General features: G+C 40.1%; 9 protein-coding genes and 2 long non-coding RNA genes across 13 annotated transcripts in view; 7 read left to right on the forward strand and 4 right to left on the reverse strand.

Annotated features, from left to right (window-relative positions):
* Positions 1-242: 242 nt before the first annotated feature.
* LOC6031955 (ATP-sensitive inward rectifier potassium channel 11) lies at positions 243-9,838 on the reverse strand. 2 transcript variants are annotated; one of them, XM_038257373.1, is made up of 7 exons: positions 9,461-9,838; positions 9,188-9,397; positions 8,949-9,109; positions 8,666-8,889; positions 1,333-1,548; positions 541-1,251; positions 243-474 (listed from the first exon to the last, which is right to left on the reverse strand). In XM_038257373.1, the coding sequence occupies exons 1-7, from the start codon at positions 9,469-9,471 to the stop codon at positions 313-315; spliced, it is 1,695 nt and encodes a 564-aa protein (XP_038113301.1). In that variant the 5' UTR covers positions 9,472-9,838; the 3' UTR covers positions 243-312. The 2 variants fall into 2 exon arrangements, with proteins under 2 accessions (XP_038113301.1, XP_038113300.1); XM_038257372.1 differs by having other exon boundaries at positions 244-474; positions 1,309-1,548; positions 9,461-9,836.
* A 4,019-nt stretch (positions 9,839-13,857) lies between these two features.
* Positions 13,858-22,946, forward strand: LOC6031954 (ATP-sensitive inward rectifier potassium channel 8). Its single transcript, XM_038252811.1, has 3 exons — positions 13,858-14,219; positions 14,284-15,252; positions 22,689-22,946. Exons 1-3 carry the CDS (start codon positions 14,100-14,102, stop codon positions 22,782-22,784), a joined length of 1,185 nt encoding a protein of 394 aa, XP_038108739.1. The 5' UTR covers positions 13,858-14,099; the 3' UTR covers positions 22,785-22,946.
* On the reverse strand, positions 22,831-35,120 carry LOC6031952. The gene is made up of 3 exons (XM_038252810.1): positions 34,775-35,120; positions 34,421-34,715; positions 22,831-24,450 (listed from the first exon to the last, which is right to left on the reverse strand). Exons 1-3 carry the CDS (start codon positions 34,965-34,967, stop codon positions 22,956-22,958), a joined length of 1,983 nt encoding a protein of 660 aa, XP_038108738.1. The 5' UTR covers positions 34,968-35,120; the 3' UTR covers positions 22,831-22,955.
* A 4,814-nt stretch (positions 35,121-39,934) lies between these two features.
* Positions 39,935-40,940, forward strand: LOC119766824. The gene is made up of 3 exons (XM_038252812.1): positions 39,935-40,559; positions 40,614-40,792; positions 40,851-40,940. Exons 1-3 carry the CDS (start codon positions 40,466-40,468, stop codon positions 40,869-40,871), a joined length of 294 nt encoding a protein of 97 aa, XP_038108740.1. The 5' UTR covers positions 39,935-40,465; the 3' UTR covers positions 40,872-40,940.
* Positions 40,941-49,793: 8,853 nt separating this feature from the next.
* On the forward strand, positions 49,794-51,856 carry LOC119767871 (uncharacterized protein C19orf47 homolog). Its single transcript, XM_038257622.1, is given in 5 exon segments — positions 49,794-49,872; positions 50,048-50,118; positions 51,303-51,357; positions 51,359-51,689; positions 51,745-51,856. Coding segments are annotated over 3 exon segments (360 nt in total). The 5' UTR covers positions 49,794-49,872; positions 50,048-50,105; the 3' UTR covers positions 51,651-51,689; positions 51,745-51,856.
* Positions 51,857-52,627: 771 nt separating this feature from the next.
* Positions 52,628-53,713, forward strand: LOC119767873. Its single transcript, XR_005277756.1, has 3 exons — positions 52,628-52,805; positions 52,868-53,219; positions 53,284-53,713. It is a non-coding gene; the product is annotated as an uncharacterized LOC119767873 (long non-coding RNA).
* A 533-nt stretch (positions 53,714-54,246) lies between these two features.
* LOC119767872 lies at positions 54,247-56,199 on the reverse strand. Of its 2 annotated transcripts, none has more exons than XR_005277755.1 (5): positions 55,743-56,199; positions 55,541-55,660; positions 55,169-55,477; positions 54,751-55,102; positions 54,247-54,688 (listed from the first exon to the last, which is right to left on the reverse strand). It is a non-coding gene; the product is annotated as an uncharacterized LOC119767872 (long non-coding RNA). The 2 variants fall into 2 exon arrangements; XR_005277754.1 differs by having other exon boundaries at positions 55,165-55,477.
* Positions 56,200-56,320: 121 nt separating this feature from the next.
* Positions 56,321-58,304, reverse strand: LOC6039423 (uncharacterized protein C19orf47 homolog). Its single transcript, XM_038250802.1, is given in 4 exon segments — positions 56,321-56,612; positions 56,614-56,668; positions 57,855-57,925; positions 58,103-58,304. Coding segments are annotated over 3 exon segments (360 nt in total). The 5' UTR covers positions 57,868-57,925; positions 58,103-58,304.
* An 816-nt stretch (positions 58,305-59,120) lies between these two features.
* Positions 59,121-72,583, forward strand: LOC6031951. The gene is made up of 10 exons (XM_001842576.2): positions 59,121-59,996; positions 64,580-65,143; positions 65,205-65,380; positions 65,444-65,690; positions 65,751-66,292; positions 66,349-67,092; positions 67,154-67,334; positions 69,118-69,246; positions 69,439-70,138; positions 71,958-72,583. Exons 1-10 carry the CDS (start codon positions 59,789-59,791, stop codon positions 72,043-72,045), a joined length of 3,579 nt encoding a protein of 1,192 aa, XP_001842628.2. The 5' UTR covers positions 59,121-59,788; the 3' UTR covers positions 72,046-72,583.
* Positions 72,584-82,056: 9,473 nt separating this feature from the next.
* Positions 82,057-88,031, forward strand: LOC119766322. Its single transcript, XM_038250803.1, has 4 exons — positions 82,057-84,342; positions 84,410-85,856; positions 85,955-87,745; positions 87,811-88,031. Exons 1-4 carry the CDS (start codon positions 82,552-82,554, stop codon positions 88,029-88,031), a joined length of 5,250 nt encoding a protein of 1,749 aa, XP_038106731.1. The 5' UTR covers positions 82,057-82,551.
* An 11,966-nt stretch (positions 88,032-99,997) lies between these two features.
* Positions 99,998-144,179, forward strand: part of LOC6031948 (U8-agatoxin-Ao1a) — a 50,602-nt gene continuing 6,420 nt past the window's right edge. Inside the window, exon 1 of the mRNA XM_038254733.1 lies at positions 99,998-100,525. Coding sequence (XP_038110661.1) covers positions 100,393-100,525 — 133 coding nt within the window. The 5' untranslated portion in view covers positions 99,998-100,392. The remainder of the gene's footprint in view (positions 100,526-144,179) is intronic.

The following is a 144,179-nucleotide window of genomic DNA, read 5'->3' on the forward strand; positions in this document are numbered from 1 at the left end:
TGAACGAATTTGTAAGCTTTCAGTTGCAGATTTTACCTACCACACGATGCATTTTGCTTAAAAAATTAACAAGCGCATCGTCTCATGTTTACCCGACACCATCATGCGTTAGGTACGTTTTCTTAACATTTCCACTCAAAATACACCGGGAGATTTGTTCAGGTGTACTGTAATTTAAATATATAAAACATGTTTTTAAAGTAGAATTTCACTGTACCCTGCAATCCAACAGTTAATCAAAAAATCAAAATGGTCAAAACGGAAAATTTCACAATTTTAATCTCCTAGGTTATTAAATTTGACAGTAAAACATCAAGTTTTATTACAATTTTCGAGTTCCTTTTCTTCGTTAATATCATTGGATGATTCATCCAACACCGCCTTTCCCAAAGACTGATTCGAGCTTTTAAATTCCTTCTCCAACGCGATACGCAATTCTTTAATTTGCAAACCATGATCTGAGTCACTCGCGGCCTAAAATTGTTTTTTTTAAATGTTTAAAACTTTTAAAAGGATCATGAAGTATTTAGTCATACTCACATCATCGTCCATCCCGTCAAACTCCCGCACACGATCGTTCTCCATAAAGTGCTGCACTTCTTCCAGGACCTCCTCCAACCGTCGGGCGCTACACAGCGGCGTATCAACCGGCTCGGTAGCATCCAGATGCTGGCCGGACACGACAAAGTGTTCATTGGCTCCGTCGTAGTGAATCATGTTCTGGAACCGGTGCCCCCAGTAGATCTCCCCCGGCAGATAGGACGTGCTGGCTTCACTAACCTGGCCCGTAGTTTTGTTCCCACCGCTGATTGTCACCACGATTTCGAACCGTTTTTCGAGCAAATCTTTCGCCGAAATGTCAAACAGCGGACTGTCGCAGTCGATCACGTGGCACACCGTCAACGGCCAGAACAGCAGAATGCGTCCCTTGTTTTCGAGCTTCATGGACGATTCGTACTTTTCGATGAGTTCGCCCTCGAGCGATCGGCGCTGCTCGAGCATTACGGCGGTAACTTTTGTTCCGATGGCGTGATGAAACTTGAGATCGCACACCCGAAAGATGAAGCACAGTTTGCCGTCCCGTTGGCAAACGACGGCCACCCTGCTGAACCGTTTGTCCCGTGGGTGTGGTTTCGGTGGACGGATCAGTTTCGCGTACACGATTCCCACCATGCCACCTTCGATGACGAGACCCACGATAATCTGGACAATCAGCAGGAAAATCGCCTCGGGACATTCTTCCGTTGGTACCTGCCAACAGCGGGGAGAAGATTAATAGAACTTGGCTCGTCCGAACCGCGGATGTACCTTGTCGCCGAAACCGGTCGTCACCTGAGTTTCGATGCTGAACAGCAGAAATCCGGCGAAGCTTTTGGCGTTCAGCACGCACGGCTGGTCTCCGTCGCCCAACCGTTCACCCGTTTCCGGATCAAAGTCCAGGTCACCGTGGGCGTACGCAATCAGGAACCACAGCGTGGCAAACAGAATCCAGCTGCCGAAAAAGCTTAGCCCGAACGCCAGGAGCAAATACCGCCACCGGACGTCTACCTGGGGAGAAATTCACGCATGTGAGCTACAGTCAAATTCCTATAATTTTAAATTCAAATTTCACTTTTTGCCCGAAAAAAAAAAACATAAATTATTCTCTCCATATTTTATTCGTTTTCTTGTTTTGGGTAGCTGAGCTCAAATACCGCCCCAAAAATGCTAATGACCGATTCTTAGCGAAGCTACACCAAAATGTCACATTTTTCAATTTTCGATATGATTTTCAATATGAAAAAAATCATTTTTATTATGATGCAATAATTGCAATATGCTTTAAATGCGTTTTCTTACCTTAAAAGCCAAGAACATTGACCAAAATTGGTCTGCAAGCCATTGTACGGGAGAGGAGTTTTTTCATAAATCTGCTCCTTTCGTTGTCCCGTCACGAAAAGAAATGGCTGGCAAAAACTCAAATTTCATCCAATTCTTTCAGTTCAAGGAGCAAAAGATTCGTTTTTTAATTTGTGATAATGTGTAGAAGAGCAAAAGTTTTTAAAAATCAAACTGACAAAACTGTATTGATTTTTGGAGTGTGCCTTTTAAAATTCCAGTTTTACGATGTTGTCCCGTCACGCTACATTTTTATTTCAGGGGAAGCACAGGTACTATATGGTTCATTCTGCATGGTATTTCTTTGTAGGAAAATCAATTATCTTTCCAAATATGTAATAACATTGCGGGGTTTCTTCTTTTATTTTGCCACTACAGCCAAAACGCTGAAAAAAACTTGAAATTTTTTTGAAAAGGAGCCGAAGAATCGGTCTAATTGGAAATTATATGTCTAAGATCGCGGTGATTAAATGCATTTCTGGAGGTTTTTTAAGGTTCAACAAACACAATTCTATTTATTTATTTTTTTGCTTTTTGCAACACAATTTTCTTTTTTTTTGCAGTTGAGGGAAAAAATCCAAAAAGCCAAAAAAACTTTGTTTATTAGACCTTTTCGAAAAAAACCTCTTGATTTGTTTACAGAACTTGAATTTGACGTCCATCCATAAACCACGTGGACACTAAAGGGGGGGGGGTGCCGATTGTCGACGGTGCATATAAAAAAGATCTTTTTTGTATGGGTAATTGTTCACGAACGGGGGAGGGGGGTTTTAGATTTCCAAAAAAAAGTGTCTACTCGGTTGCCTGAAATTTATTGTTTTCTAACTTTCAACTGACTGTTCAACTTCAAAAACGACGAGTTATGTTCTAAAGTTCCTAACAAACCTTCGGGTAATCGAAAGATTAGACAATCGCGTCGTGACTGTATTTCTTAAAAATATATTTTTGTAAATTTGGTTGAAGCTTGGTGTGTACTTTCTCTATGGAGCCTCTACGAAATCGGTCTTTTTTCTTAAATTTTAATTTTTGTATTTTTTAATCCGGCTGACATTCTTTGGTGCCTTCGGTATGCCCAAAGAAGCCATTTTGCATCATTAGTTTGTCCATATAAGTTTCCATACAAATTTGGCAGCTGTCCAAACAAAAGTGATGCATTAAAATTCAAAAATCTGTATCTTTTGATAGAATTTTTTGACCGATTTGGTGTCTTGGGCTACACTGAAAAAAATGATACACGGTAAAAAAAATTGGTGATTTTTAATTTAACTTTTTGTCACTTAAACTTGAAATGCAACAAAACACAATTTTTATTCTTTTTTATTTTCTTGATATGTTTTAGAGGACATCAAATGCCAACTTTTCAGAAATTTCCAGGTTGTGCAAAAAATCTTTGAGTGAGTTATGAATTTTATCAATACTGTTTTTTTCAAAAAATCGATGTAAAATCAATTTTACAATCAAAAAATACTTTAGTGAAATTTTGATAAACTGCACCGATTTCAAGTTAAATCCATTTTTAGGTGACTTTTTTGAAAATAGTCGTATTTTTTATTTTTTTTTTTAAATAAGTGCCCATGTTTGCCACCTTTGAAAAAAATATTTTTGAAAAGCTGAGAAAATTCTCTATATTTTGCTTTTTTGAACTTTGTTGATACAACCCTTAGTTGCTGAGATATTGCCATGCAAAGGTTAAAAAACAGAAAAATTGATGTTTTCTAAGTCCCACTCATAAAATCCATCATTTTCTAATGTCGGTATCTCAGCAACTAATGGTCCGATATTCAATGTTAAAATATAAAATATGAGCAATTCTCGCTGAAACCGTCCCACTAGATGCACATGTTCTCAAATCGTTACGGCAATGTTCTCATTCGATTCAGCGCACCAAAAAACCATTAAAACAACCTTCGAACCATTGAAAATGTCAGCCGTTAGCCACCTGTAAATAAAAACTTGTATTGAACTATGGATTTTTTCGAAAAAATGCCTAATTTGGATAAATGATATCTCCCAAAATACATTACCAAACATCAAAAGTTATATATCGTTGGAAAGGTAATCGCGAGGGCTTTTATCGCACTTTGAAAAACATTTCAAAAAATATTTTTTCAAGGGTAATTTTAAGGGTTTTTGAGAAACTTACTCTTAATTTTGAATTTTGACCGTGTTCGCAACCTCTTATCATTACGCAACCATTTTCATTCGAAAGATTGGAAGATTTTGCATAAAATCAACTTGAGAAAAGTAGTGTAATGAAACAGTTTTCGTATAGTTATTAACGGATGAAAGAAATTGGTAAAATTTCAGTTAAAAATAACCAAAGCTCAGACTTCACAAATGAGCCTAATTTACAGTCAAAACAAAGCAGGATTGTATTTGAGCCGAATGTACAGTCATATGAGGCAAATCTGGACATATAGGATGAATAGGGACAGCTATTTCAACTATACTTTCACTCATCAGATCATATTTTTAAATTGTTTATGTAAAAACATACATAAACAAACAAGTTTCTAAACTTTATGCAATTAAGTACTCTGAAAACTAATGTCCTTACTTAGACTGTAGTCTCGATTCGCCACATTTAACTGAAGTAATATTTTATGTACAGAATTTGTTTTGAGAAGATCTGCTTTATTTGTATAACCTCAATCGTGCACAAAAAAGTGCAAAGTTGAAATCAATATTTTTTGATCAAGTTAAAATTGTATGGGGCTGTTGATACCATAAAAACGAGCAAAAAACTCGATTTTCGTCCAAATCGGACTAGGTCCTTTTATTTGACACCACTCCAAAGTTTCACTTTTCTGCAAACAATGTTAAAAACCTTCATTGACAAACTGCGATATCTCTGAAACCGCAAGCCGTACAATGTCGAGTCAGAACTCACTAGAAAGATTATTAGACGTGGAATTAATAAGTGTAGTCTGTTTTTCAATTAAAACTTTTTTCAATGTATTTATGTTGGACAAATGAAAATTTTAAATTTGGTTTTTATATAGAGAGTAATTGAAAATTGAAGTTAAATAAATCCCAATTTTTTGACATAGAATAGAGAAGAGCGGTGCAACGGTACGCACCTAGTGACAATCATTCTGTCACCGATGACCATAAAATATTTTTGATTCGTTGTATATACCAAATGGTACCCTTATCACTTGCTTTCAAAACGTAGTACTAGAATTCACCTCAAATTGCTTTTATGTCGAGAACCAGGCAATTACTCTAAAAAATAAGTGCGTAGCTTTGCCCCGTGTGTGGGGTAAAGGGATTTTTAACTTTTTTTTTGTTTTAATTTTAGTTAATTTTTCATTCAGTTTTCCATTGGGGGTAGTTTTTAATCTCAAATTAAGGTAAATTTATCGTAAATTGACTTGTGTCAAATGAAAGGGCGTAGTCCAACTGAGACGAAAATCGAGTTTGTTGGTTGTTTTTATGGTATCAACAGCCCCATACAATTTTAACTTGATCAAAAAATATTGATTTCAACTTTGCACTTTTTTGTGCACGATTGAGGTTATACAAATAAAGCAGACCTTCCCAAAACAAATTCTGTACATAAAATATTACTTCAGTTAAATGTGGCGAATCGAGACTACAGTCTAAGTAAGGACATTAGTTTTCAGAGTACTTAATTGCATAAAGTTTAGAAACTTGTTTGTTTATGTATGTTTTTACATAAACAATTTAAAAATATGATCTGATGAGTGAAAGTATAGTTGAAATAGCTGTCCCTATTCATCCTATATGTCCAGATTTGCCTCATATGACTGTACATTCAGCTCAAATACAATCCAGCTTTGTTTTGACTGTAAATTAGGCTCATTTCTGAAGTCTGAGCTTTGGTTATTTTTAACTGAAATTTTACCAATTTCTTTCATCCGTTAATAACTATACGAAAACTATTTCATTACACTACTTTTCTCAAGTTGATTTTATGCAAAATCTTCCAATCTTTCGAATGAAAATGGTTGCGTAATGATAAGTGGTTGCGAACACGGTCAAAATTCAAAATTAAGAGTAAGTTTCTCAAAAACCCTTAAAATTACCCTTGAAAAAATATTTTTTGAAATGTTTTTCAAAGTGCGATAAAAAGCCCTCGCGATTACCTTACCAACGATATATAACTTTTTGATGTTTGGTAATGTATTTTGGGAGATATCATTTCTCCAAATCAGGGCATTTTTTCGAAAAAATCCATAGTTCAAAACAAGTTTTTATTTACAGGTGACTAACGGCTGACATTTTCAATGGTTCGAAGGTTGTTTTAATGGTTTTTTGGTGCGCTGAATCGAATGAGAACATTGCCGTAACGATTTGAGAACATGTGCATCTAGTGGGACGGTTTCAGCGAGAATTGCTCATATTTGTGAAATTTTCCGATCTTTTCGAAAACAATATTAAAAAAAATCAAGTCAAACATTTGATATTACGCCCTTTTAAAATGTAAGTCTTGGTTGAAACATTTTGAAAATATTTTTTTCGAAAAGATATAGATATGACACTAAAAATTTTTGGGTTGTTTGGGTGAGACTTAAAAAACATCAATTTTCCTGTTTTTAAACCTTTGCATTGCAATATTTCAGCAACTAAGGGTCGTATCAACAAAGATCAAAAACGCAAAATATAGAGAATTTTCTCAGACTTTCAAATTTTTTTTTTTTTCAAAAGTGGGCAAACATGTGCACTAATTTTAAAAAAATGAATAACTGCGACTATTTTCAAAAAAGTTACCTACATATGGATTTAACTTGAAAACGGTACACTTTATCAAAATTTCAATAAAGTACTTTTTGATTGCAAATTTGATTTGACATCGAAAAATGAAGTTGAAAAAATTTTGCGACCAGTATTTCGATTTTTTTAAAAGTCAGTATTGATTCAAACATTCATAACTCGCTCAAAGATTTTTTGCACAACCTTGAAATTTCTGAAAAGTTGGCATTTGATGTCCTCTAAAACATAAAAAATAAAAGATTTTTGAATTTTCATACATTATTTTTGTATGGACAGCTGCCAAATTTGTATGGAAAATTATATGGACAAACTAATGATGCAAAATGGCTTCATTGGGCAATCCGAAGGCACCAAAAAAGTTTCAGTCTGATTAAAAAATACAAAAAAAAAAATCGAATGACCGAAATCTGAGAGAACTGCTTCCCCTATACATGGATGTGATTTTTGAACGAACCCTAAAATCTATTAACTACTCCGGACTCGTGGTGAAGGGGTAAGCGTGATTGCCACTCACCCAGTCGGGTTTGGATTCGATTCCAGAAGGTCCCGGTAGCATTTTTTGGGACAAGATTTGTCTGATCACGTCTTCCGTCGAACGGGGAAGTAAATATTGGCCCTGGTCTAACCTAGAGGTTAGGTCGTTAACTCAGCCCAGGTGTAGGAGTCGTATCCCTGGGTCCAGCCTCGGTAGAGTCGCTTGTAGGCAGTTGGACTAACAATCCTAAGGTCGTCAGTTCGAATCCCGGGGGGATGGAAGCTTAGGTGTAAAAACAGGTTTGCAATTGACCCAACAATCAAGCCTTCGGCCACCTAGTTTCGAGTAGGAATCTCGCAATCGAGAACGCCAAGGCAATGCTGTAGAGCACTGATTTCCAAACTTTTTTTGCCCAGGCCCCACTTCCCATACTGGAATTGTGGGGCCCACCCCACGGGGAACTTATCATGTCCCACTAGTTGGGCCCAGTACCCACTTTGGGAAACACTACTGTAGAGCGAATAATTTGAATTTGAATTTTTGAAACTACTCTGGAATGATATCCAGGTTTTTAAGCGAGGATGGCGTTCGAATGTTGAACGTCCGAAATGTCAAAATCGCGCAGTAGCACCAACATTAGAAAAAAATGTGGCTGTCATGTCATTGCACACTTTTCCCGTAATGTTTGTACCACTGAGTGATTTTGACATTTCTGGCGTTCATCAGTCGAACGCCATTTTCGCTTAAAAAGCTGGATAGAATTTTTAGATCCAAGATGGCTGCCAAAATCAGGGATGCCACATGGTTTTCGAAAATGTCTGTCAAAAAGTCTGTGCAATTGTCTAAAAATCAAGTACACCAATTTACAGTCATGAAAATCCATCAGAAATTGCGTTTTTAAGCATTTCAAGACTAACGAAATATGTTTAGGCTGATATTTTTACAACGAATTGTTTTAATGAAGTTTTGCCTTTCTTTTTTAAAAGTTTGTGCACCTCAAAAAATGTCTGGCACAAGCTCAAATGTCTGTGAAACACAGAAATATGAAATATTGATAAAATGCAATTGGTAATTTTCTAGGCAATCAATCGTTCAATTTTAAATAAACTGTGGTTGAGAATTAGAATTTGATGTTAGAAGCAAGAATATAAAAAACACGACTTTTTTTGTTCATGATTCGATTATTCGAGTTCCCTACAACCAAAGCTACGGAAAATCGAGTCTGGATTGTATTCGTATTTTATACAACTGCCCATAGAATTTCGGCAGCTATCCATACAAAAATGCCATCAATATACGGTCCGAACCCACGATTATCAGAAGATTCTATTATGTGAAGGTTAATTTGGATAACCGATCGATTGGCTGTAGCGATATTACAAAATATATAAAATTGTTCAGAGTGGACAAATCACTTTGCATTCTTCGGTAAAATTGTTTTTGAAATACGAAATATAAGCTTAAGAGGTCAGACATCGAAACACCGATTTGCGAGTATAATCACATTTGAAATTGTTTTGAGATTTTGTAGTGTTCTTTTTTCTAAATTTAATTTAGTTTCAATTGATCACTTACCAATGTGGTCACAAGATCCTTCACAAATCGCAGCGATTTCTGGGGCAAGTTAACCAGCAGCACATTCAGGTTGCCTTTTTTGTTGATTACACGTTTCGACTTTGACTTGAAACCGCGCGTTCGGTGGAGCTCCGAATTTCTCCTCTGTCGAATTTGGTTTAGGTTTCGAGTGCTCTGATATACTATCGGGAACTGGACCTGCTCCTCCTGAGGATGGTAGATTGCTACGAAGAGATGATTAAAATTTATTTTAAGTTAAAATTGTTGATAATGTTGTATGTACCACCATCACCAACTCTCCTCTCACTCTGGTCAATATTGCGCCGTCGAGCTTTATTGGACGCGTTGTCCTCTCCACGATCATGTTTTTGCTCAAAATTCAGTTCTGACTCCTGGCTGCTATCCCACTCTTCGTCAGTGTTGTGCCTCTGCTGCTGTTCGACCCTACAAATGATTTTTGTTTTGTTATTTCATTATCTTTATTTTCTAAAAAAATAACTGATTCAAACAATTCTCACTCACCACAAGGCAACCGGTTTTCTTATTTGATAAGGAGATCCAGGCGAGGTGTGCATTTCTCCCGATTCTTGGCGGTTGTAGTTTACAATGTTGATTGGACGAGAGTAGCGATTTTCCAGATTGAAACCGTCGTCTTCTTCTTCTCCTCGTTTATTTCTCCGACGCCAATGCTTTCCGTGAGAATATGGACTACCCGATTTCGAATCGAGAGAGCTACAGAAAATTTAATGTAAGAAATTAACAAATTTAGTGCAATTCACATGTCGGTTTACTCACTCTAAACTCATTTCCGTCTAGTCAATTGTAAAAAACTTCACTCAGGTCCACACAAATCTTAAACATTCAACTAAAGTGTCACACCTTTGATGAAGGTCCAGGGCACAATTTCGTACATTCCACACAATTCAGTTCCCAAAACCATCACTCGCGTTCGTCTTGCTCGAAAGATATTGCCAAATTGAAATGCGCGAACTTGGCAATGGTATTTTGGGCCCATCCATATCGCGAAAGTGATACATTACGGGTTTTCTTTCTTTTCCTTTTTGTTTTGATAGTCGTTATCTCCTGAAAGCTCCGATAGCCGATAAGATTATTGAGTCAGTCATGTGTCATACGCGCGTCGAACGCGATCTCCGTTGATATTACACGGAGAAACTGGGAAAGGTAATTTCAACAAACGGTTATCCGGATTTTTGAAGCATTTTGGCCACTAAAGCGATTATATTTAGAGCTCAAAACAACAAGGTTAATAATAGGGGCAGGAGGGGCAGTATTGCCCGCCTAAGTAAAATGTGTCAAAAACCATAGAAAAATAAACAAATTTATGAATTCAGTGTAGTAGACTTATGCTTTGGAATGTTCCCTTTAATGTTGTATGCTCGGCTAATGATATTTTTTTACTTAAAACTATTTTTGATGTACTTAAAAAAATGTGTTTTTCTTGAATTTTGACCAACTGTAAGGTAAGGGCAGAGGGCCTCGTGGCGCGGTGGTTAGCGGCTTCGGCTGCCGATCCCTAAGTTGCTATGGGGCGCGCCTTATCCTTCTGGCCTTCTATCGGATGGGGAAATAAAACGTCGGTCCATTTGCGTAAAAGAGGTTTTGGGTGACTCACCAGCATCAGCACCACACATAACCTTCGGACGCCTAGAAATGAGCAGAAACTTTTAACAGAGCCCACAAAAGACCCGGGGGTCATTAAAGTGGATTGCTTTGCTTTTTGTAAGGCAAGGGTCTTAAAAAGGACGTCAAATAACATCACCACACCGAAAACGACGTTTGAATTTATTGTATTTTTCGGTTTATGAGCAAAAATGTAAATTTATTGACAAAACCACGCAAATGTTGTTAATTTCGAGGTTCTTAAATAAGCTTTTTCGAAAGTTTGATTGTTTGAAAAAAAAATTTCAATGTTTATAATGTTACCAGGAGCTATTACGAAGGTAATCAAGCAACAACGGAACCTCATATCAGATTAGAGGCTTGGTGGTGGAAGTGTTAAATTAAAATCCACTTGGGGGCAGAATGGACCACCCTTTTCCTGCCTTATAAAAACAATCAAAATTTATGAAATTTTGGTTAAATGGATTATGTCGCTCCTGATAGGTTCACAAATCACGTTTAATGCAACATTAGTTGATTATTTAGTTGTTTTGATGCTTATTTGTAAAAATAGTGTCTTATTTCAACATATTAAAACTATTTTCATAAATGTTTGTTTTGGTAAGTGACTATTTTCATTAAAGTATACTTCATGGAAACAATGTTAGAAAGGTCCCTTATATCATTTATTATCTCCCTTCAACGTTTTATTAGACAAAATGGCTTGTTTTCTAAGGTTGCACATTATGCCCCGCAGAGTGGTCCATTCTTCCCCGCACCTTGGAAAAGCAGCCGAAAAACTTTTTTTTTAAATTGCATGAAAAATAGATTTAAGCTAAGAATGTTCATCAACCAAGTATACAACATTGAAAGGAACATTTCAAAGCATAAGCCTACTATACTGAATTCATAAATATGTATGTTTTTCTATGGTTTTTGGCGCATTTTACTTAGGCGGGCCATTCTGCCATTCAGATGCGTCTACCCTAAGTTACCATGAAAAAGGCATTTCCAACTTTTTTTTCCAAGGGTTCAAAGAGCCGGTGTTTTTGCATTTCCAACTTTTTTTACCCCATTGAGGCTACAAGTGTTAAAAAGCCTATAACTTAGGCAAAATTCAATTATATTTCCAAGTTCAAAATGCATTTGAAACGGCTTGCAACAAAATGCAGGGAGAAGCATCCCAATTGGTTAATTCTAAAGGGAGTTATAGCCATTAGGGACTACCATTTGAGACTATGAACGCAGTTTAACTTTTAAATAGACAGTTTAACTTTTAGTGAATTTTTTGGTTGTAAATTTTTGCTCGGGGGACCCCTTAGATCCCATTTTTTAGTGATAATATTATCATATTCGTGTTTCTGAGACAATTTCATAATAGAAACATACACGAAAATGTCTATTTTCTAGAGGTGGGCAAAACCGCTTTTTTTCAGGAGCCGCTCATTTTCGTTCGCTCATTAAAAAGAACCGCTCTTTTGAACGGCTCTTTCGCTCTTTTTCAAAAATTGGATAGAAAGGTTTTTTTTATGAATCGTGTGATTTTAAAGGTTTTTTAACATTGAAATTTTATAAATTATTTGATAAAACAAATTAAAACTGAAAACGAGAAGACAGACATGCATCGGCACTATGAGCTCATTTTAACGGCACTCAGCTTGTTATAGATGGCATTTTCGTTTAAAGCAATGTTATGCTTGTTGCTAGGTAAAAATCTCTTGATTTTGGCTTGAATAATGTGTAGAAAACATTGGTTCATTGGAAAACCCGATTTTAGCTATATGTTCATGTAAATGTTCTCTTAAGCTCTCAAGAAGAACTTCTTAAAAGCTCTTTGAGTGCAATTAAGAGTTCTTAACCTATATCTCGGTTGGGTTTCAAAATAATCTCTCAGGGTCTTCGGGAGCCTAAAAGACAAGCGTAATTAGCGTATTCTAATCACTGGCACAACATGTGTCGTCTAGTTTCCTTGGAAACGAACTTGATTTTCAATAAATGTGAATTGCAGAATTTTTAACTTTCATTTTTTAAATGGTTAAAATTGATGCTTTTGAGCTTTTAAGAAGTTCTTCTCGAGAGCTTAAGAGAACATTTACATGAACATATAGCTAAAATCGGGTTTTCCAATGAACCAATGTTTTCTACACATTATTCAAGCCAAAATCAAGAGATTTTTACCTAGCAACAAGCATAACATTGCTTTAAACGAAAATGCCATCTATAACAAGCTGAGTGCCGTTAAAAAGCAGCTTCTTATTATCTCTTATTTCTTAGACTAGGGGAAATATACCCATTTTAATCACTCTAAGCCTTTCGACCAATTCTAATCACTTTTGCCATTTTCCGCTATTAAATCAACATTTTCAGATGTTTCAACAATGGAGAGTTGTTTGCTCACTTTTATTTGTGCTAATTAATACTTTGGAACAGTCGAAAACACTTTATAAAAGCTGTAATTCATGATCAAAGTGCTGATAGGCCGATAATAGAAATAGGCTGAAAAAGGGTATGGTCCCCCTACTTGCAACGCGTCTTTACTTTCTAGCTGTTTCATTTTTCAAATAGAACTGAAACAGTCCACCCGCAACGCGGAGTTGCAGTTTTATTTTTCGAGCAGTGTTTTGAAACCGAAATTAAACTGCTCGACGAGTTTGTTTCAAACGTGAGACGATTTGGAACTGGAATAGAACTCAGTTTCAAAACAAAATCAGTGTTGCAAGCATCGTGTTCTAGTTTCATTTCCGCCAGTTCTAAAACTGCTCGCAATTTGAAACAATTATAAAACTTCACGTTGCAAGTAGTCTTACGGAGCGAACTGTCAAAAACTGCTCGACTGCGGGTGCTCCATTGAGAAGAATCCACTCAAATTTGGCAATGAGACGCAGAACTCGAATGTTATGTAAAAAGAATGATTTTTTTTTTCGATTATCCGAAGTCTTATACAAACCATGGATAATCGGATTCGGATAATCGAGTCTGGATAGTTTGACAAAAAGACTTCAAAAATCGATTTATTTGTTAACAACAAACTTGTACGGGTGAATATCATTTAAAGTTCGCCAACTCCTGTTACGTCCAACCAATCTTATATTTTAAATTTGGGCCAGATTGCGCACCGGAACAAGCTTGTCGTATATCCGGAAACAAAGTATTTTTTGTTACATTCTATTTCTAATCTAAACCATAAACTGCAATAAACAATAAAACAGAAAATTGTAATTGAAGTCAAATTCCTAAACCCTAATTCAATCGACCTCAGTGTAATTCATCATTGCTCTCGACGAGAAAACGCGACGTCACGATTCTAGATGCCTAAATCATAAAGATGAATGACGTCAAACACAGCTGGACAGACGACACTTCTTCCTCCTTTTGGATTGAACTCCCACACAAAGCGAAATCCGGTCAGAACCAAACTTAGAACACTCCGGTTATGCTAATCTCGCACTAATTGTACGCTCGATGCAGTTTAGTTCTCGTTGTTTGCTTCTGAATTAGGGCTTTGCTTTGCGTGTCGTGATTAAAATAAACATTCACTTATCACGATAATTCAGCAAATCTTTTAAGATTCGCCAGATTTCAGTTATCAGTCTCTTGAGGACCAAACAATTCATCTTCCTTGAAGCAACTCTTCAAGACAAGATCCACCGTTACTCGACTGATAACAACTCAGGCAAGAGCAATTCGAGAGATTAGTAGATAAAACAGTGAGATAATCGAATTAAACGTTGTGTGTCGGCTCACGACGTTCTCATCAGTACCATCGTGCAGTTGAAGATCAGCCGCGATCCGACGAGGATCTACCGTACAGACCATGGAGACACGTGCTGTGTCGTGGAAACGGACCATTGACAAACTGGGCGAAAGGAACGTGCAGTTTCTCAATTTACCTCAACGATCGTTGAAGTTCCTGAAGGATCTCGTGAACACGTTGGTAGGTTGGATCAAGATTATCTTGTAAAGAGAGGATTAAGACAGTTTAATTTGTGTGATCACAGGTCGAGGTACAATGGCGCTACACGTTGGCTGCGTTCGTGCTCAGCTTCGCTGTCAGCTGGTTCTTTTTTGCGATTCTCTGGTATTTGGTGGCGTACGCCCATGGTGATCTGAACTTTGATCCCGAAACGGGCAAGCGGATGGGCGATGGCGAACAACCGTGTGTTGCAGGTGCTACCACCTTTATGGAGTTCCTACTGTTCAGCATCGAGTCCCAAGTTAGTACCGGATACGGAACGTGGACTCCGACGGAGGAATGTGCCGAAGCGTTGGGGCTATTGACGATACAGTTGATCGTCGGCCTGGTGATCGATGCCGCCATGGTTGGGATTGTCTACGCCAAGATGGTGCGACCTCCCAAGAAGATCTCCAACATGAAGTTCAGCAAACATGCGGTCATATGCCGCCGCGACGGTCGGCTGTGCTTCGTCTTCCGGATTTGTGACAGTAAGCATCAACACGCGATCGAGACCAAGATCAACGTCGTAATGCTGCAGTCCCATCGATCGCTCGAAGGAGAAATCATCGAAAAGTACGAACGACACATGAGCCTGGAGAACAACGGCCGTGTCCTACTGTTCTGGCCGGTGACCGTTTGCCACGTGATCGACGCCCAAAGTCCGCTGTACGACCTCACGCCGAAAGATCTGCTCGAGAGCAAATTTGAAATTGTGGTCACGCTCAGTGGTGGAACCAACATTACCGGGCAGGTGAACGAAGCCAGAACATCGTACATGCCGGGTGAAATTTTGTGGGGTCATCGGTTCAAGAATATTGTGCACTACGACAAAGAGCACGGACGGTACGTTGCAACGAACAGGGATATGAACGCGACCGAACTGGTCAACGCTCCGAGCTGCAGTGCCCGGAAGCTGGATGAGGTTGCGGTGAATGTGAAGCACTTTTTGAGCGATGATCAGCACAAAGAGTTCGAGAAAATGGAATCGTTGGCAGAATACCACGGTCAAGAGGTAGGGATAGAATCCATTCAGGCGTAAATCATTGGCACAACATTTCAAGTTTGCAATGTTTCTTGTGTGTTTGTGTGTGTGACCGAGTAAGCGAGCGAGACAGAGGGTAAGTAAGTGAATAGGTAAGTGAGTTAGTGATGAAGTAGTGAGTAAGTGAGACAATGAGCAGCTGAGTGAATGAGTGAATAATAGCCTATCTACAATCACTTAACTTAAAATATTGCTGTTTGTTAGAATTGAGCGCGCTTGCAGTGGGGACGCATAGTCTGGGGTTTTCATGTTTATTCTCATAGCTTTGTGTCGCTATTTGTGTGCATGGAATTCAAGCAAAACATTGTAATAGGGCCGAAGCCGAAGTGTAAACAAAGAGCCTATCCTGCTCGTTCCTAATATAATGTAATGGATAGACTCTTTGTTTACACTTCGGCTCCGACCCTATTACAATGTTTTGCTTGAATTGAATAATGGCATCATTAGTGCGCTGGCAGTGGGGACGCGCAGTCAGGTATGTTCATGTTTTATTTGAATTATTTTGTGTGATTCAATAATGTTCCTACAGTGCAAGCGCATGGTTGTGTTTATCCACATAGACATGTTTTCTTGATTATGCATGATTTAAAGGTGAGTGGATGGGAATGCTGTATAAGTAACAAAGCCCCGTGGTATTTTTTGTATTCTTTTTTGTATTTATTTTTCGTGTTCCCGTCATGCATGTATGTGGTGGTCATTGTGCTCATTAAAATTTTGTTTTATTCGTTCTTTTCTCTATTATTGAGTTCTTTTAGTATTTTTTCGAGTTCCCTTCTTGCGTGCATTTGAGTCGATAGCGAGCAGCGAAGCCACGCGGCTAGCCTGCTGAATTAATTAAGTTTTTTGGCGTCTTTTTTCGAGTCATTAGTACCAATCTCGAGCATTAATGACGCGGTTGCTTTCCATGTTTAATCGTAATTTCGGGCGTCTATTTTGTTTTAGTTGCCCGGCATCGTTAGTTGATCGCGAGCAGCGTTTATTAGGGTGGTCCAAATCTGAGCTAACTCAGGGCTAATCCCTGAAATCAAAGATTGACTCATCACCAGGTTAAATTCCAAATTTGAGCTCATTTTGACCACGGGAACCCCTCCCTCTCAGTCGGTATCTGATCGAGGTACAAGCAAGACGTGTTTGTTTTCGCTAGAGCACCGAAGCTTCTAATCGTTCAACGGATCAAGGGATCCACCGCCGACTTCTCGAAGGTTGACCTTACGAGTGCGTACGTGACACGCGTGACAGTTCGTGAACGTGAATAGTGCGTGTAAGCCAATTATCGCCGGTCAAGTTCACCATCAGCAGCCGAACCACAAAGGCAACCCTCCAAACCGCGAAGCGTGTTTTGGAGTTTTCGAAAACGTTTACACAAGGCATTGTCTAACCGCGAGAGCTAGACAAAGGAGCACCACCGAATACAATAGCAAACGGACGGTTTGTTTCATCCTCATCAACTCGGCGTGGCAAAATCTAGAGTTAAGTAGAAAATCATCTCCCCCCTCCCCCCATGTCTGGGGGCGAAGGCGGCATGGAAAGCGATGGCGAAGATGACGAGGCTTCCAATGTGCGCACAAAGATCTACCCTAATGGCTCAACAGGGCCGTTTATTGTCTTCTTTCGGCCCAAATTGAAACCCCTAAACCTGATCAGCATCACCCGAGATCTAACGAGAAAGTTTTCTGGCGTATCCGAAATAAAACGTGTCCATGCTAACAAGATCCGCGTAGTTGTGAATAACATCTCTCACGCCAATGAAATTGTCACCTGCGAGCTTTTCACGCTCGAATATCGAGTTTACATCCCTTCACGCATCGTTGAGTGTGATGGTGTTGTCACAGAAGAGGGCTTAACCCTAGATGAGCTGTATGAGTGCCGTGGTTACTTCAGAAACCCTGCCGTGAACCCCGTGAAGATCATTGAGGTTAAACAACTGTTCTCCTCCTCCACACAGGATGGCAAAACGGTTTACTCCCTTCGAACTCTTTCCGAGTGACCTTTGAAGGATCCGCTCTGCCAAAATACATTGAGATAGACAAGGCTCGTCTACCTGTTCGACTTTTTGTCCCCAAGGTAATGAACTGCCAAAAATGCAAACAACTCGGCCATACCACAGCTTACTGTTGCAACAAGGCTAGATGCATCAAATGCGGTGAAGAGCACGATGATAGTAGCTGTACGCAAGCTGCTACCAAGTGCCTCTACTGCGACGAGGACGCCCTTCACAAACTCTCGGATTGTCCGACGTATAAGCAGCGTCAGGAGAAACTTAAGCTTTCTCTGAAGCAACGATCGAATCGTACTTTTGCGGAAATGCTCAAACAAGCCACCGAACCACTCAATTCTGGAAACATCTACAATATACTGCCTTCCGACGAGACGGTCGCCGACTCGATCAATGCGGGCGCGTCAACGTCCGGGACGGGTAACTCGAGGAAAAGGAACAATGGATCACCAAGCATCCGCCGAAAAGAAATAAAGCTATCCCCACAACAAGACAGGATCCCTAATTTTCAGCCAACTCCCCCCTGGAATCAACCCCCCCGGTTTCCCCCCCATTGCCAAGGCCCCCACCTCTGACCCCCAAACCAAATCCTAACAAACCTAAGCAAGGATTAATCGGTTTCACAGTGTTGATTAACCAAATTCTCGATGCGCTCCAGATTTCCACCGGTGTTCGAACCGTGGTAATCACTCTGATCCCTTTCGTTCGGACATTTTTGATCAAATTATCTGAACAATGGCCCCTTATTTCAACAATCATATCCTTCGATGGATAATTCAACGTCGAAGATGAATGAAGAAATTTCTGTTCTCCAGTGGAACTGCAGGAGCATTGTTCCAAAATTAGATTCTCTTAAAATATTAGCTCACGAAACTAAATGTGAAGTATTTGCTCTCTGTGAGACATGGCTTCCACCCAACGATGATGGTCTGAATTTTCCCAATTTTAATATCATTACCAAAAATAGAGACGACTCCTACGGAGGGGTTTTGTTAGGCATAAGACACGGTTTAACATTCCAAAGATTGAATCTTCCTTCTCAGCCTGGAATTGAAGTAGTTGCGATTCAGGTTCAAATTAAGAATAAATGTTTTTCAATAGCTTCTGTATATATCCCGCCCAAAACAAGTGTTAATCGTCAACAGTTAAAAAACATCGTTGAAATGATGCCTGAGCCAAGACTTATTCTCGGCGACTTCAATTCTCATGGGACAGGATGGGGTGAATTGTACGACGACAATCGAGCAAATCTTATATATGACTTATGCGATGAATTTAATCTAACTGTTAAGAACAGTGGTGAAATAACTCGAATTGCTAGACCTCCTGCAAGGGAAAGTAGATTGGATTTGTCAATTTGCTCAAGAACACTCTCAATAGATTGCACCTGGAACGTAATTCAAGATCCCCATGGTAGCGATCACCTTCCTATTTTGATTTCAATTGCGACAGGAAATCAACCTGTAGAACCAGTCAGCTATACATACGATCTTACGAAAAATATAGATTGGAAAAGATATGCTCTCATTATCACCGAGGCGATTGAATCAATAGATCCTCTTACCCCCCAAGAAGAATACACCTTCCTTGCAAATCTCATCCACAGTAGCGCGATCCAAGCTCAAACAAAACCAATACCATCAGCTTCTTCCCGAATGCGACCTCCATCTTTATGGTGGGACAAGGAGTGCTCGGAAGTGTACTCTGAGAAATCAAATTCTTTCAAAATTTACAGACGAACGGGTCAAATTGAGTCTTACGAACAGTACCTCCTTTTGGAGATTAAGTTCCAAAATTTAGTAAAATGTAAAAAACGAAACTATTGGCGAACGTTTGTTGATGGGCTTTCACGCGAAACCTCCATGCGTACTCTTTGGACTACAGCAAGAAGAATGAGAAACCGAGCTCCTAAAAACGCTAGTGAAGAGTATTCTGATCGGTGGTTGCATAATTTTGCCAGAAAAGTGTGCCCCGACTCCACGATTCCCAAACAGAAAAGGTATTCGAATGATCTTGTATTCCCGGAACTATCATCCGCGTTCTCGATGATAGAATTCTCGGTCGCTCTCCTTTCATGCAATAACACTGCCTCTGGAATGGATGGAATTAAATTTAATCTCCTGAAAAATTTGCCTTCCGTTGCAAAATGTCGACTATTTAACTTATTCAATATTTTCCTTGAACAAAACATCGTCCCAGAAGTCTGGAGACAAGTCAGAGTTATAGCTATTCAAAAACCGGGTAAGCCGGCCACCGATCACCATTCATATAGGCCCATTTGTATGCTATCGTGCGTGCGAAAGTTATTGGAAAAATGATACTTTTCAGATTGGATAAATGGATGGAATCAAACGGATTATTATCAGATACTCAGTTTGGATTTCGTAGGGGCAAGGGAACGCAGGATTGTTTAGCGCTGCTTTCAACCGAAATTCAACTAGCTTTCGCTAAAAAGAACAAATGGCTTCAATTTTCTTAGATGTAAAGGGAGCATTTGATTCAGTGTGCATCGAGGTGCTAGCAGATAAACTCCACAAAAGTGGACTCCCACCTTTATTGAACAATTTTTGTATAACTTACTCTCGGAAAAACACATGAATTTCATTCATGGTAACGTGACAATCACAAGATCTAGCTTTATGGGCCTTCCTCAAGGATCATGTTTAAGCCCTCTCTTGTACAATTTCTATGTAAATGCAATTGACTCTTGCCTCGATAACGGGTGCACAATAAGACAATTGGCAGATGATTGCGTTGTATCAGTTACTGGTCAGTCGGCCAACCATCTTTCTGAACCTCTGCAGAACACTTTAAACAATTTATCTCGCTGGGCTATGGAATTAGGAATCGAGTTCTCAACTGAGAAAACGGAAATGGTCGTCTTCTCCAGAAAGCACAACCCCCCCTCACTGAAGCTGTACCTACTGGGAAAACTTATAATACAGTCCCTGGTTTTCAAATATCTCGGTATTTGGTTTGACTCGAAAGGTACTTGGGCTTGTCAAATAAGATACCTGAAACAGAAATGCCAACAGAGAATAAACTTCCTCCGAACAATCACGGGTACGTGGTGGGGCGCACATCCCACGGACCTCATTAGGCTATACCAAACGACGATACGTTCAGTATTGGAATATGGATGTTTTTGCTTTCAATCCGCCGCGAAAATCCACATGATCAAACTTGAAAGAATACAGTATCGTTGTCTGCGCATTGCCTTAGGATGCATGCACTCAACTCATACGCTGAGCCTAGAGGTACTTGCAGGCGTTCTTCCGCTGAAAACCAGATTGTATCAGCTCGCTCACAGAACGTTGATTCGTTGTGAGATTAGGAATCCATTAGTGATCCAGAACTTCGATCTTCTTCTCGACAAAAATCCTCAGACTAGGTTTATGACTATCTATCACAACCACATAACCAAGGAAATCTCACCTTCAAACTTTACTCCCAACCGCAGCACAATAAGCAGCACGCATAACCCATCAGTTTTATTTGATTTATCTATGCAACAAGAAATCAAGATGATACCAGCAAGTCAACTTTCGCAATTAGTACCGCATATTTTTTGTCTAAATATAACCATATTAAGGCGGAAAACATGTTCTACACAGACGGATCGCTAATCGAAGGGTCCACAGGCTTCGGGGTATTTAATACGAAAGTAAGTGCCTTCCACAAACTTCAAAATCCTGCTACAGTATACGTAGCAGAACAAGCTACAATTCATTATGCACTAGGGATCATTAACCTGCAGCCACAAGATCACTACTACATATTTTCTGACAGCCTTAGTACAATTGAGGCTCTCCGGTCGTTGAAATCACCCAATTCCTCGTCGTTCTTTTTTCATAAAATTAAAGAAATCATGAGTTTACTGGTAGAGAAAAAATACAAAATTACTCTTGTTTGGATCCCTTCTCATTGTTCTGTATTAGGAAATGAGAAAGCGGACTCGTTGGCAAAGCAAGGTGCCTTGGAAGGATCCACTTACGATCGTATTATCACTTATGACGAATATTTTACAATCCCTCGTCAAGAATCTCTTGTAAGCTGGCAAACCAAATGGGACAAAAGCGAAATGGGTCGATGGCTTTACTCTATCAGGCCAAAAGTTTCTACAACTTCGTGGTTCAAACACATGAATGTTGAAAGGGATTTCATACGCGTAATATCAAGATTAATGTCAAACCACTACCTACTCAACGCTCACTTATATCGGATTAACTTAAAAGATGACAATCTCTGCGGTTGTGGAGAGGGTTATCACGATATCGAACATATTGTTTGGAACTGTCCAGAGAACCTTCACGCTAGATCTCAACTCTTAGACTCCCTTAGGGCCCAAGGAAGACAATCAGACTTCCCTGTTCGTGACATTTTGGCAAGTCAAGATGTGCCATATCTTCTCTGCTTGTACCGCTTTCTAAAGTCAATTAAAGTGCACCTGTAACAGCATCAATCTCGCAAGCATCGCCACCCTGCAACCTAGCAATAGTAACATCTGATAAAAACTAGAACCTTAGCCCGCACAGAAGCAAAAGTCCGTCCTTAAACATAATGTATTATTAACCTCGAAACAGCCGCGAGTATTCGGCTTTCCCCCTTTACTAACCCTAGCTTTAAGTAATTATGTAAAAATGATATCCGGCTCCGTAAAACTTTGGTAGATGAGCCTAAATAAATAAAGACAGTTATAAAAAAAAAAAAAACCCCTCCCTCTAAGCCCTTGAAGTTTGTATGGGAAAAATCGTCAAAATGTATGATGAAAAGCAGCTGTTTCAGTTTTTTACCTGTGGAGGGCGCAATAGTTATCCGATTCTTACAATTTCTCGGAACTAAGATCTTCTTTAAATTTGGGCAAACTTTACCGAAGACACCGTAATTTTAGTTTTTTTTCTCGTTAAAGAGGATCAGATTTATTACTATGAGTTCAAATTCCTACACCACGTACAACGTTCTATGTAAGGGACCATCCATGGGTAAAGTTATTGTAGACATGCCATAAGTGAGAAAATGAGCAACTGAGTGAGTAGTAAGTGATAAATAATTGAGTGAGTGAGGTTGTGGTTGAACGATTGAGTATGTGAGTGAGTAATTAAGTAAGTAACTGCGTGAGTTGCTCAGTTACTGAGTATGTGCGTGGGAAGGTAAGTAAGTGGCTGGGTAATTTAGTGAGTGATTGAGTGAGTAAGAAAGTGAGTGAGCGAGGAAGTGAGTAGGTGATTGATAAAGTTAGTGAGACAGTAAGCAACTGAGTCAATACAGTCATTGAGTCGGTGAAGATTTTATATTGAGTTGTATTCGATGAGGTTTCGAAATTATCGAAACCAATAGAATGTTTCTGGCTTTTTTTACTCGAGTGAACCTTAAACTTTTCAAGTTATTCGAACATTTTTTTCCTTTGCAGGACGACAGTGATTCCGATGATGGCATTTTAATGAAAAACATGTCGGGTGATGCGTTCCCGTTTATTGACAGCTCAGCGAACAAAAGCCAATCTTGAAGTTCATGAAATTTCTCAAATTTTCAACTGAATCAAACATTTTGGCTTACAAAAATCAATCTTCTCCGTGTATTATCTCATAAAACAAATGCAGTAATAAAAATATGAATCTCGCCCGCCACTCGGTGGCTTTCGCGACAATAAATAAAACCCAAAATTTCACATCCCTCTCTACTTACTTTTTCTTCCTCCTACTCCTCCCCCGGCCATCGTCGTCGATCCCTTCTCCAGCTCGGCCAGCCGCCGCTTCAGCGCCTCGTTCTCCTTCTGCAGGGCCATAAAGCGCTGCGTAAACTCATCGTTTGTCAGCAGTAGACCGAACCCGGACTGGGTCACCTCGTCGATGCGCTCGAGCTTCTTTTGCGTCTCCTGCCACAGGTTGAACGAACCCATCCAGACGTTGCTGCGCGTGGCCTGGGCCGTGTATTTGCGGTCGATTTTGTTCTGGAAGAAGTGCTCCTTCATCTCTTCGCGCAGTTCGCTGCGAAGGTTCGCGATTTCCAGCTTGAGCTCGGCGAATCCGGCCTGAACCGAGGCGGACATGGGAGCGTCGGAAGTGGGTACGGTGGTTGCTGGTTGGGGGGCTTTTGGGGTGTCCCAGTTGAAGGTGGGGTTCGCATCCGGTTGTGGGGTGGAGCTTTTGTCCATTGTAGTGCCGTGTTGGTTTTCCTTGTTCTCTAGATCGGTTGAGCGCCGAAGGGAATTCCTTTTGGAGGATCCATTGGTGGCTTGTTTGAGAGATTCAATGTTGGGGTCGGATGGGATTTCAACCAGGGCGCGACTGCTGTCAACGTCGGACTCTTCTCGGATGTTTTCGAGGTTGACCGTCGAACGATGGGTTCGATCCACGGAGGGTTGCTTTTTAATCGTGGTTCTTTTGAGCAGCCGATTGACATTGATGTTGCTTTCTTCCAGACTCGTTTGAGCTGCCTCCAGTTGATCGAGGTCCAAGTTGCCATCGGACAAGTCATCCAAGTAACCCATCAAATTATTACCACCTCCCATGTTGATGCTGCTTCGAGAATCCGAGCTCAACCGTGAAGAAGTGCTCAGCCGAGACATGTAATCCATCGAGTCACGCCGTTGCAAGAACTGATCAATCTCTCCCATGAAGCTGTCGTGTTCGGTTTTGACCTGAACCGGAACCGGCGAAGCGACAGTCTTAATCGGGACAACCTCAGCAGCCGTGAGCGATGCCCGTGAGGGCTCGAAGCTCACCCGACGACTGTTCCCTTCCCGGGCTTCGGCCGGTTTCGGCACAAACACAATGCTGTTCACGATACTATCGTGCACCTTGCAGGTATTAATGGGTTCCGCCAGATTCCGCATATCGTACCCGTAAATGAAGCCCTTCAAATTTCCTGCGCAAAAATAGCCCCCACATTCGGAGATCGCCAGCGATTCGAACGGATAGTTGGAGCGGATTTGCGACGCCGTAATTTTCTTACGCGTGTCGAAAATGTTTATCACGTTGTCGTAACCCGCGGAGTAGATTACATCCGGAGTAGTGGCGGTCATGGCTATGTCCCGGCAGGGAGCGCCGTGAGCGTCCTGCTGGTTGAACGCGATCTTCTTGGTTTGCGTGTCGTATAGCATGACGGAACCGTTGTACGAGGCTACCGACAGCAGGAACCGTTTGGTGGGGTGAAAACGCACCTTGGTGGTTCTGAAAAGGGAAATTGACAAAAGGATGGTCAGTTGGGTTGAATATGCACTAGTTTACTTTGTTGACTCAACGTGGAGTCAATCCGCGGGTATAAACGATTTTAGTTTCTGATGTTTCCCGAGCATAGTAACGGTATGGTAAGAAACATGAACTTCTTAACTTGTAAGATACCTAGATACGTTATCCATTAGTGGACCCCTTTCCTATAGTGGATCCTCTGAAGGGTTTTTGATGAAAAATTCAATAAAATCACAATTTCAAGCATGTTGTTGTCTACAAATCTTTTATTTGGCATGTTCAGCATCATTTAAAACAATGTTGACTGGCATTGAATTGTCTTTTTCACCAAAATAAGTGTTTTGAGTTCGACATCTGAAATCAGTGATGGCCACTAGCATTTTCACAACAAAACTGCATTTATAATTTATCATTGAATTAACCATCCAATCATTTTTTGACTGATTATATAACTTCAGCAAGTTGAAATAATGTAACATTAAGGAACTTTACTAAAATAAAGCGAAGAACTGCTCATTTTCGAGCAAAAATTAGGGGGGTCCAATATAGGACAACGAAAATCCAAACTTTTCCAAAAGTGGACCCCTGTTAATTTAACCTTCAAAACTGAAGAAAACTGTGTATTTAAGCAAAAGTTTCTCTTAAACATACAATACATGCTTATTGTTATCAACCTAAACGCATATTTTTTCAATTATGAGTATAAATATAGTTGTTTTCATGTTAAAAGTATTAAAAATGCTGAAGCCGTATGAATTTATAATTAATCAAAACTATAGTTAATTGTACTTAACTGAAGCATCATAATTGCAGTTTGAAATGATATTTTATAATAATAAATAAAAAACAAAACATTTTTTCTAAATGAACATGCGAGGTTTTATGAGCAACTTTATAAACAAATCCATTGTTCAGTTTCGGTCAACCATTTATGTAATTAATATGGAAAAATTTGCATCAAAATTACTTTTTTTTAAATATTTTTATTTTTTTGAAACGTTTTTTCTCTGATCTGTTTCGGAAAAAAATGTGTTTAAATGTCTGTTAGGTTTTTTTGCTGTTTAAAGCCAAATTTGTTAACAAAACATATTTGTTTATGATGAAAAGTGAGCAAAATCCATCTTTTATTCATTATATCTATCATTAGACCTACACCATGCATCAAAGCATCAAATATCGGTTAAATTTTGTATAAAAATAACAGTTTGCCTATAGTGGACCCGGGTCCATAATCGGATTATGGACCCGGGTCCACTATAGGAAAAGGGGCCATAAAAGGCAAAAAGTTTTTTTTTTCAAATGGCTATGTTTCTGCTCAAAAACAAAAAACTGATCAAACAAATAGTCTAAATTGTTCAAAAGACTTCAGATTTCATTGTTTTGTACAAAGGGGTTATGAAAACGTGCTTAAAATATTGAAAATTTGTTAAAAATGTGCTTCGGCTCTACTAGGGGGTCCACTAATGGTTAAAATACCCTACTCTTTCAGCTACAGAATATAAATTTAGCAATTCAGAGATTCACCGATAGTAACATGGCATAAGTTTGCAAACAACCTTTGCAAAAAAAACTTAAAACATAAAAATAAAACATAAAAACTAAAAATAATACAGCAATTCTTCACGAAAGCCGAACGATTTGAAGATAATTTGTCCAATCGGATCCAAAATTGAACGGAGGTTTTTGGGCCTAAGTATTTAGACCAACGCCGTGTCGTCGATTTTTGCAAAATATATATATATATAATTTTGCGCCGTTTCAACTGATTTGAACGCTTTAGGTTGCATTCCATAGCTGAGTAATTCTCGCCAAATTCCGTAAATGGATTTTATTCTTATTCTTTAATTTGTTTTTTAGGGCCCCGATGATGGCCTGATATTCGCTATTGAACAACATTGACAATATTTATGTTGTTCGGTCCGATCGTCCAGTCCCCTACGTTGTGCATTACTGCGGGGACGTCCGGAACAAGAAACGAAACGAATATTACGACGGCGGACGAAGACACCACTGGGAGGACGGTACAATAAAATAACACACGACGACTTTCTTGGTCCCGATGAGACGACCAGTCTCAACGGGTGTCAAAACACAACAGAACGTATATTTTCACAAATATTACAAACAACATCCAAAACAATAACAGGTCAAGCAGACGTCAGTTGCCACCACTGACCAGGGATGTCACATTTGAAGATTTTCGAGCACAGGCTCAATGCTCAAACGTATTGTTTTGCCATGTTATTCGATGATTTGTAATTAAATGAATTACTCACGAAAAAGATAACAATGTTTTGCTTCTTTTGCCAGAAACAGATTTGTAAAATATTATTTTGCCATCAAGTTAAACTCATTTGCGTTTTTGTGATGTGCCCGAAAATCTTCAAAATCTGGCATGCCTGCCACTGACGTCTTTTTCGTACTCACCTCCCCGTGCGACGGGGGGTATTAAAAAATCGCCGATAATACGGTCCGCGACCCAACATATCTGGAGTTTTTTTTGAAAAGGTCCAATAAACCAAATTTTCAGTTTTTGCTTTTTGGGTGTTTTTGAACACCCCTGACTCAAGGCGGTTTCGAAAACACCCAAAAAGCAAAAACTGGAAATTTGGTTTATTCGTTTTCGTTTTCGTTTTACGGAGCAAGGTGGGGGACGCGGCCTCAAGTCAGTCCAAGTCCGGTTTCTTGTGGAAAAAAGGGTAGTGGCCGAACTAGTATTGCATACCAAATGAACACCACCGGCAGATATAGGGGATCGGGAGGGGGAAGGTGAAAGAAAATTAGTGTAGGTGTGAGTAGTAAGAATTTGGATGACTTGAGCAGTTACGTTAATCTAACTTTAAAACTGAATATAGGAAATCTGAAATTATGATTCAATCAAAAACTCAATTGAGATTTATACAAAGGGAACCTATGATGTATTTCAAATCTAAAGGTAATCAAATAAATTAACTGGAAAATGAAAGATGAAAACTAACTTGTCAGGGGCATTTTTTCTGGACCCCGTCCTGTCGCGTCCGTCAGTAGTCTTGTCGTACACTGCAACTAACTTTAATTTAACTAATCATTTATGTCCAATTATTCATTTCAGAAAAACTAACTAACTTGAAACAACAACCTCAACTAAACTGTCTGAAAGTAACTTGAATCTCAAATCCCCGAAATTTTAATTACAAAGCCAAACATTTCTTTGCCTATTTTTAAAACCTGTCTTGCTGCTTCCAAAAACAATAAACATTAATGAAACGTTCATATTTTACAAGTTGAACACTCGTTGTTAAGACGAATATTTCGTGCCTTCCATTTCATTAGGGCACACAAGCTCTGCAAACAAGAGTGTATCCCTATCATATATCTTATGTAATTTGAGTGAAAGAGACACAATCCTGTTCACACCTGTGTGTCCTTTTGAAATGTTAGGCTCTATTTGATCGTCAAAACTCCAGTAGATCCTCGATTCGCAACAATGATCGATACAACCATAATCCGAAAATCGTTAGTTCAACAGATTAACGAATTTTGTCCGATATCATTTCATTATTGATTGATCGAGACTCTATGGATTTTTTGACAATTCAAAATGGTTAGTATACCACTTCAATTGAAATCAGAAATTCTGATAGCATTACTAAACTGGCTTACACATAACTGAAGTCTGGAATTATTAAACAACCTAGAAAAAGTTACAAAAAAACTAACTATTCCTCCCCATTATCAAACAGTTTTAAACCTGTTTCTAACAGATTTTACGAACAAGAATATTGAGACTCGAATAAAAAATTTCAATATCTTGTAATTTTACATATTATAAAAGCTGTGATTTCTATCAACACAAGTATATAAATATAAAATAAATGTGTGATATATATCAACATCGGAAACCATCTTGGCAAATAGCCCTGAAACGACGGCAACGTGTGGTTCCATCTCCAGGGAAAAACTGGAAATTTGGTTTATTGGACCTTTAAAAAAAAAAACTCCAGATTTGTTGTCTTAATCAACATTAGATAATTTGTGGTCAAATTAAAAAAAAAACTTTTTTGTAAAAAATCTTCCATTAAGGTGAAGCCGTTGATCATTTTCGAAGAAAATTGATCATCACTATAAAATATTCTGTATTAAATTCAATTTAACGAATTTCAGCACCAAAAGGAATCAGCATGTGCCGGTTGTTGCCTTCTTGAAACCACTGAAAGAATTTTTGATCTAAATCAATTGTGCTTCAAAATTTATATAATTTTGTGGCACAGTCATTGACATTGGCAATCATTGATTAATGACGATTTCCATAACTTCACAAGGAATGGGATAATCGTTACCAAAAGGAATCAGCATGTGTAAGGCACTATTCTAAACAACTTGTTGAAGGAATTTTGTCAAAATATTGAATGCGACGCAAAATGTATATCTTTGAACGAAAAATTATGACAATGATGGAAGTCTTCACGTTAATTGTGTTCTAATTTTAACGTCCGTTTCTAAACTTATGCTTAAAATATGGAAATTAGCATGCAATCAAAATTAGCTTCCCATTGATTCCCTTGGGGACCACCAATCAGTGAGATACTCCTCTATATTAGATCCTGAAAGGTGGTAAAAAGTGAAAAAATGCCTAACGGCAAGAAAAAGAGACGGTCGTCCTCACTAGCAAGATCGTTAGATTTGAAGAAGTTAAAGAATGTCGACAGTCAAAGACAGACAGTTTGAGCAAAGACGCTCACATATCGTCTAAAAACCAGTTCACTACCCTTCCTGTGGACGTGAGCGAGAAGGATAAATTTGAACGACGGGAAAAGTTGCCACCCATTTTTGTGAAAACATCGTAATCTGATTCGGTGCGAAAGTTGCTGGCCGGGTTTATCAAATCTGGTGCTTTACGAGCTTTCATTTCCTTTTTTGCTGATTGACTCAAAATTCTGCTACCGAGCAGAAAGGATTACAACTACGTACGTAAAGATTGAAAACTATAGCCATGACGATCCAGGTAAACGCCCCATGAAACAGGTCCTCCGTGGTCTGTACGACATGGATGTGAGTGTGCTGAAAGAAGAGCAACAAGGACATCAAGTATCGTGATCAACTGTACCTGGTTCATCTCGAGAAAGGATCAACAACGCCGTCTGAGCTGAAAGCAGTTCGGGCAATTTTCAACATCATCGTGACTTGGGAACGTTATCGTCCAGTGCACCGTGACGTGACACAGTGTTCGAACTGTTTGCAGTTTGGACATGGTGGAAGGAACTGTTTCATCAAGAGTCGTTGTGCAACCTGCAGAGGTGAGCACAAAACTCAAGCTTGCGAAACAATCAACGAGAACATCGAAGCGAAATGCTTCAACTGCGGTGGCGAGGATTCGACCAAGAATCGGAGCTGCCCAAAACGTGCTGAGTTTGTGAAAATTCGGCAGCAAGCGACGACGAGGCACCAACCAAATCGTCGCAAAACACCACCAGCATTCACGGACGTTGATTTTCCTGCTTTGGCGTCACCAGGAGCGGGATCTGTTCGAGTGGTTCCAAATCTGCAGCCATTGCCGTTGAATCAGCGGCAAAAAGTTGCAGAGAGCACAACACCTCCTGGCTTCAGTCAGCAACCGAGGGAAAACCAACCAGCGTCAACGGATGAAGGCAGTAGTGACCTGTTTTCACCACAAAAACTTCTGAAAAATTTTCATCGACATGACAACAACACTGCGTGGTTGCAAAACTCGTGCGGAACAAGTAAGAACACTTGGAGGATTCATCTTAAAATACAGTTCTTAGTTTACTCGTTCTAATGATTTTGAATATTTCAATGATTTTTTTTAGTTTTAAAATAGGATAAGTTGTCAAAGTGTTTTTTTTTTCTCTTTTTTTGCCCATATGTATTCTATTCATTCCCTGTTTGAAAAATGTCGCACGTCGTACGAGTTGTCGCACGATTTTGATTTTACCGTTTCGATATCGATTGGTCGAAAGGACGACAAACGTACGACAAACACTCGACATGCCCGACGTTGTTTTTCCATCGATTTACCTTCAATTCGACGTCGATTATCGTCGACGCAAACAGTTTGACAGTTCTCTTCAGTTGAACTTGTTCGGACTTGATTGCAACCGAGTCGAACAAATTGTTGTTGGTTTTAGGCTTTGGGAGGATTTTGGCCAGTTTAAAGGTAAGTTGTGTTCTAGATTGAATTACTTTCAAAAGGAAAGTTCCGGCCGGAGTGGGCGACAACCGAATCCAATTGTCTTGTATTCCAGCTTGCGGTCTTCGTGGCGGTATAGGAGGACGGGAAATATGGATTACTCGGCGAGCCATTCCGGAAGACGGGACGGTAAGGAACCAGTTTGCGATCAAGGAAGCCGTTAGTGTTTGGTGTTTTACTTTCCGCGGGAGGTTGCCTCCATATCTAATGGAACTGGTGAGTCATGTTTTAGAAACGATGGAGGAGGTGTGCTGGGAGTGCGATTGGACGATCGAAATTAAAAATTAGATGAACATCACAAATTCTTAACTTTTTAATCCAATAATGCTTAAAAAAAACTTCAACGCTGATTTGATTTGATAATTGTAAAATTCAATTATAAAGTTTTTCATTCTTAATTTAAAATTCTAGCATTCCAGAACTTAAGAATGCAAGAAATTGAAAATTCTAAATTCATTTAATTTCTTGATATTGTGCAAATTGTTAATATTCTTAAATTATACAATTCATTTATTTAAAATTCTCAAAGTCTTCAAATATTAAAAAAAATAAACTCTAAAATATGAAAATTTTAAAATTGACAATAATTTAAATATTAAAATTCCCTAATTCTTAAATACAAAATTTTTCAATTCATAGATACTAAAAATCTAACATTATCTAACATTTTGGTCTAATGAAAAATAGGAGTTAAAAATATCACGAATTGAAGTAAATGATTTTGGTATTGAGGTACTCTCCAATTTTAATATTCAGAAAATTAGAATTTTAGAATTTTAGAATTTTAGAATTTGATGATGAGATGATGATGCTGAAATTTGTAAACGTTTGATCATTAAATATTTTTAGAATTCTCAAATTTGGTACAATTTTTAAATAATAATAATATTGTCGGATTTTTTAATTATTTGCAGTAATTTGAGTTTTATACGTATTTAAATTTAAATTTTTAAAATGTCTTCAATTAGAATTCTTTTTAAAAAACCAATGCGCCATGGGTTTTCTGTGTACATAGGACATTTTGTAAAAGTAAGCGAGAATAAATAAATTTAGTTTTTCTTTTATAGTTACAAAATATTTGAATACTACATATTTGAAATTGTATTGTTTTGAAATTTTATTATTATTATTATTATTGAATTCTGAATTTAATTTAGAAAATTCTTGCCAATTGTTGATTGATGTTATATTTTTTCAGGCAACAAACATATTCTGATCTGATCCTGCCGGAAACCATGCGTCCCCGTGTGGTCCCGCGTGGCTTCCGTAGAACCCAAGGAAGCAGCCTCTCGTACTCCGGTAAACATCAATCCGTCGGAGGTTCAAGATCGTCGCCAAGGTGTCGCATCCGGGTTTTGATCAGCGCGTCGAGGAGCAAAAGTCCAACACGGCCAAGATGCTGCCACGGCCACCTCCAACATCCAAGCCGGAAGCTGCGGTCAAGGCAAATCCCGAAGGAAGCAAAGTTGGAGAAGAATCGGCGATCCGCAAGTGAAATTAAGTGAACAAGTAAATATTTTTTTGAAATTTTGACAGTTGAAATAAAAAAAACAATAAAAACAAAACAACAGTTTTTTCAACTGCAACATAACCTAAAAATCCGAAATGACAGCACACGACAATAGCACGACATTCTAAATAACAAAACCGTGCGACGTCGGTCGAATGTCGTACGACAATGTCGTACAATTTCGATCATCGATCGCACGACAAATACGACATTTTGGTGCAAAAACGTACACAGAAAAAAATATGTAAATTTACACAGCACGTAATTACCGTTTCTTATGTAAACTCACTCAATGTAATGTTGAAATATGATGTAAAGAGTAAAAAGTCATGGAAATTACTCCAATGTAAATCTAAATCTAATGTAAATCATGAATCTAATGGAAACGTTGAGCATGGAAACACAAATCTGATGGATTTCTACCCGTGTTTGGCTTCCTGTAAATGCCTATTTAATGTAAATCATATATCCAATGTATTTCTGCCAAACGTTGACTTCAAAACTACCCGAACTAAAAATAGTTATATTTGGTTCTCTTTCTATCGCTCTCATACTTTGCTGGCCCACTGCCTGAGCCTCGACCTGAACAAGTTGATGCTTTAGCCGCTCGTTTATAAAATGCGAAGATGGCTCAGTCGGCAGCGGGTAGCAGCAGTAACACCGAACATTCTACCCGTCGTCCGTTCGATTCCAGTCCAGCGTCATTCCACTTGGCCGTCGACGAGAAAGCGTCCCCTACCTGTGAAACAACTTTTTAAAATCATAATTTCCTTTTGCTGCCCGCTTCACTCATTTTAAAATAGAACATAGGCCACACCCTTTTCCTACTGCAATCCAAGTCGAGCTTCTCATTCCCATTGGCCAATCAGAATTAATTGATTTGAACTAATGTAAATTTCAAAACTAATGTAAATTCCAAAACTAATGTAAATTTTCAAAACTAATGTAAATTTCCAATAAATCTAATGTAAATTTCCAATGAACCTAATGTAAATATACATCATTTATCATGATACCTTTTGGTACATGATAAATAATGTAAATTTACAGAAATATTTTTTTCTGTGTATGACATTCGCGCGAAAGTCGCACGACATTGTCGAGCGACGTCGTACAATTGCACGGACGACAAACGACAGACGTCTGACGGACTTTTCAGTCAGGGTTGGCGGATGTTGATGTGCACGTCTAAACCAAGCGGGTAGTTTTTTTTCGATTCCTTTGAAGTACACGCTTCCATGCGCGATGGCGATCAACGGCGGTTGGTTTTTTTTTACTAAACTTTGAAAAATATTTGCAACGGCCAATGGCCAACCCAAAAACTACGGGGAATTTGATATAAGCACTAATTTGAGAAAAAGTGATACAATTAGTCGATTTGGAATGAATACTTTCATGATTGCAACCAAATCGGAGCTCAACGATACGTAAAATCGAGAAAGCATTCCTACAAGTAAATTTAATCTAAAACCAAGAAATAATTCAATCATTTTATTTTCAATGGAGTTGCATACTGTCGCACTACGTGACTACAGAAATTTGTTCGAGATGTTTCCGAATGGTGGCAAATCACCAAGAAAAAATCACCTGTTCAAACACTTGCTAAAAGATGCTCGCAGGCATGACGCGACGATTTGATTTTTTTAAAGAGAGGATTATTTAGCTTCACTAACCAAGGAAAAAAAATAAAAATAAAATAAGCGATGAAAAATTGTTTAATTATTGGCGTACTTTTAAACCGATACTCAATAAAATGAAAAGCATTTTAGAAATACTTTTGATATATAAGACCATGCATAAGTGTTGGTTACACAAACTTTTTTCAAATTTAATTCAATAATGACGCGACAAAATTTGCAAACCATCTGTCGACCTCGAACCGCTCAGATTTATAAAATCTCAGTACGACCCGTGCATCGACAGCAGTTTGTGCGAAGAGATCCTCTGAGGTAAAACCATTCCACCCAGAATGAAGCTCCTGTTTGTGCTTGCCGCGTTGGCGCTGGTGGCCGTTGCGTTCGCCGCACAGCCAGCCCAAAAACAGATTGGCGACATCAACCGTGTGCAGGCAGCCGTGGACAATGCCCTGAAGGGCAAACAGGGACCCGTATCGAAGGATAACAAAGCGTGGCTTACGGATCTGCAGTCGTTTTTCAAGCAGAATAAAGACAAGCTGATCAAGAATGTTGGTTGAAGTAATCATGTTTGAAAATAAAAGATTTGATAAAATCTCAAGTTGAAAAAATAAGACTCACTGTTTATCGAAGCTCATCGTGGCCACCCGGCTGCTTGTTTTCATACCGTACAAGCTAACTGTTCCACTCTCGTAAACGGCCGCCAGGAAGTCATCGGTTGCGCTAAAGTCCAGAAACGTAACCCCGTTGGCGATCTTGTCCGCCTCAAACCGCTTCGTGTAGGTTGACTTTTTGTAGTTCATCAACCGGATCGCGCCGGACGTAAGCCCCATCGCAAACTCCTCCCGGTCCGTCTTCGGGCAGGCCGCGCAGTACAGGTTGTCCATCGAGATCTTCTTGACGCAGGCCAAGGTCGCTGGAAGAGTTCAATCGTTTAAAAGGTTCTAATTAATTTCAGAAAATCTCGCTCCATACGTTTTCCGTCCACGTCCTTGATGCGCATCATCTCAACGCCCCAGTTCTTGTTGGCCCGCAGGAACAGTTTGGTCGAGAAAAAGTGGCAATCGCTTCCATTGCTGTTTACGTGCGGACTTGAACCGAGCTGCTCCAACCCCGGAAATGTATGCAGCTGGGTGTCCCGGGCGCACGAGATTATTTCGTACACCATGTTGGCTGGGTTGGTGAACGATTGCTCAACGTTTAACAAAAACAATACTTAAATAACACGAACGTAAAACAAAGATAATTTTCCAAAGAAATTTCTCAAGAAACCGGTCAAGTTTCGAAACGATCGCGGTTCGCGGCAGTTTGGTTTGATTTTGACGTTTCCCGCTCACTCTCTCTCTTCCTGCGATCCGCGCGAGAGGATATTTTGTTGTTTACAAACGTAAACCCATGCGGCAGATCTCAGCGATAACGCGAGCAACTAGCAGCGTTGCCAGATTATTTGTGGTCTGCCCCAGTCACGAAATATTCTAGCAGAGCTGGTTCTGTCAGAATCCTGCTAGAACGGTGGAACATTTCTGCTAGAATGCTGTAAGAATATCCAGCTCTGTAAGAACTCTGTTAGAATCCTGCTAGAACGTCGTGACTGGGGCTTTTTCCAAAGAAAAAGTCTGTATGTGGATTGGTATATAAAAGAAACATTAAAAGTTTGAACTTTACCCAGTCAACTCAATCTGAATTAGGTCCTAAAATTAAGCTAAAATTTGTAATATTAATGCTCACATCGACGAAGTTAGTTTTTTTGAGTATTGTGGCTATCAGGATTAATTATCATTCTGCTGCGATCGTATCCCGCCGTTGCGGATATCGCAGAGGTCCCTTAGTAGGCTCAATTGGGTACTAATGCCCTATGCAGACTTACCTTTTGACACCACCAGATCTTGGTGTTCAGTGAAGCCTGGCCCTATGTCAATTTTTATGTACAACGGTAAAAGACACGATCAAAACCCATTTCTGATCACCTTTTTTAATTTTAATGCAAAAAAAAATTATAATGACGAGACAAATTTTTTTGATAGATCAACTATGGTCCCCTTGGAACGAGCTGTCAAGTAGGAACTTTTGTGTCAGGTAGAACCGCGAGGTCAATTTATTAAAATTGATTTAAAAATCCATTTTAAACTCTTTGTGGTCGTACAAAGAATCATTGTACTCAGAAAAATAAGCTTTATCGCTGTAAACAATAACAGTATTATCAGCAATCTACACACAAAGAAAAAATCTAGAGTACTTTTTCAAAAGGTCCTATGCGCCAAAAGTAAACAAACTGAGTTAGTTATTGCATTATATTCGGTGTACTAAAAACTATACTATCCGCTAACCCGATTTCTTGAAACTCTTATATTTTTAAATATATTATTTATCTACAAAACAACCTACAACTATTCTCAATAAATTTTAAACAAAATGGTTATAGGTCATTTTACCAACTGGTTGTTCTATGTGCATTCTAGTCGAACGTGTACATAGAACGGTAGCAAATCGACCTATGAGCAATTATAAATATATTTTAATCATCATGCACATACGCTCACATCAAAATGACCTACTACTTTACTTTACTTTACTTTTACTGCTCAGACAACCCCCGGGTCATGAGCTGTCTCCAGATGCGCTGCCACTGAACTCGGTCTTGGGCTGCTACTCTCCAATTCCGACTCGGGACTCCCACACTTCGAAGATCTTCCTCCACTTGGTCTAACCACCTTGCACGTTGCGCCCCCCTCCGCCGCGTTCCAGACGGCTCCGAATTAAACACCAACTTCACCGGATTGATAGTCTGGTTCGGTTGGCGCGCATCCAGCGCGTCCGGCATTCTCGCGACGTGTCCGGCCCACCTGATTCGGCCAGCTTTGGCGACTTTCCGAATGTTTGGCTTGCCGTAGAGTTGCGCCAGCTCGTGGTTCATCCTTCTCCTCCATACCGTGTTCTCACGCACGCCGCCAAAGATCGTCCTAAGCACTCGCCGTTCGAAAACTTCAAGCGCTTGCAGGTCCTCCTCGAGCATCGTCCACGTCTCGTGCCCGTAGAGAACGACCGGTCTTATCAGCGTTTCGTACATGGTGCACTTTGTACGCCGGGAAAGATGACCAGACCGTAGGGTCTTGTGGAGTCCATAGTAGGCACGACTACCGGTGATGATGCGCCTCCGAATTTCTCTGCTGCAGTTGTTGTCCGACGTAACCAACGATCCGAGGTACACAAACTCCTCCACGACCTCGAACTCGTCGCCGTCGATCGTCACGTTCGGTCCTATGCGAGCCCTAAGGGACTCGGTTCCTCCTGCCAGCAGATATTTCGTCTTCGCCACATTCACCTTCAATCCAACCTTCTCTGCTTCCCGCTTCAATTCCGTGTACCGCCTGGCCACCTCCTCGAACGTCCTGCCGACAATGTCCATGTCGTCGGCGTAGCAGATGAACTGGCTGGATCGGTTGATAATCGTGCCCCGCATGTTGAAGCCCGCCCGCCTCATTACACCTTCAAGCCCAATGTTGAAACAGAGGCCGGAGATACCGTCGCCTTGTCGCAGTCCCTTGCGCGATTCGATCGGGTCGGACATCGCCCCGAAATCTTCACGCTGCACCGTGCCCCGTCCATCGTTGATTTCACCAGTCTGATCAGCTTCCCGGGAAAGCCGTTCTCGTACATGATCTTCCATAGCTCTTCGCGATCGACCGAGTCGTACGCGGCTTTGAAATCGATGAACAGGTGGTGCGTCGGGATCTGGTACTCGCGACATTTTTGGAGGATTTGGCGTAGCAAAAAGATTTGGTCCGTCGTCGATTTCCCCTCCACAAAACCGGCTTGGTACGGCCCAACGAAATCCTTTGCTCGCTCCGACAGACGACAGAAGATGATCTGAGACAGCACTTTGTAGGCCGCGTTGAGAATAGTGATGGCTCGATAGTTCTCACATTCCAACTTGTCCCCCTTCTTGTAGATCGGGCATATTACTCCCTCTTTCCACTCCTCCGGTAGCTGTTCTGTGTCCCAGACCTTGACAATCAGCCGGTGTAGACAGGCCGCCAGCTTGTCCGGGCCCATCTTGATGAGTTCAGCACCGATACCATCCTTACCCGCTGCTTTGTTGTTCTTCAGCTTCTTGATGGCATCCTTAACTTCCCTCATCGTGGGTGCTGGCTCGTCCTCGCCGTCCACCATACCGCTGACGTCGTTTCTCCCGTCGCCCTGGTACTCCGCCTCTGGGCCGTTCAGGTGCTCGTCGAAGTGCTGCTTCCACCTTTCGATCACCTCACGCTCGTCCGTCAAGATTCCTCCGTCCTTATCCCGGCACATTTCGGCTCGCGGCATGAAGCCAGTCCGGGATTGACTGAGTTTCTTGTAGAACTTACGCGTTTCGTTGGAGCGATACAGCTGCTCCATATCCTGGAACTCCAACTCTTCCAGGCGGCGCTTCTTGTCCCGAAAGAGATGGGTTTGCTGTCTTCGCAACTGTTTGTACGACTCCTTGTTCCCACGGGTGTTGCGCAGCAGCCACTTGTCCCGCGCTGCTTTCTTCTCGTCCCAAATCGCCTGACATTCCTCGTCAAACCAGCCGTTCCGTCGAACTCGGTCCACGTACCCGATGGCGCTCGATGCCGCTGCGTTGATGGCTGCTTCCATATGGCTCCAGCAGGCCTCCAGAGGGGCTTCGGCAAGCTCACCCTCGTCAGGCAACGCAGCTTCGAGTTCCCGCGCGTACTGGGTAGCGACCTCAGGATCCTTGAGCCGCTCCAGATTATACCGCTGCGGGCGACGGTACCGGATCTTGTTGACCTCAGACAGGCGTTGGCGCAGCTTGGCCACCACCAGGTAGTGGTCCGAGTCGATGTCCGCGCCACGGTAGGTTCTGACGTCGATTATGTCCGAGAAGTGCCGACCATCGATGAGAACATGGTCGATTTGCGTCTCCGTGTCGTTTGGTGATCTCCAGGTGTACTTGTATAGGAGGTGTGCTGGAAGAAGGTACTACGTATGGCCATGTTTCGGGAGGTAGCGAAATCGATGAGTCGTAGGCCGTTCTCGTTCGTCTGCTGGTGAGCGCTGAACCTCCCAATAACCGGTCTAAACTCCTCCTCCTGGCCAACTTGAGCGTTCAAGTCGCCGATGACAATCTTGACATCGTGTTTTGGACACTTCCTGTACTCGCGGTCAAGAAGCTCGTAGAAAGCGTCCTTGTCATCGGCGTCGCTTCCCATGTGCGGGCTGTGCACGTTGATGATGCTCAGGTTGAAGAATCGGCCCTTGATTCTCAACCGGCACATTCTGTCGTTGACTGGCCACCACCCAATCACGCGCTTCGCCATTTCACCCAGCACGATAAAAGCTGTCCCCAGCTCGTGTGTATCGCCGCCGCTCCAATACATAGTATACCCACCGAATTCTCGGTGGTCCTTCCCGTCCAGCACACCTCCTGCAGCGCCACGACTTCGAGACCGCGGACCCGCAATTCATTGTGAAGAATGCGGTCGCTCCCATCGAAGTTGAGAGACCTGCAGTTCCACGTCCCGAGTTTCCAATCCCTGGATCCCCGAAAATCGGGTCGGCGATTGGATCGGCTCGCATTTGGAGCTCTCTGCACTTGAGTTTTACGGCGGGTGCGTGTAGCCATCACCAACCCCCTGTCTCGCCGGAGGACCGTCGTACCAGGACTGTTTAGAGTCCCACCCTGGCACTGGGACTGTTAGTCAGCCGCCCCTAACCTGGGGTACAGACGCTGATTCGAGCCGCCCCTAACCTGGGGAACAGACGCTCGGGGGGTCCTAACTCTACCTGCAGTAAGCCGCCCCTAACATGGAGAACAGACGCTTACCTCGACGATGGAGCAGGACACCGGTTTCTTTGAGCCGCCCCTAACCTGGAGAACAGACGCTCAAAGAGGGGGTCAACCTCTTCTTTGGAGCCGCCCTAACGTGGGGAACAGCCGCTCACAAGTAGAAGGAATCGAACACCAGGTTGTTTTGGGCCGCCCCTAACCTGGGGTACAGCCGCCCAAAAACGGGTGATGGAGGGAGGGGTGGGGGGGGGGCGCACGCACGATTTGGGTTTTGACCTATGTTAAAGATATAATTGATAATTAAAAAAATAAATTATACGTCGTTCTTGTATGAAACTAATTTATTTTACAATCTTCAATTTATGTACAATGAACAATATATCCGAATCTCGCGCAGAGTGTAGTCATCAGCTGGGAGAGAGCATGAAATTTTTCAATGTTGCCAAAGCCGAAAGGAATAGTGCAAAACGACCTACCCGCCCTCTCTCGAATTTGACAGATAGGATTGATTGAATGCGAGCCAAAGGCGAGCATAAATTGGATTGAACAAAAAAACATATTTTTTGTTTTGACACTAGTGAGAATTGCTCGGTGTTTTGCACACGCTCCGGTACTTCTCGGTTGTCATTTATCGCCGAAAGATCATTTACGGAAGTCTCCCGGTCCTCTACAAGCAGCGGGAGATCCGGTTGTCCAGAAATGGAATTTCGATTCCGGTAAAGTTGCTTTGCTTTAGTTCCGACTCAGGGCCTCCGTTTACAGTTGTGAAAAGTTCAAACAAAATTCGCCCACCTGCTCCAACTCATCGAAAGCCCCTGGTTGAGCTGAACGGGCCGAGGTGTAATCCGCAAGATATCGATGCCAAGACAGGTGATCATCGGATGCCATCCGAACGGCCAGCTTTGGTACTGTCGTATTTGGAATACCCAGAGAAGGAAGCGACACCCACATCAAGTCCATTGAAGGAACGGACCGGTATGTAAATTGAACTGTTTAAACCGAAAGATGCAAGTTACATAAATCATTTAGTTGCAGAGATGAAACATCAGAAACAAAAAGAAGATTCCGGGAATTTGACCGTTCTTGACATTACGTTCGGCGATTTCAACGCGCCCACATCTACGCCTGAATCAAGAATACCTCATTTGCTGCGGGACTCGATAGTCAAAGAGAAGAGGTTGAGAATTTTCCAGCAGTTTCCGTTGATGGTTTGTATTTGTTTATTTTTTATGATGAAATAGTACCTAACGTGAATTATTCTCGCAGAAATGGATGACAGCTCGCTGAAACCTTCTATCGCAGATAAATGGTTATTTGCAGGATGGGCAGGCCACGCCCCGAGACCAGATGTCCAATCCCTTAGGGCATCTCCAGCGCTGGGGTGCAAATCAAATTTGCACCCGGCTCATGAATACCGAGATCAAATTTGCCACCTTGAAAAAACTCCGTCATCCCCACCGCTAGGGTAGCAAATTTGCCACCGAAACAAGCCCACCGCGGGGGGTAAATATGGGTTTTTATCATTTTTTGCTCTCGTTTACCTTCAAAATCAATAATTATGTGTTGATTCATGCCTAGAAATGCTAAAAGTTTATTAAACTTTTTAATCCTATTGAAAATTTCAAAGAATTTCATTTTTCGAAAATGTCGAAAGTTTAATTATTTGCTACCCGATTTGATTCCCACCAAATTTGCTCTCGAGTTTGCCCCCGAGTCTCCCACCGCGCGTAGCAAAGCAGGTATCAAATTTGATCTCAAGTTCATCTGTAGAAGAAAAATATGTGTCGGTACCTGTCGGGTACTCATTTTCTGATACCCGACAAGTACCGGCAAGCCGGGGGGCAAAGTTTTGAATGCTTTTTATATGTCTGCTCTCTTTATGATATGTACAGTCATCCCACATATTCGGAACACCCACAAATTCGGAACACTTTGTGGTAATTTGTCAATAACATGCCAAATGCAGCTTTTCTGTCAACCCTACTATTTGTAGGACCTTCATTTGGACGTTCTCTTGCTATTTCACTGGTAAAAGTAGTACTTTTTAAACAAAAACCTCATTTCAAGATAATTTTATCCAGAGCATCAAAACATTGCCTCCAAATTGCCTGTTTCATAATTGTGGGATGTTATTGTGCCTCCCACAATTGTGGAACACCTGAATTTAACTGATATTTTTACAAAAAAAGTTATCAGACCATTCATAAAACATAACTAAGAATGAGTTTCGTTGGTTTCAGTGCCTGAAGTCATTATTTTTTAAAAATTATGTACTCATGGAGAGAACCAAAGTTTGTTTACATCCGTAAGAAAAAACTGTTCCGAATTTGTGGATTTCAAGGGTCAAAGTTTTTCTTCAAAACTTGATATAAAAGTTAAAATTTGCAGTTGTTCGATACAGCATTCGAAAGATCGCAAGAAAAGCTTTCAAATGAAGGTAAATGCGAATCATTAAGTTCAATCATTGATTTTCTATGATTTTTTGATCATTGGCCGATCTGTAAACTGTTCCGAATATGAGGGATGACTGTATGATGTATGATTCAAAAATTCAAAAATTCAAAAAAATTCAAAAAAATTCAAAAAAATTCAAAAAAAAAACAAAAATTCAAAAATTCAAAACAAATCAAAAATTCAAAAATTCAAAAATTCGAAAATTCAAAACTTCAAAAATTCAAAAATTCAAAAATTCAAAAATTCAAAAATGTAACGTTCCGTTCTGTTCCTCAAGTAAAACGGCTTAAGCGCCACCTCTCCAAGTGAAAGGACCGTTAACTCCGATTAAATTTACCCGGTTCGACTTAAGCTAGCAAGCTACTCTAGGTATTAATCTTGGTGTTTTTTCAGGGGAACAGGGGCGTTTATATAATGCAAAAAGATAGATCTGACCTTAGTAGTTGTTCGTCGGTCCTACCGGATGTCCCACGGCGATCCCACGTAGCTGCGCATTAATTTTTGAATTTTTGAGTTTTTGAATTTTTGAATTTTTGAATTTTTAAATTTTAGAATTTTTGAATTTTTGAATTTTTGAATTTTTGAATTTTTGGATTTTTGAATTTTCGAATTTTTGAATTTTAGAATTTTTAAATTTTTGAATTTTTGAATTTTTAAATGTTTGAATTTTTGAATTTTTGAATTTTTAAATTTTTGAATTTTTGAATTTTTGAATTTTTGAATTTTTAAATTTTAGAATTTTTGAATTTTTGAATGTTTGAATTTTTGAATTTTCGAATTTTTGAATTTTAGAATTTTTAAATTTTTGAATTTTTGAATTTTTGAATTTTTGAATGTTTGAATTTTTGAATTTTTGAATTTTTGAATTTTTAAATTTTTGAATTTTAGAATTTTTTGAATTTTGAATTTTGAATTTTTGAATTTTGAATTTTGAATTTTAAATTTTGAATTTTGAATTTTGAATTTTGAATTTTTGAATTTTGAATTTTGAATTTTGAATTTTGAATTTTGAATTTTGAATTTTGAATTTTGAATTTTGAATTTTGAATTTTGAATTTTTGAATTTTGAATTTTGAATTTTTGAATTTTTGAATTTTTGAATTTTTGAATTTTTAAATTTTAGAATTTTTGAATTTTTGAATTTTTGAATTTTTGAATTTTTGAATTTTTGAATTTTTCAATTTTTGAATTTTTGAATTTTTGAATTTTTCAATTTTTGAATTTTTGAAATTTTGAATTTTTGAAATTTAAAATTTTTCGAAATTTTTCGAAATTTTTTGAATTTTATGAAATTTTTTGAAATTTTTTAAAATTTTTTGATTTTTTTTGAAATTGTGTGTGGGTATGTGTGTGTGTATGTGTGTGTGTATGTGACCAATAATGTCACGCAGTTTTCTCAGCACTGGCTGAACCGATTTTGACCAAACCAGTCGCATTCGACTTGGTTTAGGGTCCCATACGGTGCTATTGAATTGTTTGAAGTTTCGATAAGTAGTTCAAAAGTTATGTATAAAAATGTGTTTTCGCATATTTTCGGAAGATGAATAAATGGCAGTAAACTGAACCAAACATCATCATGTTATACATCGTTATTTAGGTAATTGAAAGACCTTTCCAACGAGTCCACAACTTTGAAGATCTGGCAACCCTGTCTCGAGTTATAACCACTTAAGTGATATTTATGTACTTTTTTGTAGCCGGATCTCATTTAAATGTATGTAAACAATGTCCGGATCCATCATCCGACACATCGTTGGTTAGATAATTGAAAGACCTTTCCAACGAATCTACAACATTGAAGATCTGGCAACCCTGTCTCGAGTTATAACCACTTAAGTGATATTTATGTACTTTTTTGTAGCCGGATCTCATTTAAATGTATGTAAACAATGTCCGGATCCATCATCCGACACATCGTTGGTTAGGTAATTGAAAGACCTTTCCAACGAATCTACAACATTGAAGATCTGGCAACCCTGTCTCGAGTTATAACCACTTAAGTGATATTTATGTACTTTTTTGTAGCCGGATCTCATTTAAATGTATGTAAACAATGTCCGGATCCATCATCCGACCCATCGTTGGTTAGGTAATTGAAAGACCTTTCCAACAAATCTACATCATTGAAGATCTTGCAACCCTGTCTCGAGTTATAACCACTTATGTGATATTTATGTACTTTTTTGAAGCCTTATCTCACTTAAATGTATGTAAACGATGTTCGGATCCATCATCCGACCCATCGTTGGTTAGGTAATTGAAAGATCTTTCCAACGAATCTACAACATTGAAGATCTGGCAACCCTGTCTCGAGTTATAACCACTTAAGTGATATTTATGTACTTTTTTTGTAGCCGGATCTCATTTAAATGTATGTAAACAATGTCCGGATCCACCATCCGATCCATCGTTGGTTATGTAATTGAAAGACCTTTCCAACGAATTCACAACATTGAAGATCTGGCAACCCTGTCTCGAGTTCTGACCACTTAAGTAATATTTATGTACTTTTTTGAAGCCGGATCTCACTTAAATGTATGTAAACGATGTCCGGATCCATCATCCGACCCATCGTTGGTTAGGTAATTGAAATACCTTTCCAACGAATCTACAACATTGAAGATCTGGCAACCCTGTCTCGAGTTATAACAACTTAAGTGATATTTATGTACTTTTTTTGTAGCCGGATCTCATTTAAATGTATGTAAACAATGTCCGGATCCACCATCCGACCCATCGTTGGTTAGGTAATTGAAAGACCTTTCCAACAAATCTACAACATTGAAGATCTGGCAACCCTGTCTCGAGTTATAACCGCTTAAGTGATATTTATGTACTTTTTTGAAGCCGGATCTCACTTAAATGTATGTAAACGATGTCCGGATCCATCATCCGATGCATCGTTGGTTAGGTAATTGAAAGACCTTTCCAACGAATCTACAACATTGAAGATCTGGCAACCCTGTCTCGAATTATAACCACTTAAGTGATATTTATGTACTTTTTTTGTAGCCCGATCTCATTTAAAAGTATGTAAACAATGTCCGGATCCATCATCCGACCCATCGTTGGTTAGGTAATTGAAAGACCTTTCCAACAAATCTACAACATTGAAGATCTGGCAACCCTGTCTCGAGTTCTGACCACTTAAGTGATATTTGTATACTTTTTTGAAGCCGGATCTCACTTAAATGTATGTAAACAATGTCCGGATCCATCATCCGACCCAACGTTGGTTATGTAATCGAAAGACCTTTCCAACGAGTCCAAAACATTAAAGATCTGGCAACCCTGCCTCGAGTTCTGACCACTTAAGTGATATTTATGTACTTTTTTGTAGCCGGATCTCACTTAAATGTATGTAAACAATGTCCGGACCTTTCCAACGAGTCCAAAACATTGAAGATCTCGCAACCCTGTCTCGAGATATCCCGTCTTAAATGATATTTATGTACTTTTTTGTAGCCGGATCTCATTTAAATGTATGTAAACCATGTCCGGATCCATCATCCGACCCATCGTTGATTAGGTAATCGAAAGACCTTTCCAACGAGTCCACAACATTGAAGATCTGGCAACCCTGTCTCGAGTTCTTTTTTTGTAGCTGGATCTCATTTAAATGTATGTAAACATTGTCCGGATCCATCATCCGACCCATCGTTGGTTAGGTAATTGAAAGACCTTTCCAACGAGTCCAAAACATTAAAGATCTGGCAACCCTGTCTCGAGTTCTGACCACTTATAATGCCACTTATGAGCCCTTGAGTGATATGTGTGTTTTTTGGATCAAATTTGTGTCCAAACCCATCATATTACATATCACCCATTGTTGGAAAAGAGTGAGGAAGGCACCAACCACATAGGTGGATTAAGTTAGTTTTTTTTGAAATTTTTTGATTTTTTTTTTATTTTTTTTATTTTTTTCCGTGCTTGATTCGATTTTTCCGTGCATAATTCCATTTGAAGCGGTAGCAAACAGACTGAATACCGGGTAGCAAAGTGAAATCCCGAAGAACTGAGAGCAAATTTGCTACCGCGACAGGTACCGCGATGGGGTTGACGTCGGGTGCAAATTAGCTTTGCTCCGATGTTTGCACCCAGCGCTGGAGATGCACTTACAGTTTGCATCCCGATGACAGGTCCAGCATTCCCCGCCGCAATCGATCTTTCGGTCCAAACACGATCTGGAAAGGAATTGTTGGATCGTCCAGTTTCGGCATCGGCCGGTATGCTAATCTAACATTTTTGCTTATTGTTGGTTACAATCTAAGCTTTTTCTTTACAGTTTTGCGTTCCACTGAGGATAAACCGCAGCCGAAGTCGACGGAAACGTCGACAAGCCCCACTTCGCCTCGGGAAACACCGGCTAATCGAAGTGATCAGGTGACGTTGCCGAATCTTGAAGTCAACGATTCACCATGTGATGGAGGTGATCAAAGTTTGGACGAGAGTGACGCAGTTCACCTTGCTCCATACGACCTTCGTCTCCAAGCAGATCGTCACGGCCGGAAACGGAATCGCCCAAACTGGGGTGACCTCGTCAAACGTTACAATCACGGGATTTTCATCCCACTTTCGGTACATCCCGTCGATCAGCTTTCCACAGTCGTACATCGACAGAGCAGAACTTTTTACAGAACTTCTCAAAAAGCATTCGATGCCGCGATCCAATGCGGCTGATGCCGTGGATCGTGTTGTGTCGGCAAAACTCCATAAACAGATCTTTCAGTCCGGATGAAGAGGAAGAATATGGTACTTAGATGTAGGTTGTAGGAGTATGAAGACAAAGAATACGATGTGAATGTGTTGTATAAACTGTGAAAATACAAAAAAATGTTTAAAATTAATTGGGCTATCTTTTTTGTTCAAGGGATAGAATTCAAATAATAGGAAGGTGATTTGTTTCAATTTGGAAACAGGTTTTGTTTTTTCTTCTCTATAAAAAAAAAGTCTTTATATCCGTCCATCAGCGGGGACACAACCATGCCCATTTGTTTGATTAAACCAGCTCTAATTCAACTCGATTGCGAGATGAATTACTCGAAACTAGGTGTCCGAAGGTTTGATTGTTGAGGCAATTGCAAACCTCTTTTTAAACCTTAGCTTTCATCCACCCCGGGATTCGAACTGACGACCTTTGATTTGTGAGTCCAACTGCCTACCAGCGACTCCACCGAGGTAAGAGACCCAGGGAGACGACTCCTACACCTGGACTGAGCAAACGACCTTACCTCTAGGTTAGACAGGGCCAACATTTACTTTCCCGTCCGACGGAAGGCGTGATTAAACAAATCTCATCTCACAAAATGTCACCGAGACCTTCTGGGATCAAACCCAGACCGACTTGGTAAGAGCACGTCAGTGGAGTTTACATTAGGTTTCTTTACAAACCCATGTTGGCCCAATTACATTGTTTTGTTTGAATTCTGCTCATAATCACCTTCCTGAAGTTGTACACAAATTCTCGTTTGCGCAGGTTGGCGGAGTTGTTTCTGAGCCGATTGTCCTTTGTTTGTAGCTTTGATACCAGCCGTGATACCAGCACGCAATGTCAACGTCGTGATGCACGAGAACAGAGTCATTGAGGGCCGACCAGAGAGGACCACGTCGATGTAGAGGACATCCTCGTCGTCCAGGTACCAGATTCGACCGCCCTTGGCCGTCCCCTTTCCCGCCAAGCGCAGCGCAAGATCGAACGGTGGTCCTATTTAATTTTTGACGCAATGAAGCTAAAAGCTTTGCAGTTGCTGAAATTATTTTATTCGATGTACAATCTCACCTTATTATTTATCCATAAAAAATGCACCTGTATTCGACCGTACATTGATTGCTATTGCTTTAAAAAATTAAACACAACAGTAGTATGTGCGCTCACAGCATGATAGGCGGATAGGACAATTTTCCATGTCAAAATATCCAATGCGCCAAGGTAAACAATAATCATTGTTTACATTGGCGCATTAGTTAATTTAACATCGTAAATTATCCTACCCGCCACCCATCTGACAGAAGTCTGATTGGTTATAACGGTTTCTCTCTCCTCTCACGCGCTGGAAGCATTGAAATATTTCATGCTCTTCATCAGCTGTTGCCTACACGTTGCGAGAGGGTTGGACATACACTGTTATCAAAAAGTATTGTTTTTTTAAATCGAGATTTAAATTTTATTTCATAAAGTTTTATGTGAAATGCCACATGAATATAGTCCAATGCGTTAAGTCTTATGTGCAAAATTTGTCCTATGAACGTGTCCTATGTGCACTCATAGGTTGTATGAACCAAATTGCTTCAGAACTAAGTGTAATATTAACTTTTATATGATCCCGAGTTGCACACTTGAAAAGCATAACTCTAGACCCATTTGGGCGTTTTCAGAATCGAAAAATACCCAAGCGTGTTGAAATGAGATTTAAAAATGTGCACCAAAACTTTGTCATCAAATTTCTCAGATTGAGGTTTTTGCACATAGGACCTTTTGAAAAAGTACTCTAGAATACTCTAAATTTAAAAAGATCCTCGCAATCGTGCAACTTGTGGAAAGCTGTATACAAAGGTGCACACCTCAAACTACAGCAGAAAAAAAACTGTCTAAGACACACACCCGAGCACACACCTTAGTTTGAAACTGTTCTAAAGTGTTCGAAAGCAGCAAAGCTCCGTCAAGACACGCACCACTCTAGGCGAGGGGGGGGGGGGGGCAAAGTGTGCAATATATGCGAGAAACTATAGATTTTTGCAGTGTGCTTTTTTTCATAAAATGTATATGCAATGTTCACAACATTTATGAATGTGTGCCAAAATGTGTATTAAATTATTTACGCGTGTGTGTCAGCCAGCAGCAACAGCCGCGGTCGAGGCCGCGTTTCATTTAGTATTTTGTGAAAAAGCGCGTGTGCCTCAAAGTTGATTCTCCGCGGACCGAGATGGCAGACGGTTCCGGCACAAAGGCCACAACGGTAAAATTAACGAGATTCGGATGTATCCGACGATCCGGGGCGTGTACTGCTCGTCAATTACTTTGAGAGCGGCAGATGGAGATGGCCGTCAACGAGACGCTGGTTCCGGGACTGCAGAACAACGGTGACCCACAGACAAACAGACGGGACACTCGAGTGGCGAACCATCTTCCTCCTAAAACGGTTATTTCAGATTTTGTTAAAATGATTTAATTTAAAAAATTTTACAATATAGTAATTGAATTATGCTTTAATATGATTAAAAAGCTGAAATCTGCTGTTAAAAATTCAAAAAATGTTCTGAGGCTTCGAATTTGACATGATACAGATAAAATACAGATTTATTTTTAAGAAAATACAGATCTCCCATAAAATAATCTGGCATCGTTGCTCATGAGGTTCTGCCCGAAGCAGAATAATACACGGAGAATCAGCATTACACTTTTTGCAGTTCGATGTTACACCACCGACTAGTTTCAACCCTCGAACTGAAAAAGGTGTAAAATGCGAACTGCAAAAAGTGTAAAAGTTACACCTTTGCCAGTTCAGGGGTCCGAACTGAAAAAGGTGTAACTTTTGGACTTAGAAAAATTTTGAGGAATCTGCGGAATCGTTTCACTCGCTGTCAAATCGGGACTTAGTGCAATTTGGATTTCGGTGGTCAGAGGAGTTGAAATGGTGAGTTTTGCCTCAGTTTGGGAACAGTGGCCGGAAAAGGCACCATTCCGGTTCCCCCAGACCGGATAACCAAGAATTACGTAACAGTGAATGTTTTTGTGGCCGGATTCGGTTGAATTCTTGGTTCTTCGGTCTGGAGGAAGTGAAATTCTACCTTCCGGCAGGAGTTGACACAAAGCTGTCGGATGCGGTCAGAAAAAGTAAGATTCCGGTTCCCCAGACCGGATAACTAAGAATTTCGGACCAATGAATATTTTGTGGCCGGGTTCGCGTGAATTCATGGTTTTTAGGTCGGAGGGAAGTGGAATTCTTGGTTTTTTGACTGGAGGATTATCAGACTCAAAACTAACCCAACTTTTTTTTACTTGTTTCCAGGTGTGGTGCTACTCGGTCAACTAGAAACGCGCCACGGAACACGGTCCGACCCGAAAAGATGTCCTCGGCCTGTAAGTGTTGCGGGAGTTTTGTTGTGATGCCACTCAAAAAGTGGAGCTAAATTTTTGACTGCCCTTTTTCGGGGGAACCGTTTTGCCTTCCTCACTGAGGTAAGGCTATAATCCTGCTCTAAAAATGAACTTTTCATTAAAAGCTCAAAGACCCACCTTCATGTATACATATCGACTCAGAATCGAAAACTGAACAAATGTCTGTGTGTATGTGTGTGTGTATGTGTATGTGTGTGTGTATGTATGTATGTGACCAAAATTCTCACTGAGTTTTCTCAGCACTGGCTGAACCAATTTTGACCAAACCAGTTGCATTCGACTTGGTTAAGGGTCCCATACATCGCTATTGAATTGTTTGAAGTTTCGATAAGTAGTTCAAAAGTTATGTATAAAAATGTGTTTTCACATATATCCGGATCTCATTTATATGCATGTAAATGAAGTCCGGATTCATCATCCGACCCATCGTTGGTTAGGTAATCAAAAGACCTTTCCAACAAGTCCACAACATTAAAGATCTGGCAACCCTGTCTCGAGTTATGACCACTTAAGTGATATCTATGTGCTTTTTTGAAGCCGGATCTCACTCAAATGTATGTAAACGATGTCCGGATCCATCATCCGACCCATCGTTGGTTAGGTAATCAAAAGACCTTTCCAACAAGTCCACAACATTGAAGATCTGGCAACCCTGTCTCGAGTTATGACCACTTAAGTGATATTTATGTGCTTTTTTGAAGCCGGATCTCACTTAAATGTATGTAAACGATGTCCGGATCCATCATCCGACCCATCGTTAGATAGGTAATCAAAAGACCTTTCCAACAAGTCCAAAATATTGAAGATCTGGCAACCCTGTCTCGAGTTATGACCACTTTAGTGATATTTATGTGCTTTTTTGAAGCCGGATCTCACTTAAATGTATGTAAACGATGTCCGGATCCTTCATCCGACCCATCGTTGGTTAGGTAATCAAGAGACCTTTCCAACGAGTCCACAACATTGAAGATCTGGCAACCCTGTCCCGAATTATGACCACTTAAGTTATATATGTGTACTTATTTTTCTGATCTAAACAAATAGCTGAAATATGTGTCCAATGTTACCCATTGTTGGTAAAAGTGAGGAAGGCATCAACCACATAGGTGGATTTAGTTAGTTTTTTTTATCTCTTCCTGCGTCAGGGATGAAGTTATTCACCAATGCCAGCATTCCGTTGCAGGCGGCCACCGGGTACGCCAGTGTTTGTTGGGAACCGGATCCAGAAGGACATGCTGATGGATTTGAACAAGGAGTACCTGCCGGAGATGGGCATCACGACGATGGGAGACATTATTGCCATCCAGCGCCACTCGAAGACGGTGTGCGACCAGAGTGCCCGCGACCGGGTGCTGTCCTCGCAGTCGGCAGTCGTCGAGAAGCCAGAACTGCCGGAACACTTAACCAATCTGGTTCCGGTGGCGGCGGTTTCCGCCACGCTGAGCAACCCACCCAAATGTTCGGACAAGAAAGCATCGCTGGTCGGTAGCTAAGGCAAACGGAGTGCCGTCTTCAAACTGAAGAAGTCGCCGGTAAGTGTTGAGGATTTGGTCAAAGTCAGCCTCACTAACGTTTAAACTCTTTCAGCAACAACCCACCCGCAAACTCCCTCTCAAAACCCAGAACGTCACTCTGTTGAAGAAGATCCCTGCCAAGACGGTCACGGCAGGTGACGACCAGTCGCTCTCCTCGCGACGGCGCAGTTTTGACTGCATGAACTCGGACAGCGAGCCGGCCAAATCCGTATCCTTCTCGAAGAGGGACGAAGTGCTCGAAATCGAATCCCATCCCATGCGCTTGCAGGATCGGGAACTCCCGTTTTGGGCACGCATAGGCGGCGGTGGCGCTAACTCCACAGCCGGGAAACGTTAATCGCCCTTCCCAAACCAACAGCTAACGGAAGCGTTGATCTCCGGGTTGTTCCCGATCTGAGGAAAAGACGGTCCGGCTACAGTGCGCCCACTTCGCGAGCAAAGTCCCAACCTGAGCCCTTATAGTTCGTTGACAAGACCCTCGGCCGATGTTCCTGAAGACTTCCGGTCACCGATCTACGTTGGGAGGTCGATCAAAAGGTACAATGTACAAACATCGCTTTCCCCCCATTTCATCGCTTTCTTTTTATGCTTACTTTATTGTTTGTTTCTTTCTTTGTAGAGCGACGGTGACAGCTTGAACGGAAACCGGAAGCAAGAAGCACGAGGTATCATCGGAACTCCTCTGGCTGTCCGTGACCGGAAGCACGAAAATATTCAAACCGAAAAGTACATCGAGAAGGTAAAAAACAAAGTTGAGTTGCTGAGATTTGTGTTTACTGAAAACTTGCGATTAATTTCCAGCTCTTTGTCCAGCTCCAGGAGATTTAACCAGGCAGACTTATACAGCTTTAACCTCCATAGCCCCAATCCGTGACTCAGATGCAGTCCGCAAGTAGGATACTGTAGGACAAGATTACCCAAGATTTGGTGGGAAATGCTGGATCTCATTACGGCGTCCAAACTGCTGCAGGACAGAACACCAAGGATGAAAGGATCATCGAGGACAAAAGGAATTTTAGAGCCAAATTGCACCTTGGTTGACCGAGTTGCTGAACCAAGACATTGGCTAGATGATTGGCAACCTCTGAGCCGGTGATTACAGTTTCCCAGTAGGTAAACCATTCACAAACTAATTAGATTATTAAAAATGTAAACCTTTTCACAATTCTTTGCAGGGTTAGGCTCCAAGTGAGGACAAGACAGAGCTTGGTGACGATGGTAGCGCCGAATTACCGCGACATCCGCCAAGACCGGTAGAGCCGGATAGCTATTGCGACAAGCTGAGGAAAGATAATTCGGTCAACTGGACTAGGACCAGGCCTAGGTTTTGCCGGCCGAATCCATAATGAGACACGCCAGATCGGGAGGAGTCGGTCCAGCTGCATAACTGGGTCACTGGTTTTCACCAACGTCGATAGCGAGGCCATAAAGCATAACAGCAAGTTGGTGGCTGAAGGTGTCAAGGCGGTGCCGTGTGTCTGCTGCCGACGAGCGTTTGCAAGGAACAGCAGGTTGAATGGCCTTCCGGTGAGCGATATAAGCTTGAATTATTTTGGAGTTAATGGTACTAATTGGTTTTTATTTTTTCTAGTTACGTGGCAGCCGGAAACACATCGTAAAAGGTGTCGTCGTGATTGTCGTTTCAACCAGTTTGGCTATTTGTGCTTAAGTTGAAGAGGTTGGAAGCTAGCCAAACCGTGGAACTAACAAGATTGTGCTGACAACGGGATACCGAGGTCTACGTTACGCCGATGGACGTACCGTGAAGTCATGGTTATAATCGATCGAACGATGTGACAACGTTGAGCGGAGCGAAGAAGTTGCCATAGGAGGCCAACAAGCCGGAACCAGTTTGAGAACTTGGCACTGCCTCGAAGTGTTCTGACTGTGGCTTTCCGATATTGATTGGACACAGGCATTGTTTGTAATTTATATTGTGTAAAATTGTCGAATATGTTTTTATCATCAAGTCATTGTAATCATTTTGTTAATAAACTTAAAGAAACATTGTTTAACTCATAGTTTCATTGAAATTTATTGTTCAATCTAATATCCCTTAATAAGAATCCCAAAGCAAATGCAAAAACGCCCAAATATAGGCAATAGGCTATTTTTACCCGGTGAAACGTTTCAATTTCAATTTTACACGAAATCCAGTTCGACCCCTCTTACACGAAAGTATGTAATCGTACCTGAACTGAATTTCGTGTAATCGAACTCGATTTCGTGTAATGCCTATCCTCCGTGTAGAGTTATAAATTTTGTACCCGCCAGCAAAACAAATGGTGTGCTAGTGTGCGTGAGCGCGGGCTTAGATAACTCATGTGTGAAACATGTCTGCACGGAGGATAGGCATTACACGAAATCGAGTTCGATTACACGAAATTCAGTTCAGGTACGATTACATACTTTCGTGTAAGAGGGGTCGAACTGGATTTCGTGTAAAATTGAAATTGAAACGTTTCACCGGGTAAAAATAGCCTATTGCCTATATTTGGGCGTTTTTGCATTTGCTTTGGGATTCTTATTAAGGGATATTAGATTGAACAATAAATTTCAATGAAACTATGAGTTAAACAATGTTTCTTTAAGTTTATTAACAAAATGATTACAATGACTTGATGATAAAAACATATTCGACAATTTTACACAATATAAATTACAAACAATGCCTGTGTCCAATCAATATCGGAAAGCCACAGTCAGAACACTTCGAGGCAGTGCCAAGTTCTCAAACTGGTTCCGGCTTGTTGGCCTCCTATGGCAACTTCTTCGCTCCGCTCAACGTTGTCACATCGTTCGATCGATTATAACCATGACTTCACGGTACGTCCATCGGCGTAACGTAGACCTCGGTATCCCGTTGTCAGCACAATCTTGTTAGTTCCACGGTTTGGCTAGCTTCCAACCTCTTCAACTTAAGCACAAATAGCCAAACTGGTTGAAACGACAATCACGACGACACCTTTTACGATGTGTTTCCGGCTGCCACGTAACTAGAAAAATAAAACCAATTAGTACCATTAACTCCAAAATAATTCAAGCTTATATCGCTCACCGGAAGGCCATTCAACCTGCTGTTCCTTGCAAACGCTCGTCGGCAGCAGACACACGGCACCGCCTTGACACCTTCAGCCACCAACTTGCTGTTATGCTTTATGGCCTCGCTATCGACGTTGGTGAAAACCAGTGACCCAGTTATGCAGCTGGACCGACTCCTCCCGATCTGGCGTGTCTCATTATGGATTCGGCCGGCAAAACCTAGGCCTGGTCCTAGTCCAGTTGACCGAATTATCTTTCCTCAGCTTGTCGCAATAGCTATCCGGCTCTACCGGTCTTGGCGGATGTCACGGTAATTCGGCGCTACCATCGTCACCAAGCTCTGTCTTGTCCTCACTTGGAGCCTAACCCTGCAAAGAATTGTGAAAAGGTTTACATTTTTAATAATCTAATTAGTTTGTGAATGGTTTACCTACTGGGAAACTGTAATCACCGGCTCAGAGGTTGCCAATCATCTAGCCAATGTCTTGGTTCAGCAACTCGGTCAACCAAGGTGCAATTTGGCTCTAAAATTCCTTTTGTCCTCGATGATCCTTTCATCCTTGGTGTTCTGTCCTGCAGCAGTTTGGACGCCGTAATGAGATCCAGCATTTCCCCACCAAATCTTGGGTAATCTTGTCCTACAGTATCCTACTTGCGGACTGCATCTGAGTCACGGATTGGGGCTATGGAGGTTAAAGCTGTATAAGTCTGCCTGGTTAAATCTCCTGGAGCTGGACAAAGAGCTGGAAATTAATCGCAAGTTTTCAGTAAACACAAATCTCAGCAACTCAACTTTGTTTTTTTACCTTCTCGATGTACTTTTCGGTTTGAATATTTTCGTGCTTCCGGTCACGGACAGCCAGAGGAGTTCCGATGATACCTCGTGCTTCTTGCTTCCGGTTTCCGTTCAAGCTGTCACCGTCGCTCTACAAAGAAAGAAACAAACAATAAAGTAAGCATAAAAAGAAAGCGATGAAATGGGGGGAAAGCGATGTTTGTACATTGTACCTTTTGATCGACCTCCCAACGTAGATCGGTGACCGGAAGTCTTCAGGAACATCGGCCGAGGGTCTTGTCAACGAACTATAAGGGCTCAGGTTGGGACTTTGCTCGCGAAGTGGGCGCACTGTAGCCGGACCGTCTTTTCCTCAGATCGGGAACAACCCGGAGATCAACGCTTCCGTTAGCTGTTGGTTTGGGAAGGGCGATTAACGTTTCCCGGCTGTGGAGTTAGCGCCACCGCCGCCTATGCGTGCCCAAAACGGGAGTTCCCGATCCTGCAAGCGCATGGGATGGGATTCGATTTCGAGCACTTCGTCCCTCTTCGAGAAGGATACGGATTTGGCCGGCTCGCTGTCCGAGTTCATGCAGTCAAAACTGCGCCGTCGCGAGGAGAGCGACTGGTCGTCACCTGCCGTGACCGTCTTGGCAGGGATCTTCTTCAACAGAGTGACGTTCTGGGTTTTGAGAGGAGTTTGCGGGTGGGTTGTTGCTGAAAGAGTTTAAACGTTAGTGAGGCTGACTTTGACCAAATCCTCAACACTTACCGGCGACTTCTTCAGTTTGAAGACGGCACTCCGTTTGCCTTAGCTACCGACCAGCGATGCTTTCTTGTCCGAACATTTGGGTGGGTTGCTCAGCGTGGCGGAAACCGCCGCCACCGGAACCAGATTGGTTAAGTGTTCCGGCAGTTCTGGCTTCTCGACGACTGCCGACTGCGAGGACAGCACCCGGTCGCGGGCACTCTGGTCGCACACCGTCTTCGAGTGGCGCTGGATGGCAATAATGTCTCCCATCGTCGTGATGCCCATCTCCGGCAGGTACTCCTTGTTCAAATCCATCAGCATGTCCTTCTGGATCCGGTTCCCAACAAACACTGGCGTACCCGGTGGCCGCCTGCAACGGAATGCTGGCATTGGTGAATAACTTCATCCCTGACGCAGGAAGAGATAAAAAAAACTAACTAAATCCACCTATGTGGTTGATGCCTTCCTCACTTTTTACCAACAATGGGTAACATTGGACACATATTTCAGCTATTTGTTTAGATCCAGAAAAATAAGTACACATATATAACTTAAGTGGTCATAATTCGGGACAGGGTTGCCAGATCTTCAATGTTGTGGACTCGTTGGAAAGGTCTCTTGATTACCTAACCAACGATGGGTCGGATGAAGGATCCGGACATCGTTTACATACATTTAAGTGAGATCCGGCTTCAAAAAAGCACATAAATATCACTAAAGTGGTCATAACTCGAGACAGGGTTGCCAGATCTTCAATATTTTGGACTTGTTGGAAAGGTCTTTTGATTACCTATCTAACGATGGGTCGGATGATGGATCCGGACATCGTTTACATACATTTAAGTGAGATCCGGCTTCAAAAAAGCACATAAATATCACTTAAGTGGTCATAACTCGAGACAGGGTTGCCAGATCTTCAATGTTGTGGACTTGTTGGAAAGGTCTTTTGATTACCTAACCAACGATGGGTCGGATGATGGATCCGGACATCGTTTACATACATTTGAGTGAGATCCGGCTTCAAAAAAGCACATAGATATCACTTAAGTGGTCATAACTCGAGACAGGGTTGCCAGATCTTTAATGTTGTGGACTTGTTGGAAAGGTCTTTTGATTACCTAACCAACGATGGGTCGGATGATGAATCCGGACTTCATTTACATGCATATAAATGAGATCCGGATATATGTGAAAACACATTTTTATACATAACTTTTGAACTACTTATCGAAACTTCAAACAATTCAATAGCGATGTATGGGACCCTTAACCAAGTCGAATGCAACTGGTTTGGTCAAAATTGGTTCAGCCAGTGCTGAGAAAACTCAGTGAGAATTTTGGTCACATACATACATACACACACACATACACATACACACACACATACACACAGACATTTGTTCAGTTTTCGATTCTGAGTCGATATGTATACATGAAGGTGGGTCTTTGAGCTTTTAATGAAAAGTTCATTTTTAGAGCAGGATTATAGCCTTACCTCAGTGAGGAAGGCAAAACGGTTCCCCCGAAAAAGGGCAGTCAAAAATTTAGCTCCACTTTTTGAGTGGCATCACAACAAAACTCCCGCAACACTTACAGGCCGAGGACATCTTTTCGGGTCGGACCGTGTTCCGTGGCGCGTTTCTAGTTGACCGAGTAGCACCACACCTGGAAACAAGTAAAAAAAAGTTGGGTTAGTTTTGAGTCTGATAATCCTCCAGTCAAAAAACCAAGAATTCCACTTCCCTCCGACCTAAAAACCATGAATTCACGCGAACCCGGCCACAAAAATATTCATTGGTCCGAAATTCTTAGTTATCCGGTCTGGGGGAACCGGAATCTTACTTTTTCTGACCGCATCCGACAGCTTTGTGTCAACTCCTGCCGGAAGGTAGAATTTCACTTCCTCCAGACCGAAGAACCAAGAATTCAACCGAATCCGGCCACAAAAACATTCACTGTTACGTAATTCTTGGTTATCCGGTCTGGGGGAACCGGAATGGTGCCTTTTCCGGCCACTGTTCCCAAACTGAGGCAAAACTCACCATTTCAACTCCTCTGACCACCGAAATCCAAATTGCACTAAGTCCCGATTTGACAGCGAGTGAAACGATTCCGCAGATTCCTCAAAATTTTTCTAAGTCCAAAAGTTACACCTTTTTCAGTTCGGACCCCTGAACTGGCAAAGGTGTAACTTTTACACTTTTTGCAGTTCGCATTTTACACCTTTTTCAGTTCGAGGGTTGAAACTAGTCGGTGGTGTAACATCGAACTGCAAAAAGTGTAATGCTGATTCTCCGTGTGGAGTTTTTTTTTTTTGAAAAAGGTCCAATAAACCAAATTTTATTTTTTTGCTTTTTGGGTGTTTTTAATACCCCTGACTCAAGGCGGTTTCAAAAACACCCAAAAAACAAAAACTGGAAATTTGGTTTATTGGACATTTTCAAAAAAAAAAAAAAAAAAAAACTCCGGATGTGATATTACGATGTGCCTTTTTTCAGTGGAGGGAGGATATAAAATGGAATTTTAAATCAATTAATAAAAAATAACTTCGTGGCCCTTCGTGACAGGTCTTACTTGACAGCTCGTTCCAAGGGGACCATAGTTGATCAATCAAAAAAAAAGTTGCATAGTAAATTTATTTTTTGCATTTAAATGAAAAAAGTGATCACACATGATTTTTAGTCGTTTTTTGCCGTTGAACATGATTTTTTTCGTAATTTCAAAAGCGTTCTAAACACGTGCTCGCGCCTCACAATCTTCGCGCGGTTCACGCGCGCCCTCTCTCAACAATCCGCCACCAGGGTTCTGAACGCACTGCAAGAATTTCTACTCCCGCGCGCCATCTCCGTTTTCCTGCAGTTTTGCACTCAACTAACGAGAGTTTTGACAGCTGGTCGTAGCATTTTCATCAAATCCGATTTTTGCCTCATCAAATCACAAAAAATCTTTCGCGAAAATCGTGCAAATTGTCGCGAATTTCGGGTTGATTCGGTGCGGCACCACTTCCGCCGGGTACGGTCCATCGGGTGGTGCAAATCGAAGTGAAAATCCTTTGCGAAAAGCGGTCCCAAAGTGGGTGAAACCATTTTTGTTTTCATCTTTGACGTCGGTCGCGAAGAAGCTCGTGTGCGTGTGTGTTCTTCCCAAATTTGCCGCGTTACTTTCGGAGGGGCTCTCTATTTTCGGGTGGACCAACGTGGTGTGTGGCCAGTGTCATCCGTGGCAGCCGTCGGTGGAAGGGCCAGGATCTGGGCGATCCGGACCCCGTGAAAGGGGAGTGGCTGTTGGGAGTGTGACCATTGGAGACCGTTCTGTTTACATTTTGCTGTCCCTGACAGGAGGAGGAGAAGGAAGAAGGGGTGGTGTCAACTTGTGCAAGTTTCCCGCTTTGGGGTGGCCTTGAACCAGAACCTGGGGCGGAAACTTTTTGAACGGAACCAACTCAATCATCGATCCACAGTGATAACCGTATGATGTGTCTGAAACTTCCGGTAGAAAGCTGGTAGAAATATCCCCGACGGAAGAATCATGTCCAAGACGGCGACACTGTCGGTGTCGACTGCTGCAGGAGCTGGGGCCGCGGCCGCAGGAGAGTTTGATGTGCCCGGCTTCGAGCAGCGGTTGCGGGACCTCAAGGATACCCAGGACAGCATCCAGCAACTGTCGGCGTGGTGCCTCCAGCGGAGAGCGCACCACAAAAAGATCGTCAACAGCTGGCTGAACGTGCTGAAGCAGGGTAAGTCGATACACTAAAACCCTTTTTTCACATTAAAAAACGTTTATTTTCGACTACTGTTCAAGTTTAAATGAAAATGACTCGACATGACCCTTCAACCAATTTTTCATGAAGTTTGGTCGTTTAAAAGATAGGCATTTACTAAGAAATCCATATTAGAAAATATTACAAATGTGTTGAAGCGCAGTACGCACCTCCAAAAGAAAAGCATCTAGAAACAGCCGAACGACAGAACAAAAAGAGGGAGCTTTTTCTCGGGGCTTTTTGTCATTCTCTGGCTTGTTGTCACTACCGCTGCTGCTTACTTGCAACGTTTCGTGACCCTTTTCCATACCAAGTGCCGCGGATAAAATACTATTACCGTGCTCAGAAGGTCATTTTGAGCACTTGTAGTTCTGAGAAAACGTGACTCTTATTTTATATTTTTCTCAATTCAGGTTTTGATCATCGCCATTTTGGCCTCCATCTTGGATTGAAAAAATCACAACAGGGCAGTTTAGGGGCTGTACTTTTTCCTCTCCTGTAGATTCTGTGTAATCCGTTATCAGAATCATCTCTGCGGTAAACCCAACACAGTAGGGCTGGCCGCTTTGATTTTGCTATACATTTTAAGGTGTCAGATACACTGCAATTATTAATATTGACACGAAAATTGCTTGGGCCGTAATCAAAACACAAAACTTTCCAGCATGCTTTCATCGGACTGGCTGGCTTTGTGTTAGATTAAATTAGATTAGATTAGATAAATGTCCATAAAATATGACATGGGATTTTGTAAAAAGCTAAAAATGATTTTTTGTTGGTTTTATGACTGATAGTTGAATTCTCATTATTTTTAATATTGAATATTTTTTATATTGATGTCTTTATGAGGGGAGAGACCAACTTGCTCTCCATCCGCAATGACTTTTCTTTCTCCTGATTTTCTGTTCTTTTGCTCTTCCTATCATCTGTTTCTTTACTGTCCGTGTGAGGGTTCATCGATACATCCGCATTAACAGATTTTCATTTCATTTTTCTTCTTATTTTTCAAGGTTTTCTTTCACACTTACTATCAGTCTTTGTGAAGGGATACTGAGCTCGATTTGCTCTCCATCCGCATTGACCTTTTCTCGTCTTTGATTTCTTTTGCCTTCCTCACTGAGGTAAGGCTATAATCCTGCTCTTAAAATGAACTTTTTATAAAAAGCTCTAATACCCACCTTCATATATACATATCGACTCAGAATCGAAAACTGAATAAATGTCTGTGTGTGTGTATGTGTGTGTGTGTATGTATGTATGTGTTCAAAAATCTTGCCAAGTTTTCTCAGCACTGGCTGAACCGATTTTGATCGAACCAGTTGCATTCGACTTGGTTTAGGGTCCCATACATCGCTATTGAATTGTTTGAAGTTTCGATAAGTAGTTCAAAAGTTATGTATAAAAATGTGTTTTCACATATATCCGGATCTCAATTATATGCATGTAAACGATGTCCGGATCCATATCCAACCCATCGTTGGTTAGGTAATCAAGAGACCTTTCCAACGAGTCGACAACATTGAAGATCTGGCAACCCTGTCTCGAGTTATGACCACTTAAGCGATATTTATGTACTTTTTTGAAGCCGGATCTCACTTAAATGCATGTAAACGATGTCCGGATCCATCATCCGACCCATCGTTGGTTAGGTAATCAAGATACCTTTTCAACGAGTCCACAACATTGAAGATCTGGCAACCCTGTCTCGAGTTATGACCACATAAGTGATATTTATGTACTTTTTTGAAGCCGGATCTCACTTAAATGTATGTAAACGATGTCCGGAACCATCATCCGACCCATCGTTGGTTAGGTAATCAAGATCAGGCCTGCAAAATGTTTCCAACCCAGCGTACACATGAAGCAAACCAAAATGTCAGTTCACTGGTAGCATGTGACTGTAAGCCTACTGTGTCCGTTCAACCACTGCCGCCTGACTCGTGCCGGTCGGCTGCTGGAGAATGAGAGACTTGAAAAAATGAGCTACACTCACTCAATTCGTGTCGTATGACTGACTCGTAAAATCCTCTCTAAACACTATTTTAACTATTTTTAAACAATTGAATGGTTCTAGACTGTGCAAAACACTTAAAACAACCATAACTTATATTCAAAATAACATTTCCACGCATAAATACCAACTTTTTGTGTAAAAATTTGTTTCTTTAAGTGTGTGCGTACAACGTCGAATGAGCGTTGGTCGACTACTGCCTCGAATTGCAGCTGCTCAGTGAGCTAGGGCACTCACGACTGAGTCGGGTTTGTTTATGTCACAGTTTTGCGGTTCAGTGAATGGATCTGAAAAAATCGTGTATGCGTCGCCGATTTTCGCGTCAGGACCTCTGACATTTTCAGCTCTGATCAAGATACCTTTCCAACGAGTCCACAACATTGAAGATCTGGCAACCCTGTCTTGAGTTATGACCACTTAAGTGATATTTATGTACTTTTTTGAAGCCGGATCTCACTTAAATGCATGTAAACGATGTCCGGATGAATCATCCGACCCATCGTTGATTAGGTTATCAAGATACCTTTCCAAGGAGTCCACAACATCGAAGATCTGGCAACCCTGTCTCGAGATATGACCACTTAAGTGATATTTATGTACTTTTTTGAAGCCGGATCTTACTTAAATGCATGTAAAAGATGTCCGGATCCATCATCCGACCCATCATTGGTTAGGTAATCGAGAGACCTTTCCAAGGAGTCCACATAATTGAAAATCTGGCAACCCTGTCTCGAGTTATGACAACTTAAATTATATCTGTGTACTTATTTTTCTGGACCTAAACAAAATAGCTGAAATATGTGTCCAAACCAATATTATACATTGTTGGTATAAAGTGAGGAAGGCATCAACCACATAGGTGGATTAAGTTAGTTTTTAATCAGTAGTTAGGATCAAAGTCGGAGATCAGGGAGGGAGCATCAGGACAGGGTTGGTATACTACAATGACGGAGACTGGTTGAGGATAGTGGAAGACCAGAACTACGTCATAAGGAGGAAATAGTAAATTAATTGTACAATCCTCAAGGAAAGTCTAATTACTACATATATTGACATCTGTCAGTCTCCAGCTGTCTGACGCGCTCTTTTACGCCAACAACAGGTTGCGAGCCCTGTTTTTTCAAGGGAATGATGGAACGAGGTGAATCACAAATCTGCGTAAATTTTAAATAAAGATTGTTCAGGTGTAAACCGAAAACGCGATCAAAAAGTTAAGTGGAAGAATAAGGCTTTCAACTGCTTATTTATTTGTCGGTGTACAGGACGCCGCACTGTTCAATCATTTCCTGGCGTACATTCAATTTTGCAGTCCAAAACCAGTCATTGAATTGGAAAAATAAAATTCTTTTTCAAATTTTCTTTTCTTGGTTTGTGTGCACCTAAGTCGAAGACCAAGATTGTTTACTTTTTGCTCTTTTGTCTGACAGTCTTGATCTGACAGCTTTATCACGGATTTTGGTCTTTCGAGTGGTCGTTCGAGATTTCCACAAAAGTGTCCACGTGGTTTATGGATGGTCCCTTGTCACTCTTTTTTAGGAGTTATTGGAGGTAACTGTCGGAAGGAGATTCTCTTCCCCTGAAGACACCGCGAGTGATTTTGCTTGTTCAGCAATCTGAGTTTAAACCAGAAAAAAGAGATAGAACTTTTTAGCAGGTTTACCAATCGCTCCTAACTCTACCATTTAAACAACTTATGTTGTACAAGTTGTGATAGCAACTTGCTTGCTCACTTCCTATTGAGTTATTTTTTTATGAGCTACAATTGAACGTCAAATTGCTGATATGTCAACATTGTAGGCGCGATTGAATTAGATGCTGTTGCGTTCGCCTACTTTAAGGATTAATGATTCCTCTTCGGTTGGCATCCGGGTGAGGAACACCCTCGTAGGAGTTGTTCAAATATTACGTCCAACGATTTTTGAGATTTCAGAACCACACTCTTTTCCCCACCGTCACGCAATTTTCCGCCCTTTTGACATTTGCGGAGAATGCCGAAAAAAGGTAAACAAGTCACTTCGTGCATCAGCCAATTTGCTTACCTTCACGTTGGCTTGGTTCCGTCATCGGCTAAAAGAAAGGGGCGCGCCAATGTGCGAAAAGAAAGAAATGTGTGATTGTAGACGGTATTGTTTTGATTCGCAGCATGATAAGACAACTGTACGGGGTTTCTCTTTCGTTAATTTTCAGGTATCATCTATCAGGTAGCGTGTGTGAACTCCGTGTAAAAAGGTGTCAAATTAAAACGTGACCCCGTTCGTTTGACAACAATTGTATTTTGTATTTTGCCGAAGACACTAAATCGATCAGAAATTCCTTCTTAAGATTAAGAATTTGATTGGCATGGTATGGAGACCTGTATTGAAAAAAACTATTGATGCAAAATTACTTCTTTTGACATAGGGACATGCAAGGACAAAGTTTCATCCAAATAAAAAAATAAATTTAAAAATCGCGAAAACCGCGAAACTACGAAAAACTTGCGAGAACTACTATGCATTTTCTCTGAATATACTATCTTTAAACATATTTCGATTGCTTTCTTCCGCAGTGAAAGTGGAAAGCCGACTCACGCTGTTCTACCTGGCGAACGACGTCATCCAGTACAGCAAGCGCAAAAACTACGAGTACGTGGACAGCTGGGGCACGTACCTCCAGAAGGCGACCACGCTGGTGCGTGACGAAAAGGTGAAGCACAAGATTCTGCGCATCTTCAAGATCTGGGAGCAGCGCGAGGTCTACAACGACGAGTTCCTGGCCGATCTGAACGGGCTGCTGAGCGCGACCACTTCGTCCAGTGCTGCTGCCGCCGCCGCTAAGAAGAGTCAGGAATCGGCGGAAAGGACAGGAAATTCAACGTCAGGGACATCGTCGTCGTCGTCGTCGGGTGCAACGCTGGCCACCGGACCGACCCGGCTAGCGGAGACCAAGCAGGCGGTGGCCGCGGCTGCCGCCGTGATCGTCCTGGACATTGAGGACTTCCAGACGGCGTCGCTCGTGTCGACCATCAAGGAGTGCGTCAAGAACGAGAACGATACGGACACGACGTTCAAGAGCTTGAACAAGACGCCGTTTGTGGACGTGGAGGCGGTCAAGAGCTCAATCAAGGGGAAAGGTAAAGGGGGTTGCGGGAGGGTTGCGCGTTGGTTGAGGTTTTAAGGTTTTGTGATTTGCAGATCGAAAGAGCGTCGAGGACATCGAGCGTGAGATTGAGGAGAACTTGGTACATTACCAGAGTTATGTGCACAGCTTGAAGACGGAGTTGAAGTCGCGACGGATGTTGATCAGTTTGCTGGAGCAAGCCGAAACCTTTTACCATAGTCAACGGGGGGAAGTGAAGGTGGTGGCCAATGTAAGATCTTTCTTGACTTTTTATTTCTAGAGTTGCTTTTCTGATGAATGCTTTTCATATCAGGCTTACCGTAACTTTGGCAATCGGCTCAAAAGTATGAAGAAAAAGCTGGACGAGCTGACGACGACGCTGCCGAGTCCGATCCCGTCGCCGGACATAAACGCGCCCTCGCCCGAGCCGGACATGGACCTGCAGCTGCCGGACGAGCAGAGCTACTTCAACATGAACGGGATGATGAACAGCAGCTACATGGACGGCAACCTGCCGTTCGACATTAGCGATTTCCGGCGCGAGTCGTCCTCCAGCACGGGTAAGACATTGAAAGGAAGTGTGCAGAATGAAGTTATGATCGATGTTTTCATCTTTACAGTGCAACCAATACAGGTGATCAACTCGAGAAAGGAAGAATCTGAAGGGGTGAACGACTTCCTGAAGTCGTTCTTTCCGGATACCCCCGGGCGAAACTACCCGCTCAGTGGAGGACGTCCCCCAGCTCAACAGCAGCAGCCAAACACTCCCCAGCGACCTTCCGCCGGAGGGTTTGGTCCCAGCAGTAACGCGTCAATGGATGATTACGGAGGTGGAGGAGGTCCCGCGGATTACACGGCCGGACTCAACAGCTACGGCGTACCTTCCAACGTGGTCGGAGGAGGAACCGACTATGGCCTGCCCGGGTTGGGTGCTCGACCCAACAATCACCACCCGGGAGCGGGCATGGGCATGAACCGGAACTACGGCGGAGGAGGTCCTCAGTACAACCAACCGATGCTATCGGATTATTCCGGTGGACGAGGACCGCCGCCGGGAGGACGTGGTCCGCTATTACCTCCGCCGGCTCCGCCGGTCAATCTGGATCGATCCGACGAGTACAACTCTACCTGGGACATGTCGATGACCTGGGACGGACCTCACGTAAGTTCAACCACTTTCAATCTCCGACCTTCTTTAAACATCCTCTCCCCCGACAGGACTCGTCCGGCTTCCAAGGGCTCGACACACCCGTTTCGCCACCGCACTACGAGCGGAAAGGCGATCGCAATACGAACGTGATCGAGTACATCGACGGCGTCAACGAGGACGGTCCGCTGCAGGACGTCGACCACCGGCAGCTGCCCAACATGGCGCAGCTTCCGCCGGCCTTCATGAAGGAAAAGGGCCGACTGATGGACGTGGATCACCGCAACCTGATCTCGCTGACCGGTTCGCCCGGACCGTTGCTCTCGAACAAATCCGCCCTCGACGATCTGGAGAACGTGGACGATGACGACGAAGACGACATCTTGCTAACGGGAAATCGACACAAAGGAGGCGATTCAAAATCCTCCGCCAAGCAGCCAACGCCAGTGCCAGCTCCGGTTTCACCGGTGGTCAACACTGCGAGCTCCAGCTCCTACTGGGCCAACTCCGGCGATGTTGACCTGAGGTTTGGAATTCCACCGGCGGCAGCATCTACAACAGTGCCAACGACGACGACGACAGCACCATCAACGTTGTGCAGTAACAGCAACAGTAGCATAGCGACGAACGCCACTTCCGAGTCCAAGGATCTCGACATGCGGATACAGTCGATGCAGAAGACGCTGGACTCGCACTTTGGCGAGGTGGGCTCAATCGGGGGAGATTCGAAGAGTGGCGACGAAGTGCCCGGCGGGTTACAGTCGCTGCAGCTGCTCCAGACGCCGGCGTCGTTGCTCGAAATTGACGATTTTCTGGTAAGTTGGTGTCCCCTCCTTGTCTTCCTCAAACATTGAACTCATTTCCATTTTTAACTAGCAAAACTTTGAGCGGGAAAACTTTGACATGAGCAAACCGCCCTCGCAGCTGATGAGCAACCAGGAGACCGATTTGTCGCCCTCGCCGTCACCGCCGTCGCTGACGTCGTCACTATCGAACGTGGCAGCTTCGACGCCCAGAAGGGGGCCATCGGCGCAGCCACAACGGCCGTCAAGTCATGGTGAGTATTTGATAATGACTGGAGAAATGGAACGACCCTTAGCATGAAAATATGGACACGAATTGGAACATGGAATGTACTGACTAGTGGACTGAGTTGGCAAGTATAAGGCAGGGACGGTGCTGAATCCGCGATAGGTAGAACGACCTGAGTCGGAAGACAGCGCTGGTTCATAGACAAAGACGAGGTAGCAGCAGTTCGTCAACGAGCAAGTTGGACCTGCTGCAGCTGGATAACAACAGAGCCGTCGGCAAATATCGGTTACTTAGTGACGGTACCGTTAGGCCACGAGAGAATGGCTCCCGCTACGGTGTCGAGAGAAAACAGCAGCTGGGTGGCAGCCCAACCCTAGACTAGGTATTCGCAGCCTTGGTTAGGCGGCATACTGAAGGAGCTGCACAAACCGAACATGCATGTGGCCGCCATGCAGGAAGTTCGATGGCCCGGAGAGCGTGAATTCGTTGCGGTAGGCCCCATCGCCAACACATCACGATGGCTACCGAAGTGATCAGCACGACCAGAGGACGCAAACCCAACGGGTGGTTCGAAGCGGAGTGCCGGCGAGTAACGGACGAATAGAACGAGGCCAGGAAACGTATGCTGATTAAGGGTACGCGTCGAAACTGTGACCAGTTGCGAATCGCTGAGAAACGAATCCACCGCCGAAAAGAACGGGAGTACGACGAGAGAGTACTTGCCGAAGCTCAAACACAGTACAACGTAATCGGTAAGCGGAGGTATTATGCAACTGTCAACGGTGTAAGAAAGAAGGCAACACCTTCCCTTGTGATGGGGGATGATCGAGATGCTGCTCCAAACCATCCGGTGTTTTTGTTGCGAAGAGCAGCTTCCGTCCGACTGGTTAGACGGGCTCATCACACCAATCTACAAGAAGGAGTAAAGACTCACACAAGATCCTGTGTAATTACTCTTAGCCCTAATAAAAATGAATCAGATGTTCACCCTGCGACAAATCCTCGACAAGTTACGGGAGTACAACCTGCAAGCACACCATTTATTTATCGACTGCAAGGCGGTGTACGGTTTAGTCAGCCGAAACAAACTATAAAGATTATGCTATAGAACACGGCTTTCTGGCGAAGCTAATCAGACTGATTCGTGCGACGTTCGACGGAGCAAACTCAAGTGTGCAAATGGCTTCCGAGACATCCGGAGCTTTCGTTACGTTGGATGGATTGAAGCGTATCATAGCGTTGGAGGAGACTTATCAGAGAGTATCCTGCGTTCTATTTTCGGCGGCAAGCTAGTAAGAGATCGGTGATGCAGGAACAACTTCGAGGTGTACCAAGACTACAAACACGCTTACATCGTGAAAATCATTAAACACGCTAGAGTAAAGTGGGCGAGACATGCAGTCAGAATGGTGGCTAAAACGATATTCAGCAGCGAACCCGGATGGGAATCTGCTGGAAATCTTCAATTAGTTCTGCGTTGGGTCGATATACCTGTTGCTGATAAGGTAAAGTATGTAAAGTAGCATCAAGCTTGACATATCCACCCGGATCAAGAGTATCAGAGGTGCTTTCGCAAGGCAAGTCACGATTCGACAACTTGATCGTCAAATCGGTGTTGCTCTATGTGAGCGAGAATTTATTTGTATCTGTCCAGAGCGTGCCGAAATTTCAGGGCTATGTGTTGAATGATAACATAATTAAAGTATGTTTAGATGAGTTCTTCCCATGGCATCGTTACTGAGATGGCATGTCGACAGGATGATTCTTATTTCTTAAAATGATTAAATCTGATGCCTTTCCTTCCACAGACGATGCCTCGGACGAGCACAGGAAACCGACGGACAACAACGAGAGCGTCGACATGGACCTGTCCGAACCGGAGGAATCGTTAGAACTCGACCAATTGGCCGCATCGGCCGCCCACAATTCGTCGTCAGGTAAGAGTGGCACCAAGCCGGCTCCTTCTACTTCTACGATATCTTCTTCGATCGCGAAACCTTCGGTGGTGGTCTCGTCCTCGCCCTCTTCTTCTTCTTCTACCCACAAACGAACCGATAACGGCAACAACGCCCTCGGTGCCAAGCCCAGTGCTACAAGCTCAGACGATACGACGAATGATTCTCTTTCAGAGCTTCAAGAGGGCGGCGGCGGCGGCGGCGTCGGTGACATCTACGAGGACTCGGCGGAACCGTACGAACCGTTCGAGGGTGAAGATCCGGACGAACCGGTGCCGGAGTTTCCGGACGAGGCGGAAATGGGAATGGCGCAACCGAATCAGCAACACCAGCAGCCGCCACCGTTGATGGCGGAACCGATCCAGCGGCCACCGTTGCTTCCGGATCCGGCCGGGTTTCCACCACACTTTGCCTTTCAAGCACAACAGCAGCAGCAACAGCAACGGAACCAGTGGGATCTGCCTCCGCCGATGCCACCGCAGATGAACAACTTTGGAGGAACGCCCGGCATTCCCAGCCTGACGGATCTGGCCAACTTTGGTGAGTTCCCGAGTCTTGCGGCCGGGCTGTCCAACATGGGTTCGCCGCCGGGCATGCCGCCGCACGTGTGGAACAACCAGTTCAACTCGCCGAACCGGGGACCGCCGCCGGGAAGCTTTGGAGGGTCGCCGTTTAACGGAGGCGGCAATCGGGGGAACAACAACAACTTTAGAAACAACCAGTGGCAGGGAGGACCACGGGATGGCGGTGGTGGTGGTGGACCGCGGCATGGTTCGCCCTACTTCCGTGGGGGTGGTGGCCGAGGTAACTTCCGTGGGGGCAAGTTCCGAGGGGGAGGCGGCCATCACAACAACAACAACAGGGGAGGCAATTGGTAAATAGTTTGTTTTTTCTTTTGTTTGTATGTCTTTGTGGTGTGTGCGAGCACGAGGTGTGGATGAGAAATTTAACTTTTATTAAGCATATATTTGTACGATTAATATTAAAGTTTTGAGAAAAACGAAACTCTATGAGAGTTTGCAAATAGAATTTAAACACAAAAATCAACCTCTTCTTAGAATAGAGTCAGATTTGCGATTCCTCTCCGTAGGGTCGTAGAATTTTCGCGTCCGCCGTCGGTGTGTTTTTCGTTTTTTTGGCGTGCGTGTGTGCGTGTGAAGGTGCGGCTGGCTTTGGCTGTCCCGATGACAGTTGAGCCAGTCAGATTTGCGATTCCTCTCCGTAGGGTCGTAGAATTTTCGCGTCCGCCGTCGGTGTGTTTTTCGTTTTTTTGGCGTGCGTGTGTGCGTGTGAAGGTGCGGCTGGCTTTGGCTGTCCCGATGACAGTTGAGCCAGTCAGATTTGCGATTCCTCTCCGTAGGGTCGTAGAATTTTCGCGTCCGCCGTCGGTGTGTTTTTCGTTTTTTTGGCGTGCGTGTGTGCGTGTGAAGGTGCGGCTGGCTTTGGCTGTCCCGATGACAGTTGAGCCAGTCAGATTTGCGATTCCTCTCCGTAGGGTCGTAGAATTTTCGCGTCCGCCGTCGGTGTGTTTTTCGTTTTTTTTTTTTTCGTTTTTTTGGCGTGCGTGTGTGCGTGTGAAGGTGCGGCTGGCTTTGACTGTCCCGATAACAGCTAGCCAGTTTGATTTGACCCTATCAACACCCTATCATACCATTTCAGCTCGATACACATCGAAACTCGTCGTTCGCACCGTTAATCAGTACCTCATTGAACATCAATCATTTAAAACTCGTGAAATCATCTCAAGTTAAAAATTACACTGTTTATCCCTTCATTTTTAATTACAAATGATTTTGGTTCTATCTTTCCACAGCCGGCTGTCTAAGACTAGACCATTTCATTTAAAATTTAACAACCGATAAACGGGAAATGTCTCATCCGCAGCATCTGATTGTTTGCCTTGAGAATAATATATAACACCTTTCAACAAACACTATGATTTTGGGTCGCATCATCATCTTCTATGATGAATCCTGACCAAACACCCTATCCTACTAACAAGTTTTCAGGTTCCTGGCGCTCGTGGGGTGTAAGCACAGAGTAAATCAGCTGCCCTAGTAGCAACCTGCGCTAACTAACATTCCCGTCCCTTAAAATCGAGGTCTACAAACTGACATGGCGGGCGCCGTTGGTGGCCAATGACTGTTACCTATTCGCAACTGATCTAGCTTTAGCAATCATGGTGTTTTATCTTTTCAGCGCATTCATACATGCTGTTGATAAGAGAAACACCACTAGATCGTCGAAGCCTATAATCAGTAGTGCTGAAAGGATATTACGGTTCTGTTCAGCAACGGAGGGGCAACCATGGGTGATCTCTCATGCTCATGCTCAAAAATCAACCTCTTCTTAGAATAATTCATGTCTAGTTTCATTTTCACAAGTCCGTCATTAGAATTGTGAGAAAAAGATTGAGAGAGTGAATGAGAGATTGCATGAATGTTGTTTATTTCTTTAGTTTCAGTTTTCGGAAAACTTAGAACCAAAAGAAAATAGTTAGCGAAGGGCAGAGCAGAAAAATAATGAAAATGTTTTCGTGAAAATTAGTGAAATAGCCGCCACACGTGTAAATAACGCGCGCAGAGTGTCGTCCTCAAGAAGGTGTAGAATTAGGAAGTAAACCTTTATGTTTGATTTCGTTCTACAATTGCTCGATTACCTTTCAATCCCCCTCACACTTCCTCCCTTCCCAGGTTAGACTCGTTCATTCGGAACGGAGGAGACGTGCTCCAGCTAATCACTCAGTTTGCGCCCACTTTAGAGCAGCTGAACAAGAAGTGATGGCGCGGATAAAAAAAGAACTTTTTTTCTGGGACGAAACGGACTGGACCCGTTTCTTTTCGGTTGCACTTTCTGCACTGGCCATTATTATTTGTTGACAAATAAGTTTAGGACATCGACGACTTTGGACTCGACTAGATCTGCAGAAAACAAGAAAAAAGAAAATCGCAAACTCTAATTTTACAAGATTGAGGGCACCATCTTATAAGAAAGGAGAGCAAACAATGCATTGCTAATATCTGAGATATTTTTGAGCGTGTAAATACAAATCTATTACTACTATTTATACTAGTTTGCTGTACTAAGAGAATGAACCAGAGAGGAAGACCAAAATGGTTTGGTGTGTGTACGCGCGCGTGTGCATGTTTTTCATCATCATTAGAAGCGAGTGTTGAACGACATGTCGTCCTTCCCCCTCCCATCTTTGTAGCAATAGAGAGAGAGAGAAAGAAAAAGAAAGAAAAATAGTGAGTTGTTTCTTTCGAATTAAAAGCTGCACTAAATGATGTAACAAAAAAAAAAAAAAAAAAAAAAAACAGATACAGAGAATTAATCCACATAAAACAATGGTTAATGTAGTAAACACGAAAAAGTAAAATTGAAAACGAAACTTGTTTCAATTGTTTATTGAAAGTCTCCCTCAAGCCAGATTCTTCGGCTGGTTATACTGCCGTTCTACGCATAATACTCCCATGTCGATTCTGACTTTTTGTCATTTTTAGGTTTAGTTTAACGTTTGCAAGCCAAGGGCGAATGATGCTGATGATACCTCTTCAGTTGACGCTCAGGCGAGGAACATCCTGGAAGCAGCGTCACTAACTACGTCCGTAGTTCTGTTAGATCATTCTTGATCAAGACAGTATAGCTCTGGTTCCTTGCAAGTGTCCTATTTTCCTACCTCCACGTTGGCTTGGTTTCGTCATCATGATGACAAAGTGTGACCTTGCTGGTGGCCTTTGACCGCCGCGGGTCAGAATCGAGACGGCTAAAAGAAAGGGGCGCGCCAATGTGGGACAGGGAAGTAATTTGTGATTGTAGACGGTATTGTTTTGATTTGCAGTATGTTGAGTCAACTGCTGTGGATGTACCTGAGCATCGCAGAACGGGGTTTCTCTTCTTTCACTGATTCTCTAACACGCCTTCTGTTTATTATCGTCCACTTGTTTTCGATTTTACTTTCACGATTCTCTTATTTCTCAACGCTTTTCCACTCTATTTACTAATTGATGCTGCTGTAACAAACTGTCTGTTTTCCCTTAATTTGGCAGCGATGTCAATTGAAATCCAGTCTGCAATCCGCCGAAATCACCGTCTCCTAGTGAAGCGAAGCGAATTTGGCAGCGATGTCAATTTTGTTTATCTTTATTTATCTGTTTGAATAATTTTTCATCTGCCCTATAAATTGCACTTTATACAATCTGAGCTTGTTTGTTGCCTCTATTTATTAACTATTGTCAATATTTTATATCTACTTTATAAATTACTATCTTTCTTATAATATTGATTCTTCAAATAGTATATTTCTGGAGCAACATTTGAAAGGGGCGGTACGACATTGCTCTTACGGCCTTTCGTTCCATTTAAACGCGTGTAATGAAAGGCCGTAAGAGCAATTTCGTACCGCCCCTTTCAAATGTTGCTCTGGATTTCTTTCACTGTCCATTGTTTTCAATCTTCACCCTTTTCTTCAAACAAATGAGGTTCGAGCCCTTACTCAATTTTTGGAATGATCAAAGAATTAACACAAATATTACTAGGGTATTTTAACCATTAGTGGACCCCCTAGTAGAGCCGAAGCACATTTTTCCACAAATTTTCAATATTTTAAGAACTTTTTCATAACCCTTTGTTCAAAACAATGAAAACTGAAGTCTTTTGAACAATTTTGACTATTTGTTTCATCAGTTTATTTGTTTTTGAGCAGAAAAATAGCCATTGGAAAAAAAGTTTTTTTTCCTTTTATGGACCCCCTTTTCCTATAGTGGACCCGGGTTCATAATCCGATTGTGGACCCGGGTCCACTATAGGCAAACTGTTATTTTTAAACCAAATTTTACCGATATTTGATGTTTTGATGCATGGTGTAGGTCTAATGATAGATATAATGAATAAAAGATGGATTCTGCTCACTTTATATCATAAACAAATATGTTTTGTTAACAAATTTGGCTTCAAACAACAACAAAACCAAACAGACATTTAAACACATTTATTTCCGAAAAAGATCAGAGAAAACGTTTCAAAAACCACTGTAAACATAAAATAATTTAAAAAAGTCATTTTGATGCACATTTTTTCATATTAATTACATAAATGGTTGACCAAAACTAAACAATAGATTTGTTTACAGTTGCTGATAAAACCACGCAAGTTTATTTAAAAAAATGTTTTGTTCTTGATTTATTATTATACAATATCATTGCAGGCCAAGGGTGCATGATACTGATGATACTCGTCGGTTGACACACCTAGGCGAGGAACATCCCGGAAGGAGCCCAACTACATCCGTAGTGCTGTTTGAACAAAACAGCATGGCTCTGGTTCCTTGCAAGTGTCCTATTTTCTTACCTCCACGTTGGCTTGGTTTAGTCATCATGATGACAAGGTGTAACCTAGCTGGTGGCCTGTGGAAACGACTCGTAAACCTTTGACCAGCGAGGGTCAGAGTAGAGACGGCTAAAAGAAAGGGGCGCGACAATGTGGGAAAGGGAAGTAATTTGTGATTGCAGACGGTATTGTTTTGATTCGCAGTATGTTGAGTCAACTGCTGTGGATGTACCTGAGCATCGCAGAACGGGGTTTCTCTTCTTTCCATTTCAGCTATCAGCTATCTTCTGTTTATTTTGTTTTCACTGATTTTCTAAAACGGCTTCTGTTTACTATCCTCCATTTAATTTCGATTTTACTTATTTGATTCTCTTATTTCTCAACGCTTTTCCACTCTATTTTACCAATTGATGTTGCTGTAAAAACTGTCTGCTTTCCCTTAATTTGGCAGCGATGTCAATTTTGTTTATCATGTGCCTTTTCTTTATTTATCTATTTGAATAATTTCTCATCTTCCTGTAAATTGCCCTCAATACAATCTAAGCTTGTTTGTTACCTCTTTTTATTAACTATTGTTAATTTCTATATCTACTTCATAAATTACTATCTTCCTTTTACTACATAGTATATTTCCTTCACTGTCCATTGTTTTGAAACTTCACCTTTTCTTAAGCAAGTGAGGTTCGAGCCCTTACTCAATTTATGGAATGATTAAAGGATTAACACAAATATTACTACTGTACTTTTGAAAAACTTTTCTAAAATGCTTAGGACCAAAATATTGTAACACAACACCGCGACAAAAGAAATAGCAACAGATAAACACAACTCAACAATAGGGAGATTTCAGGAGAAAACAATACACACTAAATAACAATTAGTTTTTGAATTCAAACTAAAAATAAAACAGTTTTTGCTTTAATGAAAATTGATAGGCACACTATAAATGGTTAGGCGCTTATACTTACATCAAACCCTACGTAATGTACCACCCCCGGCCGAGTTAAAATGCGTAACCGGAAAAGAAGGTGTGCATGCCTGGCACGAACACTCAAAGCGTGTTCTAGCGTGCTGCTCGTACTGACTCAGAGCAAGGGTGAGATGTAGGTGTAAGGGCTGTGCGTGTTCGTCGGGAACCTGGTGCATAAGATCGGTCAAGGCCCGTTCTTACACTGAAAATTGCGAATTGCGAATTGCGATTTATTATTATACAATATCATTTCTAACTGCAATTTTGATGCTTTAGTATAATTGACTATAGTTTTGATTAATTATAATTTTTTTAAGGCTTCGGCATTTTTGGTACTTTTAACATGAAACAGCTATATTTATACTCATAATTGAAAAATATATGCATTAAGATTGATAACAACAAGCATTCATTGTATGTTTAAGCGAAACTTTTGGTTAAATACATAGTTTTCTTCATTTTTGAAGGTTTAATTAACAGGGGTCCACTTTTGGAAAAGTTTGGATTTTCGTTGTCCTGTATTGGACCCCCCTATTTTTTGCTCGAAATGAGCAGTTCTTCGCTTTATTTTAGTAAAGTTCCTTAAACTTACATTATTTCGACTTGCTGAAGTAAAATAATCAGTCAAAAAATGATTGGATAGTTGATTCAATCATAAAATATAAATGCAGTTTTGTTGTGAAAATGCTATTGGCCATGGCTGATTTCAGATGTCGAACTCAAAACAAAAGAAATAGCAACATATAAACACGACTCAACACTAGGAAAGTAAAATAACAACTAGTATTTGAATTCAAACTAAAAATAAAACAGTTTTTGCTTTAATGAAAGTTGATAGGCACACTATAAATGGTTAGTCGCGCTTATACTTGCATCACACCTTACGTAATGTACCACCCCCGGCCGAGTTAAAATGCGTAACCGGAAAAGAAGGTGTGCATGCCTGGCACGAACACTCAAAGCGTGTTCTAGCGTGTTGCTCGTACTGACTCAGAGCAAGGGTGAGATGTAGGTGTAAGGGCAGTGCGTGTTCGTCGGGAACCTGGTGCATAAGATCGGTCAAGGCCCGTTCTTACACTGAAAATTGCGAATTGCGAGTTAAGGTTCGAGTAGAAATCTTAACATAGAGACCACCAACCCGTTTGGTTTGGAAGCGAATTTTCACGTTTTTCTCTCAAATGATTTATAAAAATCCAATTAAAAACATAAAATCACACCATGCTTTGAATATATAAAAAAAAATCAACTTATTCGCTCGACAGCATTGCCTTGGCGTTCACGATTGCGAGATTCCTACTCGAAACTAAGTGTCCGAAGGCTTGATTGTTGAGTCAATTGCAAACCTTTTTTTACACCTTAGCTTCCATCCACCTCGGGATTCAAACTGACGACCTTTGGATTGTGAGTCCAACTGCCTACCAGTGACCTCTAGGTTAGACCTAGGCCAACATTTACTTCCCCATCCGACGGAAGGCGTGGTCAGACAAATCTCGTCTCGAAAAATGTCACCGGGACCGTCTTGGATCGAACCCAAGTCGACTGGGTGAGAGGCAACCACGCTTACCCCTACACCACGGTCCCGGACAATTGAATATCCATTTTCACTAATTTTTGAAAAGATCGAAAGAGCCGTTCAAAAGAGTTGCTCATTTGAAGGAGCGAGCGAAAATAAGCAGCTCCTTAAACAGAGCGGGTTTGCCCAATTCTAGTTGCCAGATCTGTAATGTTTTGGACTCGTTTGAAAGGTCTTTTGATTACAGAACTAACGATGGGTCGGCCAATAATAACAATGCTGAAAGTACTTTTCAGAAGTCATTTGAGCGCTGAATAGTTCAACCTTTCAGCACTTGTATCGAAAAAAATATCTCTCGATACTGTTTGGCACCTATCTTGACGGCAAACAACATTCATGCGTAGAAACAAACGTGTTTTTCCGGAATTGCTTAGGCCGATGCAAATATTTTTCAAAGTTTTTGTCCCTCGGCTCGGGCCGGGTTCGAGGGGGGGCCAAAAAAATAAAAAAAATTGAAATAACAAGCCATAGTTTCAACATTTGCACGGAAAAGTTGTTTTAAAATGCATTTTACACTAGTTCAGTTGTTTTGCAATCATTAGCTTTCAAAAAATGTAAAATTTGACGAAAACCAAAATTTTTGCGAAAAAAAACTTTTTGCGATAAGGCTGATGCAAATATTTAAAAAAGTTTTTGTCCCTCGGCCCTGGCCGAGGTCAAGGGGGTAGGGGGCAAAAAAATAAAAAAATATAAAAATTTAAATAACAAGCCATAGTCTTCACATTTAAATGAAAAAAGTGTTTTAAAATGCATTTAACACTAGATCAGTTGTTTTGCAATCATTAGTTTTCAAAAAATGTAAGATCTGACAAAATCAAAAATTGTATCGAAAAAAAAAGATTTTGCATCGAAAATTTTCAAAAAACCTTAAGAATTTTTAATAAACCCAAACATGCTAAAAATGATTTTAAACGCAGGAGGATGTATTTTAATTTGATTTCAGCTGGTTGCACTTGAATTTTCATTGAAATTTTGAAGTTTATTGTAAAAATATTTTTTTTGCCCCCTGATTTTTCGGGCAAATTTTGAAGGGGGGGGGGGGTGACAAAAACTTTTAAAAATATTTGTACCAGCCTAATAAACATCGAAAATTTTCAAAAATTCAAATGATTTTTAAATCAACCGAAACATGCTAAAAATGATTCTAAGCGCAGGGGAATGCATTCAAAATTAATTTCAACTGATTGCACTTAAATTTTCATTGAAATATTAGAGTTTAAAAAAAAATTTTTTTTTGCCCCCCTGATTTTTGAGCCAACTTTAAAGGGGGGGGGGGGAGGGGGACAAAAACTTGAAATAAAATTTGTACCAGCCTTAGTAGTTGTACTCAACACATTGCCAAACTTGATGTTTTTTCAGCACTTTTCGTATTTATTCAACACGGTAAATCTCAAAATTGGTAGGATGATTGTACGACTCTTGCTGAAAAATCTGTTTTTTGGCAACTTGTTGCATAAGCTACTATTTTTTATCGATTTTCTAGGGATATGATGATGAATTGATCAAGTTCCAGACATCTTTTTGAAGAAGCAAGAGTCAAGCGAGAACGTCATTGCGTAAGAAGCGGCTAATTGGTAATGCAATCCGTGAACTAAATTGAGCCACTGATTGGCATCTCTGATTTCGAGCCGAATAAGCAGTGGCTCATGTTTCGGGGAAGAAGGGCCAACACACCCAAAGTTTTCATTCATTCGTAGTGAGTTCGTTTTTATGAATGAAAAGACAGATATGCAATTTCAGCCGAAACGCAACACCAAAATCAATTGGCAGACCGTGCGTCTCCATGAAAGTTGTTTGCCGGGGAAAGTTTATTTTTTCAATTGTTGATTGATTGCTCATCAAATTTCGCTGGAGACGGTTTTGATGAGATGGGTAAGATCGTAAGATGACTTCCAAAAAGCTGGGATTCTAATTAGCTTGCTATTATTAATTTTGACTACCTTTCCCTAATTAAAAACTGATAATCGAAAAAGGTGTCAATTTGATGCTTCGAGGAGATCAAAGCTAAAATCCGCTCTGTCTCTGGCTTGAAAGTTTATAATTTAAATTAGATACTCCTCGTCGTTCCAGAAATATCACCGAGACCTTCCTATAAACCAACTGCTTTGCCTGTATTCGACGTTTGCTCATTGTGCGGTTTCCTTGGGGCAAGAGTTGCTGTAACTCGATCTAATCTTTCCAGACGCTGACGTCGGAAAGTTTCCCCGCGTGTAAGCAATATGCACAACGTCTTACGTGTGAAATCCAATAGTTTTCACTTTGCACCAGCTGCCTACGTGGAAAACAAACGGCAATTGCTTTATTGCTTGCTTGCTTTGAAAAGAAGAAGAAGAAAAAAACGCCATTCATAAATCACGCAACTCGTGCGATAGGTTTAATGCCGCGGAGTGCACTTTTATCCCCGTTGATTGCGGGGGTGTTACATGGCGTAGGAATCCGTGTAACAATATCCACTTTTGCACTGGTGACTCGGAATTTCGTATGAAAAAGAACGAGGCATTTATTTGAATTGTTGGCTTCTCCGATTTGGCTTTTTGAAATTTATATTTCCAATTATTTATTAAATTCTTTCAAAAGATGATTTCCAATCACTGCTGATAGTTTCATAAAGATATTCCATGATTTAAGTGAGTCGAAGACGATTTAAGTTTAATGTTTTGCCATGCGCAAAGCTAACCGTCAAAGTTTGTGAGCGTTTTTCTCAAAACACCGAGTTGATTTGCGGGTGCCACGATATCTCGAGATGAGATGGACCAAATTGGCTGAAATTTAGAGTGAGGACTCTCAAGACATATCCTGCGAGCATGATGAAGCCCCATTTTGATATTTAGGTTTTTAAAAATTGCAGAAATCGAAAACTGTTCATTTTTTAATATGGAAAACAAAAAAATATTTTTATCTTTTTTTAATAAAATCGACTTTTGTCATGGAAACGGAACCCGTTTAGTGAGTCTTCACCAAAATTTTGAGCCGATTTGGTCAACGCACACCGAACTGGCGGTCGCATGATTGTGATTGCATATCAGAAATATATCAGAATCTGCATGAAATCTGTCCTCATGCATTTTTTGCTATATAGGGTTATGACATTTTTGCCCGTTACCGACAATTATTGACATTACCGACGGCTGATTGATTGTATTGCAGAAAAAAATCTTAACAGAACGAGGATTAAACCATCAACTTCTAGGTTGCTGATCCGACACGCTACCACCGCACCATGGACGCTTGATGAATTGTAAGAGACAGGGCGCGAACATATTGTTCTCTCTGGAGTGTTGCGTGGGGACGCGCCAGAAGCACGCGGGCAAAATTGAGCTATGAGCTTGCTGCAAAAACTGTTATAAAATGTAACATTTTCTGTAGCAAATCCACTGCTGCAGATTTTGAGCTATATATTTCCTTTGGGTGCAGTGTTGAGATACCGTGGCACCCGTTTTTTTGAAACTGCTAACTTAAAATAGCTATATCTCGGCAATGGTACATCCAAATGTCTTCATATTTATTTTGTTAATAGATGAAAATGTGCATTCAATGCACAATGAAATGAAAACAAATTTAAAAAATATTTAGTGTGCTCATAACAACTCTTGACATTTTTGTCAATTTACATGTATGTAACCCCTACAAGAATTCTAGATAACACGTTTGAATCGTTTATTAATATAATCTCAATTGAATTTCTAGAAATTGTGTATCCTACCAAAAATTAAATGAGATATTCTCGACAAAAACGTGATAAACTTCTGTTCAAGTTAAAGTAATAATAATATGAAAAGGAAGCAGAAGTATAACATCAAATAAATATTCCTTGGTCAGCCTCCGATGGAACACAAATCTTTATGATAAATGATCAAGTATTGCTGTGCTGTTTTTGCCACTTTTTGCAGACTTAATAGCTGTCATGCTTCGTTTGATAGTGAATGGTTGTTTTGCCATCTAAATGCCGTGAAAGTTTCCTAGCCTTATTTTATTTGACTTCACTGACATAATATGAATTGAATGTTATATAAATATAAAAAAAACTGTTTTAGCCTAATCACTTCTAATTCACAATTTAACAATTTTACAATTTAACAATTTAACAATTTAACAATTTAACAATTTAACAATTTAACAATTTAACAATTTAACAATTTAAAAATTTAAAAATTTAACAATTTAACAATGTAACAATTTAACAATTTAACAATTTAACAATTTAACAATTTAACAATTTAACAATGTAACAATTTAACAATTTAACAATTTAACAATTTAACAATTTAACAATTTAACAATTTAACAATGTAACAATTTAACAATTTAACAATTTAACAATTTAACAATTTAACAATTTAACAATTTAACAATTTAACAATTTAACAATTTAACAATTTAACAATTTAACAATTTAACAATTTAACAATTTAACAATTTAACAATTTAACAATTTAACAATTTAACAATTTAACAATTTAACAATTTAACAATTTAACAATTTAACAATTTAACAATTTAACAATTTAACAATTTAACAATTTAACAATTTAACAATTTAACAATTTAACAATTTAACAATTTAACAATTTAACAATTTAACAATTTAACAATCTAACAATTTAACAATTTAACAATTTAACAATTTAACAATTTAACAATTTAACAATTTAACAATTTAACAATTTAACAATTTAACAATTTAACAATTTAACAATTTAACAATTTAACAATTTAACAATTTAACAATTTAACAATTTAACAATTTAACAATTTAACAATTTAACAATTTAACAATTTAACAATTTAACAATTTGTTTAGAGTTGAGAAGTAAATATCATGGATTAAAGCAAGAACACAATTTGTTGTTTAAAGTTAGTTATATTTGAGTAGGGCGAACCTATTTTTGGGTTTACGTTTTTCTTATTGGATACACGAACACATACAAACGGGTGTGGAACAGAGGGTACGGGAGAAGTTGAATTTGGTGAGAAGATTAGTCGGAATAAAGACTTAGAGACAACACGTCACCTGTTTCGAGTCTTTCCTCTTTTTTTTTGCCTATCCGAAACCGAAAGTCGGTCCGTAATTCGCGGTTCGGGTTTGGCCGTCGGACACTCCGCCTGCCACGGTTCGCTGGGAGCAAGTTCCAGAACAAATTAATGGTGCCGAAACCCGGGAGTTGAAACTCCACGTCGTCGGAATCCGGGTTGCACGTGGTACGAGTTCGGAGTTGTGGCCACGTTTTCCCGCTGAATTTGTCGCGGTGACCAATTGGACACCGGTTTTCTCGTCGTGGCCAGCAGCTCGATCGTCCGCCGCAGGATTCAACCAACTTTCGAGAACTTCCAGTCGAAGCCGTAGCAGTTTGGAGTCGAAGGCGTAGCAGGGTAGCAGTTTGGAGGTTAGGCGAAGCACGTGTTTGGAGAGAAGCCGATGGCCGGAAGAGGCAGTCGAAAGAAGGCCACGCCGAAGGCGGCGGCACAGTCCGGCGGTCTGCAGCACCGAACCCTGTTGAGGAAGCGCAGTAACATTTTGGGCTCTGCTAACTTGATCCAGGACTTTCTTACCAATTTCCGAGATGATCAAGTAACCCAAATTCCGCTGCGGAATCAGCGCTTGGATGACCTTTGGGAACGGTTCGAAGACGTGCAAGACGAGATTGAGGTTATCGAAGGTGCTGAGGATGACTATTCGCAGCAGCGTCAACAGTTCCACGACCAATACTTTGTGCTTAAGGCGGCCCTCGCGGACAAGATCCCGGAGCCCGCTGTCGTCGTTCCCGCGCCTGCCCCGCTCGCCCACCATGCTGCTGGGAACCAGATCTCTGTCAAGCTGCCGGAGATTAAGCTGCCGGATTTCTTCGGAGAGTACGAAGAATGGACCGAGTTCCGAGATATATTCAAGTCCCTAATCCATGCGAACATGCAGTTGACCGCTATACAAAAACTGCACTATCTGCGCAGCTCGTGCAAGGGTCATGCTTCGCGACACATCGCGGGACTGGAACTCAACGCCGACAACTACGAAATAGCGTGGAACATTTTGTGGGATCGTTACGAGAACAAAACCTATCTCGTAAAACAACACCTGTCGGCCATGTTTCGAATCCCTTCTCTTCGGAAGGAATCAGCAGCTAACCTCTCGGACCTTGCAGACGAGTTTAATCGTCACGTGGGAATTTTGGACAAGCTCGAGTCTGCGGACGCCCACTGGAACTCTCTGCTAGTCGAACGTTTGAGCAGCTTGTTGGATGAAAAATCCCGCATGGAGTGGGAATCGGAGTGTAAGGACAAGGTGGCCCCCACCTACCAAGAACTCCTCGATTTCATTCACAAACGTTCTCGTTTGCTCCGGTTGTGCAAACCCAATCTCGAATCCTCCAGTAGCCAGAGCAAACCAACGAAGGCCAAGCAATCCTCCTCCCATGTTGCTTCCGAACACGTGCTCAAATGTGTGCAGTGCAAGCAGGCTCACCAGCTGATCGAGTGCGAGGCGTTCCTTCAACTGTCACCAAAGCAGCGGCTCGAGTTGGCGAAGAAGAAGCGCCTTTGCATCAACTGCTTGAAGGGAGGACATATGGCGAAGGAGTGCAAGCGTGGCAACTGCAGAACCTGTGCGAAGAAACATCACACGCTGCTGCACCTGCCTCCACTGAAACCAGCAGCAGCAGAGGACGATCCAGCCACTTCGCAGTCATGCACTGCCGTATGTTCGCCGCCTGTTGCCACGCAGGCCACAATTTCGCGCGCGGTCTCGTTAGCACTACCGTCGGTGCAGTCGCGTACCTCGTCGCAGACACTCGCGTCGTTTTCGAATTCGGTCGTCTCCCCGTCGCCGGTGTTAACCGATCGCATCGGTTCTGAACCACTCCAAATTGCCCCGCAAGTCGCCCCGCCGTTTTCCGCCCAAGCGAGCAAGCCTGCAGACACCACCGTGTTTCTCGCAACTGCTGTCATCCGCGTCCTGGACGTACATGGCCGTTACCAGCAGGCAAGAGCTCTGCTCGACAGCGGCTCCCAGTCAAACTTTGTGTCTGAATCGCTGTGCCAGAAGTTGGGATTGAAACGCAGACGAATCAATCTGCCGATCTGCGGAATTGGCCAAGCCACCGTGAACGTGCACTACAGTGTGCAGTTGGCTTTTGCATCTCGTTTCGCCAAATATGAACGTGAACTCACCTGTTTGGTGCTACCCAAGCTCACCGTGTGCTTGCCGAGTCGACACGTCGACGTCTCTCGTTGGTCGATCCCCTAATTTGCCTCTCGCTGATCCCCAATTTAACATTCGCCAGGGGGTTGATCTGATAATTGGCGCTGAACTGTTCTTCGACCTGCTCGAAAGTAACCAGATTCTTCTCGCTGACGACCTCCCACTCCTGCAGAAGACGCAACTCGGTTACGTGATTTCCGGCAAGTGTTCCTCGTTGTCGACAGCCCCGCTGGTATGCCACCTCGCCACAGAAGAGGATCTCAACGCCAAACTTGAACGCCTGTGGGAGGTCGAGAATTTCGACGTCGGCAAGGTGCTGACACCGGAACAACAGCTGGTCGAGGACCACTTCAAGCGTACCGTCTCAAGGAGCAACGACGGGCGGTACATGGTGCGGCTCCCACTGCGAGAAGAACTGGTTTCGCTAATCCCAAACTCATACGCCACGGCGGAGCGGCGATTTTTGGCCATGGAAAAACGACTGTCGGCTGATGAGCACCTCAAGGAGGAGTATCAGCGTTTTATGGATGACTACGAACGGCTAGGGCATAAGGAGAAGTGTTCACGCGTCGCGGGCCCGCAGTTCTTCCTCCCCCACCATGCCATCCAACGTCCTGGAAGCAGCACCACCAAAACGCGCGTGGTGTTCGATGGTAGCGCCAAAGGGTCTGGAAGGTTCTCGCTGAACAGCATTCTGCACACTGGGCCAACGGTGCAACCACCGCTGCTGTCGACTATCCTGAACTTTCGGCTGCCAAAATTCGCCTTCACAGCTGACGCTGAGAAGATGTTCAGACAAGTCTGGGTTCACCCGGAGGACAGAAAGTGGCAACAAATCATCTGGCGCAAGAACCCGACCGAAACCCTGCAGATTTACCAACTAAAGATGGTGACCTACGGTTTGGCCAGTTCTCCGTTTCACGCAGCCCGTGTGCTGAACCAGCTCGCTGAGGACGAAGGCCATCGATATCCAATTGGAGCGCAGATCGTGGGAAAGCGGTTTTACGTCGATGACGTACTGGCGGGGGCGGATACTCTCGAGGATGCAGACGAAGCTTGCCATCAGGTGCGAGAGCTGTTCCAGCTGGCCGGGTTCTCTTTGAGGAAGTGGAGTGCATCGCATCCCGACATCCTGCAGCGCATCCCACAAGACCTCTGGGAAAGCAGCCCCACGAAGGAAATCGGCGAGCCGGATTTCGCCAAGGCACTTGGGTTGCTGTGGGACCCGCGTGCCGACTGTTTTCGCTTCAAGATTCCCACTTTCCCCGAGCTGGCCGTAACAACAAAGCGCATCGTGGTGTCGGAAATGGCTCAACTCTTCGATCCTGCTGGGTGGATGGGCCCAGTGCTGATGAGCGTGAAAATCTTCGTGCAACACCTTTGGGCCACCAACAAGGGGTGGGACGACCCACTCTCTCCAGAAGACGATCGGTGGTGGAAGGACTTCCGCCGCGAAATTCCTATGCTGCAACAAGTGGAAGTGCCAAGACGCGTCATCGGGAACACTACTCGGAACTACAAGCTTCACTGTGTGTGTGACGCCTCAACCAAGGGGTACGGTTGCTCAGTCTACGTTGTGGGGCCGGACGAAAAGGGAAAAATGCAGAGCCGGCTTTTGATCTCGAAGTCCCGTGTTGCGGTCAAACCGTTCCCCGCCTGGAGCTGTGCGCTGCCCGACTTGGAGCGGAGCTGGTCAATCTACTGTTGGAAACTACTGACTTCGTCGGACCAGTGACCTTTTGGAGTGATTCGACGGTCGTTCTGCACTGGCTGCGGAGCCCACCTGTAACCTGGAAGGTGTTCGTGTCGAATCGGATTGCGGAGATACAGCGGCTCACCAAGGACGATACGTGGCGGCACGTGCCCACGGAGATGAACCCAGCGGACCTCATCTCGAGGGGTTTGCGCCCCAGCCAGCTTTTGGATCAACCGCTGTGGTGGTACGGCTGTTCGTTTTTCACCAACCTCAACGAGCCGTGGCCCCCAGTAATGCCGACCCTCAGCCTGGCAGCCCTTGCAGAAATGGACCTGGAGCGACGACAAAGCGTAGCATTGGTGGCCACCGGACCGGACGAGTCCATTTTTGAGCGGCAATCGGAACTTGGCAAGCTGCTGAAACTCGTGGCCTGGTGCAACCGGTTTTGCCAGAACGCTCGGCGACCGGAAGAAGAGCGGCTGTCGGGCAAGTTGAAGCCGAGCGAAGTGGCGCTGAAGCTTCTTGTGCGGGCCGCACAGAGAACCTCGTTCCCGAAAGAGATCCAGGAGTACGAGAAGCACGGAAACCAAGGGACCTCGTCGGTGCCACGTGAGCCTAAATCTCCACTGAAGAACTTGAACCTGTTCCTCGACCCCCAAGGAATTTTGCGCATCCACAGCCGTCTGTCGAATCGTGATGTTGCCTACGACTCAAAATACCCGATGCTGTTGCCGGCCAAGCACAAGTTGAGTACATTAATCGCCAGATCTTTACACTTGCAGACGGCACACTCTGGACCATCCGCTCTGCTTGCAACGATTCGACAAAGATTTTGGCCGCTACGAGGACGCGACTTGGTACGTCGCGAGGTGAAAAGCTGTATCACCTGTTTTCGGTGCCGCCCGCCAGTTCCTCAGCAACAAATGGCACCACTCCCGGCAGTTCGGACCACGCCTACTCGAGTGTTTGCCAACTCTGGACTGGACTACTGCGGGCCGTTTCTCGTGCGTCCGTTGTATGGGAGAGGTGCAAACGTGAAAATGTACGTTGCGGTTTTCGTGTGCCTGTCGGTGAAAGCGGTTCACCTCGAGGTCGTCCCCGACTTGACGACAACCGCGTGCATAAACGGGATCAAGCGCTTCGTCGGGCGCCGCGGCCGTCTGATCGAACTCCGGTGCGACAACGCGACTGCTTTCGTCGGTGCAGATCGCGAGTTGAAGGAGCTCCGTAAACGCTACCTTGAGCAGTTTCGTACGGCCGAGTGGGAGAATTACTGCCTGGACAGCGGGATCACCTTCCGATTCATTCCGCCGAGATCCCCACACTTCGGCGGCTTGTGGGAAGCCGGAGTGAAGTCCTTCAAGCACCACTTTCGGCGCATTTTTGGTGGAAGGTCCTGCACCGTGGACGAGTTGACTACCGCCGTAGTTCACATCGAGAGCATCCTGAACTCCCGCCCACTCACGCCTCTCACAGACCATCCGGACGACCTGGCTATCCTGACTCCTGGGCACTTTCTGATCGGGGAACCCATGTTCTCGATCCCAGAACCCGATTACACCAGTGCCCCGCTCAACCGAATCACTCGTCTGCAGGAAACGCGTCGCTCTGTCCAGGATTTCTGGAAGGTTTGGTCCAGGGATTACATCAGCCAACTCCACCAGCGGTCCAAGTGGAGAACCGCAACCAAGAACGTGCAAGAGGAGCCCTGGTGTTGCTCAAGTCCATAGACCTGCCACCGTTTCTGTGGAATGTCGGAAGAATCACCAAAACGTTTCCTGGCGCAGATGGACTGGTGCGAGTAGTCCTGGTGCGAACGGCTCATGGAGAGTACAAGCGCGCCGTCACCGAAGTTCGGGTTCTACCGATCGACCAACCGGCCGACGATGTCGAGGACAAGGCGGTTCCGGAGGCAGCCGAGAACGAGGAAGGAGACAAGCAGGCGGATCCAGATGCAGCTGAGAACGACGATGAAGGTGTCCAGGCGGTTCCAGAGACAGCGGGTTGAAAGGCGCTTTCAACGGCCCCTGGGATGTTTAGAGTTGAGAAGTAAATATTATGGATTAAAGCAAGAACACAATTTGTTGTTTAAAGTTAGTTATATTTGAGTAGGGCGAACCTATTTTTGGGTTTACGTTTTTCTTATTGGATTCACGAACACATACAAACGGGTGTGGAACAGAGGGTACGGGAGAAGTTGAATTTGGTGAGAAGATTAGTCGGAATAAAGACTTAGAGACAACACGTCACCTGTTTCGAGTCTTTCCTCTTTTTTTTTGCCTATCCGAAACCGAAAGTCGGTCCGTAATTCGCGGTTCGGGTTTGGCCGTCGGACACTCCGCCTGCCACGGTTCGCTGGGAGCAAGTTCCAGAACACAATTTAACAATTTAACAATTTAACAATTTAACAATTTAACAATTTAACAATTTAACAATTTAACAATTTAACAATTTAACAATTTAACAATTTAACAATTTAACAATTTAACAATTTAACAATTTAACAATTTAACAATTTAACAATTTAACAATTTAAAATTTAACAATTTAACAATTTAACAATTTAACAATTTAACAATTTAACAATTTAACAATTTAACAATTTAACAATTTAACAATTTAACAATTTAACAATTTAACAATTTAACAATTTAACAATTTAACAATTTAACAATTTAACAATTTAACATTTTAACAATTTAACAATTTAACAATTTAACAATTTAACAATTTAACAATTTAACAATTTAACAATTTAACAATTTAACAATTTAACAATTTAACAATTTAACAATTTAACAATTTAACAATTTAACAATTTAACAATTTAACAATTTAACAATTTAACAATTTAACAATTTAACAATTTAACAATTTAACAATTTAACAATTTAACAATTTAACAATTTAACAATTTAACAATTTAACAATAAAAGTGCAAAAATAAAAGTTTTACAATGTATTATAAATAGATTACAATCAATTGTACATGTTATTTTTAAGCATATTTTTTTGGGGATTTTTTGAAAAAATACATAAATTTATTATTGATTCTAATTCCTATGAATATTGAATTAAACATGTTGCTTACAAAATATCTTTTATTTGATGTTACGTATTGAAAAACAATAAAAAAGCATCCAGCAAATGCACCACAACTATCAACTGCCAACCAAATTGCGCGCTCATAAAATATAACCCCCCACACCCTATGAAGAGTCGGGTCTCTGATCAATAGATCCAGTTTATGATCCACTATACGTCCCATTATGTTGCGTGCCATAAAATAAACAATTCATCTCACAAATAAACCAATCGTCTTTCTCCCAGCAAGAGCAGCGCGGTACCTCTCAAACGAATCGTCAGGAATAATACATCATCTCACCAGGGGACATCGAACAGCAAAAACAACAACAGCGTGGTTTCCTCCACGTGGAGCAGGGTGGATTGGGCGGGAATTTTCCAATCCAACAGTCTTTCTGGCCCTTTTTCTTTGAGAGTTTAATCGTTTTTTTGTAATTCAAGGTTTTTTTTAAAGATATTTTTAAAGATGTTTTTATTTCAAAGTGAATAAAAAAACTTCAATATTAAAGTTTTGTAATTGTTCAACATAATTTGACCACCCTATAGATATCTTCAAGAAAAAATATGTAAAAATGTTGTCGCAATATCCGCAGCAATGCCGTTGTCGGGTGGCGTGGCGCTGCAACCCTCCCACCACACGGTCTTTCTCGGAAAAGTGTGAAAAGCGTCCTCGTAACACACCGGGCGTAAGCATCAGATGCTTCGGAATCCGCGGGGGTACGACGGCGTTCCTCGTTGACGGTGGCTGCTGGCTTGCATATTGGCTTGACGTGAGGAAGAGTCACCTCCTGGAAAAAATAACGAAGAAAAGAGCGGAAATAGATTTTTTTCTTTGAAAATAGGGATGCTTATGAAACAATTCAACTCGAAATTTTGTGGAAGTTTGTAGGCCCATGAATCATAAATTATGCTTAGTTTAATAACAACAATTAAAAAAATCAAATACAAACATCTCTTCTAAATGCCAGTCTACGACAGAAGCCGGTTAGTGAATGCAAGAAAAGAAATGGAATGTTAACAGCTGGTTCAAGCAGCTCCATATTAGCGAATAATGATAATGATACTGAAGTCAACTTCTGAGAATGCGTGCCAACGCGGCAGAATACCTCTCAGTGCACTCCAGCTCACGACTAAATATCATCATCCTTAGAGGCTAATGAGATGCCGCTTGAGGAGAGATGATGCCGGTGTGCCCGGCAAAATGTAAATGTCAGCGGATTGGAGAAATTCTTGCATGTTCAGATAGTTAGTGAGTGCAGATATCCAGAAAGGGGTTTTAACTTTTAAGGATTTAGTTTGTTTCAATTTTTTTAAACAAGGAAATTGAATATCTACGTTTTATTGCAGGAACTGTCTGTAAAAAACTAAAAATTGAAACCAACATCTACTATTTTTTTTGTATTTTTATACCCAATACTAGAAAGTTCTTTCTTCTTTTAATACCTACTATACCTCGTAAACTGGGGTCAATCGGGACACATGGGGTGAATTGGGACAGCAGTTTAAACCATGTTGAAGCACAATATTTTGATTTTTCTGATTGGTTTCGGTTAGAACAGACTCAGGCCAACAAAATGTGTACATCCATTTCCAAATTTATAAGATTTAAGTCCTCTAAAAACTGCTGTCCCTATTCAGACTGTGGTCCCGATACACCCCAGTAATTCTCTACGAAATCGGTCAATTTCGACCATTTTCATTTTTTGATTTGGTTTAAACTTTTTGGAGGTCTTCCCTATGACCATAGAAGCTATTTTGTGTCATTGGTTCACCCATACAAGTATCCATACAATTTTGGCAGAATGTGCAAATGGTACGTATTTATTCTAAAATATGTAACTTTTTAATGTGTTTTTTAATCAATAGACACCAAGTCCTCGGCAGAGTTGCAAGGCAAAGTTTTTAATTAACTTTTTTTTTACAAAAAAAACAATTTCCCAAAATCCGAACTTTTTGATTTTAGAAATTATTTATATGTTTTAGGAAACAAAAACCCGACAATTTTAAAAAATTCTGAAAAAAAAGTCTTTTTTTGAAAAAAAAAAAAATTAATATTATACATATCAATTTTTTAACCTAGTTTTTAGTATGTAAAATTGAATATGCAATCGAAAAGAACTTTGGGACCATCCATAAACCACGTGGACACTTTTTGAAATCTCAGACCTTCCCCTCCCCCCCTCGTGGACAATTTTCTTGCAAAACAAATCTATTTTGTATGGAGCGTGAATAATCGCTGACCTTCTCCCCTTCTAAGGTGTGTACGTGGTTTATGGATGGTCCCTTTACAGATTTTTTGATAAAGAGCCCGTTTTCGAGTTATAAAATTTGATTTCAGCGAAATATTTGCAGTTTTCCGATTTTTAAAAATAGTGATCGTTTCTGAAAATATTTGTTTAAGGTTCAGAAAATTTGCTATAAAATTATCTAAGGCGTCATCCATAAAGTATGTCACGCAAAATCGGCAAAAATTAACCCCCCCTCCCCCCTATTTCACACTTTGTCACACAAGGTTGAACCCCCCCTCAAAAAGTACGTAACATTCTGGCAGACCCCCTTGTTTTCGATGGGATTTTTTATATTTTTTTATATCTTTAAACTCTCATAATTTTGGTATTTTTGGCAATTTTAAATTGAAAAAAAAGTTAAATTATTCTAACTATTCATTTTTTTGGAATTAACATTGCTTTATAAAAAAAATATCTTTTTAAAAATTAGAAGACCTGGTATATTCAAGCATTAAACAATCTTGAAAACTGTTTTTCACAGCTTTGTATTTAATAAGTTTAAACCATTTATAGCAGTTTTCTTATGAACATCCTGCATTTATTTTTATCAAGCAAGAATTTGTAAAATATTGAAGTCCCAACTTAAAAATAAATGAGACTATATAATAAATTATGATGTCATACCGTCATCAGGGGTGACATTGGGTCTGGGGGGTGCAGAAATTTGTATGACCCAATCTCACCCTCCAGACCCAATGTCACCCCTGATGACGGTACTTCTAAATAATAGTAAGCAAATAATTTATATTAGGCAGTCATAAAAAAAAACCTAGCGTGACGTCACAATCTCGCAAACCCCCCCTCCCCCCTTCGTCACATCTTGTCACACCTTCGGTAACCCCCCCTCCCCCCCTAAGAGCGTACGTACTTTGTGGATGACGCCTAAACGACATTGAAGACTGGACCTCTGGTTGCTGAGAACAGAGGCTTAAAGGAAAAGGAACAGGAATAATGAAGTTTTTTAAGTCTCACCCAAACAACTCTCCATTTTATAATGTCGATACCTCTGCAACCGATTTTCAATGTTAAACAATGAAACATTCGTTAAGTCTTCCGATCTTTTCGAAAACAATATTAATTTAGCTTAGCTTAGCTTGGTTGACCGTACTCTAGCCGAGCAAAAAGCTCGCAAAAGCTAGGTTGGCGCCGATAAGGAAAATAAATGCGTCAGGAATGTTCCGAATGACACATTACCATTCATTTTTCCTTTTGGTCGACTCCTCACGATCAACGGGGGAAGTGGGGGAGGGATTTGGTGATTGGATACCCTAGAAAGATGCCTAAGAACTTAGACGACCTCCAAGATATCCGGATTTGGAAGGGAAAAAGGATTGGTGGGATACTTCACCGACGAAGGAGGTAGTAGGCATTGGTTGGTAAATATCATGAAATTTAAAATGCAGTAATAAAATAATGAAAATAAAAAATAAATAAGAACGCTCTCACCAAATTTGACCCCACATCAACGACGTCACTTCTATCTTGAGAGCTGTGTATGTGGAACTTGTCCTTCTTTCCCCGCTTCCTTGGCATCTCCTAGGCTGCCGGATGTGACCGCCAGCTGGTCCGCCGCAGTCACGACTTCCGCCGTCGCCTCGAACTGGTTTCCAGTTTCTGTCTGGCCCTGATTTCTCCGGAATGAGCTCCATCTCGGATTGCTTCCCCTTTGCTTGATACACTTCCTTTTGTAGATTTTATTCCAAAGTTTTTCAAACAACTTTTTCTTATGCACTTAAGTTGAACTTTTTCAGAAAAGTTTTCCAAAAAAAAAAAACGAAAAAAAAATCAATAACACGTGACGGATTGAAAAACCAATCACGCCCGCACACCACGACTACTATGATCTCCCAATCAATTTTCACAAAATTACTATGGCGCAAATTATTCACCATTTCCGCATTCTTTACTTTCCCGAGAAAAGTTTTTCTTTTTTTAGTTCAGTGCCACCCTCCTGGTGGAACTCACTTTTGACGTCTTCTGTACGAGGTGTTCTGCACCTTCCTTTCAGCTAGAGAGCCTAGAGCTTATTAATAATTATTATTAATAAGCTCCAGGCTCTCTACTTTCAGCTGGTAACTCATTTTGGCGAGGCAAAAAACATCAATCGGGAAAAAAATTTGCAACACATTTTTTGGTTCAAATTCGCACTTTTCGTTTCTAAATTTCGCAAACTTGACGATATAGGAGCGGTCGTGGCTGAATGGTTACGATGTTCGCTTTATAAGCGAATGGTTCTGGGTTCGATACCCATCTGCTCCCAACGAGAAAGTTCTGGACTCATTGAATTTGGAATTAATGAAAAAACTTCAGCTCACGGCGAGGTTCGATCCCCTGTCCTTAGTATTGGCAAGCAAACATGCTTTCCACTTTACCGTGGAGCATTGGTAGCTTGAGGAGGAATTAGACTGGTATAGTTGAAACAAAGAGTCAAATTGAATGCAAGTTTGAACATCAGAACTCAAACAAGATTGCATGCAAGATTGCAAACGCAGTTGAAATAGAATCTAAAAATACCTCGCTATAAATAGCCTGGGCGACTGATAGAATTCATCCAATAAGAGATGAGAATAATTGAAAGCATTCCCATTAGAAATGAGAACACACGAAGAATTCGAACAACAATGCCAAAGGTCGTTACCACTCGCCTAGGGTGGCTCCTCAGACCATTCACCTTCCCAAAAACCGTCCAACTCCAAGCGAAACTTACTTGAGGATACCGTGGAGATTTTCCCTTAATACTCTGAAAAAAGTGGAGCATCAACTCTTCCCGTCTTCCAAATCCCTTTCCTTGTCCCTGGTGCGCGGTGGAGATGGGAGCGGCCGGCAATGGACGGCTGCCATGGTGGTGAGAATCTGGTTCAGGTGGAATTGGTTCTATTCCCAATTATCGATTCCTAGGCAACTTGGGCTTAGACAATCATCACATCACATGGCGAATATCCAGTCTGCAATCCGCTAAAATCACCGTCTCCTAGCGAAGCGAAGCGAAATTTCGCAAACTTGACGATATTCCGATTTATCAACACTCAATGAACACTTTTCAACATTTTCCATAACTGCCCATAATTGGGTACTAAAGCCCTATGTAATTTTGTATGTACAACGGTAAAAAAACACGATTAAAAACCATTTCTGATCACTTTTTTTCATTTTAACGCAAATTTTTTTTTGTCAAGACAACATTTTTTCGATGGATCAACTATGGTCCCCTTGGAAAGAGCTGTCAATTAGGAGCTTTTCTGTCAAGAAGGACCGCGGGGTTAATTTTTCAAAATTGATTCAAAAATCCATTTTTAACTTTTTGTGGTCGTACAATGGGTCATTGTACTCAGAAAAATAAGCTTTATCGCTATAAACAATAATATCAGCAATCTAAGCTTCATTTTAGGACCCAATTGAAAATTCGGCTATTATGCCAAATCAAGTATTCCGAGAAAAACGCGTTTTAGTGTTTGACACAAAATCTCCGTCAAGGTAATTTCCCATAAGAGTGGCATATTAGCCGTTTGGTTTTTCGCATCGGCAGCCAAGTCTAGACACTATTTCAGTAAAATTCAAGTTCCAGAAGATGCGTTGGAACGTCCTCTACCATCTGGTGCTAATATCTCGTTTTTGCCAAAAGTGGATATTAGCCGTTTTTTCAATGGTGGGCAGATAACTCGTTCCTACCAAATACACTCAACCCCGGTGGTTGGTCACTTTTTCGTTTGACACTTTTTAGTTTGTACCCCGTTGGTTTGACAATGCCAAACTTAAAAGTGATGAACTGTCACTTTTTACACGGCGCTCACGCACACTATCAAAACAACCGTTTGGTAGTGTGTGTGAACTCCTTGTTAAAGGGGTGTCAAACTAAAAAGTGAGCCCGTTCGTTTGACAACAGTTGGTGTCAAACCATCGGGATTTGAGATTTGAGACACAATAAAATTCAACTTTTCAGAGGGATGCCAATTCACACGCATGTTTTCATCATATATTGTTTTGAAACCCCGATCTTAATATTTCCGATCTTTTCGAAAACAATATTTTTTTTAAATCAAGACTAACATTTCAAAAGGGCGTAATATTAAATGTTTGGCCGGAAAACTGTTTCAGTACTTTTCGATTGCAAAATAAATTTTACATAAAAAATTTGTCAAAAAAGTTTATTTATGAAATTTTAATTTTTACTCAAAAATCACCTTTTTCAAAAAAAAAAATCATATGGCATCAGTTAAATTTACTGAAATCTGCACTACTGAAATTTTCAGTAAATGAAAACTTGCTGAAATTTCAGCAAAATTTGACAGCTCCATACAAATTTTACCTTAAGATCAGCGAAAAACTAACTGAAAATTTCAGTAGTGCAGTTATCAGTAAATATTAACTGAAAACGAACATCAGAATTTGCTGTGTACAACTTTGCCGAAGACACCGTATTGATCGGAAAACTTATTCAAATGTAACAGATTTATATGGAGAATTAGTACCAAGTACCTAGAATGTAAAACATTTTGAAGGAAATCTACCGTTTACCGGCATGGCTTATCTTGAATTTATAGTAGAGGTACTAGAACTGAATGAATGAACTGAAAAAACATCAACTTACTTTATTCAACGCCATTCCGGTTATGTCGTGGCATAACTACTTTGACTTTTTCATGTTTTGTTTTGGAACCTTTATAAAAATATCTAATTTTTCGAAAAAAAAAACAATGAAATTGTCAAGTTGAAAGACAGATTAAACAAAAATTAAACTTACATTTCAAGGATATCAGAATATTTCCGGTTCGATTTCGTAAATTCTCTGGGTTCCATTTCGGTTCCATTCCGTAACAGGTTAATTCTCTGGGTCTTCGGCAAGTCTTCAGTAAATGATGAGTGAGTTCATTTTACCTCATCTCATCTCATTTTCTTTGAAAAATCTCTAGAAAAATTTGCGCTCAAGTCAAGCCAACATTTTCATCAACTTACAATAACTCAAATTGATTTGTTTTCGGTTTCTATTTAGAGTCCTAGAATCCTCCCACTTTCTGTGCTGCTATCAAATATTTGTAAAACTTTTGGCTTTGGTTCGGTCGTTTGTGTTTGTCTTTGTTCAATGATTCTTCTTGATAGTTTTTTTCGATAATATTTAATTGTGGAGCTTATACAGCAGTTCCACATGAAAATAGCACAACCAAAATAAAGTTGTTTCATTTATGCATATTTAATCAAATAACGAAATCTTTTTATAAATTTGGAATTCTTGGAACACAGATCTGAAAAGACTTTAATAACTTTCAAAAACTCATTGACAGTTATTAATTATTATTATTTCAATAATTATTGATCAAAAACAGATTATTGGGCCCTAACTTGGAGACAAACAAAAAACTTGATAAAAAAACAAAATTTCATTGATTATGATTTGCTTGGTGGATGTTCCCAAACGCCACTTTTCACACCAGCTCAAGCAGCATAAGTAACAATATTGCATGAAAACAATATTTCTGCTGTTTTGCCCTTTATTCGGTGATTACGCTTTTTCACCTCTCATAGATGATATCACTTACGAACGTCTAGCGCACACTGCCGTATGGACCAACTTTGCTCTAGCTTTTCACAGCCCGCTTTTTCCGTCACATCTTCGGACTCCGCATAGTGATTCAGTGTTCTAATCTTTGGTCAAAACTCAAACTTTATAAATTAACGGTTTGACCAGAAGTATTGTAAAATTATTTAGGGCGTGAAATTTTCCCGGGTTTTGAATTTCTCGAGAAACGGGAAAATTATATCTAAAATCTTGAGGACTCCCGGGATATTTTTGTAATGGCCAAAAAACATTTTTCACTACATTTATAAATATTTCAAAGCATTTAATGATAGAAATAGTCGATTTCCATTACATGGTGATAATCTTGACAACAACTTGAACAATGACAGTAGACTTTAGCTGAAAAGCATTTAAAATTGCATAATTAATCGGAATTCTTTATTTATAGTGATTTCGTTTAAATAAGTTTCTCAAAAAAAAAAAAGAAAATAATATTATTAGAAATCTTGGATTATGCCAAGTTTCTCAAAAAAAAAAATTGAAAATAATGTTATTAGAGATCTTGGATTATGCCTGAAAAAAAAAAAAACAAAATCTAAAGGAAACTGAGAAAATGGTCGCCAACTAAGGCAAATGGAGACAATAGAGCAGTTCGTTTCGAAATCGGCCTTTTTTCTTAAATTATAAGTTTAAAAATGCAAAATATAGAGGATTTTCTCAGCATTTCAAAAATATTTTTTTTCTAAAGTGGGCAAACATGTGCACTAATTTAAAAAAATGAAAAACTTCGACTATTTTCAAAAAAGTCACCTAAAAATGGATTTAACTTGAAAACGGTGCACTTTATCAAAATTTCACTACAGTACTTTTTGATTGCAAATTTGATTTTACATCGAAAAATTAAGTTGAAAAATGTTTGCGACCAATATTTCGAATTTTTGAAAAAAATCAGTATTGATTCAATAATTCATAACTCGCTCAAAGATTTTTTGCACAACCTGAAAATTTCTGAAAAGTTGGCATTTGATGTCCTCTAAAACATATCATAAAATAAAACAAAATTAAAAATAGTTTTTTTTTGCAAATCAAGTTTTAGTGACAAAAAGGAGGATCGAAGTAGCCATGGGCGAGTTTGGACGTAAAATTTTTTTCGGTGTCGTAAATTTGACGTTTTCTCCGTTTTTTTTTCAATTTATTTCTCGCATCTTTTGGCCAATTTTTACAAAATTCCGCGACGGTTTCGGAATTGTTCTTCGGATGACTTTATTCTGCAAGTGAATCTTTATGTGGCTGAAGACAAAAGTGAAGCTCTCCGTGATTTTTTTCGTATGGCGGAACGGTGAAGATTCCCTTCTGGCAAAGCCAGAAGCTGTTTACAACCTGCGGAGCCTTTCCCTTCACTTAAACAGCCCCTAAATGGAAGCAGATTCTATTCAATTTGGTTCGTCGACCGAAAACTATCAAGAACCTAGAGGAAGTGACGATCGTCACGCCGTCAGGCTGTGTCCAATTCCGGTTGCAGGAAAATGAAGATTGTAGCTGCTTATTTAAAATATCCAGATTTTGGTGAGATCTTTCCATAATTTTTTGCTGATTTTTTTACATACATACCATACCAATATAAATCATATACTATTGATTAAATGGATGATCTTTCCTACCCCTTCTCCATCTTTCATTTTCCCAATTCCCATTTCTCCATTTCCACAAACCCCCCTTTAAATATAATTATTTGCTAAATTTACACTTACACACCCAACCACAACTATTTCGGAGCGTTTCGAACGGTATGTCCACGCATCCTTCCTCCCCTGTAGATTCTGTGAAATGTGATCCGTTCACAGAATCCTCTTTGCGGTGTTCTCGGATGTACTGCAATTATTAATATTGACAAGAAAAGTGCTTGGGCGTAATCTAATCACAAGACTTTCCAGCATGCTTTCATCGGACTGGCTGCGTTTGTGTTAGATTAGATTAGATTAGATTAGATTAGATTAGATTAGATTAGATTAGATTAGATTAGATTAGATTAGATTAGATTAGATTAGATTAGATTAGATTAGATTAGAAATCAAGTTTTAGTGACAAAAAGTTAAATAAAAAAACACCAAAATTTTGTATACCTTGTATCATTTTTTTTCAGTGTAGTCCATATCCATATCCACAACTTTGCCGAAGACACCAAATCGATCAAAAAATTCTTTCAAAAGATACGAAGTTGACTTTATAGCAAAAGATACAGATTTTTGAATTTTCATATATCATTTTTGTATGGCCAGCTGCCAAATTTGTATTGAACATTATATAGACAAACTAATGATGCAAGATGGCTTCTTTGGGCATACCGAAGGCACCAAAAAAGTTTCAGTCGGATTAAAAAATACAAAAAAATCGAATGACCGAAATCTAAGAGAACTGATGCCCCAGATGCCGGTTTTTAGGAAAAAAAAAGTTAGCCAATTTACGGAAACAATCCTTAATAATTCAAATTTTAGTGCTTTAAAATCCTTTCGACTGCTAAGTTATAAATTGTTCCACTATTTTCTTAACTAAATCGGACTTTCTTGACCAAAATATGTTTTTTTTCAATTTCGGGAAAACCGGGACAAAATATAAAAAATCCCGGGATTCGGGAAATCCAGGTTTTAGAAAAATATCAGGATTTCTATTCCGGAAAATGTCGAAATTTTTTAAAAATTTAGAATAAATTGTTGTCACAGATTAATAGAATTTTTAACGGATTCATTTGACCATTTTAGGTTAAAGTGGCGTTAATAAAATAAACAACAACATTTGACCGTATGCAAATACGTTCGATATTTCCCTCCTGTTTTCATCTCTTCCACTGTGTGGCATGACGCCGCCATCGTCGACGACCGAGGAAAACAACACCGATGACGACGACGACGACGCTTAAAAACCCGACTCGTGCCGACGACGCCACCGCGCCGATGATACGGGGCGTCGCGACGTCGGCAACGACACGATAACTCACCCACCCACCCTTATCACCGTTCGTTTCGGTCGTCCTTCCTGCTACCCCCCCCAGGGCCGGTCGACGAAAGCTCATATAAGAACGCGTGGCCACTGGCATCCGTTCATCACTTTACTATCGGTGTTCCGCTGGTGCTCGCGGTGCTTTCACTGTGAACCCGCCACTGATAACGACTACGACGACGACGACGACCCCGTCGGGGCCACATCCGGCATAACGTGTGAGGGCGTCCTGCGACAGTGTAACAGTGTTTGGAAAGCAGCACTTCCGGTCAACCGGTAGTTGATTTTGTGGATTTTTTGGTAATCGCTTCGAGCAGGAAGTACATCCGGCCGAGTGGAAACGAAGTTTGAAAATAACGCAAAAACGGTGTTGGTGGAAATTGGAAGTTCGTGAAAATTTCCCTTCGAGTGATAACCGGAAGAGAGCATATTGTTGGCTTGGTTGAAGCCGATTGCGAAGTGGTGGTGAAAATTAATGCGCCAAAATGCATAAATACCTGATGGGAAGACTGTTGCTGATCTGCCTGTTGATCATGTTCGTGGCCAGTGCAAAGAGCGCGAGCAACTACTTTTACGACTCGGAGGAACAACGGTACCCGAATCTGCTGGACGGTGGTGGTAAGTAGTTTTCTTGTGATAAGACAAAAATAAAAACAATAGAAAAGAAGCTCACTATTCAGGAAGAAACGAAAAACATACAACATATGTTTGCACAAGTATAATCACGCAGCGTGTGACATATGCCTAGAAAGAGGGAGTGTCTGGCTCGGGAGTGTGAAGTTGGGTCAACAGCACACAGCGTTGCGAGTGAGAAGAGACTCTGTTGTCACACATGAACCGTGATGTAGGACATCAAGATGATAGTGTGACTGTTGTAATTTGCTAGATGGAAATGCCTTGGACAGGATTGGAAGTAAATTAAATTCAAATACTTTTCAAACAGAACTGTCACATGTCATTTTTGGTTGATTCTAACTTTTTAGCACTTTTAGGTTTAGTTTGAAGTATACTTTTAGAAAAACACATACAATCTTGTACTAAATATGATTCGAAGATTTTTTTTAACCTTATTGAATTTTGTCTAAGTTACAGCCTTTTTCATATTTTTGACGTTTTTGAAACTTCAAACTTTGTGTTCCGATTGGACCAACTTCCCGTTGATCTAGAGTGCTCATATTTTGGCCAGAGCCTATTTTTATATGTACAAACAACCCCTGAAAATTTCAGGCAGACGTGGACTCGCTCTCAAAATCAAAACCATGTCTGTTTGTCCCATCATTACACTTCTACGCATAAATGTCCCACCATCTTACTCAGTTGCACTTGAAGCACATAAAATCATATTATTTAGAAAAGATTTCAACCTTGTGTTCTGTTGTGAACCTGAATCATAAAGAACCAATCTATTTCGATAATCTATTTTTGCGTCGTGAAACTACTTACTTTTCCTGTCATTCTTGAACGACGAAATAGCCTACTTTTCTGTACCAAAAATAACAGAATCGAATAGCAACACTTTTCAAAATAAATGCTGAAAAGTTCTACTTTTCAGCACTCAAATGGGTGCTGAAAAGTTGAACTTTTCTGCACTTGTTTCGAAAAGTAACACTTTTCAACATTTTTTTGATTTAAACGATTTATTGACAAAATACAGTATGTAAAAAAAGTATTTACACCCCTTGGGCACTATGTACATATTGTGATGAAACATCTAAACAATTTAATGTTGACAGAAACCTAGTACTACGTTTTGTTCAGAAACTCATGCCAGACATTTTGCTACAAAAAGCTCATGAAAAGATGATTTCTATAAAAAGTTATATAACAAATACTATTACGAAAATAAAAACTAACTTAATCCACATATGTGGTTGGAGCCTTCCTCACAACAATGCAAGGTATTTAAAAACGTAGGTTTTAAAGAAAACCTAGATGTTTGGGTATCAAAAGATCGGAAATTTTATGCCCTTTCCGATTCCACATAGGTTGACTTGTGAATTGTGGACCGGTTCGGATGCCGGCTGATTTTCCGACGACGTAATTCCGGGTTGTTACGAAATTCCAACGAAAAATCTATTCTAGCGATACAAATACCCCCAAAACGGTGTTATACTCACTCCAAAATGTTTATTTAGCAATTCTATGGTAATATATTGACATTTAGTTGAATTAGAAGATTTCAAAATTAAGTTAAGATAAGTTTTCTATAGAATTTCCAGAGTTATATAAACTTTTATACTAAGTAGTTAGTAAACTTTATATTCAATCCAAATTATTTTTTTAATCAGTCAAGGATGCCTATTTGGAGTTGGGAGTCTGGATTTATGGTGATTTGTCAACAAATAACATTATTTATGTAAATTTTTCGAAAGGTGTACAAACTTTTTTTGCACCTTTTTTATTTTCGTAATAGTATTTGTTATATAACTTTTTATAGAAATCATCTTTTCATGAGCTTTTTGAAGCAAAATGTTTGGCATGAGTTTCTGAACAAAACGTAGTCCTAGGTTCCTGTCAAACTTCAAATTTTTTACATGTTTCATCACAAAATGTGCATAGTGCCCAAGGGGTGTAAATACTTTTTTTACATACTGTACATGAAAATTTAACATAAAATTTCACTTAGTGTGCGTTTTTTGGAATTGCAAAAAATGTTGTATGGAACTCGTTGCAAAACTTGATTATTTCAGCACTCTTCGTATTTAACCAACTCGGTGAACCTCGTTGGATAAATGTACGACTCGTACTGAAAAAATCCTCTTTTTGCAACTTGTTGCATAAACTATTATTAACATTCCAACTCCCAACCAGAGCTGGGGTAAATAACATGGGAATACCAAATTTTGGTATTACTTGAGCAAATAACAGCGACCAAAATGTGCCCTTGGTTGCCCAGTAATAGATGATAAAATACCATGAAATCATACCAAAGTCTTGTATGTGGAAGGGCACAACGATACCAAACCATGTTATTCCAAGGGTAAAATAATACTTCAAAATAGAACCATTTCAATACCAAGTTAAGGTCTTCTGGATTTTTGAACATTGCTTGAATACCAAAAACTTGGTATTGCCATGGTTTTAATTTTAGGTATATTTTGGTATTCCTGTTCTTCCACAAACATGATTTTGGTATGATTTGATGGTATTTTACCATCTATTACTGGACAACCAAGATCACATTTTGGTCGCTGATATTTGCACAAGTAATACCAAAATTTGGTATTTTCATACCATTTTTAGTGCAGCAGTTGCAGTTAGTGAAAAAACGGAAATGATCCATATGCAACAGCCAAATCTACTCACCTGATGATTCCATGTTGATCTTAGTGATATTCTTCACCACATCGAATGCATTTGTCATTGAACGGCCTGTGCTTGAAGTTCTTGAAGATTCTGAAAAATAACAAGATTGAAAAATAAGTGTTATTAAAATAAAACTGGATTGAAATTCACCAAAATTCAATAATCTTTCGACTGACTCGTTTTTCAAAGTATTTGGTGTTTTTTTCAAGTCATTTTAGCGCAAAATTTATTATCCTGTCCAAATTGGTAAAAAAATCCCATAGTTTCAGAGAAAATTGATGAAACCTTTCAATACCAAAATAATACCAAAATGTGCCATCCTGACTTAGAAAATTTTCCACAATTTCAAGTCATTTCTGTAGGGGGTATATCAAAAATGTTTAAAATCAAGTTTGAAGTATTTCAAGTAAGTGAAGTAAAATCAAGTTTGAAGCATTCGCTTTGAGACATCATTTTAGTGCAAAATTAATTATTTTGTCAAAATTGGTCAAAATTTTCCCATAGTTTCAGAGGAATTTGATAAAACACTTTAATACCAAAACAATACCAAAATGTGCCATCCTGACTTAGAAAATTTTCCACAATTTCAAGTCATTTCTTTAGGGGGTATATCAAAAATGTTTAAAATCAAGTTCGAAATTTCCGGTTTTCAATTAAAAATTTTCCCATAGTTTCAGAGGAATTTGATAAAACACTGTAATACCAAAAGAATACCAATATGTGGTGTTCGACCATTGACAAATTCTGCAATTTTGCAATATCAAAACAATACCTTAAATTGGTATGATACCACATTTTGCTCTTGCATAATCCTCAAGACAAATTTTAAAGGGTCCAGGAATACCAAAATTTGGTATTGATACCAGAGAAAGATATTACTACGCATTTCCCTTGTTATTTACCCATGCTCGGGAAGGCTCAAAATAAGAAGGAACGGTAACTTCAAATCGCTGGTTCTCGGGCATAACTCAACCAATCACCAACCAACCAATCTTTTTTCCAGTGATTTGTAAGGATGTCTAGATGATCCTAGAACTTTGCAGTACTTGATTTGATCAAATCCACAATATTTGCGGTCAAAAACATCGTTCCAACTTTTTTTTTTCGTGTGTAACAAAATTCGCCCAAAATTCTGCGGAAAAAAAGTTGAAACGATGTTTTTGATCGCAAAAATTACAGATTTTATTAAATCAAGTTATGCAATTTGATCATCTAGACATCCTTAAAAATCTTTGAATTTTTTGCATGAATTGAATGCTTAAACATTCAACTATGTTTGGCTAATAAGGGTATTAAATCAAATGAACTCTTCAAATCAAGCCAAGCGTTTTTGCCTTCCTCACCTTACTGAGGAAAGGCTATAAAATCACTCAAAAAATGAACTTTTTAAATAAGCCTTCAAGATATACCTTTACGTATACATATCGGCTCAGAATCAAATTCTGAGCAAATGTCTGTGCGTGTGGATGGACGTAGAATTTTTTTTTCTCACTCACTTTTCTCTTTGTCCGGATCTATGTCTTTGGATTCGTCTTCAGGTTCTTTAAGTCTTTTTTGAATTTCATCCGGTTTGGTGCAGTACTTTAAAAGTTATGATAGAAAAACTGTTTTGGTTGATACAAAAAAGGGTCATTATTTACATAATTTGAAAGCTCCGGCGGATAGCTGTCGGAAGTTTCCGCTCAGTGCACGCACACAAACACTGCAGTGCTTTCAAATGGTTCATTAAATTTATCATATGGCAGCTCTCAGATGTATAGTGTTTTTACTAAGTAAGCGTTAGCCTAAGCTTTCGTACTGTGTGGTTGCAAGATTTTTTAGGAGGAAGACAGCAACCACCTTCTGGTGGATTAGGGTACGTTATCCATTACTGGACCCCTTTCCTATAGTGGACCCTCTGAAGTGTTTTTGATGAAAAAATCAATGAAATCACAATTTCAAGCGTGTTTTTGTCTACAAATCATTTATTTGGCATGTTCAGCATAATTTAAAACAATGTTGGCTGACATTGACGTGTCCTTTCAGCCAAAATAAGTGTTTTGAGTTCGACATCTGAAATCAGCCATGGCCACTAGCATTTTCACAACAAAACTGCATTTATATTTAATGATTGAATTAACTATCCAATCATTTTTTGACTGATTATTCAACTTCAGTAGGTCGAAATAATGTAAGTTTAAGAAACTTTACTAAAATAAAGCGAAGAACTGCTCATTTTCGACCAAAAATTAGGGGGGTCCAATATAGGACAACGGAAATCTAAACTTTTCCAAAAGTGGACCCCTGTTAATTTAACTTACAAAAATAAAGAAAACTGTGTATTTAAGCAAAAGTTTGTCTTAAATATACAATAAATGCTTGTTGTAATCAACCTAAAAGCATATTCTTTTCAATTATGAGTATAAATATACAGCAATTCCATTTGAAAAGAGCCTAAACCAAAAAAAAAGTTCTCCGATCCGGCTCAAAATTTTTCTGGGGGTTCCTTGGCCAAAATAATTAGACCCGTATTTTTTTGTTTGGCCATTAGGGTGGCCTACATCGTGCTAGGGTGGTTCAAAAAATGGCAATTTTCGTCATTTTTCGCAAAAACCACTTTTTCTAAAAATCATATCTCCGCGCCATTTCATCAATTTTAGCTGTCTTAGACGCAAAGAAAGGTGATGAGTTTGGCTATTTGGGAAAAATAGTAAAAAGTTCCAAAATTTAGCTTAACTATTGAAAAAGTCGTATGAAAACTTAAAATGGCGTTTTGACCGTGTCTGGACCAAAGAGCCTATGTCTGAAAATATTTTATCGGATTCCTCGGAAAATTTCACATAACATATCAAAAAATTGGCGATGTCGAACCGTACGTTTTGGAGATACGATTTTTTGAAAATAAAAACTGCGTTTTTCGACGCGCCACGCGCAAAAACGGGAAAATGACGAAATCGGCAAAAATCTACTTTTTTCACTAAAACTGCGATAACTTTAAAATTTCAGCGATGACCTATAGATGTTATGGTACCAAAAGTTGCGTCTCTCAATTACGAAAATTTTGGTACCCAGACATGTATAGGTCATCGCTGAAATTTTAATTTGAAGAAAGAATTTTGCCATTCGTCATTCGTTTTTGCGCGTGGCGGCACGGTTTTTTCAAATCGTATCTCAAAACGCGCAGTTATCGCCAATATGATGTTATTTTCGGGCCATAACTGGTCCAGACACGCTACTCGCCATTTTAAGTTTTCGACTCAATAGTTAGCTGGATTTTGGAACTTTACTCAATAGCAAACTCATCTTTCTTTGCGTCTAAAACAGCCAAAATGGATGAAATGGCGCTGGAAAAAGTGACAGCCATTGTTTCCTGCTATGGAACAAATGTACATTTTGCCAAGCTGGCGGCTGGTAATCAGAACTTTTTGGTTTAGGCTCTTTTCAAATGGAATTGCTGTATAGATGTTTTCATGTTAAAAGTACCAAATATGCTGAAACCGAAGAAATTTATAATTAATCAAAACTTTAGTTAATGGTACTTAACTGAAGCATCATAGTTGCAGTTTGAAATGATATTTTATAATAATAAATCAATTACAAAACATTTTTTTTTTAAATAAACATGCGTGGTTTTATCAGCAACTGTAAACAAATCTATTGTTTAGTTTTGGTCAACCATTCATGTATTTAATATGAAAAATGTGCATCAAAATTACTTTTTTTAAATTATTTTATGTTTACAGTGGTTTTTGAAACGTTTTCTATGATCTTTTTCGGAAATAAATGTGTTTAATGTCTGTTAGGTTTTTTTGTTGTTTAAAGCCAAATTTGTTAACAAAACATATTTGTTCATGATGAAAAGTGAGCAAAATCCATCTTTTATTCATTATATCTATCATTAGACCTACACAATGCATCAAAATATCAAATATCGGTTAAATTAGGTATAAAAATAACAGTTTGCCTATAGTGGACCCGGGTCCATAATCGGATTATGGACCCGGGTCCACTATAGGAAAAGAGGTCCATAACAGGCAAAAAACTTTTTTTCAAATGGCTATTTTTCTGCTCAAAAACAAAAAACTGATGAAACAAATACTCAAAATTGTTCAAAACACTCCAGATTCCATTATTTTGTTCAAAGGGTTATGAAAAAGTGCTTAAAATATTGAAAATTTGTGAAAAATGTGCTTCGGCTCTACTAGGGGGTCCACTAATGGTTAAAATACCCTAGGTAACGTTTTTTATCAGACCTTGCCGAAGAGCCAGAAAAATTGAAGGTCTGCGAACCCTATCAAAAGAAATCAGTAATAAAATTGATTTGTTAAACATGTTAAGGGAATGTTGCTATTTTTACGGAATGTATTGACTTTATGAATGTGAGGAAGGCACCAACCACCTAAAGGTGGATTAAGTATCGTTTTTTTTATATTTTTATATTTTTATTAGAATTTTATGCAAAATGTTTCTTATTCATCCAAACTATTGAATTTCTATGAGTTACAGCAATTTCACATATAACCTGTACGTTTGTGGTAAAAATGTAACAATTTTAGTTGGTAAAATAATTAAAAACTCAAAATATTTTTATTTAGATCAAAATTGAGCACGTCTACTAAAGCTTATAATTTTTGTTTACAAAACTTTTAAAAAATGGTTCAAAGCGCAGTAAGTCATGTACAACTATAACTTTCTAGAAGCTTTTTGTATTACCCACATGCTGACGAGATACATGCTAGAGATCAAGTGTCCCCGGGGATCAAGTCTCCCCACTCTCCCCTACACGAGATGAACTCATGCCAAATAGCCCTCTACGACACAGGGAAGTGGGGTCAAACGGGCATTGATGTTTGAGGTCCAAAAAACAGCAAAAATCTTAAAATTGATTGCATTTTCGTAAAATTTGATCCCAATTCGGATTCTCTTAGTTGCATTCGAATGATCTTATGAAGCACTTCAAAATGTGTCATAAATATCCGAGATTGTTTTGACTTTTTCTCATAGTTTAGCACATACGATTTTTCGATAACAAACGTTTCAAACCGTTTTCTTTGGCCTGACGGCACTTTTTGGTCTTCATTTTTACATATTCGGAATCCTCTGGAAATTCAACGTATGTTTGGAGTATTGGAGTCGTAGATTTGACCTAAAAAGTAATACAATAATACATTTTTTGAAAAAAAAGTCAGGTCTTGTTTACTTTTGTGAAACCTTGGACGCTTCTTGAGACCCCGAAGTTTACAGATTTGTTTTGGTCTGTGTAATAGCTTTTTCTGATTAAAATTACGCCGTCGGTTCTTAACCTCATTTCTTGATACTACGAAACCCTTGCGAGAAAATACCGCAAAAAATCAAAACCAGGCGCACTTGTTTACTACATTATAATACGCAAACGCGTTCGGGTGATTCCCAATTCCAATCACGTACAGTCAACACAATTTCCGCAAGATTGAATAGGACGCCGCCGACGCGGGGTGCTAACAGCGCAAGCATCGCAACCGCCGCGGGAGTTTTCGCGCCAAAAGAAAAACCTCCGCTCCTCAACGTTTGACAACGTGAACGACAAACGTCTCCTCAAATTAAATGCCACTGCCTGTCACTGGGTTGACAGCCTGAGAGGCGTTCACCCTGTTGATTGTTGAGGAGGCGGGGGCTTGGTTATATGTTCAACAGGCTTTCACAGGACCACAATTTTTTTTTTTTTTTTTTTTTTTTTAATTTATATTTATTCAAATTTCTTTTCCATGTACATTCATTCAGTTAAAATATTATTGAGTGTCCAATCACAAACGATGACTTTTCACCTCAATTTTAAATACTAGCAACTTTCATTTATTCATGAAATATTGTAGCTTTCGCTATTCAGTGATTTCAAATGTAGGAGGTCCTACATGTACAAAAGGAAAAGGGATACCTTAAAACTAACTTATAAACTATATAAAGAGCGGATCAATGCAGCTGAAGACTGCAATGATTTTTGTCGAAATGCATCAATTATCTTATTGGACATAACATCCAAAGTGTCAACTTCGGCTAATTGATGAAGTTCACTGGTGCTGAACCAGGGAGGAAGTTTCAGAATCATTTTCAGAATTTTGTTCTGAATCCTCTGAAGTTTTTCTTCCTGGTTAAGCAACAGCTTGTCCAGATCGGCACAGCATAAAGCATGGCAGGTCTGAAAATTTGTTTATAAATTAACAGTTTATTCTTGAGACAAAGTCTAGAATTCCTGTTTATAAGTGGATACAAACATTTAATATATTTGTTACATTTAACCTGGATACTTTCAATGTGATCCTTGTAAGTAAGGTTTTTGTCAAAACCAAGTCCAAGATATTTCACTTGATCCTCCCACTTTAAATTTACCTCATTCATCTTTATAATGTGATGACTTTTTGGTTTAAGAAAATCAGCCCTTGGTTTGTGAGGAAAATAATAAGTTGAGTTTTGCAGCATTTGGAGTAATTTTCCATTCTTTCAAATAAGAATTGAAAATATCCAAGCTTTTGTAATCTTCTTGTGATGACACGAAGGCTTCTGCCTTTGGCGGAGATGCTTGTGTCATCAGCAAAAAGTGATTTCTGACATCCTGGGGGCAAATCAGGCAAGTCAGAAGTAAAAATATTGTATAAAATTGGACCCAAAATGCTTCCTTGAGGGACGCCAGCACGTACAGGTAGTTGATCAGATTTGCTATTCTGATAACATACCTGCAGAGTACGATCCGTCAAATAATTTTGAATAATTTTCACGATATAAATCGGAAAATTAAACCTTTTCAATTTCGCAATCAAACCTTTATGCCAAACACTGTCAAATGCTTTTTCTATGTCTAGAAGAGCAGCGCCAGTAGAATAGCCCTCAGATTTGTTGCTTCGAATTAAATTTGAAACTCTCAACAACTGATGAGTAGTTGAATGCCCAAGGCGAAATCCAAACTGCTCATCAGCGAAAATTGAATTTTCATTAATGTGCGTCATCATTCTATTAAGAATTATTCTTTCGAATAATTTACTAATAGATGAAAGCAAACTAATGGGCCGATAGCTTGAGGCTTCAGCAGGATTTTTATCCGGTTTCAAAATCGGAATTACTTTGGCATTTTTCCAACTACTGGGAAAATATGCCAAATCAAAACATTTGTTGAAAATTTTGACCAAGCAACTTAAAGTTGCTTCTGGTAATTTTTAATTAAAATGTAAAAATGCCATCCTCACCAGGGGCTTTCATATTTTTAAATTTTTGATAATAGATTTTATTTCATTCAGATCCGTATTAAAAACTTCATCTGATGAAAATTCTTGTTCAACAATATTCTGAAATTCTATTGAAATTTGATTTTCAATAGGACTCAAAACATTCAAGTTGAAATTATGAGCACTCTCAAACTGCTGAGCAAGTTTTTGAGCTTTTCCCCATTAGTTAATAGAATATTATCACCATCTTTTAAAGAAGGGATGGGTTTTGAGGTTTCTTAAGAACCTTTGAAAGTTTCAAAAGGTTTGGAATAAGGTTTAATTTGTTCGACATCTCTTGCGAACTTTTCATTTCGCAGGAGAGTGAATCTGTGGTCAATAACCTTTTGCAAATCTTTTGAATTCGCTTCAGTGCAGGATCACGAGAACGTTGATACTGTCTTCGGCGAACATTTTCAGACGAATCAGAAGCTGAAGATCGTCATCAATAATGGGAGAATCAAATTTGACTTGGACTTTAGGAATAGCAATATTCCTAGCATCCAAAATTGCATTAGTTAAAGATTCCAAGGCTGAATCAATATCAGCTTTGGTTTCTAAAACAAAATCATGATTTAAATTATTCTCAATATGATGCTGATACCTGTCCCAATTAGCTTTGTGGTAATTAAACACAGAACTATTGGGTCTGGTAACTGCTTCATGAGAAAGTGAAAAAGTTACTGGAAGATGATCAGAATCAAAATCAGCATGAGTCACTAAAGGACCACAATACTGACTTTGATTTGTCAACACCAAATCAATTGTTGATGGATTTCTAACAGAAGAAAAGCAAGTTGGCCCATTCGGGTATAAAACCGAATAAAGACCAGAAGTGCAATCTCTGAACAGAATTTTACCATTGGAATTTACTTTTGAATTATTCCAAGATTGGTGTTTGGCATTAAAATCACCGATGATCAAAAATCGAGATCTATGCCGAGTAAGTTTATTCAAATCCCCTTTGAAATAATTTTTATTTTCCCCAGTGCATTGGAATGGCAAATATGCAGCTGCAATCATAATTTTCCCAAAAGAAGTTTCAAGTTCAATGCCCAAACTTTCAATAACTTTTAACTTAAAGTCACGTAACGTGCTATAAGTCATACTACGGTGGATAACTATTGCAACTCCACCGCCATTTCGATTCATTCGGTTATTAGTTATAACTTTATAATCTGGATCACTTTTCAAATAAGTGCCAGTTTTTAAAAATGTTTCGGTTATAACAGCAACATGCACGTTATGAACTCGTAAAAGTTGAAAAATTCATTTTCTTTCGCTTTTAAAGAGCGAGCATTAAAATTCATAATATTGATGGAATTACTTAGATCCATGATTAAACTTCAGGGTAAGAACAACATCATTCGCAAATTTTAATCCAATCTGGATTGCTTCCATCATGGATGTAGCATTACTCATTGTTTGAATCAAACCAAACAGTGAGTTTTGCAAAAAGTCATTTTTCAAACGTAACATCGCCGAGATCAGAAGATCCCAAAGCGTTGCCAGCAGAAAAATTTTCAAATGAGATTTGAGGTACCTGCCCAATTTCAGAAAGATTGGTAGAGGATTTAAAATTCGTGGATGAACCCGAAACGACGTTAGCATAAGAAATGCCATTGTTGTTACCTAACTTTTCCACGGTAGGGGAATTTCTAGAATTGTTCGAGTGAGACAGCACGAACGTTTGATTTAAAGATGCAGGTACAACCTGACTTTGAGAAAATTTCGGTTTGGATTTCGGCTGATGCTTAGCACGAGAATCCAAAACCTTTTTCTGATGGGGCAATCCCAGAAATTTGATTTGTGATTTCCACCACAATTTGCACATTTAAATTGGGTGACTTCTTTCACGGGACAATTGTCCTTGTCGTGAGAAGAATCCCCGCAAACCATGCATTTTGGAACCATGGCGCAATGATCAGTACCGTGACCGAATGCCTGGCAACGCCGGCACTGGGTCAGATTCTGGCCATTACCGCCATGTTTCTTAAAATGCTCCCACTTTATCCGTACATGGAACAAAAACTGAACTTTGTCCAAAAGTTTCAAATTGTTGATTTCATTTTTGTTGAAATGAATCAGATAAAATTGTGAAGTCAAACCAAAGCGAGAAATATTCCCGTTTGATTTTTTCTTCATTGGTATTACTTGGGATGGGGCAAAGCCAAGCAACACCTTTAGTTCGTTTTTGATCTCATCCACCGACAAGTCGTTGGAGAGACCTTTCAGGACCGCCTTGAATGGACGAGCATTCTTGGTCTCATACGTGTAGAAATTGTGTTTGTGGTTTTCAAATAACCAACAAAAGTTTGGTGATCTTGTAAAGATTCCGTCAACAAGCGACATTCTCCTCTTCGACCAAGCTGGAACGAAACTTTCAAATTGCAAGTTTCCTTGCAATTCTTAAGTTGCGTTCGAAAGCTGGCCAAATCGGAGACGGAAGTCACAACAATTGGCGGAGCCTTTACTCGTTTCTCGACGGCAGAAGGCGCAGTACGAGGAGAAGGTTCCTTGTCATCAGTTTCGGATAAAACACCAAAACTGTTTGTCAATGGAATTGGAGGATTGACCTCACATTCAGAATCAGAATCAGACCTCAGAAGAGGCTGTTTTCTTTTTCTGTTTCCGTTAGCCGGTTTAGCGTTCAAACGCTTCACCGACGTAACGACCAAATCTTCAGAAGATTTGCGTTTACCTTTGTTTTGACGCATTTTGCAAGCAAAGTTCTCTTAAAAGATGGCTTCGTTTGTAAAATACAACAAAATTTCAGGTGGTGTTAGTCTTGAAAAGACTGTTTAGAATTTTGGAAAATAACTCAGGTAGTCTTTAAAAAGACTGTGAATTTTGTTTTGAAATAACTCTGAGCTTAGGTAGTAAAAAATACCGCAACTCTAGTGTCCGTTCACCACGAAGGTTCGCAAGACACTGAACACAGGACCACAATGCTTACGCCTCCATAAGGCTTATAAAACCTAATTTTGACAAATTAAATTTGAATTTTCATTAAAAATTTTGTAGTAGTTAAATTTGTAGACAGTTTCTATCGCCTAGATTAATCTTGTTTTCATACGTTGAAGTTTCCGGGATGAACAAGAGTGACAAACTCAATGGGCCATTGGGCCACGCAGCGAAGGGCACAGTGAAAGTGTTACAATGGGAAAACTGCCAAGTGGGTCCCGGTTAAAGGTCGGCTTCGTTTGTTCTTTTCAGCATTTTCTGTGACTCGCGAGAACTGTATAGTATTCTATATAGCCTTACGATGATGGATGCGATGCTGACGTTGGGTTTCCTGACACAGATTGTTTGTTCGTTGAAAATAATGGAAAAGTTTCCCCTTTTTACGGGACCAAAATTAGATTCTCTTAAAATATAACTTAAGGGTACATCGCAACCATGAAAGTCGTTGTCTTCTTATTCCAAAATCCTACGTACTCAGTCTTGAAATAATCAAAAATAGAAATTTCCAGCTTAAAAGATTTATAAAAAGTTATACTGAAAATTTTCATATTTGTTGAAATGTTTATATTTTTGTCCTAATTCATATTCACCCTATCAGGCTTTAAAGGATTTAATTGTTTTTTTTTTTTAAATAAAAATATCAACTTTTGTTGTAACCAACATAAATTATGTAGTCACAATTCAAACAAATCCAGATTTCCTCAAACTTGTTCTGCTGAAAGTGCTTATTTCTGAAATCTGAAAATAGTTTTGAATTTTGTTTCAATAATACTTAAGAGCGAGTCCACGAGCAAAGCATACCCATCTCGCATCGACCTCACCAATCTGTCTGAAATTTTCAGGGGTTGTTTGTACATATAAAACTAGCATCTGGTCAAAATATGAGCACTCTAGGTCAACGGGAAATGGGGCAAATCGGGACACAAAGTTTGAAGGTTCAAAAACGTCAAAAATCGTAAAATGGCTGTAACTTGGGCAAAATTCAATTAAATTTCAAAATTCAAAATGCATCTGAAAGGGCTTAAAAAATGCAACAAAATGCAGGGTAGAGCAATTGGTTGAATCTTAAGAGAGTTATTGGCATTTTAGTGAAAAAATAGCACAATTTTCAAACTCAAATAAAAAAGTGTTTCATCCAGATATCAACTCGGTTCGACCTGCAGCTTGTAGGGGACATCTGGGACTACCATCTGAGACTGAGAACGCTTTGGGTAAGGCAGTAAAACATATTAAATAGACACTTTTACTTTTAGTGAATTTTTTGGTTGTAAATTTTTGCTCGGGGGACCCCTTTGATCCCATTTTCTGATGATAATTTTATCATATTCGTGTTCCTGAGACAATTTCACAATAGAAACATGCATAAAAATGTTTATTTTCATCTATTTTAACCCTTTAAAAAATGAAAATTAAACAAAATTGAGATGCTGCTTTTTTTCTGGTGTCATCTAGTATCCTTGGAAACGAATTTGAATTTCAATAATTGTGAATCGAAGATTTTTTTAACTGGCAATAGATTTAAAAGATTTTCTGATGGAATAATTTTGAACTCCTTTTCCTCAAAGAAGAAATTTTTCCTGTTTCAAACGAGATTGCTTACGACACACCACAGGGAGTAGCTGGAGCCGAAATCACGGGCCCATTTGACTTTCAATGAGCCCTGGGATGCGGACGACATCAACAAATTGAGTGAGGTTGGTGCAAACCGTTTCGCTTGGTGTGGAAACATCAATATTTGCCAGTGGAGTTGCGGCACAGCCAGGACTTGGAATCGGAAATGTTTTCGGCGTTGATTGAGCTCTGACAGCTGTCTCACTGCGCGGGTGTCATCAAATGTTTTGTACAAAATTATTATTAGGAGATGTCGTTTGTTGGAAAAGTGTCCAGGGAAAGCTATTTTTGGAATTATCGAAAATATATTTTTAAGCAGAGACTGATCAATACTGGAAGTCATTTAAACGACATTAGGGCTTTCACGTGTGCAGTGCACGTATGTGGGTACTCGTACTCCCCATTGTAGCCTACTTTCAGGCGTCATATCGATTTTCCTCTCGACTGGCCAACCGCTGCGATGGCAAATGGCTATCGACGTTCAATTAGCACATTCGTGTTGGCTCAATTAACTCATCAGGTGGCGGGGGAGTATAGCAGCTGACCTCTTGGGCTCCCCTGGCGCCACTTCTGGTGAATCGACGACCGGTGAAAAAGAAGAAGAAGAAGAACCGTGTGGAAACATATGTTTTCTTACGCCTCAGCACGCAACAAGCAAACACACCCGCTGGGGGGAAGCCTAACGTGGGAAAAGAAAGAAGCCGGAAAAGTGGTCAGACAAACACGTTTTCCGCACCATTTGGGGCCGAAGGGAAAATGGCAGAAGGAAACAAAAGTTTTTCCCCGTTTCCTCCGGGAGTCAACGGGGTGTTTGTTAGAGTGCTCAGAAAAAGGGGAAACACTTGTTGATAAGATGCTTTGCGCCACGGTGAAATGGGGGAAACTCGAGATAATTAGTCCGACCGTGTTGGATGAAAACACTAATTCTGGGTGAAGTGGAAAGGTCAGCACAGACGGTTTGTTGTGGGTATTAGTATATCAACGGCTGCAAGCGTGAGAGAATCAATTATTACGCGAATTTCAGTGCTGAGCAAGTCTCCAGAATTTCGGCTACCAACTATTTTTGGTATTTTTTAATTTGGTTTAACTACCGATAAGAAAAAAGAGGTTGCATCATAAATTCTTTGCTCTAACAAAAATTGTATCGAAATCATCTATAATATGTGTCTGCTCAGGTGGAATCGCTGGCGGCCTTTGGATTCCTAAGTTCGAGCAGAAACTTGCAATAGAGACCGCAAAAGACCTGGGGGTCGTTAAAGTGGATGGTTTGATTTTTTGGTTTTATGTATCTTTAGAACTAATTTCCGCAAAAATACTGCCTTTGATTTTTTTTAAATATGTTTAAGGAGATTAAAAAAGAAATCTCTTGAGTTCGGTAAAGACGAAAATTAATAAACCTATTTAAAAGCAGGATGTAACCAACTTAAACTTTTATTATATACAACCTTTAATTGAGAATATTAGGTTCATGTTATAAGTAATATTTATTTTTTTGTATAAGGAGAATGGTAAATTTAACCCAATCTCCAAATATTTATTTCTGTTAAATATGTTTATATTTTGATTTCTTTCACTTTTCATTAGTGCGGCCTATTACTTACAAAGTGTTGTTATTTATATCTAGAAAAAATCAAGATATTTGGAAAAATACAAATCAGTTTTTATCCATTTCTTAAAAAAAAAATTAAATCGAAAAGGGCTTTACATAAAATTTGATAACATGCACTGTCCTCGAAATAAATTCAACAAAGATTTGGAGTCGAAAAGCGTTTCCTTAAAATTTTATTTATTACACTGTTCTCGAGAAGAACTTACATAAGGTTTGATTTTTGCTTAAATTGTGCAAATTTTCGAACTTTTTCAATAGTGTCCATGGTTGCTAATGTCTGATTATTTTTAAAGTGAGTTGCTCCAAAATGTCATTTTTCGAAATTTTTAATTTAGTATTTTTTAATTTGGAAGAAACTATGTCCCTATGTGAACAAAATTTATTTTGCATCACTAGTTTTTTTCTGTACAAGTCTCCATATAATTTTAAGGCTGGTCATACAAAATATTTTGTAACTGTATGAAATTTTGCATCTTAAGAAGGTAGTTTCTAATCGATTTGGTGTGTCCGGCAAATTTGATGATTTTGATGATTATGATGGCAGTGCGTGGCCGAATGGTTACGCTGTCCGCTTTGTAAGCGGATGATTCTGGGTTCGATTCCCATCTGCTGCAACCTTCCATCGGATGAGGAAGTAAAATGTCGGTCCCGGCCTTGGTTGTTAGGCCGTTAAGTCATTCCAGGTGTAGGAGTCGTATCCATGCCATAAGTACAAACAACACACCAAACCAAGCCTACTCCGATGGAATCGCTGGCGGCGATTGGACTCACAATCCAAAGGTCGTCAGTTCAAACACTGGGGTGGAAGGTTCCTTGGAGTAAAAGAGGTTTGGGTGCTCTCCCCATTCATCCTTCGGACTCCTAGGTTCGAGCAGAAACTTGCAATAGAGACCACAAAAGACCCGGGGGTCGTTAATGTGGTTGGTTTGTTTGTTTGATGATTATGATAAGGAATTTTCAGAAAAAATAAGCACACGGTAAAATATTCTCGACTTGTTCATTTGACTTCACACGTATCATTATAAGCTAAATACCCCAAATAAGTATTTTTTGAATTTTTGGTTTTTTTTTATATTTTTATGGTAGTTAAAGTTGCTCTAGAGTTTAGGCGGTGAAAAATTCATGAGATATAAATTTTTGAAAAAAATGTTGACTGTGAAAAAAACTGGAAAAGTTGGCAAACAAAAAAAAAATATTTTTTTCAGATACAAAATCAAATTTGCTATCGACAATGACTTAATTTATTTTTATGATCCGTTTTTGAGTAAAATTCATTTTTAGGTTACTTTTTCGAAAAACGTTAAGTTTTTTGCAACTTAAACAGAAATATTTCCGAAAAGGAGAGAAAATTTCCTTATATTTTCTTTTTTTTGGCTCTGTTTATTGGACTGCTAGTGGCTGAGAAACAGTCTCTTAAAGTTAAAATTTTGTGAAAAATAGTTTTTTTCTCATTAGCTCTTATTATCAATTCTCGATTTCTCGGAAGCTTTTGATTATATTTTCATTGTAAAAAAAAGTTTTTTGAAATATAAATTGTCTGCTCATTTTTTGATTATGGCTTTTCATACATCAACAAACTATTAAAATAAAGTGTTGTTATTTTTATAGAAAACAGAAAAATATTTTTTTAGCATTGAAAATTGAACCAACATTTTCTGAGATATCGCAAGTTAAAAAAAATGTTAATTAGGTGACACTGAGAAAAAACTCATTTTACACAATGTTGCCAACAACTAGCAGTCCAATCAACAATTTCAAAATAAGAAAATCATTGGTAATTTCTTCAAAGACTTTAAATAAAATTTGTACCAGCCTTATGTATTTTTAAATTGTTAAAAATCGAGACATTATTTTTATTAGGTCTTATGAACAAATGTAAGAATTGAATGTATCCCGCTTACCCCGATGGACATTGACATAATGTGTGAAAGGGATACACTAAATGTTTACATATCTTGATAAGACTTAAAAAAAAATCAAAAAATGAACTTTGTTTAGTTTTTAATTGCCTAAATCTAAAAAATTGTGAGCAAACAATGCATTTTTTTAGTCCCCTGAAAATTACAAAAAAAATAAAAATTACAAAATATGTATTTTTGCAATTCCGTCGTGAAACTACTCACTTTTCCTGTCATTCTTGAACGATGAAATAGCTTACTTTTCTGTACCAAAAATAACAGAATCGAATAGCAACACTTTTCAAAATAAATGCTGAAAAGATCTACTTTTCAGCACTCAAATGGGTGCTGAAAAGTTGAACTTTTCAGCACTTGTTTCGAAAAGTAACACTTTTCAAAAAAAAATTGATTTAAACGATTTATTGACAAAATACATGAAAATTTGACATAAAATTTCACGCAGTGTGTGATTTTTGGAATTGCAAAAAATGTTGTATGGAACTCGTTGCAAAACTTGATTTTTTCAGCACTCTTCGTATTTATCCAACTCGGTGAACCTCGTTGGATAAATGTACGACTCGTGCTGAAAAAATCCTCTTTTTGCAACTTGTTGCATAAACTACTATTTGGGAATTCAACTGTAAGTAGTTGAAAGTCTAGTCAAAATTGGGGGTTTTCCGCTTGCTTAGATTTTTCCTGAAAACTTTTAATTATAACCTAAAACTTTTTCGACGTTATCAAATCGATCAGAAAATCCCTTCATGAGATAAACATTTTAGAAAAAAATTATAATTTAAAATTGATTCGTAAAAACGTAGACAATTACTCAGGTCTAGAATTATTTACTTTGTCTAAAATATTTGAAGATCGGACCATCGGCTGCTGAGGAAGAGCCACCAAAAGAAAAATCTATTTGAACAGTTTTCCAACAGGTTTGAAAGTATCAAGATCTGTTCACCCTATCGATTTCATTCCGGTTGGCAGGAAAAGTTCACACTCCTTTGTACGTTGGCTAATGTTGTTTATTTGTAAATGGAAAGTTGTTGCTTTCCCAGAATTGCCCCAGTCAGTATAGTGTTGTTGGTGAGCGTATTTGAATTGAGGTTTTTCCAAAAGGTGTCGGAATCTTTCCACTTCGGTTATGGTTCTCCAAGCACGTACACCACCTCTCCCACTCACTGATGGCTGGCTCGCTGTACCTTTACTGTGTGGTGTAACTTGCATGAAAGTTTGACATGCCATGCTTACGATACGGGGTCACCACCGGCGGAGAACTCTCTGGGTTGAGATGTGTTTCCATGAAAAATATCCTCAGGGTTTGGGTACAGAGTATGGCTGCACGGTAGTGTATGGTTTCACTTGCAAAGTTTTGCTGGATAAGTTTTGGAAAAGCAGGCGGCGTGAAATCTGAAAAGTTCTTGGGCATAAACTGAGTAAAACTTTATCAAGATAGAATTTTTTTTAAAAGAATGAGTTTTCTCAAATGTGATTTACAGTTTTGAGATGGTTTTATGTTTAACCTTAAACTTAATCAGTCCAGTTCATGATGCAATTCATGCAAATACAGAAACGTTTGTCTCAATTTGCCAAACCATCGCAGTTTTACGGTCCAAGAGGTGCCTTTGCAAGGCGTTGATGTAAATTGATTCGTTCCTCAGCCTGAAAAAGATTAATTTTATCGTCAATATTGGCTCAATATCGACCACCTGCTGCTGCAGTCCTCCCGGGGACGACCGGATTGACAACTTCGAAGGAAAATGTTCCTCTTTGACACGGGTTGAGCGAAAAAGAGACTTTTGTCCAGCCCAGAGGGGAGGAGAAATTGTCCAGCGAACGTGATTGAAATATCAGCCAACGTGCACGTGCTGAACGTGGTGAACTCACTGATGGAGGGAAATTAGTTTTCCTTGTGATGTTGGCAGTTCTGGGAACTCTGGGTGCGAAATGTGCCTGGGCTGTGATAAATTGAAATTATGAATGACGTTCGCCGATGTTAACATTTATTTCGGGCCGTTCTAAAATGAGCTTATTTATTCCACGCCATGGGAATTTTACCGTCACCTGTGGTTCTACGGTTCCATTCATATAAAGCATTCAAGGTGAAACTTTTAAAGTTTTTGACAAGTGCCCAAAGTTGTTCGCCCCCGCATCCAATCACCTGAAACATGTGGAAAATGTAATTCCATTATAAGACGAAATAACCGTGGTGGAAAACTTGAGTATGCCTGTTGGGGATTAAAATTGCTTCATTCAGCTTTCGAATGTTTTGTGCACTTGGCATTTTATTTTTGGTTTACCCTCAAGAAAGCGGATCGTTCATGGAAGTTTTGCAGATGGTGCAAAAAATGTAATCCAATAAGCTGATATTGAAAATGCGTTCAATCATTGGAGCGATGCATGGAGGAAATCAAAACATTGCTGGGTAAGGTTTGTGAACGGCCCATGATTAAAGATTCAGCTATTACGCCAAATCAATTATTCCAAGAAGAACGTTTTTGGTGATTGTCACCAAAACTTTGCCACGGGTAATGCGTATACGTACACGAAAAAGATTGAGGTTAAATTTTGTACCGACCAGCAAAACAAATAGTGTGCAAGTGTGCGTGAGCGCGGGCTTGGATAACTCTATAGAGTTATCTAAGCCCGATCTCACGCACACTAGCACGCCATTTGTTTTGCTGGCCGGTACAAAATTTAACCTCAATCTTTTTCGTGTACGTACACGCAATACATGCGCACGTAGATAACTCTATTCTCTCAACCTAGACCTGAGATTCGGTTGTTCAGTAAGCAGATTCTATCATTATAAAACGTGTTTTTGCCTTGACGTTTTATTCCCCGTTTTCATTGAAAGGGGCATTTAATATGAAACGATTATCCCTGTTTCAGCATCATCCCTTTCTTCACCCATAGAATACGACATACAATGGGATGTCACTCCAGCCAAGTGGCACTTTTGGGCCTGCCAACTAAACGACTAATGAATTAATCGACCCTTCGACACTCGAGAGAAACAGCGCGGTGCAGCATCAGCATCAAGAAAAACTATTCAAAAACAACTTGACCTGTTTTTCGCATTTCCAAGTGGAACCATAATGCAGATATTTTCAAGGGGCCGGTGCAGTCGAGTGAGAGTTTGTTTGTGCACCCGGTTTTGGTGGAAATTGGGAGTTCAACGTGACGTTTGCCGGTGCGGTTCGGCTTTTTGACGCGCTTGTTTTTAGTTTGATTTTTATGTGTTTTTTGAAGTTTTTTTTGTCCGGAAAATGTCTGTCGTGGTGCCCAAAGTTGTGGTGTTGAAGCGGACAGTGGCGGTTTTCTAGAATTTACGGTTTTTATAGGGAAATAACGTATTTTTAAGTGTTGTTTTTGTGAACCATTTGCGTCCATTTTCTCCACGCGGAGACCGCAGCAAGAATATCACACCAATACATTGGTGATGCGTTGTGGTGTTCCGTGCAGAAAGTTTTGCGAGAACCCGACACGGCTCGACGAGCTGAGGAGTGTTTCCAGGAGGTTGCCACGTGATTATCCTGTCCCCTTTACAAGGAGTCCAGGTTCCCCCAGTCTAGGCCGGGGCTTTGTAGTCGCGGTAGAGGGGAGCATCAACGACGGACGGAGCAAGGGGCTAGGAAGTCTGAATGCGTGTGTAAGTGTGTGAACGCGTCGCTTTTGGCTGAATCAAAGCAGTCGAAGCAGGCTTTACCTGAAGTGTGAGTGTATTGGTAGTGGTTGATGAATCACAAGAGATGGATTCTGCGGTGAATGTTTGACAACTAAGGAAGAGTGGAATTTTCCGTAAGGGCGAAATCGGGTTATACAGAGTTTAGAAGAAAGGTGCAGACTTAATTAGAGTGAAGTGAGAAGGAATTAGAAAAATCAGTCCGGATTTGTTAACTAAAAATATGAATGCTAAAAGTATGTCGCCGTAAAGTGGGTGGTGCCATCCCGGGGGAACATGGCAGCTACCTGTAATCTTCGATCGCTTTAAGCGACCATCCAATAGGCGCTGTGGAGGCGCTTATCAACTGCTATATGCCAAGGTGGATGCTGGATCTAGGTGAGAGCGTTCTATTTATATAAATACATTTGTTTTTATCTTTTCTTACTTTAATCAATTTTCCGAGTTCATGATAACACAATCAAGATATTTTGAATCGCGTTCATATTACCATAATTTGATTCGTATGTTGTCAATTTCGTGTTTATAAACCTTCTCATGATAAGAATTAGATTGGGTCAAGGGGGTGAAAGTGTGTGTGGCAGTGATTGTCACAGACAAGTGGAAATAATATTTATCAACTTTAAAAAATGACAATCACAGTGAATCAAAGGAAATTCTTGGCGAAAGGGGGAGTGAAATTCGAAAAGTGCAAAAACTTAAAATTGTCGCTCCTGAGAATCTGATCAGAATGCTGGCTGAAGACTCTTCAAATTAATCGCTTTAGTGATCAAAGCCAACAACCATCGACGCCATAGGATCCTGTGAATTTGGTGAGCTCGTTTTATGTTGTGTGTGTAGTATGTATGTGTATTGTGTGTGTGTGTGTTTGTGTGAGTGTGGGTGTGAGTGTGTAATTGGGTGAATGCAGTAAACCACAAACTTGTTACTTCCTAGGCAAAAATTTTCACGATTAAGTAGATGAAAATCGTTTATCGAAAGATACGCTAACATTTAGGATAGACCATTAGCGCTCGCTTTTGATTTTTTTCGATTGTTAGTAGCGGGACCTCGCAGTGAGTAGTGCGGTGCCTGTGTGGACGCTCAGTCCTGTTTTTCGTGTTATTTTCCATCTCTTTTGTGTCGCTGTTCGAGTGCATGGGGTGATTGGTCATTATAATTAAATAATGGCATCAGTAGTGCGGTGCCTGTGTGGACGCTCAGTCCTGTTTTTCGTGTTATTTTCCGTCTCTTTTGTGTCGCTGTTCGAGTGCATGGGGTGATTGGTCAGTATAATTAAATAATGGCATCAGTAGTGCGGTGCCTGTGTGGACGCGCAGTCCTGTTTTTTTTTTCGTGCTATTTTCCGTCTCTTTTGAGTCGCTATTTGTGTACATGGGGTGATTGGATTTCTTCTTCTTCTTTTTTTTCATTTATTTTTTGTTCGCGCGTTCGTTGGCCGATGAATTTTATTTTTTTTCTCTTTATATAGTCTTCGATAGAAACGATCCGATTTTTGTTTTTGAGACAAGCAAGTCGTATTGCTGGATTAAGTCCTTTCCATATCATCGAGGATCGGAAGGCACGTCGACGGATATGTCTTAAGGCTTATGATATAAAATAATTTTAATGAATGAAGCCCTTCCTACATCACCGTTGATCGGAAGGCACGCCGACGGAGAATTTCTGGAGAATCGCGGTCGAATTAATACTATTTTTAAATCCCTAGATAGGTATCTTTCCGCAGTCGGCTGCCTAAGATTTTTAAAATTTCAACCGATAAACAAATTGCTCATGGTCGCATCACCTACCACAGTGAATCCTGACCTCATACCCATCTTACTAACCCCTCAAAACTCATGTGATACTTTGTCGGAGACGCAGTCGATTTGGCGGTCCCATCACTCAAGTATCGGCTAACATTCCCATCCACTTCCCCGTGTCTTACCACTGGTCGTGGCCGGCGTCGGTATTGATCAGCACGATAGGGACCTTTGAAAATTGCGAAGGGGTGATGATTGGTTCCTACTTTTCATCTGTGGTCCACGGAGCAATGTTTGGGGGTCCTGGTCAATAACGAAGTAGCAGCTACGGGTAGACACCAATGCTATGCTATGCTATGCTATTGTCACCAAAACTTTGCCACGGCTATTTCAAAGGGGGAATGGGAAATTCGTCGCTTGGTTGGTAAAACTAAACAATATTTTAGTGAAATTAATGTTTTGGAAGATGCGTTGAAACATCCTCTACCACCTGGAGCAAAACTCTCGATTTTTCCAAAAGTAAATAATAATAGCTGTTTTTTCATAGATGAGCAGTGAACGATAAAATGTTTAAAGATCATCAATTAGAATTCATTGTCCCAATTACATTGTTTTGCTGGAAATTTCAACGTCCTTGAAGTTTGTATGGGAAAATGGTCAAAATGTTTATATGGAGAAAAGCAACTGTTTCAGTTTTTGGCCTGTGGATGTTATAGTTGTTCGATCCTTACCAATTCTTGGATGTAGAACCTTCTTGAAATTTGGAATAACTTTCTCCCAGACATAAATTTAAAACAGCCAAAAGTGATTCAAATCCTTTAAATGTCTAGCTGATGCCTTGAAAATGTCAACTTAAATTGTCCAGTGTAGCCAAATAAAATGTATTGAAGTAAAATTAAATCAAATCATAAATTGAAATGTAAGTTTTTTTATTTCTATTTTAAAACATAACAACAATTTAAAAATCAAAGGAGGTAAACTTTGTCAAAATCGAGTATTTGTGATAAAAACTTATTTAAAAAATGGGTCAACTTTGTAAGTGTAACTTTTTTCTTAATAGTCCTTTTCATAACATATTCTACAACTTTGTCGAAGACACGGATTTTTCAATGTTTTCATAGAAATTTTCCATGGACAGCCCTCACATTTTAACAGAGACTTGTATAAAGAAACTAATGATGTAAATTGGCTTATTTGGACAAAAGTTATTGATGGACAAAGTTTCATAAAAATACAATTAAAAGTTGATTTCCAAAAATCTAGAAAATTGTTCAAATATATTTTTTTTTGAAGATTGGATTTATTGTTGTTGGTATACATAAATAATGAAATAAAGTATTAGAAAAATGAGGTTGTTTGAGTGTTTCAAAGTATGGTATGTTTTGCTGGTATTTAAGCAACTCTTGGTCCAAACATAAATGTTAATGATAAGCCATTCGTGGTTAGGCCGTAGCAAATATTTTTCAAAGCCCCCCCCTTCAATGTTGGCCTGAATAATCAGGGGGCAAAAAAAATATTTTTTTCGAAAAACTTCAAAATTTTTATGAAAATTAAAGTTTAATCAACTGAAAACCATTTAAAATACATTTTTCCGCGATTATAATCATATTCAGCATGATTGAAAACATTTTAAATTTTCATGAAATACCAATGTACAGTTCCAAGAAAAGTTTTTTTTTGTCGAAATATTTTCAAAACTATTGATTGGAAAGCAGCTGTACGCCTGTAAAATGCATTTTAAAACACTTTTTCCATGCGAATGTTGAAACCTAGGCTTGTAAATTCAATTTTTATATTTTTGCAACGGCCTTAAAGCAAAAAAAAAAAAAAATACTTGAAATTATTCAGCCTAATGTTAAAAAGGTTAAAACTTCTTTCTTTGGACCTTTTCATAATTTTGAAAAACAATTATGTAGGTCATTGTGTGATCCCTTCAAAAAATACTTATAGGAGAATAAAAATGTAGGTACCGTAACCTGGGGTCAATCGGGCACATGGGGCAAATTGGGACAGCAGTTTACACCATGTTGGAGTACAACATTTTGACTTTTCTGGTTGGTTTCGGTTAGAACAGACTCAGACCAACAAAATGTGAACATCCATTTCCAAATTTAAAAGCTTTAAGTGCACTAAAAACTGCTGTCCCTATTCAGACTCAAGTCCCGATTCGCCCCATATTACGGTATTTTTTTGTGGTTTGGTTGAGCGTTTTAGCAGAATGCATTGTAATGGTATTTTTTGTTTATTTTTCAACCCCGCCGAAACACTGCAAAAATTTCAGAATTCCTGATTATTTTTTCATCAAGTACAGTCATCCCACATTTTCGGAACACCCACAAATTCGGAACACTTTTGTGATAATTTGTCAATAGCATGCTAAATGCATCCTTACTGTCGTCCCTACTATTTTTAGGATCTTTATTTGGACATTATCTTGCTATCTGACTAGTAAAAAAAGTAGTTTTTGAACAAAAAAAAAAAAAAAATATTTCAAGACGATTATATTCCGAGCATCCAAACACTGCCTTCAAATTGCCTGTTCCATAATTGTGGGATGTTAGTGTGCCTCCTACAATTGTGGAACACCTGAATTTAACTGATATTTTCAGAACAAAAAGTTATCAAACAATTCATTAAGCATAACTAAGATTGAATTTCGTTGGTTTCAGTGCGTGAAGTAATTTTTTTGTAAAAATTATGTACTCGTAGAGAGAGCCAAAATTTGTTTAAATCCGTAAGAGTGTTCTGAGTTTGTGGATTTCAAGGGTCAAAGTTTTTCTTCAAAAACTTCATATTAAAGTTAAAACTTGCAGTTGTTCGATACAGCATTCGCAAGAAGAGCTTTCAAATGAAGGTAAAAGCGAATCATTAAGTTCAATTATCGATTTACTATGATTTTTTGAACATTGTCCGATCTGTAAACTGTTCCGAATATGAGGGATGACTGTATACAGTCCGGTCTAAACTAAGGTCGTAGAAGTACCGTGTAGACTTGATATAAAATTTAGGCAGCCTTATTTTTAATTAAATAAATAAGAAAATTTGTTTAAATTTTTGTCTTATGAGTTATATACTTTTGCTTAAATATTATTATTCAAACTTAACTAAGAAACTTGTAGATCTTCAACAAATTTTAATGAATTTCTATTAGGAAAATTTTAAAATTGAATTTCGTTTTTTTTGCAGTTGCAAAACTGTCCATAAGTATAAAGCCTTTTGTGATACTTTTGGTTTATTTATATTGAAAATTTGGCTTTTAATTTGAAATTTGTTTTGATTCTGAAATATCGTTGAGTTAGTTTTAACCGCACATTATTTTCTTCAATTTGAATTTTACATTTTTGCTGAGGGCTTTCTTGTTATTATATTACTAATCCAAAAGGAGTATATTGAGCCATTTTCGAGTTAATCTGGAAGAATGAACGGTTTGAATGACTGTGCTAAGTATTTTGGCGAAATTTGATTAACCTGTTGATTATTTGACATTGCATCGTGCGTCATTTCAATTCAGTCTCAATTTCATAGCATCTGGTTGCTCGGAATAAACTTTGTCGAACTCATTACACGGTATGATGTCACGTAGTGGTTCAAAATTTAGCACCAAGGCACCAAGTTGTTACCAACTTTTGACACATCAAATCAGCGGAATCAACTTCCCCCCGTGTAAGAGCTTTTTATTATTCTGCGAGCAACGCCGAACGGTCCCCACGCTGTAATTGTAACCGTGATTTGTAATTTCCGGGCGCAGGACAAACTTTTAATGAATTAATTCCACTTGTGCCATGGTAATAAAATCTGTGTGGCGCCATGTTAATTGATCCGGGCAGCCAGACCAGCAGTGCTTTATCTTGACACTCTGGGAAATTGAATTCACTTTTGCCTGCCAAGACCACGTGACGTGTCTGTGTGTGTGTAATACGAGCTTATGCGCACCACTTATCGCTCAGCTGGAATCCTTGCAAGTTGAAACCGACGACGTCTCCCTTTCCGCAGGACGAAAGTCGGGTGAAGATTCCTTTGGTTCTTGGCGCCCTACAGAGGGGCTCTAAAATATATGTGGTTGAGCTGGGAAGGGGGTTGAGTTGTGGGTGGTACAGGATTGTGGCGGGAAATCTGAGATAAAGTTGGTATGGTTTCGGTTAGTTATGCATAAGCACTCTATTTAATTATAAACGAGTCGTAAATGAGTAGTCCGGGACGGCTTGAGAAGTGGTGACAGCTTTTTGCAAGATGTCATGCAAACCATCTTTGGTGGCTATATTCTGGTGTTTTTGTGTAACGGACTTTTCACTAGGAACGGGATGTCCAATTTGTGTTCCAGGATGATTTCAACTTTTTTTTTTGTGAAATTTTCTTAACACAGAACATTTCTTACAAATCTGGTATTTTATTGACTATGCCCAAATATTTCTGACTTTGCATTCTGTGAATCCCTGATTCAAATAGCGCTAAGGACTATTTCTGGTCTCCTTTTCAACCGTCACCGTGTAGTTTCCCACTTTCCGAGGTAATACAATTACAGTTGCACGCTGCAGAACTAATTGAGTATCCGGCGCTTTACTTGAAACTGCACTTCACAAGCTACGATTCTGCTCGTACTCCACAAGGAACTGGTGTACTCCTTCTGGCTGGGCTCAATTACATCTGGAAACTGGGAATAGCATATCAAAGTAAACGACAGCTTTGGGTGTTGGAGTACAGTATACTACCATTGGATTGATAACATTTAGTCAATCTTCTTATTACCTACGGCGTGTTTTCTAGAATAAACTTTTTAGGAAAAAAAAGTCATCGCTACTTTTAAATGGTCTGGTAAATTCACTTTTTTTCCTGTGATAGTACAGTCGACTCTCTGGCTGTAAAATAAAATTTTCAGTCGAGCAATTCCTGCCTAAAAGAAGAATGAACAGAAAAGGCCCTCTTCGGTAGCAATGAAACTTTGGAGGCAACATCATATGCTTATATATAAGCCATTTTTGTGAATATGAAGCCAGTTGCACTCGAGAATGGCATTTGAGAATAATCTCATAGAAGCGAGTTTTTTTTTTACTTTAAGTGTTCTTTTTTCCGATAGTCCGTCATATTTTCTACAAGTTTGTCTTTGGCTTCTTTTTGATACGATGCAACGGCATTGAGATACAGCAATATACAAACGACTAATTATAAAAATGCCATTCACGAGTGCATATTCACAAAAATGGCTATGAGCATTAGGATAACATGTCTACAAACATTCATTGATATCGGAGAGGGCCGGGTACAACCGATTCCCTATTAGGCATGGAATTGCTCAGTCCCTCCAAATAGGGGAACAGCATCTAATTCCAGCGCGCCTCTAATGTTGGCAGATCAGAACTTTGACATTAAGTTAAAGCTAATTAAAAGCATTCAACTGAAATCGAGTGATAAATAGCTCAATAAGAAGTGAGCAAGCAAGTTTCTATCAAAAGTTTTGCAAATTAGTTGTTTAAATAGTGAAAATCAGCAAATTGATTGATTGATTGTTTTTATTTGACAGAAAAGTTAGCTAAGTGCAGACTGAAAAAACTGTTTCTTTTCAATGTGCAATACAAATTAAGTAGATTACATGTCATTGAAAATTAAAAAAAAGTTGATGCGGCTGGCTGCAGAACTCCATCGGCGTAGACCTTTTAATGGGTTCGGTTTCTGACGATTAGCGGCTGAAAATAAATAAAAGAAAACTACCAAGATAAATGTGTTCAAGATGGATACAAATATAAACGAGGGATTGAATCGGAGAATTAACTAAACAAAATAATTATGCGAAAATATTAACGGATTTTAGAAGTTTTTCTATGATGTCAGGGCCGGGACAAATACTGCTTTAGTTTATTTTTGAAGATATTTAAGGATGAACTTTTACCAAATCTATTATTAAAATAATTATAAAGCTGAACTCCATTGAAATTTATACTGCGCTCACCAGGTACTGTGGTTACGTTAGAACGATTCAACAGATCGTGATATCTTGTACCATATTGATGGTTAGAACGAACAAATTTAGTATTACTATGGGTTTTATTAATTTAACAAAGGTAAATGAAACAATAAACATGAAAAATATATATTCCCCTGACAAGTAAAATATTATTATGGAGTTAGGAGTGAAAGCTTAACCTGCCAAACATACGAGAATTTCCCCTAGCATGCTTTGATTTTTCGTTCTATAATTTGATACCTCCAGCTCTCGATAGTCCCTTCAATATCGACAAAGAGAGAGTCCACTGTGAATGAAATGGAAATAAGTTTTGAATGTTTTCAACCTTTCTCTTCATAAAGATAAACTAATTTCATCAAATCAAATGCATAATGGCAGAAATTTCAATTGAATCACTGAAGAAAATCTCGTTCCCTGACAAAGCGCCCAAATTGACATTCAAAATCTCGAACATTAAAAGCAACGACAAAAAATAAAAACCTCGCGTAAAAAAACACAATTTTACTCTCAGCTCAATCTATGAGCCAGAGACGTACCTTTTTCGTCCTTTGAGCGGCGGTATGTTCTCGCAGGACCTTTATTGCGAAAACAACTCGCCAGAGCGTGGAAAAATGTGCAAATTGGCGCTAATTTCCGCTGCCAGCCGGGGAATGCAAATCATTTTCCTGTGACTGTGTTGTTTTTCATTTCAACCATTTCGGTGGCAGTTCTTTGGCTAAAAAGGAATTTTTGACAGAAGTTTTGGAGGAAATGATTTTTTAATTAATGTTTTACTGTAATTATTAGATATCCTTAAAGAAAATCATAGAAAATAAAAAAAAACTTAAAGATCAGGTAGCCATCTGACCCCACACGTCCCCTCAAACTTGATGTCACTTGATGTCGAGCTTTTAAGCTCATGACAGAAAAACGTTTTCGGTTTGTCGGTTGGTTTAACTTGTGAAATGTCAGCTGCTGGGGGAGACCACCAGGCCACGGTGAAATATCGCGCAGCATCCCACCCCAGCTCACGGGTAAATCGAGCTAATGAATTGAATTTGGAAAGCAATTTGAAACAATTCCGGTCAACATTAGTGGGGAATGTTTTTTCCTCTCTTCCTCTCAAAAATGAATAAATTTGCAATTTCCTTGGGTTTGGGTACATTGCAGTTGCTGTTGGTTGAAGAGAATATATAGGGGAAAGTGGGGCAAGTGTAACAAGCTAAGGAAATGCTCGTTATAACCCATTAAAACGTTAAAAAATCTGTCGGATTTTATTATAATCATCTTATTCTAGGTCTTGACTAAGACTTTGATAGAACGAGTTTTTAAAAAATCATGTTTTTTAATGCAAAAAAATGATTTTAATTTTTTTGATTTTCCGTACGTTCTACTCAACTAGTGGGGCAAGACGAACAACCCGTTGGGGCAAGAGGAATAATGCATGAAAAACATGTTAATTTTCTAACAATTGAACTTTTATCACTTAGATACGTCAGATTAGAATGTATTTGAAAGGTTTCTTCCATTTTTAGATTAAATAATAATATTTTATTAAAAATTTCATCGTTTTTACGAAAAAAATATTACTAAGATGATAAATAATCAATTTTCATAATATCACTATATTTTGTACGGGCAATTTTTTTTAACAATTGTTTATCAGTTTTTAAGTACGTTCATGTATTTATTTCCCAATAAAATATGTTGTTGCAGCAATTCGTAATTTTTTCCATACTAAAAATCCATATGGTACACTTGCCCCACCTGAACAAGATTTTTTAAATGCTCTCTCAACAAAAATAACCAAAAGTTAAATCATACTTTATAATAGGTGCATGTCATTTGTAAGGACACTACTGATCTAGGAAAAATAGCATTTCGATAAAATGAGCCTTAAAACGAACCGTAAGCCTTATTTTGTCCTTTCCAAATATTATAAGAAAACAAAGGTTTTGAAAAAAACTTCATTGAATCTTATGCCCCGTGGCGTTTACGTTGTTTTGGCGGTTATATGGTAGTAGAATCAGCTAATTGCACTGCTAGCAACAATTCCTCATACTGGATATAATCAAAATTGTAAAAATTACGGCCGTACGAGCGATTGTTCCTCTTGCCCCATATGGTCGTCTTGCCCCACCTTCCCCTATGTATGATGTTGTTTTTTTTTATTTGAATTTTATGTTTTTATTTTTTGATATTCAAAAGGCCAATGGGTAATTCTTCGCCAACTCACACAGAAGTTGCCCCGACCTCCTTCGATTTTCGTGAAACGTTGTCTTAAGGGGTAACTTTTGTCCCTGATCACGAATCCGAGGTCCGTTTTTTTGATGTCTTGGGACGGAGGGGCGGTACGACCCCTTTCATTTTTGAACATGCGAAAAAAAGAAGTGTTTTTCAGTAATTTGCAGTCTGAAACGGTGATGAGATAGAAATTTGGTATCAAAAGGACTTTTATGTTAAATTGGATGCCCGGAATGATGGCGTACTCAGAATTCCGAAAGACGTATTTTACATCTAAAAAAAAACACTAAAAAAGTTTTAAAAACCCTGCCATTTTTCGAAGAGGGGTCGGGGCAACTTTTCCCGGTTTCGTGTGAGTTGGTAGAGAATAACCCCAAATTTAGTTCATATTCCTATTCCTATTTTTTAATATTAAAAATATGATTTTTTTTTTGTAAAATATTTATTTAGATCTAAAATTCCTCATAAGCTGCTCATAAGTTTTAATCAGGTGAAATCTCCTTGTAAGATCATTACCAAGAGCTAAATCCTACGTGTGTTCGCCATGGCGAAAGTTAATTATTTCTCGATCGTTTCTTCCAAAGAATCTCGCGTTGTCTAACCTTAAGCTTTACACCCAGGCTAATAATAAACTTTGCGTAAATAATTGGATTCCCTGTGTGACGCAAAACTTCTCTTCTCAATTTTCCATCCCTCTGGAGCCTTACAATTTCTTGGAATTTGCTTTTTCTCATAGTCATACTCCACACACAGAGCTCGTTATCTACATGTTACGCATCACAACGTGACACTTTTTTTTCTCTACTTCTACTCAATGGCTGGAATTTATCACTGAAGGTACGTTGCACTGCATAGTCTTGTAGGTTCAGCCACGGTTAGGGTGGTTCTGGACGAGGTGTCCTTATTGAGCTTAATTGAACGATTCGTTTCTTTTTGTTTGTGTGTCACAGTTGGTGTAAAACTCAAAGCTATTATCAAGAAATTGTATTATATTTCCAAGTACCCTCTAGCATATTAATATTACCATAACGATGATGACGAAGCTGCTGATGTGTGATTTGGCTTCGACAAGACTATATTGGCTTTCCGTTAACGTCACGATCTCCAGCATGCAGAGGAACACGTGGTGTCCCACGTGATAAGGACATGATTTTCCGCTTAGATACAGCTCGGTGTCGTTTGTGATATGTCATCCTAGCCGAGAGTGGCCAAGGAAGAAAAAGAAGCAGTCCAAAAAAGCACCACGACGAAGTTTCGTATAATTTTTGAGATTAACCCCAATTTGCGCCCCCGAACTGACTGCTGTCAGCGAGGAACGCTGGAGCGCGGATCCACAAGTGCGCCGCCATTATCGTAAAGTGAACATTTTCGTCGAGTAAGTTCATCTGCGTGTACTTTTTCATATACCCAAAGGACCCCTTGCTGACGGGATTTAGACCTCTCGTGTCACATAAAGGGTAAACTCTGCGTAAAAAGAAGCGCCGATGAAAGTTGAACAGTTTCAGCAAAGTGATAAAGAAAAAAGTTGATCCCGGAGCGAAAAGTTGGCCCCTTTTGCAAACGAAACACATCATCGGAAGCTGAACGGGGGAAAAGGAAAAGTAACGCCGTAAATTTTCTCCAAAGAACGATAAAAAGTGGAGCATAATTTTATCAATTATGGCTCAACTATGCAACGGAACTTTTTTGTTTGCAGGAATGTCAGTTGAAAAAGGGTTCACAAGATGTAGCGGAGCGATGAACTTGCGTATCGCTCAATCAAAGTTTGTTAGCCTCGAGTACGGTTCTTTAATTTGTAAAATTTTTCGTTTCAAAATAATAGCAGAGAGAACAACACTTTTTAACACTATTGTTTCATCTAACAGATCCTCAAATTTTCCTCGAATATTAGGTACCGTCATCTGGAGCGAATCGGGACTACAGTCTGAATAGGGACAGCAGTGTTTAGACGCTGTGATGTCTATAACTATAATTAATTAAAAAGTTATGCATAAAAATGTGTGTTGAATATATGCGGATGTTAGAAAAATTTCAAAATAAAACCGGATAGTATTATTTTGCGGTACAAGTTTCTCAGATGGATTCAGTACTGTTATTCGAAAAGGACAGAAAAAGTTTACCGTTCCACAACGGATATGAAAACAATTAAGGATTATGTCAACGATAGTGGTTAAGAGAATCGTGAAAAATGCCAAATTTTGGGGAGGTGGCAAAAAAGATCGGTAGCCCGATTTGTATGTAAATAAAGTTTCACTAAGTTTAAGTTCGAACATAAAAACTAACTTAATCCACCTATGTGGTTGGAGCCTTCCTCACTTATTACCAACAATGGCTGATATGAAATTTCATCTCTTTCAGATACAAAAATTTCATCTATTTTTTAGATCCGGAGTTAAAAAGTACATCAATATCACTTAAGTGTACATATCTCAAGACAGGGTTGCCAGATTTCCAATGTTTTGAACTCTTTGGAAAGGTCTTTTCATAACCTAACCAACGATGGGACGGATGGTGGATCCGGACATAGTTTACATACATTTAAGTGAGATCCGGTTTCCAAAAAGTACATAAATGTCACTTAAGTGGCTATATCTCAAGACAGGGTTGCCAGATCTCCAATGTTTTGAACTCTTTGGAAAGGTCTTTTCATAACCTAATCAACGATGGGACGGATGGTGGATCCGGACATAGTTTACATACATTTAAGTGAGATCCGGCTTCCAAAAAGTACATCAATATCACTTAAGTGGCCATATCTCGAGACAGGGTTGCCAGATCTTCAATGTTTTGGACTCGTTGGAAAGGTCTTTTGAAAACATAACCAACGATGGGTCGGATGGTGGACCCGGACTTAGTTTACATACATTTAAGTGAGATCCGGCTTCCAAAAAGTACATCAATATCACTTAAGTGGCCATATCTCAAGACAGGGTTGCCAGATCTTCAATGTTTTGGACTCGTTGGAAAGGTCTTTTGAAAACATAACCAACGATGGGTCGGATGGTGGACCCGGACTTAGTTTACATACATTTAAGTGAGATCCGGCTTCCAAAAAGTACATAAATATCACTTAAGTGGCCATATCTCGAGACAGGGTTGCCAGATCTTCAATGTTTTAGGCTCGTTGGAAAGGTCTTTTGATAAACAAACCAACGATGGGTCGGGTGATGGACCCGGACATAGTTTACATACATTTAAGTGAGATCCGGCTTCCAAAAAGTAAATCAATATCACTTAAGTGGCCATATCTCGAGACCGGGTTGCCAGATCTTCAATGTTTTGGACTCGTTGGAAAGGTCTTTTGAAAACATAACCAACGATAGGTTGGATGATGGACCCGGACATAGTTTACATACATTTAAGTGAGATCCGGATATATGTGAAAACACATTTTTATACATAACTTTTGAACTATTTATCAAAACTTCAATCTGTATAAAACTCGATCTATGGGACCCTAAACCAAGTCGAATGCAACAGGTTCGGGTCAAATCGGTTCAGCCAGTGCCGAGAAACATGAGCTAGTTTGTTGGTCACATACATACATACACACACACATACACACACACATACACACAGACATTTGTTCAGTTTTCGATTCTGAGTCGATATGTATACATGAAGGTGGGTCTATGACGTTTTGATTCAAAGTTCATTTTTAGAGCAGGATAAAGCCTTACCTCAGTGAGGAAGGCAAAAAAGTATTACGAGAGCTAATAAGCAAATGCATTTTTGATATTTCACGATGAATTAGATAAAAAACTAACTTAATCCACCTATGTGGTTGGAGCCTTCCTCACTCATTACCAACAATGGCTGATTTGATGGGGTTGTACACAAATTTCATCTATTTTTTAGATTCGGATTAAGAAAGTACATAAATATCACTTAAATGGCCATATCTCGAGACAGGGTTGCCAGATCTTCAATGTTTTGGACTCGTTAGAAAGGTCTTTTGATAACCTATCCAACGATGGGTCGGATGATGGATCCGGACATAGTTTACATACATTTAAGTGAGATCCGGCTACAAAAAAGTACATAAATATCACTTAAATGGGCATATCTCGAGACAGGGTTGCCAGATCTTCAATGTTTTGGACTCGTTGGAAAGGTCTTTTGACAACCTATCTAACGATGGGTCGGATGGTGGATCCGGACATAGTTTACATACATTTAAGTGAGATCCGGCTTCCACAAAGTGCATAAATATCACTTAAGTGGACATATCTCGAGACAGGGTTGCCAGATCTTCAATGTTTTGGACTCGTTGGAAAGGTCTTTTGATAACCTATCCAACAATGGGTCGGATGGTGGATCCAGACATAGTTTACATACATTTAAGTGAGATCCGGCTACAAAAAAGTACATAAATATCACTTAAATGGGCATATCTCGAGACAGGGTTGCCAGATCTTCAATGTTTTGGACTCGTTGGAAAGGTCTTTTGACAACCTATCTAACGATGGGTCGGATGGTGGATCCGGACATAGTTTACATACATTTAAGTGAGATCCGGCTTCCACAAAGTGCATAAATATCACTTAAGTGGACATATCTCGAGACAGGGTTGCCAGATCTTCAATGTTTTGGACTCGTTGGAAAGGTCTTTTGATAACCTATCCAACAATGGGTCGGATGGTGGATCCGGACATAGTTTACATACATTTAAGTGAGATCCGGCTTCCAAAAAGTACATAAATATCACTTAAGTGGACATATCTCGAGACAGGGTTGCCAGATCTTCAATGTTTTGGACTCGTTGGAAAGGTCTTTTGATAACCTAACCAACGATGGGTCGGATGGTGGATCCGGACATAGTTTATATACATTTAAGTGAGATCCGGCTTCCAAAAAGTGCATAAATATCACTTAAGTGGACATATCTCGAAACAGGGTTGCCAGATCTTCAATGTTTTAGACTGGTTGGAAAGGATTTTTGATAACCTAACCAACGATGGGTCGGATGGTGGATCCAAACATAGTTTACATACATTTAAATGAGACCCGGCTACAAAAAAGTACATAAACATCACTTAAGTGACCATATCTCGAGACAGGGTTGCCAGATCTTCAATGTTTTGGACTCGTTAGAAAGGTCTTTTGATAACCTAACCAACCGATGGGTCGGATGGTGGATCCGGACATAGTTTACATACATTTAAGTGAGATCCAGATATATGTGAAAACACATTTTTATACATAACTTTTGAACTACTTATCGAAACTTCAATCTTTATAAAACTCGATCTATGGGACCCTTAACCAAGTCGAATGCAACAGGTTCGGGTCAAATCGGTTCAGCCAGTGCCGAGAAACATGAGCTAGTTTGTTGGTCACATACATACATACACACACACATACACACACACATACACACACACATACACACAGACATTTGTTCAGTTTTCGATTCTGAGTCGATATGTATACATGAAGGTGGGTCTACGACGTTTTTATACAAAGTTCATTTTTAGAGCAGGATTATAGCCTTACCTCAGTGAGGAAGGCAAAATGAATGTATCTTATGATCTTTTCACTTGTTATTCTAGAAAGTTTGCTAGGACTAGCAATAAAATTTTCTCAACAGGCAGAAAAAATAAGACCGTACCAATCAAAATAACTGCCGGGTTTAAAAAAGTTTATCGCTGTTTCAGCCAAGTTGTTCGCTTGATCAGTAGTTATTCACAGACAGATTTGAGATGGATCGTCTCTCTTTGTACAGTGTATCATATTCTTGTACATTTTCAAACAAAAAAAGAGATGCGTAATGCAAACACTCCAACAGAAAAAAAGTTCCTTCAACAATGACATCATATCTTTCCACTCGAGATCCCTTTAACAGTCCCCAGAGCTGTCCTTTCTCCGGCTATTACAATGTAACTTAATAGCGCCACATAACTATTCATTAGGACATAAATCGTTTCATAAAGCATCCAACACCTACACGCGCTCGAATACCGTAAACTGGGGTGACTTTGATAGCCCGGGGTGACATTGATAGAAATTTGATTTGGCCACTATTTTTGATACATTCAATGTTACAGTCACATTTTTGCATATATGTTCGATTTGCCGAGCTTCCGTGGCCGTGAGATTACGGGTTTCGCCTTGTAAGCGGAAGGTGATGGGTTTGATTCCTGTCTGGCTCGGCATAGTCAGATCCCTTCAAAGAGTAAATCTACTCACTGGGAATACTGACCGGTAGGGGATGGGTTTCGACTAACGGCGTGCTGGATTTCCAATCCAGAGGTCGTGAGTTCGATTCTCGTACCGGGATGATGAATAAGCTTTCCTTTAATGCTTACATACTCAAAATTCTCAAAAATGTTTAAATATTAATTTGACGGGCATTTGAAAAACCTATCAAAGTCACCCCGGGCTATCAAAGTCACCCCAGTTTACGGTACCACTTGCCAGTGTTGCCAGTGTAATGGTGGTGGTGTTGTGTGAATGCTCTAGTACACAATCCTGTGTGGTTGTTTTTTCAACGGAGTTTTCCATGACACGTGCGGCTGCATATTATTTTTCCGCAAGCCTGTGATGCATTTATTGTTTTTCCCATAAACTATATTTTTCGATCCCTCTCTACGCTATATGGCAGCTGGGCATTTAGTGCTTCAGTGGAAAGCTTTCGACTAGTTGTTTGCTTTTTTTCAACCTTTCATATTAGCGGGGACAAATATATGACAAGTGGGATCAACTCGTACAATAAACCCATGTTTTATCAATTGATATTTGTGCAGTATAAGTTGTTTGGGCTGGCATACGTTCTCACGAGACTTGCATGAATTTTAAATGTGTTGGCATGTGTAAATTGAGCATTGATCTTGCCATGATAATCCTGAATATTATAACTTTATAAGAATTTGATAATTCTTATTTATGATTGAAACATATCTTAACGTAAAATCTCAAAGGCTCACATGTAGAACTCCGATTATGATTTATTTTATGTTATAAGTCTTTTGTTCCTTTAAACTTCAAATTTTCGAAGATTTACCCATTAATGATTGTTTCCAAAACGGAACGATTCAAAACTCAAAAAGGTCAATCCACCAACCGGTTAACCGGATTCTGTCGCCAACCAGAAAGGATACGAGTGTCCTTTTTTCTAACCTACCCTACTGGAAATAATGAAGCGATTTAAAAGCAAACCTCACACACCACCCGTTCGCTGAAAAGGAAATCTCTATCCACGAATAATGACAACCCATTGTTGGACACATCAAAAACCAACCCGTCGAGGAGCCCCCAGAGAGATTACGGCGTGCCACGTGGGTTGGCCGGCCAATTCTGATCTGCCTTTTCGGCCCGTTTTCTACCGCAATCGACTGGAGGAGTTTTATCGCCATCGATGACACTGGCAGATCCCAACCGTTTGGAGGATGCGTCTGGAGCATTGGGGCAAAATGGTTTGTTAAATTGATACTTTTGTTTAATTTTTTTTATCTTTCTTGTAAATAAATTAAGGTGTTATTCAACGAAAAATGTGTTATTCTTTTTACAGTGAAACTTCACCATTATCAAGTTTTCACCCCACACAGTTCGTCTGTCCGGAAGTGGTCCCTCATCTTTGAGCCTCCCCCTAGAAAAAAGGAATCAAAATGTATAATAGATTTCCCCTCCATTGAGTGACAGCAGTGGCCCGGACGAAGCATCCCACTGTGTTTCACCCCAGCACGAACCACTTTTCATCAACTTCAGCTCAATGGGAAAGTGACTTTCCTTCAAGAGGCTTTAAATTTATTTATAATCTCATGAAATTTATTCATAATCAAAATTAATGGGATTGATTGAGTTCTAGCAATGGAGGTGTATGGTACGATGATAATGATAATCGAATAGCTTTGTTTTGATAGTTATGGTTTTTTTTCTTAACTTATTTTTATTAGGTTCTTTTAGGTGCTGTGACCAGGTTGGGACCGAGGATCAGTAAAACAATATATAATAACAAAAAAAAACTCCTTAAATTCCATACTTGGAGATCATGCAACTGACGAGGATTACTTGGTCCAAGCGGGTCTTGCAGGTCTTGAACCTGCCGATGTACTCGGAGAAAATCCCCCACAGCTCAACCGAACTGTAGAGTACCTCCCCGGCTTACTTCTCCGTGGCTCCACCGTCTCGGGGACCACCTTGGTTGCTTCCTGTGGGATGAGGGCGATCCTTGGATTTTCCGTCCGGAACTGCGCCCGGCAGCGGAGGGAACTCCGCCGGCGTAAACGCCGGAACTGCTGGACCCTGCTTCTCCGCCTTCCTTGCCGGCGGTTTCGGTTTCGACGCCTGCTGGCGCCTCCGGATGAAGTCCGCACGCTTAGGGCAGCTGCGGTCCGTGGCTTCATGGGCTCCAGAGCAGTTGGCACACCGCTTCGGCTCGGCTTCTTGGACTTTGCACTCGTCCGTCTTGTGGGGACCCCCACAGTTGTTGCACCTGCCTTTCAGGTGACAGTTCCTGGTTCCATGACCCAGCTGCAAGCAGTTCCTGCACTGGGTCACGTTTGGCCGCTTGTTCCGGTAGGCCTCCCACCGGATGATAGTGCTTGCCACAACTTTCATTGCAGAGAGCTTCTTCAGATTGGTGTATCCCTTGGGGAAGACCACAATGTACGGAGTTTCGTCCACGGTGGACTTTTCCTTCCGCTTGATGACATGCACCTTCAGCGCGTCCAGCTTGAGATCCCTCTTCAGAAGGTACTTGACCTCGTCCGGTTTCAGTTCATCAGAAAAACCACGAAGAACCACCCGATGATTTCGTTCGCTCCGCCGATCGTGGGTGTAGAATTCCACATTCTTCTTCTTGAGTAGCTCTTGCAACTTGTCAAAATCTTTGACGGAGAAGCAGGTCACCTTGGTTCCAAATCGGGTTAGTTTGTAAATCGGTTTGAAACCTAATTTACAACTTTCCACTATCGCCACGAGCTTGTAAAAATCCGTGGTGTTCTTCACCACCAAAGGTGGTTGCTTTTGTTTACCTGCCGACTGGCCGGGTGGTGGAACCGCCGGGGCGTCCCCTCCTCCTGCTGGGCTGGCATTGTTGTTGTTTTTGTTATCCGCTAGCGGGCTGAACTTGTTGTTGTTGAGCAGGGTCTTCTCAACTTTTTCTCCTTCGATGCCGATTCCATTGACCTCGCTGGACTTCTTCCGCTTCCGATTCCCGCGGACGGGACGAAAATCTTCCTCCTCGGAGGATTCCTCCACCTCCATCTGTCAAAAACATCCAAGCACGCGAGATGACAACACGAGCAAAACACGTCTTAACTTGTCGCTGGCTGGCGACTGAGTGATAGTTATGGTTCTCATGTTTAAAGTTCGGCAAAAGTTTGCCCTCTACCGGCTAAAATAAATTAGTGTGATTCATAAATTAGTATGAATACTGTATAGAAATATCTCGGAGATATCTCATATATCGTCATTGGAATATTGGTAAACAGCTAACACTCGAAATCGGGTCCAACACGAGGAATGCGCGGAGAAGCATTTTGATAGATAGAACAATTATGAAAATTCTCGGGCACGATGTAGGGTAGAGTAGTCATCAATGAGACACGGGGAACAATGATAAAATGGCTCTCAAAAATCGTAGTTTCAACCAATCAGGCTCATATTTGGAGAAAAAGTGTGTCTACTGGATACCCTTCTGCCATAAGAGTTGCTTCGGATATGGACGCTCACCGCTTGAGACCGTTGAATCCACAGCATCCCCTTCAAGCATCCCGGGATATTTTTATTTTTGGGTTAGTAGAATAAGGTATTGGCTTTTCGATGCCTCTCGAGCTACAATGATATTGGGTGGACTTTTATAATAGACCCGACGGCGAGCCTTCCGAGAAACGATGCTATGGAAAAGTCTTTCTGATTAATACACAAAAACAATAAGACACAGTTATTTCAATATCTAATAAAATCAAATTTTGCTCTACTATTAACTCGATGATCTAAAATGTCAGTGTGTCTATAGATTAACGATTCATTAGAAATTACTTTTTCACCGTGAAAATTTAACACATTATTCGAAAAATTAATGCACAATTTACCCGACGCCATGCCATCCGATCACCGATGGTATAGGAACGGCTTTTAAAATCGCAAAACAATCAATTAAGATTACAATTGCACAAAAAACACAAATTACTCAAAAAATTACGCTCAAGACAAGAATTTCTCTGTAAGGCAAGCGCGTGGCCTCACCGCACGCAATCGACTTTTGCAGGTTACACAATAAACACTAATCGCTGAAAAAAGGATGCTCGGATCACGAATAATAATCCTGCAAGGCAAACGCTTTGCCCCACCGCTCACAATCGATTCAGCAAAATGTAAAAAAAAGACAAATGCTTGAAATAGTTGATGGTTGCAATGATACAGCTGAGTAATTCTCTAGAATTTAGCATTTTTTTAAAGATTTTAAATTTTATATTTTTTTATTTGATTTTTTTTCCTTTTGAAGCAATTGTGCATCATTAGCTTTTCCATACAATACTCCATACAATTTTGAAGGCTGCTCATACAAAATGGGCACACAAAATTCTATAAATACGTCTACAAAAAAAAGCATCTCTTGCGCTACAGTTTGGGATAATGCATAATTTGGTAAACAAGTTTTAATTTTTAAAGTGTTGATTTCTGAAAAAAATTAAAATGTAGTAAAATATAAAATTTCAAAAATAATAATATATAAAAAAATATATAGTCCTTAAGAAAAAAATAAAAGGGTCTGAATATCAAAATTAAAAAAAATAGCCCCAGAACCTTAATTAATTTGCAAGAACCACTGAAAATAAAAAAAAAAACTATCTCTTATGCGGGGAAAAATTTAAAGAAAATGCAATGAAATTTAATACAAATAATTAGTGTTTTAACACCAATTTACTAGTTAACCGATGGTTTGTCACTCTTGGAAATCGCAATTGAAGTTTTTTTTTTTGAGAATTATGTGAAGAATCCTGACTTTGCTGAAAATGTTCCGAAATATAGGAGGGTCAACTATGAGTTTAAATATGCTTATCAGATAAATTTAAAATGAGGCATATTTTAAAAACTGTATCCAATATTCACCAATGCAAACATCCGATGCACTTAAGCGTACCACCACTCCAGCCCGAAGAAGTGCATTCTCGTGGTGCATCTTACTTCCTGTACTTTATAGCAGTTTACTCTCTTCCGGTCGGAGCAACGGTGCTGTTTACCGTTCTCATTCGTGCTCCGAGGTGGAGCTGGCACGTTGCTTCATTACTAAAGCCCTGCCCCCGAAGTGGTGGTGGTCCGGTTTTATTTTATTTATCTATACCATTTCACTTAAGACATAAGACTGTCCCGTGATCCAGCGCTTCAGAGGTATCATAGTTTAATTATTGTGGGCTTAAGGACAATCCCGGGTGGTCCGGTACAGTGGGGGCTTTCCGGTTAGTTCCGTGGACAACCACCCACCTGTGGAAAGAGTGATTGTGTTCTGTGGAATTATTTCTCCTCGAGGATTTAAATAAACTGCCGGATACAGCACCTGGGCGATTCACCAGGAAGTGCAACAGGTGATGGCACTGCCTGCGGTCTCGTTGCCTGTGGTCGGACTGATCTTTTACATCTCAAGGAAACAGGAGAGATAGGAAAACTTTTGCCATCAAGTGCTACAGTAGCATTACCTGAGGTGGTCTCGCAAAGCACTTTTGAAATGTATTGAAAATCCACTTGCTCCAACTTTGAAAGCAAGATGATCAAAGTTTTACAAACTTGGTTATTGGGGTTTCCTCTCCATTTTCTTTGCGGCTGACCTTTTCAATAAAATGATAAACCGGGCGCTCTGGTTTACGGCTCGACACACCACCACCGGGAGGGAAATCCTGGTGGGAAAAGGATTACGGTACCTGCTCCATACCGCCGCCGCTGAGATCTGGTAAATGGTTGATTGATGAGATAAATCGTTAGAACTTTTGGCTCCCCGGTGAAATCGCTTGTTAAAAATAACGATAAAACGCCGTCTTTTGCGTGGGAAAATCACGACGCTGGTTGCTTTTAATTTTCGCTCATCACCGTCAGTTTAAGGTGATTTTGCTCTCAAAAGAGT

Source organism: Culex quinquefasciatus, chromosome 2 (assembly GCF_015732765.1).
Source record: "Culex quinquefasciatus strain JHB chromosome 2, VPISU_Cqui_1.0_pri_paternal, whole genome shotgun sequence".
Lineage (NCBI taxonomy): Eukaryota > Metazoa > Arthropoda > Insecta > Diptera > Culicidae > Culex > Culex quinquefasciatus.

Coding starts and splice junctions, on each gene's coding strand:
- LOC6031955 (XM_038257372.1), bottom strand. Junction 9,110..9,187: donor AGAAAACCGGTTGCCTTGTG/GTGAGTGAGAAT, acceptor AATCATTTGTAG/GGTCGAACAGCAGCAGAGGC. Junction 1,252..1,308: donor CGACCGGTTTCGGCGACAAG/GTACATCCGCGG, acceptor CGCTGTTGGCAG/GTACCAACGGAAGAATGTCC.
- LOC6031954 (XM_038252811.1), top strand. CDS start 14,100: ATGGAGACACGTGCTGTGTCGTGGAAACGGACCATTGACAAACTGGGC. Junction 14,220..14,283: donor AGGATCTCGTGAACACGTTG/GTAGGTTGGATC, acceptor GTGTGATCACAG/GTCGAGGTACAATGGCGCTA. Junction 15,253..22,688: donor CAGAATACCACGGTCAAGAG/GTAGGGATAGAA, acceptor TTTCCTTTGCAG/GACGACAGTGATTCCGATGA.
- LOC6031952 (XM_038252810.1), bottom strand. CDS start 34,967: ATGGTGTACGAAATAATCTCGTGCGCCCGGGACACCCAGCTGCATACA. Junction 34,716..34,774: donor CAAGGACGTGGACGGAAAAC/GTATGGAGCGAG, acceptor GAACTCTTCCAG/CGACCTTGGCCTGCGTCAAG. Junction 24,451..34,420: donor ACGATGAGCTTCGATAAACA/GTGAGTCTTATT, acceptor TTCCCTTTTCAG/AACCACCAAGGTGCGTTTTC.
- LOC119766824 (XM_038252812.1), top strand. CDS start 40,466: ATGCCATCCGAACGGCCAGCTTTGGTACTGTCGTATTTGGAATACCCA. Junction 40,560..40,613: donor TCCATTGAAGGAACGGACCG/GTATGTAAATTG, acceptor TAAATCATTTAG/TTGCAGAGATGAAACATCAG. Junction 40,793..40,850: donor TCCAGCAGTTTCCGTTGATG/GTTTGTATTTGT, acceptor TTATTCTCGCAG/AAATGGATGACAGCTCGCTG.
- LOC6031951 (XM_001842576.2), top strand. CDS start 59,789: ATGTCCAAGACGGCGACACTGTCGGTGTCGACTGCTGCAGGAGCTGGG. Junction 65,144..65,204: donor GAGCTCAATCAAGGGGAAAG/GTAAAGGGGGTT, acceptor TGTGATTTGCAG/ATCGAAAGAGCGTCGAGGAC. Junction 67,093..67,153: donor TCGAAATTGACGATTTTCTG/GTAAGTTGGTGT, acceptor ATTTTTAACTAG/CAAAACTTTGAGCGGGAAAA.
- LOC119766322 (XM_038250803.1), top strand. CDS start 82,552: ATGGCCGGAAGAGGCAGTCGAAAGAAGGCCACGCCGAAGGCGGCGGCA. Junction 85,857..85,954: donor TCGGAACTACAAGCTTCACT/GTGTGTGTGACG, acceptor TTGATCTCGAAG/TCCCGTGTTGCGGTCAAACC. Junction 87,746..87,810: donor GGAGCCCTGGTGTTGCTCAA/GTCCATAGACCT, acceptor TTCCTGGCGCAG/ATGGACTGGTGCGAGTAGTC.